Source organism: Oncorhynchus gorbuscha, linkage group LG01, assembly GCF_021184085.1.
Source record: "Oncorhynchus gorbuscha isolate QuinsamMale2020 ecotype Even-year linkage group LG01, OgorEven_v1.0, whole genome shotgun sequence".
Classification (NCBI taxonomy): Eukaryota; Metazoa; Chordata; class Actinopteri; order Salmoniformes; family Salmonidae; genus Oncorhynchus; species Oncorhynchus gorbuscha.
Window position 1 is genome coordinate 38950152 of NC_060173.1, and position 110009 is coordinate 39060160.

At 43.1% G+C, this 110009-nt stretch overlaps 5 protein-coding genes and 1 non-coding gene across 13 annotated transcripts; 4 read left to right on the top strand and 2 right to left on the bottom strand.

The window, feature by feature from the left end:
- Positions 1–1466: 1466 nt before the first annotated feature.
- nlrc5 (NLR family, CARD domain containing 5) lies at positions 1467–22331 on the top strand. Of its 3 annotated transcripts, none has more exons than XM_046352136.1 (48): positions 1467–1669; positions 2030–2345; positions 3160–3243; positions 3536–5267; positions 5356–5439; positions 5562–5645; positions 5842–5925; positions 6066–6155; positions 8634–8684; positions 8910–8939; positions 9050–9133; positions 9251–9334; positions 9473–9562; positions 9893–9973; positions 10099–10182; positions 10275–10358; positions 10469–10558; positions 12549–12593; positions 12686–12742; positions 12867–12950; positions 13146–13229; positions 13337–13426; positions 13537–13596; positions 13769–13852; positions 14124–14207; positions 14369–14458; positions 14564–14629; positions 14894–14980; positions 15973–16056; positions 17697–17780; positions 17893–17979; positions 18323–18382; positions 18495–18545; positions 18664–18747; positions 18855–18938; positions 19050–19133; positions 19222–19305; positions 19385–19471; positions 19545–19628; positions 19733–19834; positions 19938–20021; positions 20290–20373; positions 20501–20584; positions 20709–20792; positions 20894–20971; positions 21081–21164; positions 21244–21327; positions 21461–22331. In XM_046352136.1, the coding sequence occupies exons 2-48, from the start codon at positions 2048–2050 to the stop codon at positions 21540–21542; spliced, it is 5604 nt and encodes a 1867-aa protein (XP_046208092.1). In that variant the 5' UTR covers positions 1467–1669; positions 2030–2047; the 3' UTR covers positions 21543–22331. The 3 variants fall into 3 exon arrangements, with proteins under 3 accessions (XP_046208092.1, XP_046208099.1, XP_046208107.1); XM_046352143.1 differs by having other exon boundaries at positions 2045–2345; XM_046352151.1 differs by lacking the exon at positions 15973–16056.
- Positions 22332–24468: 2137 nt separating this feature from the next.
- cpne2 (copine II) lies at positions 24469–60319 on the top strand. Its single transcript, XM_046352161.1, has 16 exons — positions 24469–24788; positions 38948–39150; positions 40604–40783; positions 40922–40996; positions 41251–41322; positions 41518–41601; positions 41794–41883; positions 42058–42156; positions 44842–44928; positions 45426–45485; positions 51609–51742; positions 52050–52104; positions 53017–53068; positions 53284–53417; positions 58780–59016; positions 59807–60319. Exons 2-16 carry the CDS (start codon positions 38977–38979, stop codon positions 59912–59914), a joined length of 1641 nt encoding a protein of 546 aa, XP_046208117.1. The 5' UTR covers positions 24469–24788; positions 38948–38976; the 3' UTR covers positions 59915–60319.
- Positions 60320–63336: 3017 nt separating this feature from the next.
- Positions 63337–72762, bottom strand: psme3ip1 (proteasome activator subunit 3 interacting protein 1). 4 transcript variants are annotated; one of them, XR_006839195.1, is made up of 9 exons: positions 72676–72762; positions 71357–71396; positions 70282–70415; positions 70042–70140; positions 69382–69503; positions 66318–66451; positions 66068–66141; positions 65776–65923; positions 63337–63658 (listed from the first exon to the last, which is right to left on the bottom strand). XR_006839195.1 is itself a non-coding variant. In XM_046352175.1 (9 exons), exons 1-9 carry the CDS (start codon positions 72752–72754, stop codon positions 63654–63656), a joined length of 840 nt encoding a protein of 279 aa, XP_046208131.1. In that variant the 5' UTR covers positions 72755–72762; the 3' UTR covers positions 63337–63653. The 4 variants fall into 4 exon arrangements, 3 of the variants coding, with proteins under 3 accessions (XP_046208131.1, XP_046208142.1, XP_046208152.1); XM_046352175.1 differs by having other exon boundaries at positions 65776–65928; XM_046352186.1 differs by having other exon boundaries at positions 63337–63674; positions 65776–65928.
- Positions 72763–78341: 5579 nt separating this feature from the next.
- rspry1 (ring finger and SPRY domain containing 1) lies at positions 78342–101212 on the top strand. Of its 2 annotated transcripts, none has more exons than XM_046352215.1 (15): positions 78342–78499; positions 79497–79937; positions 80633–80685; positions 87995–88107; positions 96945–97071; positions 97965–98023; positions 98160–98226; positions 98326–98457; positions 98539–98654; positions 98832–98975; positions 99063–99174; positions 99333–99435; positions 99579–99731; positions 99860–99964; positions 100077–101212. In XM_046352215.1, exons 2-15 carry the CDS (start codon positions 79579–79581, stop codon positions 100171–100173), a joined length of 1740 nt encoding a protein of 579 aa, XP_046208171.1. In that variant the 5' UTR covers positions 78342–78499; positions 79497–79578; the 3' UTR covers positions 100174–101212. The 2 variants fall into 2 exon arrangements, with proteins under 2 accessions (XP_046208171.1, XP_046208165.1); XM_046352209.1 differs by lacking the exon at positions 78342–78499 and adding an exon at positions 78506–78886.
- A 142-nt stretch (positions 101213–101354) lies between these two features.
- LOC124037482 (ADP-ribosylation factor-like protein 2-binding protein) lies at positions 101355–103726 on the top strand. 2 transcript variants are annotated; one of them, XM_046352237.1, is made up of 7 exons: positions 101355–101611; positions 101847–101916; positions 102013–102074; positions 102151–102257; positions 102378–102463; positions 102602–102698; positions 103218–103726. In XM_046352237.1, the coding sequence occupies exons 1-7, from the start codon at positions 101593–101595 to the stop codon at positions 103320–103322; spliced, it is 546 nt and encodes a 181-aa protein (XP_046208193.1). In that variant the 5' UTR covers positions 101355–101592; the 3' UTR covers positions 103323–103726. The 2 variants fall into 2 exon arrangements, with proteins under 2 accessions (XP_046208193.1, XP_046208184.1); XM_046352228.1 differs by having other exon boundaries at positions 102602–103726.
- Positions 103727–106237: 2511 nt separating this feature from the next.
- trnal-cag lies at positions 106238–106320 on the bottom strand. Its single transcript has one exon. It is a non-coding gene; the product is annotated as a tRNA-Leu (tRNA).
- Positions 106321–110009: the final 3689 nt, after the last annotated feature.

Below are 110009 nucleotides of genomic sequence, written 5' to 3' on the forward strand. Positions count from 1 at the left end.
GAGGCTAAAATTGAGCTTTCAAGGAAAACGCTATGTGTGTCGTAAACCCAATACCTCTCATCACCCCGAGAACACCATCGCCACAGTGAAGCAAGGTGGTGGCAGCATCATGCTGTGGGGATGTTTTTCATTGGCATGGAGTGGGAAACTGGTCAGAATTGGAGGAATAATGGATGGCACTAAATACAGGAAATTATTGAGGGAAACCTGTTTCAGTCTTCCAGAGATTTGAGACTGGGACGGAACTTCCCCTTCCAGTAGGACAATGACCCTAAGCATACTGCTAAAGCAACACTCGAGTGGTTTAAGGGGAAACATTTAAATGTATTGAAATGGCCTAGTCAAAGCCCAGACCTCAATCCAATTGAGAATCTGTGGTATGACTTAAAGATTGCTGTACACCAGCGGAACCCATCCAACTTGAAGGAGCTGGAGCAGTTTTGCCTTGAAGAATGGGCAAAAATCCGGGGGACTAGATGTGTTATTCTATTTTTACCTAAATAACAACTTTGAAACAATATTCTAACATCGGCTGATAAATTGTCAAGTACTTACCTTCCCAAAGAGCCATGGACCTCCGACCGAGAGGCAAGAAGGACGACCAAAACGTTGTTGATTCCCAAGATAACGATAACGCCATGTGCTCTTCACAGATGAAAGCAGGTTCACACTGAGCACGTGACAGACGTGACAGTCTGGAGACGCCGTGGAGAACGTTCTGCTGCCTGCAACATCCTCCAGCATGACCGGTTTGGTGGTGGGTCACTCATGTTGTGGGGTGGCATTTCTTTGGGGGGCCGCACAGCCCTCCATGTGCTCGCCAGAGGTAGCCTGACTGCCATTAGGTACCGAGATGAGATCCTCAGACCCCTTGTGAGACCATATGCTGGTGCGGTTGGCCCTGGGTTCCTCCTAATGCAAGACAATGCTAGACTTCACGTGGCTGGAGTGTGTCAGCAGTTCCTGCAAGAGGAAGGCATTGATGCTATGGACTGGCCCGCCCGTTCCCCAGACCTGAATCCAATTGAGCACATCTGGGACATCATGTCTCGCTACATCCACCAACGCCACGTTGCACCACAGACTGTCCAGGAGTTGGTGGATGCTTTCGTCCAGGAGTTGGTGGATGCTTTCGTCCAGGTGTTGGTGGATGCTTTCGTCCAGGTCTGGGAGGAGATCCTTCAGGAGATCATCCGCCACCTCATCAGGAGTATGCCCAGGCGTTGTAGGGAGGTCATAGAGGCACGTGGAGGTCACACACACTACTGAGCCTCATTTAGACTTGTTTTAAGGACATTACATCAAAGTTGGATCAGCCTGTAGTGTGGTTTTCCACTTTAATTTTGAGTGTGACTCCAAATCCAGACCTCCATGGGTTGATACATTTGATTTCCATTGATGATTTTTGTGTGATTTTGTTGTCAGCACATTCAACTATGTAAAGAAAAAAGTATTTAATAAGAATATTTCATTCATTCAGATCTAGGATGTGTTATTTTAGTGTTCCCTTTATTTTTTTGAGCAGTGTATTTTGTAATGATCGCACACGTACCGCGGTCGGTTTCTAGTGAAAACCACTCAAAAAACGAAACTGAAAGTAAACGCATTTTATTTGGTTTGAGTTTCACTTTATTGCAGCGATGCGACCAACGACCAACACCTACATTTGGTAAATTATACTTTTGGCATACACTTATATTAGTTATAAAAAAAAAGGTAAATAGTTAATTGACTTTGTATATAGTAATAGGCTATACTTTACGTAGCAACCCATCCAAACGCGCGCCCAATACAAAGCAGATTTGTCGAAGTAGATTATAATTTACTCAGCAGCCGATCCAAACGTGCACCCAAAACAACGCAGATTATTACGGTGCATGGCCATTTCTTGTGAAGCAAGCCTATGTATTTGGGAACATGCAGTGTAACTATTTAGCTTTGCTCCATGTGAAATTGTTTGAGATTGTGTTATAATCCAGTTAAAGATTAAACGTAATCAAACTGACATTTATGTTATTGTAAAATGTAGCCTACGCTTATACAGCTGATGGAAGCAGAGGAAGATGTCCAGAGTGTATTAACACAGGAGACCCATGAGCTGGCAGACATTCTGGGTTATCAAGATGATGCAGTTCTCTCCAAACTCTATAAAATTATGGACAGCAGAGCGCGGGAACGGTTGGGGCGCGCTGCCAGTCACAGAGAACGCATCCTGGAGATGTTGGGTTACTTCAGCACAGAAGACCCTGCTATGTGCCGCCAATTTCTTCAAATGGTCTGCATGCACTGCGACATGCCAATGCGCCTGGAATCTCGGCTGATGTCTGTGACCGGATCTGTGACTAGTGAGTAAGACATTGTGGTGCCTGCCCATACTGACCATCCAGAATATCCACACTATAGCCTAGTTATTCAGTTATGGGGAAGATGTTGATATCAGAGTGGGGTTTCCTTTCCATTTCCATCCCTCAAATGTTGACACCCAACAATAAACAATAAACACCCCACTGACAATGCAGTAACTCTGTGGATAGAGTTAGGCTTAGTTTGAACCCATATTGGAAGTTTGATTGGTTTGACTGTGCAGGTGACCCTTGGCCTACACTGGCAAGAGAGGCCCTATCCATCTGTGATCCAGGGAATCAATCCATAATTACGTTTTACTGCAGCTGTTCAGTCAGTTTTTACCCTATTTTTCCATAATAATTTAAGGGGATATGAAGTGTTTCATTTTTTGTGTACGATGACACCTCTGTGTGATATTCAGGCAAGAAATGTGTTGAAGGTCCAACAGCAGATAGCACACTAAAAACAGCATTAACATAGTTAAATATGTATGGAAAATAGTGGTTTTGTCTCAGACATAGCTGTTTTTAGATTGGTAATTTAGTCTAGCCAGCTATCTAAACTTGTACTAATGTGTACTAATGGCCAATACTGATGGGCATGTAGGGCACGTGCCCAGGGGCCCTGACCTCCGGGGGGACCCCATTGATTTTATTAGTAATTTTGTTAGCCAAATCTCACTTAGGGGCCCCCAAAAGGCCCTGGAGAAGGGTGTTTTATGCAATTCTGTTTAACCACTGCGCTTCTTCATATTTTTTTGGGTTTCCCCTATATGTCCATTATTGGGTTCTCTCCATTTTGTTTTCTTCTCAGAAGAAGTAATTGAAAACAACAGCCATACCCTGGTTGATGAGTCTATAGCATCTCAAGGTTGGTGTGTAAAACGCCCACGAATGGGTAAGTACCAGTCTTTTCATGAAACCCAATTTTTGGGGGGCATATCTCAGTAAGATTTCTTATGGAGTTTCAATTTTAAAGGACTTTCATACTGTGTGAGCTACCTCTGTAATCTGAAATGTATCTTTGTCTTCACTTTATGAAAGTTGTTTGATTCGAAATTAGTACACAGTCACAAAATATATTTTGTAAACAAAGTCATGAACAGCCTCATAAACATGTAGTCATGTAGCTTTGTTCAGGTCATGAGTATGTTGTGTGTTATTTTATAAGATGTTCTTTGTATGTCCAGACCACGTAGAAAGCTACAAGGCTACTGTGAGGAAATTTCTACTGCAGAGGTGGGAGAGGGTGATGCAGGGTGTGGTGAAGGAGGTTCGTCTGGAAGAGGCCTGGGTCAGTCTGCGACACAGAACCCATGTTAGACCCAGAGATAGGGCTGATGGAGCTCTGAGCCCCTCAGAGCTTCCACAGGGGGACGAGGAGGGGATTGTGGAAGACAGGGTGACTGTTCACTCCCTCTTGGGTTCGGAAGCCCAGGTCACACTGCTGTTAGGCCAGGCAGGGTCAGGGAAGACACTACTGATGCATTGCCTTGGCCAGAAATGGACACAGGACGCCTCTCCCTCCTTTCACCTACTGATCCTGCTAGAGTTCCGCCAGCTCAACCTCGTGGCTCGGCCGCTCTCTCTGAAGGAGCTGCTCTTTCGCTTCTTCCTCCCACCAGAGGGTGGGGAGGAGGAGTGTACCGCTGTACTTGACTTCATCCTTGAAAACCCTGAGAAAATATGCTTGATCTTTGATGGCTACGATGAGTTTCACACTAAAATAACCCACTCAGGGAAACTGAGCAGCTCATTTGACCCACTGTGCCCACTCCCCATGGCAGAGCTGATCTCAGGCCTGTGCAGTCGCAGAATCCTCCCAGGATGCACTCTGTTGATTACCTGTAGGCCTCGGGATGTGACAGACTTGGAGAGTTCTGTGGACTGCATTGGGGAGCTGCTAGGTTTCAACCAGCGCAGTGTGAAAGAATATGCTGAACAGTACTTCCAGGACAAGGGTCTGAATCTGAAGGAGAAGGCAGTGAGTCATCTACTGGCCAACCACCACCACCTCACCATGTGTTACCTGCCAGCCCTCTGCCATATCTGCTGTGTGTGCCTGGACCACATATTCTCCAGTGGTGGGTCTGAGCTTTTACCCCAGCTTCCAAACACCCTCACCCAGGTCTACCTCCAGATCCTCTGTGCCTTTCTGAGCCGATGCCCAGGGAGCAGCACACCCCTGTTGCAGAGTCACAGGGCAGAGGTCACACTGCTGGGCCGCCTTGCCATGAAGGGCCTGGAGGGGAGCAAGATCGTGTTCTTGTCTGAAGAGGTTCCACCAGACCTGGTGGACTTCGCCACTAAGGCTGGTCTCCTCTCACAGGTGGACCTGACCCATGAGGATGGATCTAAAGGCCAGGGCTACACATTCATGCACCTCACCATGCAAGAGTTTCTGGGCGCGCTACACATCATGACCAGCGACGACATCACAGAGGCCCAGCTCAGGAAGAAGTTCAACCTCAAGACCCGCTGGACCACGAAATCAAACCCCAAGACGGTTTTCACTGACTCCCTCCATCTGTATGTTTGTGGGCTTGCTGCACCAGCCTGCTTCTCTTACCTGCTTCAGCTTGTTCGGGGAGTGGGGGCTGTGGCGTGGGTGAAGAAACGCCTGACACTAGTTCGCAAGTTGCTCCGAAGCCTGGCAATGAGCACCAACCTGACTGGGCCCAAGGTGGTGGAGCTGTGCCACTGTGTCCAGGAGACCCAAGATGCCCAACTGGCCAGGGAGATGGTGGAGTCGCGACCCTGCTTCGAACTAAGGAACATCACACTGAACCCTGTTGATCTGGATGCCCTGGCCTTTGTCGTCTCGTCTGCTGGAGTGGGTATCGGGTTGGACTTTGGAGCCTGTTCTATGGAGCTGGAGTGTCTCGATATTCTACCCAGCTGCCAACACATCGACTTTCTAATGTGAGTTCATGACTCATTTATATATTGTGTACTAAACAAGGATAATCCTGCATGAAATTAATTTCCTCTTTTTTTAACCATCCCTCAGTTTTCGAAGCCGTAAGTATGATGACAGATTTGCAGATAAACTTTCTTGCATCCTTCCCAGACTACCAACCCTGAAAAGATTTGAGTGAGTCCTTCACTGAGTCACTCAGTTTTGAAATGATCAACTTTCAACGTTGTTTGTTTGTGTGTGGATGTATACACGAATTGTCAAAGTGTTACGTGAATAATTCTGTTCCTCTTCCCCAGGTTTATCTGTGGTAACCTCACTGATGTGGGAGCTGCCAAACTTGCCAGAGCCCTGGAGAGCTGTCCACAGATCACAGAGCTCAAGTAAATTATTATTTACTTACCGTAACAACCAAAGATTATTACAACCACTTCAAGATTTTATAAACCCTTTTATCAGGATCTAACCAAACGTGGTTAAAGATACAGTACCTTATTTGCCATGAAAGTACAGTTGGTCTGATTCGGTATCCAACAGGTTTTGCATTGTATAAAGTGATTTGTGTTGTCTGTCTGACAGTTTCAGTGACAACAGCCTGACAGACAGAGGAGTCAGGGAGATCGCTGACATCTTTCCCAAGCTGCCCAGTCTGGCCTCTGTCTCGTGAGTTTATTGTTTCCTTGACTGGATAATTTGCGTTGCATGATCCTAGCCACCTATTTATATTACAAGTGTCTCTTATTTCTACATTTCAGCAAGCTTGCACTTTAGTAATGCGGCCTATGTGTTTTGTATGTTTTCAGGTTGGGGAAGAATGGCTGCTCTCTGGAGAGTATCTACATCCTTCTAGAGAAGATCACTTCCAGCCCCTCCATCCAGGGACTCTATGCTGAGTGAGTTCAAACAATAGACACTTCCAGTGTTTACAAATAGACCCTCCAGTTGTAATCTGCATACTTCACACCCCTTGACGTTTTCCACATTTTGTTGTTACAAGGTGGGATTAAAAAGGATTTAATTGTGTGAGTTTTTCTGGGTAAGTGTCTAAAAGCTTTGCACACCTGGATTGTGGAACATTTGCACATTATTCTTTTTTATAATTCTTAAAGTTCTGTCAAATTGGTTGTTGATCATTGTTAGACAAGTCTTGCTTTAGATTTTCAAGCCAATTTGAGTCAAAACTGTAACTAGGCCACTCGGCGACATTCAATGTCATCTCGGTTAGCAACTCCAGTGTATATATATATTTGGCCTTGTGTTTTAGGTTATTGTTCTGCTGAAAGGTGAATTTGTCCCCCAGTGTCTGTTGGAAAGCAGATTTAACCAGGTTTTCCTTTAGGATTTTGCCAGTGCTTAGCTATATTACGTTCCTTTTTATCCTAAAATAAACTCCCTTGCCAATGACAAGCATACCCATAACATGATGCAGCCATTACCATGCTTGAAAATATGAAGAGTGGTACTTCGTGACGTGTTGGACTTTCCCCAAACATAACACTTTGTATTCAGGACATGCATTTTTTTGTTTTACTTTAGTGCCTTATTGCAAACAGGATGCATGTTTTTAAATATTTTTATTCTGTTCAAGTTTTCTTCTTTTCACTCTGTCATTTAGGTTAATATTGTGGAATAACTGCAATGTTTTTGATCCTATAAGGGCACAAGGTGGTCGGGGACAGAGTTCATAAACCAGGTCAGAGTCTAAACAGTACCAGGGGATAGACAGACTCAAGGTCAGGACAGGCGAGAGTTCATAAACCAGGTCAGAGTCCAAACAGTATCAGGGGATAGACAGACTAGAGGTCAGGACAGGCAAGAGTTCATAAACCAGGTCAGAGTCTAAACAGTACCAGGGGATAGACAGACTCGAGGTCAGGACAGAGTTCATAAACCAGGTCAGGACAGAGTTCATAAACCAGGTCAGAGTCTAAACAGTACCAGGGGATAGACAGACTCGAGGTCAGGACAGAGTTCATAAACCAGGTCAGGACAGAGTTCATAAACCAGGTCAGGACAGAGTTCATAAACCAGGTCAGAGTCTAAACAGTACCAGGGGATAGACAGACTCGAGGTCAGGACAGGCGAAAGTTCATAAACCAGGTCACAGTCCAAACAGTATCAGGGGATAGACAGACTAGAGGTCAGGACAGGCAAGAGTTCATAAACCAGGTCAGAGTCTAAACAGTACCAGGGGATAGACAGACTTGAGGTCAGGACAGGCGAGAGTTCAGTGAACAGATCCAAGTCCAAACAGTACCAGGGGATAGACAGACTCGAGGTCAGGACAGACAGGGGTTCAGTGAACAGGTCCAAGTCCAAACAGTATCAGGGGATAGACAGACTCGAGGTCAGGACAGGCAGGGGTTCAGTGAACAGATCCAAGTTCAAACCGTACCAGGGGATAGACAGGCTCGAGGTCAGGACAGCCAGAGTGGTCAGGCAGGCAGATTCGGCGTCAGGACAGGCAATGGTCAAAACCAGGAGGGCTAGGAAAAACAGACTGGGAAAAATAGGAGCTAGGAGAAATGCTGTTTGACCTGGCAAAACAAGACGAACTGGCACAGAGAGACAGGAAACACAGATAAATACACCGGGGACTAATGGGGAAAACAGTAGACACATGGAGGTGGGTGGAGACAATCACCAAGACAGGTGAAACAGATCAGGGTGTGACAGATCCATACAAATGTTTTTCCTATCACAGCCATTAAGCTCTGTAACTGTTTTAAAGTCACCATTGGCCTCATGGTTAAATCCCTGAGCGGTTTCCTTCCTTTCCTGCAACTGAGTTAGGAAGGACGCCTGCCTCTTTGTAGTGACTGTGTGTATTGAGACACCATCCAAAGTGTAATTAAAAAACTTTATTTTTACCTATCTACCAATAGGTGCCCTTCTTTGCGAGGCATTGGAAAACCTCCCTGGTCTTTGTGGTTGAATCTGTGTATGAAATTCACTGCTCTACTTAGGGCCCGAACAGATATTTATATGTGTGGGGTACAGAGATGAGGTAGTGATTCAAAAATAATTTTAAACACTATTATTGCACACCTAGTGAGTCCATGCAACTTTACTCCTGAACTTATTTAGGCTTACCATAACAAAGGGTTTGTTGAATACTTATTGACTCAAGACATTTCCGATTTTCATTTCATATTCATGTGTAAACATTTTAAAAAGAATCATTCCACTTTGGCATTATGGGCTATTGTGTGTAGATCAGTGAAACAAAATCTCAATTTAATATATTTTAAACTTAGGCTGTAACACAAGAAAATGTGGAAAAGGTCAAGGGTGTGAATACTTTCTGAAGACACTGTAACTGAAAAAACAAATACTGGGGATGTAAACCACGTTTTTCTCTCTCTTTGCAGGGGAATGAAGGACGTCAGTGTCCTATTTGTCCCAAGCGTAGACATGAAATGGTGAGTTTCAATTAGTTTTAATGAGGTGAAATAAAAGAATATGCAACTTTCATTTATTTTTTGGTGTTTGGTGTACCAACAGGCCCATGACAATCAAGCTCATGTTTCATAGCTCTTTGAGAAAATGTTGCTTTTATTTCATTGTTTTTCTATGCTACATTTATGGAAATCTGTACTGTATCAATCAACCTGACCCCTTTTCTCTGCCTTTCTAATTGTCTCAAGTTCTAAGGATAAAACTGGACTGACTGTCAGGTATGATATTCTCAATGTTGTTCTTATACAGAACCCAGGCTTTTATAAATGTATATTTCAATTGAGCTTCTGAATTCCTTGAGTAACATTGCTGTTTATGTGTCATCTAGCCTGTTGAACTGCAGTTTCACTACTGACCAGATGAACAGACTGTGTCAGTTGCTAGCGAGATGTCCTGGTCTCGCTGTCCTGGAGTAAGTGAATATGTACCCAGGTGTCCTTGAACAAGTCAGATCAGACTGTGGGTAATGACACAAAATAAGTTAAGACAATCTGACTTTCTGTTTGGCTTTATGTTGTAACCCCTGCAGTCTCTCAGGAGGTGACATCAAGGCTGATACTCTCAAGGCCCTGACTGACTCTCTACAGGAGCTGAACATCTCCAAACAGATTGTGTAAGACTGATCATTCATTTCAAGTGTTCGACTTTTGATAAAGTCATGATCTTGTGCCTGTCCTATATTTTATATATATATATGTGTGTTTGAACCCAGTCATGTAGCCTAATACGGTTATTGGTTGTGTCTTTACAGTCTGAATGAGATTCCCATATCTGTTGATGGGTTGATGGTTCTGACCAGTTTCCTGTCTGTATGTCCTGATGTGGTTCAAGTGGACATCAGGTATGTTGTGCATAACACCCCTTCATTTCTTAGATCGACCCAATATAGACTGCATCCCTTTTATTGTCTGTAAACTACAACCACACTAAAACCAGCACATTACCTCATCACTTCCCGATGGCGTCACACTTCAGAGGGTGTCTCTGTCAAGTGGCACACTTCAGAGGGTGTCTCTGATAGGCCCAAACCAGACGTTATAAACAAGCAATCAATTACGATACTGTGGTGCCTTTTATAATGTACAACTTCGAAGATCATGATATTTTAGAATGCTCTGAAAATGTTACCTTAACACTGACTGATGTGCATTTCCCCCATTTTTCCTGACAGCCTGCAGGACCCTGTGCGTGTGTCTATACTTTTTGCTGGGGGGATAGAGAAACAACATCCTGAGATGTCTAAGAAACTTTGGTATGTACAATATACAAATTGTTATACACTGTATTCACTGTGTATAACAATATGGATAATGGTTATAAAGTTATACGATATTGTCTCTTTTCATCCTCGTTTCTCATTAACCCCTCTGTGTACAGTCTGATTGGCTGTGCTCTTCTTCCCCCTCACTTGGACCATCTGTGTGAGAATCTGACGGACTGCTCTGCTCTGACTCTGCTGGAGTAAGTGCTCTGAGTCGTGAAAAGATAGTTGGGTTGTGAAAAGTTTCTCTGTTTGTGTCTGTTTACCCCCACCTGTTCTTTGGCTTTCTCAGTCTTTCCAACAATTCTCTGGGAAACAAAGGTCTAAAGAAGTTGTTAGACCTCTTACCTCAGCTTAGCAACATCCAGGAAATCAAGTAAGAATTTCTTAGAACTTACCTTTCCTCCCTTTTGTTTTCTTTAGCTTTTTTTGTTCAAAGCTATTTCTGGCCATAAAACCAGTGCTTGTACCCTCTTTTTGGTGTAGTGTCAGTGAGAATGCAGTTAGCATGGAAGGGGTGGTGCTGCTAGCTGACACGCTCTGCTCACACAGGAACATGAGCGAAGTGAATATCAGGTATTCACTTCCCCTATTTCTCTTTCTTTCTTTCTCTCTCTTTATCTATTTATCTACAGTATATATCTCTGTGTCTATCTACCCACTGGGCACACACAGGTTGAATCAACGCTGTTTCCATATCATTTTAATGAAATTACGTTGAACCAATGTGGAATAGACATTGAATTGACATCTGTTCCCAGTGGATATCTATCTATCTATGCATCAATCTATCTACAGTGGGGCAAAAAAGTATTTAGTCAGCCACCAATTGTGCAATTTCTCCCACTTAAAAAGATGAGAGAGGCCTGTAATTTTCATCATAAGAAAAGAAATCCAGAAATTCACATTGTAGGATTTTTAATGAATTTATTTGCAAATGATGGTGGAAAATAAGTATTTGGTCAATAACAAAAGTTTATCTCAATACTTTGTTATTATATACCCTTTGTTTGCAATGACAGAGGTCAAAACGTTTTCTGTAAGTCTTCACAAGGTTTTCACACACTGTTGCTGGTATTTTGGCCCATTCCTCCATGCAGATCTCCTCTAGAGCAGTGATGTTTTGGGGCTGTTGCTGGGCAACACGGACTTTCAACTCCCTCCAAAGATTTTCTATGGGGTTGAGAACTGGAGACTGGCTAGGCCACTCCAGGACATTGAAATGCTTCTTACCAAGCCACTCCTTTGTTGCCCGGGCGGTGTGTTTGGGATCATTGTCATGAAAGACCCAGCCACGTTTCATCTTCAATGCCCTTGCTGATGGAAGGAGGTTTACACTCAAAATCTCACGATACATGGCCCCATTCATTCTTTCCTTTACACGGATCAGTCGTCCTGGTCCCTTTGCAGAAAAACAGCCCCAAAGCATGATGTTTCCACCCCCATGCTTCACAGTAGGTATGGTGTTCTTTGGATGCAACTCAGCATTCTTTGTCCTCCTAACACGACGAGTTGGGTTTTTACCAAAAAGTTATATTTTGGTTTCATCTGACCATATGACATTCTCCCAATCTTTTTCTGGATCATCCAAATGCTCCCTAGCAAACTTCAGATGGGCCTGGACATGTACTGGCTTAATCAGGGGGACACATCTGGCACTGCAGGAATTGAGTCCTTGGCGGCGTAGTGTGTTACTGATGGTAGGCTTTGTTACTTTGGTCCCAGCTCTCTGCAGGTGATTCACTAGGTCCCCCCGTGTGGTTCTGGGATTGTTGCTCACCGTTCTTGTGATCATTTTGACCACACAGGGTGAGATCTTGCGTGGAGCCCCTGATCGAGGGAGATTATCAGTGGTCTTGTATGTCTTCCATTTCCTAATAATTGCTCCCACAGTTGATTTCTTCAAACCAAGCTGCTTACCTATTGCAGATTCAGTCTTCCCAGCCTGGTGCAGGTCTACAATTTTGTTTCTGGTGTCCTTTGACAGCTCTTTGGTCTTGGCCATAGTGGAGTTTGGAGTGAGACTGTTTGAGGTTGTGGACAGGTGTCTTTTATACTGATAATAAGTTCAAACAGGTGCCATTAATACAGGTAACGAGTGGAGGACAGAGGAGCCTCTTAAAGAATAAGTTACAGGTATGTGAGTGCCAGAAATCTTGCTTGTTTGTAGGTGACCACAAACGTATTTGCAACCATAATTGGCAAATAAATTCATTAAATATCCTACAATGTGATTTTCTGGATTTTGTTTCTCATTTTGTCTGTCATAGTTGAAGTGTACCTATGATGAAAATTACAGGCCTCTTTCATCTTTATAAGTGGGAGAACATGCACAATTGGTGGCTGACTAAATACTTTTTGCCCCACTGTATCTACAGTATATATCTATCTATAGTATATATCTATCTATCTACAGTATATATCTTGTATGTCTGTCTGTCTGTGTCTCTATCTGTCTATATCCTTATCCTCTCTCTTGTGTAAAATGGGCATGGTAAAAAGTTATTGAAATCATATTATGTTTGATTAGTATTTTTTCTTTTTATACAAATGTTAAATTTATCAGTCATGGGGGGAAGAAGCTGTTCCTGAAATTCCATTCCAGTAAAAGGTAATAAAGTTGTTTCTGTCAGTATACCAATTCTGTATCTCATTTGGATGGTGTAGTCCAAATAACAACTCACTGAATCACTTTCATTTTAGAATACAATCAGAAGCACTCAGGACCTCACCAGATATGGAACAGGATAAGAAACTCAGGTAGGACACTAAAGTTTTAGACAGAAGTCTTAACATGCAAATTACTTTCTGAATTGCTGTTGTCCATTTAATATCCCATTCACTTTACCTTGCAATATAATCCCAAGCTTGTGTTTTTTTTTAGTCTAACTCACAGTGATATCCAGCCCACTGACATGACCAGACTGTGTAGAAGACTGGTACAGTGTCCCGGCCTACTGAAGCTAGAGTGAGTTCTTATTTGACCTCTAATTATGTCTATGTTCTGTCTCTGTCTTTCATGGTTAACTATAATATACTGTATTGTGCAATATCTATGTATAGTTTCTATGTTCTACTCCCTCCCTCTTCTTAGTGTGTTACATGTATGATGTTTTCCTCCTTCTCAATCCTCTAAAACCATTCTGCCGGTCTGTTGTTTCAGTTTCTCCCATGGATCCCTCAAGGACGATGCCATTGAAAATCTATTGAATATCCTGCCTAAGATGACATCTCTTCAGCTGCTCAAGTGAGAATTCTTCACCCTGATCAGTAATGATAATCTCAGGGCCACAACACCAGTAAGGTGTTAATTTCTCATCATTCTCTTCCGCCCCTCTTCCCTGCCTTCCACAGTATAAGCCATGTCCAGATGTCTATGGATGGAGTGTTGTTATTGGTCAGATCTCTGATAGACTGTCAGCGTGTCAGAGCTGTGGAACTCAGGTATGTGCGGTTCATCATTCATTCATTCATGTGGTTCATACATTTGGGTTTATATGCACAGTATGAACTGTGTTTTTGTAAATGACCTTACATTTTGATGTACTTCTAAGGCCCCAAGGAGAAGCGTTCATCAAGTTTGTCAACGTGAAAGCAGAACAAGCAACTTGCAGGTGAATGCGGTTTATCTGCTCATACTGTTCCCATGTATAGAAATGTTATATTACATTACAGAAAAAAGGTTTTAGGTTAATTAAGCTGTATTTAATCAGTCACATATAGTTATTCTTCTCTCTAACCTGGTTAAACCCTGATCTCATGTCTATCTCTCTGCCACCTCTGCAGACTCACCCAGTACACACTGAGCAGTGGGGATGTGGAGAAACTCTCTGGGATCCTGGAGCAGTGTCCTCATTTGTCTGACCTGGAGTGAGTGTCCCTGTCCCTTTCCCTAATACACATCCCTGGGTCACTGCCCAAATTTTTGCAAAAATAGCCGTGCTTATAAATGATGTACTCGCAACGACTGCACTGTATTCCCATAACTACCTTACACTACTAGAGTATATGCCTCAACCAATGGTCAAACTGTGTTTTCCCTCACTGAACATTTTAGGGTCTATTTTGTGGCTGTTTTTCAACACATTTTCAACCAACCTTTCTCATAATGGATAATAACCCATTATTTTCAACGGTGCAGTTTATCCAGTAACCTCCTGAGAGACGAGGGAGTGAAGAGGTTTGTGGATTCTCTGCCAAGGCTGCGGATTGCCAGCTCAGTGAAGTAAGACTCATTGCAACACCCTTCCTTCCTTCAGTCCATGCAGTGAACTCCATTACCACTAGTGCTGGTCTGCCTCCCTGAGTGCTAGCAGATGCATCTGTTCTAGCTTTATGGAGGTTAGTTGTGCTTGCTTGTACAGATGTATGTGTTTCTCTCTGCAGTCTTAATGATAACAGACTGACCCAGATGGGGGCGCTCTATCTGGTGAACACAGTGACGACCTGTGAGAAGGTGGCTGCAGTTGAAGTCAGGTAAAATTCTATTCAACAATACCATGTTGGCAAACTGAACATTTACTTGTCTAGACCCCCATATATAGTATGAAAGTCTGTGTCACTTTTTATGTCTGTCTGTAGTTTGGGAACTGAGGAGAGGTCGCTCATTCGCTTTGAACAGGAGAGTGACTGTGGCAAAACTCTGAGGTAGGACAACAAGTCTACTACTTTCTACTCATAAAATCAGTTAAAGCAGTCACAGAAACACCATAGTGTAAACTCATTTAGCTAGTGGAACAGGAAGCATTGTTTATTTTGCTCCCAGAAAAATAAAACTCATATCGAAACTGAAAGGATTGCTTGTATAAATGATATCAAACCTCTTCCATATGACTCATGGCCATGACCTCTATCTCTTCAGTCTTTCACCTTCTCATTCTCTCTCTACTTCATGTTTCCTGAACCCTGCAGTCTGAGAGAGTGTAATTTTGGGGCTGACCATCTGCAGAGACTAGCAGAGATTCTGACACGCTGTGCTGCTCAGTTGGTCAAGCTGAGGTGAGAATGGGACTGGGAGAATTGCTTTACCCAAGGTTATTATAGTAAATGAAAACGAAAACAAATCATGAACAAACTATTTAGTAAACTGAAATGAAATAATTAACAAATCGGTTTGAATAAATAAAACTATACTAAAGCTATTACATTTGACTCCGAAATTAACTAAAATAGAAACATCATGAATTATGCTCAGTTTTATTTTTTCTTCAACTTTGGGCAAAACAATCTAATGAGATTTTCAAGACCTTGGTGGGTTTTTGCAACCAGAAGGTAACTGCAAAGAGGAGATAGCAATGTTTCAAATAGGCCTAGCTTGTGAATCACAATCACTAGCTAACACTAGCTAACAGGGGAAAAAAGTGGCTAGTTAGCTAATTTGATTCTTCTAACATGTACTACTAAAGTTAAAAAGCATTGTATTGGTGTAAACATCGGCGAGAGAGTTTCCATCCAACATATTTTTTACTCCAGTATTCCTTTTTAAATCCAAGTCACATTGATATTGACTTTAATTTAAACCTAACCTAACCCATGACCTTACTTTACCTTATGTATTAGCCTACTGCCCTCCAGTTGCAAGAAGGTAAAATCATAAACCCCACCGCATAAAATGACACAACACAAATGGCTCCAAGCCTCCCACACATGCTTTCTGTCCTTAACATTATAACTAAAACTAACTAATATAAAAATTAAATGTAACTATAACTAAAGAAAAAATAGCAAATTAGGTCTGAAAATGACCTAAAACTAAACTGAATTTCAAATAATAATTGAAAACAAATAGAAATTAACTCAAATTAAAAAACACAAAACTATAATAACTTTGGCTTGACCTTTGCGATAAATTAACCTGCAGCTCGTCAAATTTGATACCACTGAAATTGACAAAATTACAGAAGTGCAGTGTCTGACAATATGAGGAGAGGATAATGTGATTCTGGGTAATGATGCAGGGTGAGGAACACTGTTTTCTGTCTTGTATGTAGGTTATCCAGTAACACCCTGCAGAGAGAAGGCCTACTGGCTCTGCAGAACAGCCTGACAACCCTGTCCTCATTACGCACCCTGGAGTGAGCCACACAAATGTACAGTTGAAGTCAGAAGTTTACATACACTTAGGTTGGAGTCATTAAAACGTGTTTTTCAACCACTCCACAAATTGTTAACAAACTATAGTTTTGGCAATTCGGTTAGGACATCTACTTTGTGCATGACACAAGTAATTTTTCCAACAAAAGTTTACAGACCGATTATTTAACTTAAAATTCACCTTATCACAGAAGAAGTTTACAGAAGTTTACATACTCTAAGTTGACTGTGCCTTTAAACAACTTGGAAAATTTCAGAAAATGATGTCATGGCTTTAGAAGCTTCTGATAGGGTAATTGACATAATTTGAGTCATTTGGAGGTGTACCAGTGGATGTATTACAAGGATAACCTTCACAATCAGTGCCTCTTTGCTTGACATGATGGGAAAATCAAATAGAAATCAGCCAAGACCTCAGTGTAGCCCTCCACAAGTCTGGTTCATCCTTGGGAGCATTTTCTAAACGCCCTTATGGTACCACGTTCATCTGTACAAACAATTATATGCAAGTATAAACACCATGGGACCACGCAGCCGTCATACCGCTCAGGAAGGAGACATGTTCTGTCTCCTAGAGATGAACATACTTTGGTGCAAAAAGTGCAAATCAATCCCAGAACAACAGCAAAGGACTTTGTGAAGATGCTGGAGAACCATATACAAAAATATCTATATCCACAGTAAAACAAGTCCTATATTGACATAACCTGAAAGGACGCTCAGCAAGGAAGAAGCCACTGCTCCAAACCCGCCATAAAAAAAAGTCAGACTACAGTTTGCAACTGCACATGGGGACAAAGATAGCACTTTTTGACCATATTGACCATTGTTATGTTTGGATGAAAAAAGGGGAGGCTTGCAAGCCGAAGAGAACCATCCCAACCGTGAAGCACGAGGGTGGGGGTGCTTTGCTGCAGGAGGGTCTGGTGCACTTCACAAAATAGATGTCATCATGAGGATGGAAGATTATGTGGATATATTGAAGCAACATCTCAAGACATTAGTCAGGAAATTAAAGCTTGGTTGCAAATGGGTCTTCCAAATGGACAATGACCCCAAGCATACTTCCAAAGTTGTGGCAAAATGGCTTGAGGACAACAAAGTCAAGGTATTGGAGGGGCCATCACAAAGCCCTGACCTCAATCCTATAGAACATTTCTGGGCAGAACTGAAAAAGTGTGTGCGAGCAAGGAGTCCTACAAACCTGACTCAGTTACAGCAGCTCTGTCAGGAGGAATGGGCCAAAATTCACCCAACTTATTGTGGGAAGCTTGTGGAAGGCTACCTGAAATGTTTGACCCAAGTAAAACAATTTAAAGGCATTGCTACCAAATACTAATTGAGTGTATGTTAACTTCTGACCCACTGGGAATGTGATGAAAAAAATGAAAGCTGAAATCATTCTCTCTACTATTATTCTGACATTTCACATTCTTAAAATAAAGTGGTGATCCTAACTGACCTAAGACAGATAATTTTTACTAGGATTAAATGTCAGGAATTGTGAAAAACTGAGTTTAAATGTATTTGGCTAAGGTGTATGTAACCTTCCGACTTCAACTGTACACACCAAGTTATTGAATGCAAAATGAGTGCCTTTTTTTACTCTGATTTACTTAAGGATAAGAAACAACGGACTGAGTGTTCAGGTGATTGAAGACTTGGTGAAGCAGCTGAGGTGTGGTCACATCCAACGCTATATCAGGTGAGGAGGAGGATATGGGAATGGCATGTGGTGTCTGTGTATTTGTGTGTGGGATTTCTTGCATGAGTATGTAATGCCTCGGAGTTAAGTCTCTGTATTAATTTCCCATCAGTATTGAGGAGCCATGGATCACAGCAGAAGCAGCTGTAAACCTGCTCTCCTGCTGCTTGAACCTGAACCCCAACATACACACCATTGGGTGAGAATTCATTGTTTTTTATTTTACCTTTATTTAACTAGGCATGCCAGTTAAGAACAAATTGTTATTTACAATGGTGGCCTACTCCGTCCAAACCCGGACGACGCTGGGCCAATTGTGCTCCCCTCTATGGGACTCCCAAACACAGCCGGATGTGATGCAGCCTGGATTCGAACCAGGGACTGCAGTGACGCCTCTTGCACTGAGATGCAGTGATTTAGAGCACTCCGCCAATCGCTGCACCAACCAATGTTGGCATTCGGGCATTCATGTTGGCATTCATGTTTAAGTATAGGAAAGTAGAACATGACATGCATAATGGATGTGTGAACTTGTTTTGCAGGGTCAATAATTCCACTGTACATATTACTTTGGAAGAATGCCAAAATCCCACTGCTACCAGGTAAAGCTGCAAGACAATTACGTTGTCTATTTCCAAAATATTTTTTTAGATGCGAACATAAAGATAATACACACTTTCCGTTTTGACTGAGCTGCCTTTATTTGAGTTTCAGTGGTGGCACTTCTACAGACATGTCTGGCTCTCTGTCTACCGTGACCATAAGGTGAAAGCATCTTCCTCTATTATTCCTACATCAACAGGAATGTGTATGAGCTGGCTCAGAACTGGTTACTGCATTTGAGCTCTCCCTATCATATGCTCCTGCCTCTTGTGTCTTTCAGCCTGGTAGACTGTGCAGTGCAAGGGCACCACCTAGTGTCTCTGCAGACTGTGTTCCAGAGGTGTGTTCTGCTACAGGAACTAGAGTAAGTATCTGTGAGAAACAGACCTGGCAATACTTCGGACTTAGTGAAAGTGATTCTAATGTCTAATTTAGTTTTAAGTTATAGATATTTCTTATTTTCCTCTTTAGTTTGTCATACAACAGCATTGGTAGAGTGGGAGCAGAGTTCCTCTGTTCTGTCCTACCATCCTTAGCTAGTCTGAGAAAACTCAGGTAAGGCTGAAGTTATGGATTTTGGGCATTGGAAAGGTTTACAGGGTTTTGATGACCGAGGATGACTATCTTAGGCTACACATGAAAAACATGTATTTTATTTTTTCCTAGTCTGGAAACAAAAGAAACCTCTGAAGATGTGGTATTGCTCCTTGCCGAGGGGTTGTTGCAGGCTAAAAGCATTGAGAGCTTGAAGTAAGTTATTGTCATTCATCCCCTATGCCTACTTTTTATTTTTCGTTCCTGACCCTGACCTGTCACCACTCTCTCCTGTCTCCCTCAGTTTGTCTGGTCATATGGTTACTGACAGAGAAGCTGTAGCTCTGACCAGAGCACTCCAAAACCTTCCTCATCTCAGAACAATCAAGTAAGAACTCTTGTATTATTGTATTCAACCACCTGGCCAGTGATACAACAATACTAATGCTGTGCCCTCTGTCCCCTAGTCTGTCTCTCTGCTATGGTTGGACACCAGCAGGGGCCTTGGAGCTGGTGAGAGGGCTGGGACGGTGCCTCTCTCTGGAAGGGATCAGGTCAATTATTATTATTGTTATTATTATTATTATTATTAAGGGCATGAGTTAAATATCTGTATCCTGTCCACAGCCTTGACTCTGTACAGCTGGATGAGGAGAGCACAGTGTGCCTGGCCCAAGGTCTCCATGCTATGACCTCCTTGAAGAGGCTGAAGTGAGTAGAGCTTCCTGACTGAGAATGTAGTGGGCTTTGCTGTGCCTGAGACAGATTTGGTGTAGAGTGTTATCTTTACCAATGATATGTGATCCGTCCCGTAGTCTGAATAATAAAGTTACCATGGTGACTGAATCCCCATGGGTGGGGGCCACTCTGGTCCTGCTGGCCTCTCTGGAGGGGCTCAGAGGGATGGAGGAGCTAGAGTGAGTAGAACCACGATAACACAAATGTCAAGTACTATCTGACTTCTGCATGGACTAGACATCACGTTTGATGTGGTATTGTCAATGTGTATCTGGCCTGCAGGTTGGAGGGGATGAGGATTTCAGATAATGGAGTGGAGGAGCTTATCAAACACCTGCCCACCTGGACAGGCCTGAGGAAGATCAGGTAGGGATTATTGGACTGGAGGAATGGATGGGAAATGGCCCTGGACAAAAAATAGACTGCATCATTAATGTGTCAAATGAAGCTAAGATATGCATCAGGAATCTGTCACATGACCTGATCTTAGAACGTGTCAAAGTGTCAGCTAATATTCCAATGGGCTTCAACATTTGGTGTGTGTGGGATTTAGACAGTTGTAGATGTATCAGAAAGGTATAAAGCTGGTTCATATAAAACACACCAGCAGCCTCTTTCCTTTTTTGTGTCTTAGTCTGTCAGGGAACTGCATCAGTGACCAAGCAGGAGAGAGGCTGGTCCAGGCCCTGACAACCTGCACAGCACTGGAGGAGCTCAAGTAAGGCCAAGCCCGAACTATCAATCCAAAGTGCCCTATTTCCACTGGGCTTTCACAATGACCAAAGTAACATTTTGAATTTTGACTGCAAACAATGCACCGTCTGACCTATGACTTTATATCCCAGTCTGTCAAGGAATAATCTCAGCCTTGCCTGTGCTGCCAAGATGGGACAAGTTCTGCCCACTCTCACTCACTTCAGGGTTCTAGAGTAAGTCTATTACCATCCCTTTTTGTGTGTGGTTTGGGTCATGTTACATTTATTTATTGATTCTATGCCATGTAACTGCAACCCTAACCCTTGTTTATGTTCATGGTTGTGATTTTGTGAAAAGTCTCTCAGAGAACGAGATTGGTACAAAAGGATCTGTCAGTATCTCCAAAGCCTTGATCTCCATGAAGTATTTGACAAAGATACAGTAAGATATATATCTATGTGTAATCCGCTATAATAGATACTGTGTATTCCCTGCCCAAGAGACAAGCTTTTAATGTATTTAATGTACTAGTTGTCTTCCAGCTTGACCTCCATAGGGACTTCAGAGCTTGCTGGTCTGGCTGACAGCCTGGCTCACTGTGTCTGTGCAGAGGATGTCAGGTAAGGGAAATCCAGACAGCACAGAGCAATATTCATCATGATCCGAATATTCACGACTGATTTGACCATGTTTCCTCGCTCCCTTTTCACTCCCTGTCCATTTTGTCAGTTTTGCGTGGAATGATTGTGGAGATGATGTCGCAGTGAAGCTTGCCGAGGTTTTACCACAATGCCAGAAGCTAAGGAGACTTGAGTGAGTGCTAAGTGTACGCTTTTACATTGACATGTTTTCAAAGAATTTTCTAATCATTTTTTTATGTCTTTGAGTTTAGTCTAGAGTCTAACAGTATCAGCACTATTGGAGCAGAGGCACTTGCCAGAAGCTTACAGTCTTGTCCATCAGTTGAAGTGATCAGGTAAACATCTTGGAAGTTTTTTGTGGGTAAACTGTCAATTGTATAACTGTATTATACTGGCTATTAATTTGGATACTGCCTTTATTGTGTGCTATGCCATTTTTACAAATGTCCTCTCTCTGTGTTTGACTAGACTGTGGAGGAATTGTATTTCTACCTGTGATGCCCAGAAACTGAGACAGAGGGAGAAGAGGCTCAACTTCTCCTCCACATAGTCTAAGATCTAATCTCACTCATTCAGTGTGTCAGCAGAACAGTAAACTTGCACTTTTATTTTGGTTTTATGCACTTAAAGTTGATTTTGTTTACATGTCATCAAATTCAAACAAACAATAATATCATCCAGGAGGAGGAGGAACAGTGAACCTTTATTCCAACCCTGGTAAGAGGATATAAGAGACAAATCTCCCTTTATACATCTTCCTTCCTCTTCCTGGACAATCAGCTCATAGTCTCTTTCCACTCTTGTATTTATTTCTGGATTGATTTTGAATCAGGAATTTATTGATTGTTTGCTTTGCTAAAAACAAATGTCCACCTCAGGTAGAAAGCTTGAGCAAATGACTAATAACTCAAGTTTATGCTTCAGGTGTTCCCGCTCTCTATCTTGGTTTGTAAAACTTGAACTATTTATATGTTGATCTCTCCCCATATGTTAACTAAGTATTGAGGTAGAGTTGAAATATAATTTTTCTGATGGAAACCACTGTTTGGTGTGATTTGTATTTCTTACACTTTAGTTCTCTTGCACTGCTGGATTCTAATGTCACTGTTGATGTTTAACTGTTATGTTATTAGATCTATTTCTGCTCATCTGCTAATTTATTTCTTATTCCTCACACTTGTTTTAATCTCACATGCACTTTGGTCTAATAAAGTGTGAGACATCTTTTTCATATTCCACGTAAATAGTGATTTTCTTTATCTGAACATACCTCTAGATGGCAATACACAACAGGAGGTTATATTGTGCATCAGTAGGGGAAATAAACTGGGTGCCTTCATTTGAAATGTTTAGAGTGTATTCTTTTTTTGTCTTGTTAATCTGACAAAATAACCCGAACTGACCAGAGAATTTTTACCCGACTCCGAATGGACCCAATGACAACTGGACCCGACCCATATCCTAGACCAGACTGGACCCGACCCATATCCTAGACCAGACTGGACCCGAGTGACAAAACAATTTTTCTATCAGCCAAGTTGCTCTTCTGGTTAACGAATAGTTCAATTCTTTATATGTTGGCTAAACCTTCTATAAAGTCAATAAGTTCACCTTATTAGTGTGAAATAAATATGCTATAGGCTATGCAGAGCCGGGTCCACTCAGTTCTATCAGCTGTAGTTACATAAACCCAGGACTTGGTGACAATCAAACGACATGACCCAATAGAAAAGTTAGATTTTTGGACCCGGACAATTGACTGTAGCTGCCTTAAGATGAATGCACCAACTAAGTTGCTCTAGATAAGAACATCTGCTAAATGTTTTACATACAGAGCCCATATTACGGTGTTGAATTATAAAATATGTCACAAATGAATCATTTGTGCAGTTCTTTATTAAAAACATCGTTTTTTTGTTACATTTGACTGTGTAAAACCGAGCAGTACTAATTTATCTGTGAGTGAGATTGATATATATTATCAGGACTCCGGATAAGACCCAGATGCAGACAGTTCGAATCCCAGATGATTATCACAAAACGGGGCAGGCGAACGACTGGTCAAGGGACGGTCAACACGCTGGTAGGCTTTACAAGACGAACTGGCAATAGACACAGAAAACACAGGTATACATGCACAGGGGATATTGGGAGAAATGGGCGACACCTGGTGGGGGGTGGAGACAAGCACAAGAAGGGTGAAACGGATCAGGGTGTGACATTTTTAGCTTTTTGCAAAAAAAAACATTTGTCTCTGAAATGAAACCATCAAGTGATACTGTCATTGAACATGCCAATGATTAGATAGTGAAAAAAGAATCTCTTCCATAAGTTCTTTCATCAATAAAAGCTAATTTACCAACATTTCTGAAAATGGATACATTATAGCGTTTTGGAACTAAACTATTCAGTCAGAGATAGTCTGATGGCATTGGCGCCTATAACGCCCAGACTATCTTCGGTCGTATCGTTACATCAAAAAAGCAAAATCGGCTATTCATCAGAAACAAAACAAAACCACAAGTTGCAAAAAACGTACACCGAGTGTACCAAACATATTGAGTTGCACCTCCATCCACCCCCCTTTTCCCTCAGAACAGCCTCAATTCAATTCGTCGGTTCATGGACCCAACAAGTTGTCCAACGCGTTCCACAGGGATGCTGGCCCATGTTGACTCCAATGCTTCCCGCAGTTGTGTCAAATCGGCTGGATGTCCTTTGGGTGGTGGAGCATTCTGAATACACAAGGGAAACTGTTGAGCGTGAAATACCCTGCAGCGTTGCCGTTCTTGACACCTACTTCCATATCCCATTCAAAAGCACTCAAATATTTTGTCTTGCCCGTTCACCCTCTGAATGGCACAATCCATGTCTCAATTGTCACAAGGTTTAGAAATCTTTCTTTAACCTTTCTCCCCCCTTCATCTATACAGATTGAAGAGGATTTAATATATGCCATTTAGCAGACGCTTTTATCCAAAGCGACTTACAGTCATGTGTGCATACATTCTACGTATGGGTGGTCCCGGGGATCGAACCCACTACCCTGGCGTTACAAGCGCCATGCTCTACCAACTGAGCTACAGAAGGACCACATTTAACAAGTGACATCTATAAGGGATCATAGCTTTCACCTGGATTCACCTGGTCAGTCTATTTTATGGAAAGAGCATGTTTTGTATCGTCAGTGCATACATTTGAGTGTAAATGTGTAAAACAAATGTAATATATGCTTATTTTGGGGAATTAAAAACAAAAACGTGTGTTACAAAGTGTTAAGGAAAGAAAATCTGTTACTGCTTGTGCTTGACATATTTTAAAGATAAATATATGTTGGGGCTTTTAGGGTTAACTTTAATGGAAACAGTCATGTACCCTAATATACTGTACTTATGTGTCCAACGCATTGGGCTATAACATTCGGCCCTGATGAATGATTACACAATAATAGTCTATGTTAAGAAAAATATGTAGCTATTCCTGAACCAGAGCATTTATGTTCTCATTTCGCTGAAGGTAATTATCAACTGAAAATAGGGGAGAGCGTGTGATTGAGTCGGGTGGAGTTGCAATGCGCGACCACTTCAATTGCTCCACTACGCCACTCGGCGAGAGACTGTCACAGACCAGAATGACCTCCCCTCGCGGCCAACCACGACAATTTGTATTCCATTGATTATATGTTTTGGACATCATGAAAATAACGTCAATTTGTGCATAGAAAGAAAAGTGTTAAAGTTATCAAGAGGAAGCGTTCTTCAGAGAAGAGTATTAGTAAAAAATCACATTTACCAAGGTAAGTGAATATTGGGACACTTGTGTATTTTTTATCCTATGCGATTTAACGATATTCATATATTATGTCTCGAAACATGTCAATTAAGTAAATGTCTCTTTTAATAAAAAAATGCAATGTGTTCCAATGTGTGCTGACTGAAATATTGTCCGTGTATTTGGGATTTTGATTGATTGTAATTTTAATGTTCAATGTACTGCTTCCTGAAATTGCAAACTGATGCAAATGTTTATGGTGGCACACAGGATATGTCAAATGTTAATGTGAAAAGAAAGCACAAAGCTCAAGCTGTCAACCACAAGAGGAAACCGAGTCAGTTGTCACTAGTTCTAAAGTAGAAATGTCGGTCTCCTCTGAGACTCGTGTCTTTACTTCTCTGGTTCACTCTTATCTGTCTATTAAAAAGGGACATGTACTCTCTCTTTCTGTATCTATCTTTGCTCCATCTTCCTCTGGATTTAACCTGTGCTCATCCCTTTTGTTGGTAGTTCAAATCTATTCTGAAATGGTTTGAACTTCCATTTTACGCAACCATCAAAATTCTTACCCACCCCCATAAGTATTCTCAAGTGACATTTGCTCTCACAGTAGATGAGATGATGCAGTCAGTCTCGTCCTTCAGCACTGAGATTAGTGAAAATGGGAATGCAATTTTCAGCTTGAGTTGACAATTGTCTTGATTGATAGTCATCTCGATAGATCTATATGTGTTGATTTAGACTAAACCATTTGACCAAAATTTTATTTTACTAGGCAAGTCAGTTAAGAACAAATTCTTATTTTCAATGACGGCCTAGGAACAGTGGGTTCAGGGGCAGAACGACAGATTTGTACCTTGTCAGCTCGGGGATTTGAACTTGCAATCTTTTGGTTACTAGTCCAACGCTCTAACCACTAGGCTACCCAAGATAAAGTCCATAGTTACTGGCCCAATACCCATTTTAATAATTTTACCATCTGAATAAATGGTCTGAGAAAAGTACAGAAGTATTAGAACAGCACAAGGGGCATCTGAGGGGCCCTTTATGTTTGCAGAAAACCAGACCTGTATTTATCTGTGAGGTCACTTCCTTCCACCACACTGAACACAGAGATGAGAACAACATGATACTGAGGATGGTTACTTGGGTCTGTAACTCTTTTAGGTAGCCTACTGTGCTCAAATCAGTTTTCAGTGTGTGATTATATAATGGAATATTCAGCGACGCACATGGAAAAATGTAAACTAATAGGTTAAAGTATCAAAGATTTTATTTGAACTTCAATATGCCTACAGTGTGTGGCATTATTTATTTTAGAATTCAAGTCACTGAGACAGTTAGACTCTAGTCTAACTAGACTCTAGTCACTAATTCAGATCCTGTAGTCTTTCCCCATTTCCTGCTACCCCACAAATATGCGTATCGTACTTTGCGCAGAGCTTTGCCTTAGGTGTGAAGAATGTGTTAACTCCAGTGACTGTAATGTTGGATGGACTGAGCCTGAGGGGCTGTTTGGGGATATGGAGTGGGTTATCATCCTCATTATTTTTGGTATGTGAGCAAGACTATGCTGATATCTTCTGTATAATATTTTTGCTGATACCAAAACAACATTTAACTGTTTACATTATACAAGCAATTGAGAATATGATACTTTACTTTTGTACACTTGCTTGCGAATCCATCCATCCATGAAGATGCTTATGATTTGGTTGGAAGTGTGTGATGTGTTTAAGATGCTGTACACTTCAGTATGCTCCCATTGTACACTTTTGCTTTGGTTGAACCTTTCGATGGAACGAACGTCATAAAGAGCCCCATATATGACCTTTAGATGGAACGAGCGTCATAAAGAGCCCCATATATGACCTTTAGATGGAACGAGTGTCATAAAGAGACCCATATACGACCTTTAGATGGAACGAGTGTCATAAAGAGCCCCATATATGACCCTTAGACAGAACGAGCGTCATAAAGAGCCCCATATACGACCTTTAGACAGAACGAGCGTCATAAAGAGCCCCATATATGACCTTTAGACAGAACGAGCGTCATAGAGAGCCCCATATACGACCTTTAGATGGAACGAGCGTCATAAAGAGCCCCATATATGACCTTTAGATGGAACGAGCGTCATAAAGAGCCCCATATACGACCTTTAGACAGAACGAGCGTCATTAAGAGCCCCATATACGACCTTTAGATGGAACGAGTGTCATAAAGAGCCCCATATGCGACCTTTAGATGGAACGAGCGTCATAAAGAGCCTCATATATGACCTTTAGACAGAACGAGCATCATAGAGAGCCCCATATATGACCTTTAGACAGAACGAGCGTCATTAAGAGCCCCATATATGACCCTTAGATGGAACGAGTGTCATAGAGAGCCCCATATACGTCCTTTAGATGGAACGAGTGTCATAAAGAGCCCCATATATGACCCTTAGACAGAACGAGCGTCATTAAGAGCCCCATATATGACCTTTAGATGGAACGAGCGTCATTAAGAGCCCCATATATGACCTTTAGATGGAACGAGCGTCATAAAGAGCCCCATATACGACCTTTAGACAGAACGAGCGTCATAGAGAGCCCCATATATGACCTTTAGACAGAACGAGCGTCATTAAGAGCCCCATATAAGACCTTTAGACAGAACGAGCGTCATAAAGAGCCCCATATATGACCTTTAGATGGAACGAGTGTCATAAAGAGCCCCATATATGACCTTTAGATGGAATGAGTGTCATAAAGAGCCCCATATATGACCTTTAGATGGAACGAGTGTCATAAAGTGCCCCATATATGACCTTTAGATGGAACGAGTGTCATAAAGAGCCCCATATATGACCTTTAGACGGAACGAGTGTCATAGAGAGCCCCATATACGACCTTTAGATGGAACGAGCGTCATAGAGAGCCCCATATATGACCTTTAGATGGAACAAGTGTCATAGAGAACCCCATATATGACCTTTAGGTGGAACGAGCATCATAGAAAGCCCCATATATGACCTTTAGATGGAACGAGTGTTATGCAGGTGAATGAGGACCCAAAAGCGACTTAACAGAAACAGAGTTTATTCCAGTTTTAACAAAAAACGATTAATCCTGAATTCTTGTAATGTCCAAACAGGAATAACTGAAATCCTCTAGTCAGTAGAGGGGAACAACAGGAGATGTGACCACAGACTAGAGGTCGCTTCGGGTTGGTGCAGGCCGTAGCTGATAGAGACACCTGCTCACACGCAGCATCTGAAGAAGGCAAAAACACGACAGGATGGAACAAGGACACAGTACAGCAAACAAGGATCCGACAAGGACAGAAGCGGAAACAGAGGGAGAAATAGGGACTCTAATCAGAGGGCAAAATAGGGGACAGGTGTGAAAGAGTAAACGAGGTAGTTAGGAGAATGAGGAACAGCTGGGAGCAGGAACGGAACGATAGAGAAAGAGAGAGAGAGGGAGAGAGATAGAGAGAGGGAAAGAACCTAATAAGACCAGCAGGGGGAAACGAATAGAAGAGAAAGCACAGGGACAAGACATGACAATCTATGACAAAACATGACAGTACCCCCCCACTCACCGAGCGCCTCCTGGCGCACTCGAGGAGGAACCCTGGCGGCAACGGAGGAAATCATCGATCAACGAACGGTCCAGCACGTCCCGAGATGGAACCCAACTCCTCTCCTCAGGACCGTACCCCTCCCAATCCACTAAGTACTGGTGACCACGTCCCCGAGAACGCATGTCCATGATCTTCCGTACCCTGTAAATAGGTGCGCCCTCGACAAGGACGGGGGGGGAAGACGAACGGGGGCGCGAAGAAAAGGCTTGACACAGGAGACATGGAAGACTGGGTGGACGCGACGAAGATGTCGCGGAAGAAGAAGTCGCACTGCGACAGGATTAACGACCTGAGAAATACGGAACGGACCAATGAACCACGGAGTCAACTTGCGAGAAGCTGTCATAAGGGGAAGGTTACGAGTGGAAAGCCACACTCTCTGACCGCGACAATACCTAGGACTCTTAATCCTACGTTTATTGGCGGCTCTCACAGTCTGCGCCCTATAACGGCAAAGTGCAGACCTGACCCTCCTCCAGGTGCGCTCACAACGTTGGACAAAAGCCTGAGCGGAGGGAACGCTGGACTCGGCGAGCTGGGACGAGAACAGAGGAGGCTGGTACCCAAGACTACTCTGAAAAGGAGATAGCCCGGTAGCAGACGAAGGAAGCGAGTTGTGAGCGTATTCTGCCCAGGGGAGCTGTTCTGCCCAAGACGCAGGGTTTCGAAAAGAAAGGCTGCGTAATATGCGACCAATCGTCTGATTGGCCCGTTCTGCTTGACCGTTAGACTGGGGATGAAAACCGGAAGAGAGACTGACGGAAGCACCAATCAAACGACAGAACTCCCTCCAAAACTGAGACGTGAATTGCGGACCTCTGTCCGAAACGGCGTCTAACGGGAGGCCATGAATTCTGAACACATTCTCAATGATGATTTGTGCCGTCTCCTTAGCGGAAGGAAGCTTAGCGAGAGGAATAAAATGAGCCGCCTTAGAGAACCTATCGACAACCGTTAGAATCACAGTCTTCCCCGCTGACGAAGGCAGACCGGTAATAAAGTCTAAGGCGATGTGAGACCATGGTCGAGAAGGAATGGGAAGCGGTCTGAGACGACCGGCAGGAGGAGAGTTACCTGACTTAGTCTGCGCGCAGTCCGAACAAGCAGCCACGAAACGGCGCGTGTCACGCTCCTGAGTAGGCCACCAAAACCGCTGGCGAATAGAAGCAAGCGTACCCCGAACGCCGGGGTGGCCAGCTAACTTGGCAGAGTGAGCCCACTGAAGAACAGCCAGACGAGTAGAGACAGGAACGAAAAGAAGGTTACTAGGACAAGCGCGCGGCGACGGAGTGTGAGTGAGTGCTTGCTTTACCTGTCTCTCAATTCCCCAGACAGTCAACCCGACAACACGCCCTTCAGGGAGAATCCCCTCGGGGTCGGTAGAAGCTACAGAAGAACTGAAGAGATGGGATAAAGCATCAGGCTTGGTGTTCTTAGTACCCGGGCGATAACATTTACATTTACATTTAAGTCATTTAGCAGACGCTCTTATCCAGAGCGACTTACAAATTGGTGCATTCACCTTATGACATCCAGTGGGACAGTCACTTAACAATAGTGCATCTAAAACTTAGGGGGGGGGTGGGGTGAGAGGGATTACTTAACCTATCCTAGGTATTCCTTAAAGAGGTGGGGTTTCAGGTGTCTCCGGAAGGTGGTGATTGACTCCGCTGTCCTGGCGTCGTGAGGGAGTTTGTTCCACCATTGGGGGGGCCAGGGCAGCGAACAGTTTTGACTGGGCTGAGCGGGAGCTGTACTTCCTCAGTGGTAGGGAGGCGAGCAGGCCAGAGGTGGATGAACGCAGTGCCCTTGTTTGGGTGTAGGGCCTGATCAGAGCCTGGAGGTACTGAGGTGCCGTTCCCCTCACAGCTCCGTAGGCAAGCACCATGGTCTTGTAGCGGATGCGAGCTTCAACTGGAAGCCAGTGGAGAGAACGGAGGAGCGGGGTGACGTGAGAGAACTTGGGAAGGTTGAACACCAGACGGGCTGCGGCGTTCTGGATGAGTTGAAGGGGTTTAATGGCACAGGCAGGGAGCCCAGCCAACAGCGAGTTGCAGTAATCCAGACGGGAGATGACAAGTGCCTGGATTAGGACCTGCGCCGCTTCCTGTGTGAGGCAGGGTCGTACTCTGCGGATGTTGTAGAGCATGAACCTACAGGAATGGGCCACCGCCTTGATGTTAGTTGAGAACGACAGGGTGTTGTCCAGGATCACGCCAAGGTTCTTGGCGCTCTGGGAGGAGGACACAATGGAGTTGTCGACCGTGATGGCGAGATCATGGAACGGGCAGTCCTTCCCCGGGAGGAAGAGCAGCTCCGTCTTGCCGAGGTTCAGCTTGAGGTGGTGATCCGTCATCCACACTGATATGTCTGCCAGACATGCAGAGATGCGATTCGCCACCTGGTCATCAGAAGGGGGAAAGGAGAAGATTAATTGTGTGTCATCTGCATAGCAATGATAAGAGAGACCATGTGAGGTTATGACAGAGCCAAGTGACTTGGTGTATAGCGAGAATAGGAGAGGGCCAAGAACAGAGCCCTGGGGGACACCAGTGGTGAGAGCGCGTGGTGAGGAGACAGATTCTCGCCACGCCACCTGGTAGGAGCGACCTGTCAGGTAGGACGCAATCCAAGCGTGGGCCGCGCCGGAGATGCCCAACTCGGAGAGGGTGGAGAGGAGGATCTGATGGTTCACAGAGGAGAGAGAGTTAGCTTTAGCAGTGCGGAGCGCCTCCGTGATACAGAGGAGAGCAGTCTCAGTTGAATGACTAGTCTTGAAACCTGACTGATTTGGATCAAGAAGGTCATTCAGAGAGAGATAGCGGGAGAGCTGGCCAAGGACGGCACGTTCAAGAGTTTTGGAGAGAAAAGAAAGAAGGGATACTGGTCTGTAATTGTTGACATCGGAGGGATCGAGTGTAGGTTTTTTCAGAAGGGGTGCAACTCTCGCTCTCTTGAAGACGGAAGGGACGTAGCCAACGGTCAGGGATGAGTTGATGAGCGAGGTGAGGTAAGGGAGAAGGTCTCCGGAAATGGTCTGGAGAAGAGAGGAGGGGATAGGGTCAAGCGGGCAGGTTGTTGGGCGGCCGGCCGTCACAAGACGCGAGATTTCATCTGGAGAGAGAGGGAGAAAGAGGTCAGAGCACAGGGTAGGGCAGTGTGAGCAGAACCAGCGGTGTCGTTTGACTTAGCAAACGAGGATCGGATGTCGTCGACCTTCTTTTCAAAATGGTTGACGAAGTCATCTGCAGAGAGGGAGGAGGGGGAGGGGGCGGAGGATTCAGGAGGGAGGAGAAGGTGGCAAAGAGCTTCCTAGGGTTAGAGGCAGATGCTTGGAATTTAGCGTGGTAGAAAGTGGCTTTAGCAGCAGAGACAGAGGAGGAAAATGTAGAGAGGAGGGAGTGAAAGGATGCCAGGTCCGCAGGGAGGCGAGTTTTCCTCCATTTCCGCTCGGCTGCCCGGAGCCCTGTTCTGTGAGCTCGCAATGAGTCATCGAGCCACGGAGCGGGAGGGGAGGACCGAGCCGGCCTGGAGGATAGGGGACATAGAGAGTCAAGGGATGCAGAGAGGGAGGAGAGGAGGGTTGAGGAGGCAGAATCAGGAGATAGGTGGGAGAAGGTTTGAGCGGAGGGAAGAGATGATAGGATGGAAGAGGAGAGAGTAGCGGGGGAGAGAGAGCGAAGGTTGGGACGGCGCGATACCATCCGAGTAGGGGCAGTGTGGGAGGTGTTGGATGAGAGCGAGAGGGAAAAGGATACAAGGCAGTGATCGGAGACTTGGAGGGGAGTTGCAATGAGGTTAGTGGAAGAACAGCATCTAGTAAAGATGAGGTCGAGCGTATTGCCTGCCTTGTGAGTAGGGGGGAAGGTGAGAGGGTGAGGTCAAAAGAGGAGAGGAGTGGAAAGAAGGAGGCAGAGAGGAAAGAGTCAAAGGTAGACGTGGGGAGGTTAAAGTCGCCCAGAACTGTGAGAGGTGAGCCGTCCTCAGGAAAGGAGCTTATCAAGGCATCAAGCTCATTGATGAACTCTCCGAGGGAACCTGGAGGGCGATAAATGATAAGGATGTTAAGCTTGAAAGGGCTAGTAACTGTGACAGCATGGAATTCAAAGGAGGCGATAGACAGATGGGTAAGGGGAGAAAGAGAGAATGACCACTTGGGAGAGATGAGGATCCCGGTGCCACCACCCCGCTGACCAGACGCTCTCGGGGTGTGCGAGAACACGTGGGCGGACGAAGAGAGAGCAGTAGGAGTAGCAGTGTTGTCTGTGGTGATCCATGTTTCCGTCAGTGCCAAGAAGTCGAGGGACTGGAGGGAGGCATAGGCTGAGATGAACTCTGCCTTGTTGACCGCAGATTGGCAGTTCCAGAGGCTACCGGAGACCTGGAACTCCACGTGGGTCGTGCGCGCTGGGACCACCAGAGTAGGGTGGCCGCGGCCACGCGGTGTGGAGCGTTTGTATGGTCTGTGCAGAGAGGAGAGAACAGGGATAAACAGACACATAGTTGACAGGCTACAGAAGAGGCTACGCTAATGCAAAGGAGATTGGAATGACAAGTGGACTACACGTCTCGAATGTTCAGAAAGTTAAGCTACGTAGCAAGAATCTTATTGACTAAAATGATTAAAATGATACAGTACTGCTGAAGTAGGCCAGCTGGCAGTGGGTGCGTTGTTGACACTACACTAATCAAGTCGTTCCGTTGAGTGTAATAGTTTCTGCAGTGTTGCTATTCGGGGCTAGCAGGCTAGCTAGCAGTGTTGTTTACGTTACGTTGCGTTAAAAGAACGACAATAGATGGCTAGCGAACCTAGAAAATCGCTCTAGACTACACAATTATCTTTGATACAAAGACGGCTATGTAGCTAGCTAAGTAGCTAGCTACGATCAAACAAATCAAACCGTTGTACTGTAATGAAATGAAGTGAAAATGTGATACAACCTGTGAATGCGACCGGGTAGTTGAGTTCTATACAGAAGACGTTGGCTAGCGTTGGCTAGCTGTTGGCTAGCTAGCAGAGTTGGCTAGCTAGCAGAGTCACCTACGTTAAGGACGACAAATAAGAAATCACGAACTCGAAACGAGCGAAAAACAACGCCCAACGAGCTTGACGCGCATTGAGTCGTTTGGCAGAATGGATGTACTCAAGGTTCTTATGGTCAGTCCAAACGACAAAAGGAACGGTCGCCCCCTCCAACCACTGTCGCCATTCGCCTAGGGCTAAGCGGATGGCGAGCAGTTCGCAGTTCGCGGTTACCCACATCATAGTTGCGTTCCGACGGCGACAGGCGATGAGAAAAATACGCGCAAGGATGGACCTTTCGTCAGAATGGGAGCGCTGGGACAGAATGGCTCCCACGCCCACCTCTGAAGCGTCAACCTCGACAATGAATTGTTTAGTGACGTCAGGAGTAACAAGGATAGGAGCGGATGTAAAACGCTTCTTGAGGAGATCAAAAGCTCCCTGGGCGGAACCGGACCACTTAAAGCACGTCTTGACAGAAGTAAGGGCTGTGAGAGGGGCTGCCACTTGACCGAAATTACGAATGAAACGCCGATAGAAATTCGCGAAACCGAGAAAGCGCTGCAACTCGACACGTGACTTAGGGACGGGCCAATCGCTGACAGCATGGACCTTAGCGGGATCCATCTGAATGCCTTCAGCGGAAATAACAGAACCGAGAAATGAGACGGAGGAGACATGAAAGGCGCACTTCTCAGCCTTCACATAGAGACAATTCTCTAAAAGGCGCTGGAGTACACGTCGAACGTGCTGAACATGAATCTGGAGTGACGGTGAAAAAATCAGGATTTCGTCAAGGTAAACGAAAACAAAGATGTTCAGCATGTCTCTCAGTACATCATTCACTAATGCCTGAAAGACAGCTGGAGCATTAGCGAGACCGAACGGCAGAACCCGGTATTCAAAATGCCCTAACGGAGTGTTAAATGCCGTTTTCCACTCGTCCCCCTCCCTGATGCGCACGAGATGGTAAGCGTTACGAAGGTCCAACTTAGTAAAGAACCTGGCTCCCTGCAGAATCTCGAAGGCTGACGACATAAGGGGAAGCGGATAACGATTCTTAACCGTTATGTCATTCAGCCCTCGATAATCCACGCAGGGGCGCAGGGTACCGTCCTTCTTCTTAACAAAAAAAACCCCCGCTCCGGCGGGAGAGGAAGAAGGCACAACGGTACCGGCGTCGAGAGAAACAGACAGATCATCTTCGAGAGCCTTATGTTCGGGAGCCGACAGAGAGTATAGTCTACCCCGGGGGGGAGTGGTCCCCGGAAGGAGATCAATACAACAATCATACGACCGGTGAGGAGGAAGGGAGGTGGCTCTGGACCGACTGAAGACCGTGCGCAGATCATGATATTCCTCCGGCACTCCTGTCAAATCACCAGGTTCCTCCTGAGAAGAGGGGACAGAAGAAACAGGAGGGATAGCAGACATTAAACACTTCACATGACAAGAAACGTTCCAGGATAGGATAGAATTACTAGACCAATTAATAGAAGGATTATGACATACTAGCCAGGGATGACCCAAAACAACAGGTGTAAAAGGTGAACGAAAAATCAAAAAGGAAATGGTCTCACTGTGGTTACCAGATACTGTGAGGGTTAAAGGTAGTGTCTCACATATGATACTGGGGAGGAGACTACCATCCAAGGCGAACATGGGCGTGGGCTCCCCTAACTGTCTGAGAGGAATGTCATGTTTCCGAGCCCATGCTTCGTCCATAAAACAACCCTCAGCCCCAGAGTCTATCAAGGCACTGCAGGAAGCTGCCGAACCGGTCCAGCGTAGATGGACCGACAAGGTAGTACAGGACCTTGATGGAGAGACCTGAGTAGTAGCGCTCACCAGTAGCCCTCCGCTTACTGATGAGCTCCGGCTTTTACTGGACATGAAATGACAAAATGTCCAGCAGAACCGCAATAGAAGCAGAGGCGGTTGGTGATTCTCCGTTCCCTCTCCTTAGTCGAGATGCGAATACCTCCCAGCTGCATGGGCTCAATACCTGAGCCAGTGCGAGGAGATGGTTGAGATGCGGAGAGGGGGAACACCGTTAACGCGAGCTCTCTTCCACGAGCTCGGTGACGAAGATCTACCCGTCGTTCTATGCGGATGGCGAGTGCAATCAAAGAATCCACGCTGGAAGGAACCTCCCGGGAGAGAATCTCATCCTTAACCTCAGCGTGGAGTGCCTCCAGAAAACGAGCGAGCAACGCCGGCTCGTTCCAGTCACTGGAGGCAGCAAGAGTGCGAAACTCTATTGAGTAATCCGTTATGGATCGATCACCTTGACATAGGGAATCCAGGGCCCTGGAAGCCTCCTTCCCAAAAACTGTACGATCAAAAACCCGTATCATCTCCTCTTTAAAGTTCTGATACTCGTTAGTACACTCAGCCCTTGCCTCCCAGATAGCTGTGCCCCACTCCCGAGCCCGTCCAGTAAGGAGTGATATGACGTAGGCGATCCGAGCTCTCTCTCTTGAGTATGTGTTGGGCTGGAGAGAGAACACAATATCACACTGGGTGAGAAAGGAGCGGCACTCAGTGGGCTGCCCAGAGTAACACGGTGGGTTATTAACTCTTGGTTCCGGAGACTCGGAAGACCAGGAAGTAGCTGGTGGCTCGAGACGGAGATTCTGAAACTGTCTTGAGAGGTCGGAGACCTGAGCGGCCAGGGTCTCAACGGCATGACGAGCAGCAGACAATTCCTGCTCGTGTCTGCCGAGCATCGCTCCCTGGATCTCGACGGCTGAGTTGCGAGGATCCGTAGTCGCTGGGTCCATTCTTGGTCGGATCCTTCTGTTATGCAGGTGAATGAGGACCCAAAAGCGACTTAACAGAAACAGAGTTTATTCCAGTTTTAACAAAAAACGATTAATCCTGAATTCTTTCACTGGTAATGTCCAAACAGGAATAACTGAAATCCTCTAGTCAGTAGAGGGGAACAACAGGAGATGCGACCACAGACTGCAGGTCGCTTCGGGTTGGCGCAGGCCGTAGCTGATAGAGACACCTGCTCACACGCAGCATCTGAAGAAGGCAAAAACACGACAGGACGGAACAAGGACACAGTACAGCAAACAAGGATCCGACAAGGACAGAAGCGGAAACAGAGGGAGAAATAGGGACTCTAATCAGAGGGCAAAATAGGGGACAGGTGTGAAAGAGTAAACAAGGTAGTTAGGAGAATGAGGAACAGCTGGGAGCAGGAACGGAACAATAGAGAGAGAGAGAGAGAGAGGGAGAGAGATAGAGAGAGGGAAAGAACCTAATAAGACCAGCAGGGGGAAACGAATAGAAGAGAAAGCACAGGGACAAGACATGACAATCTATGACAACGAGTGTCATAGAGAGCCCCATATATGACCTTTAGATGGAACGAGTGTCATAGAGAGCCCCATATACAGCGCCTACATATTAACCATATCAGAAAATGACAATGTAGAAAAAATAGCATTTTGGTTTTATTTTTTTATTTTCAGTGTTCATTATAATCTTACAATGCATTACTTCAGTTCATTACTTATAGTATAACATACAGTGCATTTGGAAAGTATGCAGACCCCTTCACTTTTCCCCCATTTATTATGTTACAGCCTTATTCTACAATGGAAAAAAAAAATCTTGTCAAACTTCACGCAATAACCCATAATGACAAAGTGAAAACAGTTTTTTTGATATTTGTGCAAATTTATTAAAAATAAAAACAGAATACCTTATTTACATAAGTTTTCAGATCATTGCTATGAAATTCAAAATTGAGCTCCGGTGCATCCTGTTTCCATTGATCATCCTTGAGATGTTTCATCAACTTAATTGATTGGGCATGATTTGGAAAGGCACACACCTGTCTATATAAGGTCCCACAGTTGACAGTGCCCGTCAGAGCAAAAACTAAGCCATGAGGTCAAAGGAAATGTCTGTAGAGCTCTGAGACAGGATTATTTCGAGGCACAGATCTGGGGAATGTTACCAAAAAATGTCTGCAGCATTGAAGGTCCCCAACAACACAGTGGCCTCCGTCATTTTTAAATGGAAGAAGTTTGGAAACACCAAGACTCTTCCTAGAGCTGACCGCCCGGCAACACTGAGAAATCGGGGGAGAAGGGTCTTGGTGAGGGAGGTGACCAAGAACCCGATGGTCACTCTGACAGAGCTCCAGAGTTGATCTATGGAGATGGGAGAACCTTCCAGAAGGACAACCATCTCTGCAGCACTCCACCAATCAGGCCTTTATGGTGGAGTGACCAGACCGAAACCACTCCTCAGTAAAAGACACATGACAGCTCGCTTGGAGTTTGCCAAAAGGTACCTAAAGGACTCTCGGACCATGAGAAACAAGATTCTCTGGTCTGATGAAACCAAGATGGCATTCATGCCAAGCGTCACTTCTGGAGGAAACCATGTGGGGATGTTTTTCAGCCGTAGGGACTGTGAGACTAGTCAGGATGGAGGGAAAGATGAACGGAGCAAAGTACAGAGCAATCCTTGATGAGCACTCAGGACCTCAGACTGGGGGCGAAGGTTCACCTTACAAAAGGACAACGACCCTAAGTACACAGCCAAGACAACGCAGGAGTGGCTTCGGGACAAGTCTCTGAATGTCCTTGAGTGGCCCAGCCAGAGCCCGGACTTGAACCTGATCAAACATCTCTGGAGAGACCTGAAAATAGCTGTGCAGCGACGCTCCCCATCTAACCTGACAGAGCTTGAGAGGATCTGCAGAGAATAATGGGAGAAACTCCTCATATACAGGTGTGCCAAGCTTATAGCGTCCTACCCAAGAAGACTCGAGGCTGTAATTGGTGCCAACGGTGCGTCAACAAAGTACTGAGTAAAGGGTCTGAGTACTTAAAGTATGTCAATGTGATATTTCTGGGTTTTTTTTTAAAAAAAGTACAATTTGCTTTGTCATTATGGGGTATTCTGTGTAGATGATGAGGGAAAAACAATTGAATCCATTATAGAATAAGACACGTAACAAAATGTGGAAAAAGTCAAAGGGTCTGAATACTTCCCAAATGCACTGTATGCAGTCCTACATCTGTGATCTGTTGGTATTATACTCCATTTCCTATACCCTGGTTCCACTAGCACCAGCAGTGGAGGGAGGGTCTTACACAATGGCAAATCAGTATCTTAGCAACAAGAGCCCTTACCACACTCCTCATGTCCTTACATGTGTATGAATGTTTAACATAGTACAGCTTTTATTCTCTCATATGACACATGAAGGACCCCTGTAGATCACTTATTCTGCATGCGACCCTGACCTTTGTTCTTCATGCAGCTGAATTGATTCATTCAACTCTCTGAATACTGCACATGGATCAAATATGTGTTTTATGTTCTATTGAATTTGGAATATGAGAATTTATGATAGGTCCCAAATTCTCTGTCATTAACCGCCTCATGTTTTTGTGTATCTCTCTATCTTATTTTGAACCTGTGAGTTTCTACAGAATGCTCCATGCTACAGTAATGTCATTCATAGTGGTGTTTCTCTGTGCTGTGTGTGTTCCTAGGCTGTGGGAGGGCTGACACTGCTGCGAGCATGGCCTACACGCTTGGCACGGGGCATGACTCTGGGCCAGCCATGGGTCCCCAGAATTGCGTCACTAGGGTGGAGCTGTCCGTGTGCTGTGGCAACCTGCTGGACAGAGACGTGGCCTCCAAGTCTGACCCCTTCTTAGTGCTCTTCCACGAGGTGGACAGCAACTGGGTTGAGGTGAGGAGGGGAGAGGAGGGATGGGCAAGTCTGGGAAAGGTCGAGGGGATCAATTATAAAGGAAGAGAAAAGGAGAAATGACTGTTGGAAAAGTGGAAGGAATGAAGGATTGTAGGGGTTGAATAAAGTGGTGAGGTAAACCACTTGAAAGGGTGAAATAATCATTAATAAATATGCTCTGACTGTTGATTGCTCTCAATGTTTTATCGATTGATGCTCGCCAAGTTCGCAATAACACACATTGTTATCAATGTACAATGGAGAAACATCAATCCATGGAAGCCGTGGTGTCTTGAGGAGTGTGGATCTGTGTGTGCTCCGGATGCCCTCTCGTTGCCAGGGAAAGACATGCCTGCCTGGGTACTGTTGTGTTGAAGCAGGCTAAGTGTGATCGCTGCAGGCTTGGGCTGTCGGTCAACAGGGCAGGCTCCAACATGAAACCAGCAAAGCGGTTGCTGCAGTTACCATGGAAATTTGGATGGAAGCAAAGGAGTCATGATGTTCTTGATGCGTGGAAAGAGAGTGGAAAGAGTCATGAGGAATGGAACTTACAGGGAAGGGACATGGAAAATACCCAGTGGGATTTGAAAACGGGGAGCCTATATGTAAAAAGCACCTCGGATCAGGATGTCTGCTGTTCCAGAGGTGTAACATTTCATCTCTTAAAACTCACTGAGCATGTAGTCATCCTGACAATGGTTTCTCTTTGGATCATTATGAAAGCTTCAGCACATGAAACACACAACTATACACAAACATTCCAAAGCTATATGAAACAGAACGCAGAGAAGAAATAGAGGAGTGAAGGGTTTTTAAAGGGAAGGGCTTCCTGCCTGTCTCGGCATGAGAGAAAGGTTCACTCTGGGTGGAGGAGCCATCTGTGCTGTGGGGGTAAAGAGGGAAGTGTGATAGCACAGAAAGGGGAGGGAGGTAACAGTCAGAGAAAATGCTGGGAGAGACACAGAGGCGAGGGGTTCCAGTGAAACAGACAGAGCAGCGTTGAAATGTACAGTTTGTTGGAATGCCAGTTTAGCCTCAGAGATGAGAGCACAATAGGGGTCGAGGACTATGTGAAAATTCTATCAGTGAGTCACACATGAACTGTGTTAGTCACCACCAGCTAGGTTTATCTTTCACATGAATAAGGCCTTTTCAACCTTACACCCCCCCACATGTCCACCTCCAATCCAGTGGAGGCTGCTGAGGGGAGGACGGCTCATAATAATGGCTGAAACGGAGTAAATGGAATGGCATCAAACACATGGAACCCATGTGATTGATGATTTGACACCATTCCACCAATTCCGCTCCAGTCATTACCACGAGCCCGTCCTCCCCAATTGAGGTGCCACCAACCTCTTGTGCTCCACTCTGTGTACTCGGTGTTGGCACGTCTGTGTGTATGAATACAGTGCCTGTTAGACAAAACCATATTCCTGTGTATCATTTTCAGATTGGTCGAACAGAGACTGCGGTAAATAACCTGAATCCAGTGTTTGGGGTGAAATTTAAGGTGGACTACCATTTTGAGGAGGTCCAGAAGCTCAAGTTTGCCCTGTTTGATGAGGACAAGTGCAGCAGCCAGCTGTATGAGCATGACTTCCTGGGAGAGTACATCTGTACACTGGGGGTGGTATGCTACCTGTCACACTGTTCTTAGAGTCTGTCTGTGACCCCTTTCTGCGTCTGTTTATCACCTGTTTGTTATGTTTATTTGCAGGTGGGCATTTTCACCCCTCACTCACTTCTCTCTCTGGTCTGTTACCTTTAGATTGTGTCCAATAAGAAACTTCACCGGTCACTGACCTTGGCCAATGCCAAGCCAGCTGGGAAAGGAACCATCACAGTGAGAACATCATGCTTGCACAACTCATGCCCACAGAGCGGTACAAGAAATAAAGACATGTCCACACACACACACACACACACACACACACACACACACACACACACACACACACACACACACACACACACACACACACACACACACACACACACACACACACACACACACACACACACACACACACACACGTTCTGGAACATGGTACAGTTTTACACTGGATACAATACAGTAACGGTTTCTCTTGTGTACAGATAACTGCGTTGGAGCTGTCAGACAATAGAGTAATCACACTGACCTTGTATGGGAGAAAGCTTGACAAGAAGGTAAGAGTCACTGCCCACGTAGTACCATATTATCATCACTGTTAAGAAGTTCTTACGTAATATTTGGAACAACAATATGATTTTGTCAATCAAGACAATGCTCATGAAACAGTAACAATGCCCTCTCCAAGTCTTCATCGTGGTATGCCGGCAGCTATGTGGGTCATTGTCAAACAAGATTACTTTGTTTTGCAGGATTTCTTTGGTAAATCAGACCCTTACCTAGAGTTCCACAAGCAAGGAGATGATGGGAAATGGATGTTGGTCCACAGGACAGAGGTGAGTTGGCTTGGTAGTTGGTTAGGGGTGGCTGTTTAGACTATTTGAATGTCATCACTGTAGAACTAAGTGTATTATATCGCTAAACAAGGTGTATTACCACCTGGTAATACGTTAACTGGATTGACCTAGCTTCTGAGTTCCAAATGAGATGGAAGAAGTTGTATCTCTGTAGCTGTTTTTGGGCTGCAGGTGATAAAGAACACTCTGGACCCGGTGTGGAAGCCCTTCACAGTACCACTCATCTCCCTCTGTGATGGGGACATAGACAGGAGCATCAAGGTAAGTGAGGTTTACCAACATGTGCATTAATATGAGGACGATGGCATGAAAATGTTAGCGAGGGAATCCCCTTTAATATATGTAAAAAAGCCAAATACATTTTAAGTGATTTCTTGTGGTATTACAGAATGTTCTGATTTTTTTGTCCTTCCTGTGGGTTGTCTCATATTGCAGGTACTGTGCTATGATTACGACAACGACGGAAGTCATGACTTCATTGGAGAGTTTCAGACCACTGTCACGAAGATGAGTGAAACCCAGAATTCACTGGAGGTGAGGGGTGTATTTTAGATCTGTTCCTGTTTATCTATGGGAGTTTGTTCTGTATGGGTTAGTCATGCTTTGATGTGGATCTAAGGCCATTTTCACATTGTTGTAACATCCATCATTAAATGAAGACCAAGGTGCAGCGTGGTAGGCGTACATTTTCTTTAATTTTAAATGTTCCACCAAAAAACAATAAACAACTCAACGAACGTAAAGCTAGGAGTGCAACACATGCAACACACAAAGACAAGATCCCACAACAGAAGGTGGGAAAAGGGCTGCCTAAGTATGATCCCCAATCAGAGACAATGATAGACAGCTGCCTCTGATTGGGAACCATACTCGGCCAACAAATAAGTATAAACATACATTTCCCACTCTAGTCACACCCTGACCTACCAAGTAGAGAATTTAAAGTATCTCTACGGTCAGGGCGTGACAGTACCCCCCCCAAAGGTGCGGACTCCCGGCCGCAAACCTTAACCTATAGAGGAGGCTCCGGGTGGGCATCTACCCTCGGTGGCGGCTCCGGTTCTGGGGAACCGGACCGTGGATCGTTGCTGGAGACTCCGGACCATGAATCGTTGCCGGAGGAACTGGACCGCGGATCATCGCCGGAGGCTCCGAACTGCAGATCGTCGTCGGAGGCTCTGGACTGCGGATCGTCGCCGGAGACTCCAGACTGCGGACCGTCGCTGGAGGCTCCTTGCCATGGATCATCAATACAGGCTCCGGGCCATGGATCATCACTGGAGGCTTTGTGCCATGGATCATCACTGTAGGCTCCGGGCCATGGATCATAACTGGAGGCTTCGTGCCATGGATTATCACTAGAGGCGCCGGGCCATGGATTATCACTGGAGGCTCCGTGCCATAGATCATCACTACAGGCTCCGGGCCATGGATCATCACTGGAGGCTTCGAGCCATGGATCATCACTGGAGGCTTCGAGCCATGGATCATCACTGGAGGCTTCGTACGTGGAGCCGGAACAGGTCTCATCGTACTGAGGAGACGTACTGGAAGCCTGGTGCGGGGAGCTGCCACAACGCGTCCTACTGGATACCCACTTTAGATTGGTGAGTGTGGAGAGCTGGCACGGGACACACTGGGCTATGAAGGCGCACTGGAGGCATAGTGCATAGAGCCGGCGCAGGATATGCTGGGCCGTGGAGGCGTACTGGAGGTCTGGAGCGTAGAGCTGGCACAACGCGTCCTGGCTGAATCCCCCCTGTAGCAAGGCAAGTTCCGGGAGCTGGCACAGGCCACACTGGGTTGTGCTGGCGAACTGGGAATACCGTGCGTAGAACTGGCGCAGGATATCCTGGGCCGAAGATACGCACCGGAGGCCAGGATCATCACTGGAAGCTTTGTGCCATGGATCATCACTGGAGGCTCCGGGCCATGGATCATCACTGGAGGTTCCGGGCCATGGATCATCACTAGAGGCTCCGGGCCATGGATTATCACTGGAGTCTTCGTGCCATGGATCATCACTACAGGCTCCGGGCCATGGATCATCACTGGAGGCTTCATGCCAATCCATCCTGGCTGAATGCCCACTCTAGCACGGCAACTACGGGGAGCTTGCACAGAGCGCACCGGGCTGTGGATGCGCACTGAAGGCATGGTGCGCAGAAACGGATAACACAGTGCTTGACCGGTGACTCGCTCGCCACGGTAAGCACAGGGAGTTGGCTCAGGTATGAAACCCTGACTCTGCCAATCTCCCCTTGTGCCCCTCCCCCCAAAAATGTTGTTTCCCCCCCAAAAAAATTGGGGCTGCCTCTCGTGCTCGCTTTGTTGGTTTAACTCCTCGTAACGTCGCTGCCTCCATCTGCTCCTTCGGACGGCGATACTCCCTGGCCTGCGTCCAGGGTCCTGCTCCCTCCAGGATTTCCTCCCAGGTCCAGTCCTCCTGACCACGCTGCTTGGTCCGTTGGTGGTGGGATCTTCTGTAACGTCCGTCATTAAATAAAGACCAAGGTGCAGTGTGGTAGGCGTACATTTCCTTTAATTATCAAATGTTCCACCAAAAACAATAAACAACTCAACGGACGCAAAGCTAGGAGTGCAAACACATGCAACACACAAAGACAAGGTGGGAAAAGGTGGGAAAAGGGCTGCCTAAGTATGATCCCCAATCAGAGACAACGATAGACAGCTGCCTCTGATTGGGAACCATACTCGGCCAACAAAGAAATATAAACATAGATTTCCCACCCTAGTCACACCCTGACCTACCAAATAAAGAATTTAAAGGATCTCTACAGTCAGGGTGTGACAAATGTCTCCAATCGCAACGCACTCCTCACTGTGAGTGAATGACTCACTTAAGACACTACAGTCTCAATGCACCTAATACAGCTCACCATTTCTGAATGGAGGATGCCCGTTCATTTGGATATTCGCAGGTGTTTATTTACTAACACAAATTCAATCTACTGCCTGTTTTAACCTCACTAAGGGATGTTGGGTAACACTTTATTTTACAGCTTGGTAACACCTGGTGAGAGAAGTAGGAAGTTACATTTTACTTCAGTTTTTGCCTGCCAACTTCTTCCTGAAAACCTTGTGTCATTTGCTAATGGCAAAAATGCAAATAGGGCTGGTGTGAGAATGAGTGTAAATTGTGTGGGTGTGCAGATGGGTCCTTGTTGTAATTTTTCACTTAGTGTTCCTTTCCACCAGGTCGAATTTGAATGCATTAATCCGAAAAAACAGAAGAAGAAAAAGAGCTACAAAAACTCTGGAATCATCATTCTGAAGTCATGCAAGGTGAACCAAGACACGCAGAGACTAATAGATATACACTATGCCTCTTAATTAGTCAATCCATTATGGAAATCACAAAAAGGCGTATTAAGTCTAAAAGGAAACAGCTTTAAATGTATTATGAATCCACAATAAAGCGTTATGCACACAGCTAATGTGTTTTAGTTCATAATAGTATTTTTTATTAATAAACAAAATGCCTGTAATATGGCTTTGCTTCAGGCAGGGTTTAGAGTAATGGCTCCGAATCCCTATTAAATTCATGTATTAATATCAGCACCAAACACCTGTCAGTCTCACACAGTCCACCACGGTTCTGCCTGCAGTAATCACCTTTGTTCAGGCAGCCAATTACTGAATATGGAGATGACTCAGTCCTATCAAAGTGCCACTGCCGCGCCTCCTCCAATTATTTATCCATAGGAAAAACAATTTGAACTTGCTTGAGTATGGAATAGTATGAACAGAGTGTGAATCATGTTTGAATAATGTCTCCTCAGGTTGAAAGGGACTATACCTTCCTGGACTATATTTTAGGTGGATGCCAGATCATGTTCACTGTGAGTATGAGGTCATCACTCAACTCAGTGTGTCTCCCACTCTACCTGAAAACTCTGACCCTTTACTCCTACTCTCAACCGTCTCTGCCACCCACCTACAGTAACTCAGACATCCACCTACCCCTGGCAATGAACTCCAATATGTAAAATTACACATAACTGTATGTACGCACACATACTAACAAATACCTTTGTTAGTTTGGGGTCACTTAGAAATGTATTTTTTTTTAAAGAAAATGACATGTTTTGTACGTTACAATAACATCTAATTGATCAGAAATACATTGTAAATACAGTGTAAACATTATTAATGTTGTAAATGACAATTGTAGCTGGAAATGGCAGATTTTTAATGGAATATCTACATAGGTGTACAGAGGCCCATTATCAGTCACCATCGCTCCTGTGTTCCAATGGCACGTTGTGTTAGCTAATCCAAGTTTATAATTTTAAAAGGCTAATTGATCATTAGAAAACCCTTTTCAATTATGCTAGCACAGCTGAAAAACTGTTGTCCTGATTAAAGAAGCAATAAAACTGGCCTTCTTTAGACTAGTTGAGTATCTGGAGCATAAGCATTTGTGGGTTTGATTACAGGCTCAAAATGGCCAGAAACTAAGAACCTTCTTCTGAAACTCGTCAGTCTATTCTTGTTCTGAGAAATGAAGGCTGACATGAACGCTGTGTACTACTCCCTTCACAGAACAGCAGAGAGAGAGAGAGACAGACAGACAGACAGACAGACAGACAGACAGACAGACAGACAGACAGACAGACAGACAGACAGACAGACAGACAGACAGACAGACAGACAGACAGACAGACAGACAGACAGACAGACAGACAGACAGACAGACAGACAGACAGACAGACAGACAGACAGAGAGAGAGGTGTGATGTTACTTTAATGGACAAAAAATGTAATTTTCTTTAAAAATTGGTGGTGTATATTTTAATAACTTAACGTTTATTTTTTTATTTGAACATAAACCACTTCCATATGCTACTTAATTCATTAAATGCACCTTACAGTACTGTACATCTTTGGAAACATGGTAGGTTCAGAATTCTCTGTAGTAGGATAAAATCATCATTGGTCTATTTTTGGCTCAGGCTAATGGGTGAAACATTGTGCGTCCCTGGTGATGTCACACCTTTGTGTCAGTGCTCCGTTATTGGCCAGCCAGGGTATTTATCTCCAATGGTGCTGAAACACTTTACACCTCCACTACTTACGTATCCGTGCTACTGTGGAATACTCAGAGGAACTGTGCCCTTTGTTCTGCAAAAATATGTGTTTTATCTATGTTCTCAGCACCCAGGGTTTAGAAACGTGTAAAAACAACTGTTACCACCATGATGACATGTTGTTGCATACTGTAAATACTTTATTACATACCAAGAGAGAATGTAGACTTTTATGCCCATATTCTGTAGATACTTTGTAGCCACAAAATAACTCTACCTGTTTTTTTATTATTCTCTGAATGGCAATATTAACTTGATGGTTTGGCTTTAGGTGGCTACATCTAATAAGACACCCTTGAGAGACCAATGGAATTTGTGTTTGTACTGTATCCATAAGATTTTGTTTTTTAGTTTACATTTTCTAAAACCTAGGAAATGTGCAATGATTCCTGACAGTTTTATTAAATGTATCTGATTGTAAAAGAGGAGATACTCCTATTTCTACTGGGTCAAATGATGTATATCCTTATTTTTTTAATGTGTTCAAACCCCCAGTACGATTATAACACCATTACCTTAATCCGCTATGATAATTCAAATATTTAAATAGTTCACGCATGTGTGCTTCGTGGATATTATACCTGCATGTTATAATTCAGTTGAGATTGGTGTATGGGAAGGAATGTGAATCTAAATCCTCAACGGTGCTTGCTGCAGTTCTCTTAATCTGTTTTCTTTTGTGAGAGACCCAGGGCTCTCTCTCTCTGTTCCACGGAATTCAATTATACTTAGCATGCATCTAATCTGTTCGAGGGGAAATCGTCACTACAGAGATGCAGATGAGGAGCACTGTTTATATTGACTGGAACTGAAGAAAACAGTGTTTGTGGTAGTTGCAGGAAAAACCTTCTTGACTATATAGCACAATATTTCTAACATTGTAATAAAAGCAGCATGACAACACTGGTCAAACCAGCCTAAAGGTCAGGCCTGCTGTGGGGAGCAGTCCTCAGTAGAAGAGTGTTCATCTATGAGGTCATCTGATTGTACATTAGCTTGTTACCTCACCACCAGTTATTTCGGAAGCCCTACAGGTTTAGAAGAAAAGAGTTCCAAAAGGGTTCTTCAGCTGTCCCCATAGGAGAACCCTTTTAGGTTCTGGATAGTACCTTTTTTTCTAAGAGTGTAAAAAAGGGTTAGAGATATGTTTAAGAAACAGTGTGGTACTTCATCTGTACTAAAGGGAGTTAAAGCTGAAGAAAAAAGCTGATCTATCTATCTATCTATTCAATTCAATTCAAGGGGCTTTATTGGCATGGGAAACATGTGTTAACATTGCCAAAGCAAGTGAGGTAGATAACATACAAAAGTGAAATAAACAATAAAAATTAACAGTAAACATACAGAAGAAAAACAAAGACATTACAAATGTCATATTACGTATATATACAGTGTTGTAACGATGTACAAATGGTTAAGGGTACACAAGGAAAAATAAATAAGCATAAATATATGTATATGTATTTACAATGGTGTTTGTTCTTCACTGGTTGCCATTTTCTTGTGGCAACAGGTTACAAATCTTGCTGCTGTGATTGCCCAATGTGGTATTTCACCCAGTAGATATGGGAGTTTATCAGAATTGGGTTTGTTTTTTAATTCTTTGTGGATCTGTGTAATCTGAGGGAAATATGTGTCTCTAATATGGTCATACATTGGACAGAAGGTTAGGAAGTGCAGCTCAGTTTCCACCTCATTTTGTGGGCAGTGTGCACATAGCCTGTCTTCTCTTGAGAGCCATGTCTGCCTACAGCAGCCTTTCTCAATAGCAAGGCTATGCTCACTGAGTTTGTACATAGTCAAAGTTTTCCTTAAGTTTGGGTCAGTCACAGTGGTCAGGTATTCTGCCACTGTGTACTCTCTGTTTAGGGCCAAATAGCATTCTAGTTTGCTCTGTTTTTTTGTTAATTCTTTCCAATATGTCAAGTAATTATCTTTTTGTTTTCTCATGATTTGATTGGGTCTAATTGTGCTGCTGTCCTGGGGCTCTGTGGGGTGTGTTTGTGTTTGTGAACAGAGCCCCAGGACCAGCTTGCTTAGGGGACTCTTCTCCAGGTTCATCTCTCTGTAGGTGATGGCTTTGTTATGGAAGGTTTGGGAATCGCTTACTTTTAGGTGGTTGTAGAATTTAATGTCTCTTTTCTGGATTTTGATAATTAGTGGGTAAGGGCCTAATTCTACTCTGCATGCATTATTTGGTGTTCTACGTTGTACACGGAGGATATTTTTGCAGTATTCTGCATGTAGAGTCTTAATTTGGTGTTTGTCCCATTTTGTGAAATCTTAGTTGGTGAGCGACCCCAGACCTCACAACCATAAAGGGCAATGAGCTCTATGACTGATTCAAGTATTTTTTGCCAGATTCTAATTGGTATGTTGAAATTTATGTTCCTTTTGATGGCATATAATGCCCTTCTCGCCTTGTCTCTCAGATCGTTAACAGCTTTGTGGAAGTTACCTATGGCGCTGATGTTTAGGCCAAGGTATGTATAGTTTTTTGTGTGCTCTAGGGCAACAGTGTCTAGATGGAATTTGTATTTGTGGTCCTGGCGACTGGACCTTTTTTGGAACACCATTATTTTGGTCTTACTGAGATTTACTGTCAGGGCCCAGGTTTGACAGAATCTGTGCAGAATATCTAGGTGCTGCTGTAGGCCCTCCTTGGTTGGTGACAGAAGCACCAGATCATCAGTAAACAGCAGACATTTGACTTCGGATTCTAGTAGGGTGCTGCAGACTTTTCTAGTGTCCGCGCCAATTCGTTGATATATATGTTGAAGAGGGTGGGGCTTAAGCTGCATCCCTGTCTCACCCCACGACCCTGTGTGAAGAAATGTGTGTTTTTTGCCAATTTTAACCGCACATTTGTTGTTTGTGTGCATGGATTTTATAATGTCGTATGTTTTACCCCCAACACCACTTTCCATCAGTTTGTATAGCAGACCCTCATGCCAAATTGAGTCGAAGGCTTTTTTGAAATCAACAAAGCATGAGAAGACTTTGCCTTTGTTTTGGTTTGTTTGGTTGTCAATTAGGGTGTGCAGGGTGAATACATGGTCTGTTGTACGGTAATTTGGTAAAAAAAGCCAATTTGACATTTGCTCAGTACATTGTTTTCATTGAGGAAATGTACGAGTCTGCTGTTAATGATAATGCAGAGGATTTTCCCAAGGTTACTGTTGACGCATATTCCACGGTAGTTATTGGGGTCAAATTTGTCTCCACTTTTGTGGATTGGGGTGATCAGTCCTTGGTTCCAAATATTGGGGAAGATGCCAGAGCTAAGGATGATGTTAAAGAGTTTTAGTATAGCCAATTGGAATTTGTTGTCTGTATATTTGATCATTTCATTGAGGAAACCATCAACACTACAGGCCTTTTTGGGTTGGAGGGTTTTTTATTTTGTCCTGTAACTCATTCAATGTAATTGGAGAATCCAGTGGGTTCTGGTAGTCTTTAATAGTTGATTCTAAGATCTGTATTTGATCATGGATATGTTTTTGCTCTTTATTCTTTGTTATAGAGCCAAAAAGATTGGAGAAGTGGTTTACCCATACATCTTCATTTTGGATAGATAATTCTTCGTGTTGTTGTTTGTTTAGTGTTTTCCAATTTTCCCAGAAGTGGTTAGAGTCTATGGATTCTTCAATTACATTGAGCTGATTTCTGACGTGCTGTTCCTTCTTTTTCTGTAGTGTATTTCTGTATTGTTTTAGTGATTCACCATAGTCAAGGCATAGACTCAGGTTTTCCACGTCTCTATGTTTTTGGTTGGACAGGTTTCTCAATTTCTTTCTTAGATTTTTGCATTCTTCATCAAACCATTTGTCATTATTGTTAATTTTCTTTGGTTTTCTATTTGGGATTTTTAGATTTGATAGGGAAGCTGAGAGGTCAAATATACTGTTAAGATTTTCTACTGCCAAGTTTACACCTTCACTATTACAGTGGAACGTTTTACCCAGGAAATTGTTTAAAAGGGATTGAATTTGTTGTTGCCTAATTGTTTTTTGATAGGTTTACAAACTGCATTCCTTCCATCTATAGCATTTCTTAATGTTACTCAGTTCCTTGGCTTTGATGCCTCATGATTGAGTATTGCTCTGTTTAAGTAGACTGTGATTTTGCCGTGGTCTGATAGGGGTGTCAGTGGGCTGACTGTGAACGCTCTGAGAGACTCTGGGTTGAGGTCAGTGATAAAGTAGTCTACAGTCCTACTGCCAAGAGATGAGCTATAGGTGTACCTACCATAGGAGTCCCCTTGAAGCCTACCATTGACTATGTACATACCCAGCGTGCGACAGAGCTGCAGGAGTTGTGACCCGTTTTTGTTGGTTATGTTGTCATAGTTGTGCCTAGGTGGGCATATGTGGGAGGGAATGCTGTCTCTCTCTCTCTCTCTCTCTCTCTCTCTCTCTCTCTCTCTCTCTCTCTCTCTCTCTCTCTCTCTCTCTCTCTCTCTCTCTCTCACCCCCTCTCTCTCATTATCTTTCTGTCCATCTATTGAACAAGGGAAGCTGTCCAGTTGTCAGCCACAGGTTTTGTAGGAGCTGGAGGAGATCTGAGTAGCAACCATGCACCTTGATGTGATTGTGGGTTAAAGGCAGTAGCATGGACTGCATGAGGATGTGGGCTTGTTTGTACGTGAACGCTTGTACTCGTCGCTTCAGGGAGGGCTTGTCAGTTGTCATCTCTGAGCAAATTAGCATGTTTATATTGTAACCTTCTGAATGAAGTCACTTTTCCTGAGGACAGGATCCTGAAATAAGGCCGGAATCTATTTATACGTTCCACATCCGTTCATATTTTGAATCCATTTATAGGCTTTGTTTGTGTTTGTGAGCATGTCTGTCTCCTGTCTTGTTATTCCTGCAGGTTGGCATTGACTTCACAGCATCTAATGGGAACCCTCGGGAGCCCTCCTCTCTTCACTACATCAATCCTCTGGGCAGCAACGAGTACCTGTCCGCCATCCTGGCTGTGGGCCAGATCATCCAGGACTATGACACGTGAGTCCCGTTATAGTAAACACGAATGACAGGACTCAATATGATCATATCACAGATACATAGAGTATCAGAGTTTTCATAATACCTCAGTCTTAAGTCACAAAAAGGTCCCTTCAACTCTTCTAATTATGTGTCTCCTCAGTCATATTCTTTATGTCACTTCAAAATATCAGATTGTGTGGGTAGGTTTAATTGTTTATGATAAAGTACCAACCAAAGTGTATTGCAACATTCCATAATGCAAAATTGTATGTTGAATTTTGATGAAGTAGCTCAACACTGCTAATCTGTTGCAATACTTCCTCAGTGACAAAATGTTTCCTGCTCTGGGATTTGGGGCTCAACTCCCTCCAGACTGGAAGGTAAGTGTATGTACTGTCTGTATGTGAGTGTGTGTCTTCACAGCACACTACATATGATAGAAGTAGAGCCAAAGGACTGTTAAAGAGAAGAGGGCGACTGGAAGAGAGTGCTATCACGGAGATGAAGAGTATGTATAATACATGCATAATCCAATGATTATACAACTGTCGTCCCATCTGGGTTGCCATGGCACTGAACTGATGTAAAGGACAAAGGGAAGAGGAGGATGAGCAACAGAAATAGACAGAATATTTAGCCCTGCTTTCAGATACTGTATGGGAAGCATTTAGGGAGGTTTAACCCATCTGTGGTCTGAGAAAACGAGAGGAAGGAGAGAGCAAGAGGTTGAAAAAATAGGAATAAAGGGCACTGCAGGGATGGGAATGAAAGGGCACTGCAGGGATGGGAATGAAAGGGCACTGCAGGGATGGGAATGAAAGGGCACTGCAGGGATGGGAATGAAAGGGCACTGCAGGGATGGGAATGAAAGGGCACTGCAGGGATGGGAATGAAAGGGCACTGCAGGGATGGGAATGAAAGGGCACTGCAGGGATGGGAATGAAAGGGCACTGCAGGGATGGGAATAAAAGGGCACTGCAGGGATGGGAATGAAAGGGCACTGCAGGGATGGGAATGAAAGGGCACTGCAGGGATGGGAATGTATGTAATGGAATTGTCAAGAAGGAAAGATAAATAGAATAGATAAAGTGACAGAAACAGGGTTGGGGGAGGGGATAATTATACAATTTGATCACATACACAATTCATTACTTTTCCCACCGGTTACAATTAAACAATGCAAATTCATATTTCTACTGCACCCGCATTCCTCTACTGTTCCTCTCACAGCCATTGGACATTCTGAATTTTCCATTTCTGCCCCTGAGTTTCTTTGTCTCCTGAACCTGCAGGTGTCTCATGAATTTGCCATCAACTTTGACCCGACCAATCCATTCTGCCAAGGTGAGCAACTACCATGTTATCTGTAACTCCTATTTAAAACCTTACTACAGGCTGTACTTACCAGAGTTGGTTTCTTGCTTTTTCAATGGAGTTGGACTTCTGTCTAATGTATTAGAGAAGTACCATACTAAAATCCTCTGCGTAGAGTCTGAGTTTGCTGTCAAGCATTTTCCATGACATGGTTTCCATGTGGGTTTCCTGTTTCCTGTGGCCAGGTGTGGAGGGGATTGCCCAGGCCTACTCTGCCTGCCTGCCTCATATCCGCTTCTACGGCCCAACCAACTTCTCCCCCATCATCACCCATGTGGCCCGCTTCGCCACCCAGGCCCTGCAACAGGAGACTGCTGCGGTAAGTGCTCGTTAGCACTATTAGGACCACTACTTTCATTGTTTCATTGTTTATCAATTTTCATTCTATTGAATGTGTCATTGTGCTGTTTAAGATGGCCATCCAAACTCATGTCATTAGTATGAGTCAACATTACCAGTTCTAAATGACATGTATCCCCACACATTACCAATGCTTATTTACTTTAGAGGTTGGTGCACTTCGTAGTAAACACGAGCACTGTCCACTGCCCGAGTGGCCAGTTATGGTAGCACACAGGCTGACCATGTAATAGGTTTCCAACTGTAACCCAGAGCTCCTGAAGTCCCAGAACCGTTAAACATTCACACGGTTGGAAAGGTATTACCACTGAGTTCTGACATGACATCTTCTTGATCCGGGGTAGAGGTTTTTATAGAAAGATTACATTTCCATGGAAAACATACCCTCACCACAGCTGAAGCAACTCAAAAGCCATATCTAACAATATGGAAAATAGCTGGAGTATTTACTACATAATCTACTCTACACGCACCCTATTCAAACACTTTCCACTCATCCCTGTTTTTACAACAGTAGTGCTCTGTACTCTACCGCTCATGCATAATGAGACATTACAGACTCCAGCTTATTGGTGGAGTCATCACAGTTACAATGAAAATAATTCAGCCCGTTGGACAGCTTTCCCTTTAAGAACAATTCTTTCCTGTGTCTCAGACTGGTCTGTTCCTCTCAGAGCTGCTCAGCATGCTGTAATCAGAAAATAATGAGTCCCCTTACTGCTTTTCTCATGGGCCTATCAGCAAGCTGTGTGTGTGTGTGTGTGTGTGTGTGTGTGTGTGTGTGTGTGTGTGTGTGTGTGTGTGTGTGTGTGTGTGTGTGTGTGTGTGTGTGTGTGTGTGTGTGTGTGTGTGTGTGTGTGTGTGTGTGTGTGTGTGTGTGTGTGTGTGTGTGTGTGTGTGTGTGTGTGTGTGTGTTTTGGACTCAGGGTATGTAAGATGGAGAGTTGGATCCAGCACTAACAGAGATCCTAATTGCTTTGTGAGAAAACTTTGCTTCTAGTTGTCAGTTCAAAGTCTGCAGAGGCATTTTAAACAGCGCTCGCAATTTCTCTCTGCTCTTGTAGTGTATTTAAAGTTTAAAAAGGCTTCTGAAGTTTGTAATTTCCACAATTTCCACTTGAATTTCCACTTTGAAATTTCACACTTGATTTTTGAAAAATGGATCAACCCCTACAAAAATGTCCATTAATTATAATCCACATAATAATTCACAATTCCTGTTGCTGCAGGATTATTTTCCTGCTGTAGCAAACTGGCTCAAATTAAGATCCTATATCTGTAGTTATTTATAGAAGGTGATTCAGTGAACAAATGTTCCCTCTTTTCACCTGTTGTTCATTGGTTTTAATGACTAATGAGGCGTGGCCTAGAGGTCTTTTTTCTTTGCAGTCCAACAGAATGGTCTCTCTGTCTCTGCTCTGTGACAGGAGAGGGATCTGACTCTTGAGAGAGATGCAGCACTGGAGAATGTGACCGCAAGGATGTGTCAGCAACTCTACACAAAAAAAGGTGCTATCTAGAATCAAAAAGCACTTTTGGGCTGCCCCGATAGGAGAACCATTTGAGGAACCCCTTTTGGTTCCAGATATGTCCCATTTGGGCTCCACGTAGAACCCTTTCCACAGAGCATTCTACATGGAACCCAAATTAATTCTACCTGGAACCAAAAAGTGTTCTCCTATGAGGATAGCCGCAGAACCATTTTGGAACCCTTTTTTCTAAGTGTGTGAACAGCCGAGAATGAGACAGTTAACAAGTATTTTCCTCCAGGGAAGGAAGACAGACCAGGACAGAATGTCCCAATTAAAAATATAGATAACATTCTTATGCCCTGAAAATAGTGAAAATACAGTCCAGACCTCTCTTTGGACCTTCTGTTTCCTGGCTTCACATTCAGATGTACACATCATGTGGGTTTGGAGGGAGGAAGTAATAACTTATTATTAATTATTCTTTAGGCTCCTGTAAGCTTTTTGTCCCTAATTGCACCCTGTCACCCCAGAGAATATGAGTGAAACAAGAGAGAACTAGAGAGAGACCAAGGATAATTTTACTGCAATTTGCTGGTATATTTACTGTAAAAAAAACAAGACAAATTAGTTATTGTGTTCACTTCACAAGGTTTAGGAAATGAAAGAGATAAATACCTTGATGTGTGTGCGCGTGTGCACTCACAAATCACCTGCTAGGCACTGTAGATGTCTGTCCATGGGCTTGGAAAATGATTGTGGGTGTGTGTGTGTGTAGAAATCGGCTGAGGTAGCTGTGTCTGTCTCTGTCCCTTAGGTAATGATGTGCTAATGAGCGGGCCTGTTAAAGTACATTAAATGAGCAGACTTCACAGTGTCCACAGCAGGGGAAAGGGTGCTTTTATCAAACACAGGTCAGCTCTGGTGGCCCATCTGACGAGAAGCAGGCAAAATCAAGGGGTCACAACAGCTAGCATATCTGAGGGACTGTGTTTGTGTGGGAGGAAGCTACTGACAAGACTACAGAGATTACTGGAGAGCAGTTAGTAAAGACAACAGCCAAGCCGTGTGTGTGTTGCTGTGTTTGTGAACTTGTCAACTTATACCTGTCTGTATGTCTCTGAGTGAGTAAAAGCACACATATTTTTGTGCATGTTGAGTGTGATTGAAACAGCGAATGTGTGCATGAGTGTGCTTCTGTATGAATGTAGTGTGTGTGTGTGTGTGTGTGTGTGTGTGTGTGTGTGTGTGTGTGTGTGTGTGTGTGTGTGTGTGTGTGTGTGTGTGTGTGTGTGTGTGTGTGTGTGTGTGTGTGTGTGTGTGTGTGTGTGTGTGTGTGTGTGAGAGAGAGAGAGAGAAGAGGATGAAAATAAGTCAGCCCCAGCTCTCTTCTTAGCCCCTGCTAAGTGTGAGGACGTTGGGGTGCTGTGACACATTGGCCCGCAGGGCTTGATGTCTCAGCATCACATCAACCATGCCAGAAGGCCAGGAGAGTTAATCCTGGCCTCCGAATGTGTGTATTCCACACTTTATGCCTCAATGTCTTTGTTCCACACTTAAAGCAAAACCTAGCCAAGCAGTAATGGAGCTTTTCTCACCCAGAGGGACATGTTTGCGTGGTCTGTTAGTTAGCGCACTGGATGGACACTGACAATGACCAGAGATGGAAAAACAAAAAACATTATTTTATTAACATAGGTCTAGCCCTCCCATTTGGATGATTACCAGGGCATTTGATATCAGTCAGATTTCTTTGTTTCCTTTTGAGAACAGAAAGCCGCAGTGGGTTGGAAGAGAGAGGCACAGTTGGGGGGCATGTTTGAAGTGCTCTACATAGAGATGAGCATGGAACGTGGGAACTGCTGAGGGTCTTGCGTCAGTAGGTTGTGTTTGGAGAAGCAGCTTGAGGCCCTCTCATCCTGCACAAGTGCTGCTCTCTCCGACCTGGCCATAATAAACCCACAGGACGAAATAGACCATAGCTGTACACTGACTCACTGACTCACACTAGACAATCAGACAGACATTGTTGCGTCCGTTGTTAGAAGGAGACCATGGTGCAGCGTGGTAGGCATACATTTTTTCTTTATTTTCAAATGACACCAAAAAACACGCAACGATCATAAAGCTCTGTAGCGCTAAACAACAACTATACAAAGACAAGATCCCATAACTGAAGGTGGGAAAAAGGGCAGCTTAAGTATGATCCCCAATCAGAAACAACGATAGACGGCTGCCTCTGATTGGGAACCATACCCGGCCAACAAAGAAATAGACAAACTAGAATGCCCACCCAAATCACACCCTGACCTAACCAAATAGAGAAATAAAAAGGCTCTCTAAGGTCAGGGCGTGACAGACATGCTGTTACTGCTTTTGGCTGCGCGCTGCGGTATGATTAAGAAATCTGTTGATCCCTTAAGACCAGAACAGCCTTTGACATTTGTGCTTGTGTGAGTGGGTCTTTTTGGGCTCCAGTCAGTTAATTCTCCAGGTCGTGTGTGATAATTCAGTGTGACTGTGCTGCTGTCTGCTCTCTAACCAGCCATACAGCTGGAAGAAGATTTCATTATGATGCCACGCTGAGCAAATGTAAATCTCCATGCTAAATATGACTATCAGCAAACTGCAGCAGAAAGAACAGGAGACAGGGATTGCGTGACTATATAAATCCTCTTTCCCCCACCCTCCTGTTTTGCAGGTTGCGGAATGGGATAGTATTAAAGCTCCTGCTTTCTTCTTCTCATCTTGTCTCTCATCTTCCCTCTCCCTGTGTACAACAATTTCTCCACCATGTAATGCAATCATCAGTAATCTGCCTGTGTTCTTCTAAGGTGTTTTGAGTTCATGTACATCAAAAGCTTTTAAATACATGTGTGTCTACAATGAGGACATGGAGCTTTGATATTAATTGCCTTAATATTAAGGGCATGATTCAATCCGTATCGCGGACGATCTGCATACATATTTGAAGGTAATTTTCGATTGAGCCGACATTTGCAGCATTTACTGTGCATGCAGTCTACGCGAAAGACTTCAATCGAGTTATAACGAGGATCTTCCGCCATACTCCTGGGATAACGATTGAATCTAGCCCTAATTTGTTATTCCAGCACCAGTGTCACTTCGGAGATAATAATAATAATAATATATGCCATTTAGCAGACGCTTTTATCCAAAGCGACTTACAGTCATGTGTGCATACATTCTACGTATGGGTGGTCCCGGGGATCGAACCCACTACCCTGGCGTTACAAGCGCCATGCTCTACCAACTGAGCTACAGAAGGACCACAATGTGGTTATACAGTAGCCATCATACTGATACCGGTCTGTAATCCATGTGGCTTAACAGAACAGTTTAATATATTTTGGCTAAATGTAATTTCTGTCTAAACAAACTTTTCTGCTCTGTCCCTACATGATTATATTCACCTTCAAGTCTCCTTCGCATCATCCCCGAAGCTTAAAAGAAAAATCCACAAAAAACTATATCTATATATTTTTTTCATTAGTCCACATGTAACAGTATAACTTTAGACCGTCCCCTCACCCATACCCGGGCGCGAACCAGGGACCCTCTGCACCCATCGCTCCACAAAAGCGGCGGCACAGATAATAAAGTCCCAGAATGTTTTGCATGTCAGCAGTCAAGTTTTCATGATGTGGCAAGTGACACTTTGCTTCTTGAAAATCCCATATCTTGAAAACTTGACTGCTGACATGCAAAACATTATGGGACTGTACCAACAGTAGACTAATAAAATAAAATAAATCAAAAAATATGTTTTGAGTGGATTTGTCTATGAATCACCCCTTCTCTCCACCCATCTCTCTCTTTCTGCCCCTGCAGCAATACTTCACTCTGCTGATCATCACAGATGGGGTGATCAGTGACATGGATGAGACCCGCCACGCCATTGTTCAGGCAGCCAAACTCCCCATGTCAATCATCATTATTGGAGTGGGCAATGCAGACTTTGCTGCCATGGAGTTTCTGGATGGGGACAGCAGTGTGTTACGCTCTTACACAGGAGAGGAGGCAGTCAGAGACATCGTGCAGTTTGTTCCCTTCAGGGACTTCCGAAATGTGAGTGTCTCACATGTTTAATAGGGTGAAACAAAAGGATTGTATAAATTCCCACATTCTGACTGTACCCACAGTGTAGCCATGCTTCACCACATGGTAGTTAAAAAGGTCTCTTATCTGTCCACTCTGTCCGCATTGTGACCAGTTATTCTGGTCCCTCCCTGTATGAAAAGTATTTGACAGATATTCTTTCAAAATAATATTTATTTTAAGACACATATTGATGCCATACGTCAATGGCATCACCTGTCAATGATTGTTAGATGGTGGGATAATCGTGATTTAAATGGTGAAACTGTCCAGATCTGTCTACACTTGTAAGCTATCCAGACATCTGCGTGTCTGACTATTCCGGAGGTGGTCAGGAAGACCTGATCCCAATCAGATCACATACAATCTTTTAATTGTTTAGACTTGTCTAAAAATGTGGGTACAATCAGAATGTGGACAAGATCAGGAAAAAAAGGACTGTTATATCCCTATGTTAAAACCACGACAGGTTGTTGTTGCTAGACAAATTAGAGATGACGCTTGCTGTAATGGATTTATTTCAATCACACATGTAAACAGCATTGGGAGTGGGTGTGGGAGTGGGCAATCTGTAGCTTCAGTCCATCTGCAGGAAATGAAAAAAATATTTAATACAGAGTATATGGAATGATCCAGTAAAAAGGTTTACTTCCCAAAACGTTTACTGGATGAAAGTTGATTCGAATGCATTATTATTTTAAAATCATTGACATTTGGAGATCTCTAATGTGACATTTATTTTCCTGTCATGTTCTCACAGGCTCCAAAGGAAACTTTAGCCAAATCAGTATTGGCTGAGCTGCCGCAACAGGTCACACAGTATTTCAAACAGAGGAACCTGTCGCCTAGCAACACAGCATTGGAGTGAAAGCCCAAGGCCTTGGTTAATCATGCATGTTGCAAATATCTACTCACTGTTTACAAAAAACAATGTGCATGAAAAGTTGTTTTTTTTCATATGTATTTATCAGTTTTTCTTTTTTTACATCTTAAAGCAAGACTTTGTGGAGGAGGAAAATGTGTCAAAGAACACTACTTTGCAGTCCCCTGAAAGGAAAGGGAATTTTAGAAATGTCTATACTGTATACTGAATGTAAATTTATACAATATTCTATGTTTTGAAAAGGAAATGTTTATGAAAAGTTCTTATGTATCTTTTATGCATTGAATTGTAATTTGTTGTACTTGTACCTTGAAGGTGTTGTAATTGATTTTATAAAGTTCACCATGTATTTATGTTACCACTCAGGTAAATAAACATACATAAATGTCACTGTGCAGGGCACTGTGTTTGACTGGAACATAATGTCGAGCCAACATAATGGCCATGTTCCAGAGAAATTGTGAATATGTGACTGACTAATCTACAAATAATAGTTGTAGTTATTTATGATGCAAGGTTATTTGTCGATTATTCAGCCTTGATTCATCTTTAAAGATAGAGGACTTTAGTGGCCAAAAAAAGAGCCAGTTTTAGAATGGGCAGCGCCATTGAGGACATTCACCATTTTGAAGTAGTCAACTGGATGGGACTATGGGTTAAAGAAGGATCAAATGATACCATCCTCATCATCAGGAAGGATCAGCCAATAAATTATACTTGTGAGGAAACATTCCATAACTGTAGGTGGCAGTAAATCATCAACATTGGCTTTATACCTGTTCAAACAGAACATTACAGGTGGCAGTAAATCATCAACATTGGCTTTATACCTGTTCAAACAGAACATTACAGGTGGCAGTAAATCATCAACATTGGCTTTATACCTGTTCAAACAGAACATTACAGGTGGCACTATGCACCCTTTCAGTTTCTTTGCCAACTCATAGAAGTAGTAGAGAAAATGGACTATTTCAAAAATAGAGATGGCCTCAATAACGCTGCCCATGCTCTCATAGACGCCATAAAGGGACACACACAATGATGCGATGTCTATCGAAGTCTATGAATGAATACATTCTGGTCTAGTTCCTGCCCGATTAGATGCGCAGGTGTTGAGTTGCATCAACCAATGGCATATTCAAGAGCATCAAAACCGTGATGAATCATGGGTAAATTGTGACTGACTGATCTACAAATATTGGGTGTGTTCGAGCAGTAAGGCTAATGAGGGTGACTGTAGACGTAATTCAGCGAGGTCCATCTGCGACAGTCGAAAGTCTCGACACTTTAGTGGTTTTCCAACAGATCAGTGTTGATCTGAGCCTTGCTTTTTTGTCTTCATAAATGTCGAAATAAATGTTTCTGTACCCCCATAGCACACGCTCACAAAGTGAAAACATAACGTGTGTACAATTAATTGGTTCGAGAGCGGTCTCAAATATGAATTTCAATTGTATCCCCTTGTAGCTTTAGAATTACTGCAAAGTTGGTTCCTGTTCAGTCAAGTCTTTGGTCATATTTGCGTGGGTTAACCAAAAACACCCTAATGATTGGTTGACAAATAGTGCCTCCCACAATGCAGGCGATGAATGCATGGTGCAGTTGGTGAGAAGCAACTGCAGCAACTTGAAGGTGACTTTATCAGAAACTGGTTGACCTTTGATCACGTTTTTTGTAAAGTTCATGCAGTTGACATGTAAGCGCAAGTCTGACAATGTTTTACCCATAATGCAACACACTTTGAAAGGACTAGACAAAATTGATCCAGGCACATTCAACATTAGAGCCAACTTTAAATGCGAGTCGAGACTGACTGATTTACAAATCACCTGCATTATAGCTACTCAGTGTTATTTGTAGATCAGTCCGTCAGTCACAATTTTCCCATGATTCATCACAATTTTGATGCTCTAGTCTAAAACCTGGCCAGGTGATTTGTAAAAGTCAGGGCACGTTCCCTCTGCCCAGGGGTTAGGGATTTTTGTATCAGCTAACCACATCATAGGGGGGCTCCACAGCTAAGGTGACGCAACAACCAATGGTTGCCTGTCATAACAACTGTGTCATCGACTGACAAAGTTCTATAACATATGTGGTTATGGCAGATTCAAAATAACTGGGAACTCTCTGACTTCCGACTTCAATGTGTTCAAGACTTGGAAATGGGGGAAAAAAAACAACAGTCATCCAACTCGGAAACTCAGGCATCTTTCTAGAGCTCCGGGTTTCCAAACTGAAGATTACTGACTTCATGATTTGACCTTGTTTTTTTCAGAGTTCCCAGCACCATTAGCTAATACTTATAATACATGTCCAGGCGTTGTAAGATCTGTCAGGCGTCAGAAATGTCTAAGTACAGAAACACGCCCTATATGTTATGCACTCTGGTGCCCAACAGCAGTCGAAGATGTGGCGCGCAACCATTGGTTGATGCATGCAAGTCTGAGCAGGGGAACGTGACCTGTCTCGACTTTAAAGTCAACTACAACGTTGAATGCTCCAAATAGTTGCGTGCCTGGTTAGCAGATATAACATACTGTACCTATCCATGCAATTGTAAGATCTGGCATGCATCTGCAATGTAGTCAGGCAGGAACTCAACCTCTGCTTCACCAGAAAACCCAGAGCCGAAAATGTTAGAAAGTTTGGAACAATCAGTATAAATTTAACCCTGGATGTGCCAGATTAAATTCATTTCAACTTTATCAAATTGAATGTGAATGCTGTACAAACAAGGCTTCTTTCAGAGTGCCCTGAGAAATATAGCCCTACACTTAGATTTCTTAGCACCACTTATTTTTCATTTGTCACAACTAATCGGTTACAAGTGAATGAGTACAAACAGACACAGAAGTCAATTCCAATTTACTCAAACTGTATTTCGTTCCAGTTATCTTCATTCATGCACTCACATACACCAACTCTTTCAACCTGTACTCAGGGGTAGACGTAACATAGTAAACAAACATCCGGGACACTCAAATTAGTATGTTAGGTATGTATTCATTTGTGGATATCCATCATCCATCTCGTATGATATGTTACGAATTACAATCTGTGATAGGTTTCGAATTGCAATTTGTACAATGTTACAAATTTCAATTTGATGTGGTTAATGTTAGCTAGGTGGCTAACATCAGCTAGGGTAGGGGTTAAGGTTAGGAATTAGAAAAAAAGTAGTTGTAAATTACCTCAAATGCTCAAGTTGTCCGTGATGAGATTCGAACAGGCAACCTTTGGGTTGCTAGACATTCACATTATACACCCACTCATCCACCCTCCTTTAGTTTGTCTTATTTAACCACATCAAATATAACATATACTCATTTGAGTGTCGCAGATTTTAGTTTACTATGTTACATCTAGTCTAGGAGACCAGGCTGACTCTTTACACCAAATAAACAAAGAAAACAGAAAAACGTTTTATTTTCTTCTACCCAAGCCTTGATCATCCCATGATGAAACCCACATTTTCATGGAGAGAAAGAAATCCATTAAAATCCAGCATTATTCGCACTGACACATAAACAAAAAAAACTCAAAGGAAAAGCATTTCCACATACATTGCGTGTGAGACTAAGCTCTGGCTCGCTTTCTTGATGTTGTCTAAGGTAAGGTATGAATGTGACGTGACAGTCTAGCAGTCTTGTCCTTGATCCACAGCTGTCAGTCACTGTTTCCTTGGCCAATAGCAGAGCTGCAGCCACAGGGGGATGTCATCAGGTTAGGCTGCCAGGGATTTAAACTGTGTGAGATGTCATATTGGGAGGAAGGGGGAGGTGTCATGTTTGAATCCACAATACCAAAATCACAATGCCATTGAAGTTAATTTAACAGGTTTTAATTCATATTTAGTGATTATGAAGAAATCCTAAACTATACCACTCTGGGCTGGAAAAAACTTGATGGAAACGCTGCTAATGACTTAGAATAACAGTAACTCATACAGCTGTGAAAGCAATGGTGTCGGCAGCCTGTCTGTGTGAATGAGTGTGTGTGTGTGTAAGCGTATGAGTGTGTCTGCATATTGGTGTGTGTCTATCTGCAGACTCTATGTCCCTATACCAGTCTGCTGTTCCCACATGCTTCAAGAGGGCCACCATTGTTCCTGTTCCCAAGAAAGCTAAGGTAACTGAGCTAAACGACTACCGCCCCGTAGCACTCACTTCCGTCATCATGAAGTGCTTTGAGAGACTAGTCAAGGACCATATCACCTCCACCCTACCTGACACCCTAGACCCACTCCAATTTGCTTACCGCCCAAATAGGTCCACAGACGATGCAATCTCAACCACACTGCACACTGCCCTAACCCACCTGGACAAGAGGAATACCTATGTGAGAATGCTGTTCATCGACTACAGCTCGGCATTCAACACCATAGTACCCTCCAAGCTCGTCATCAAGCTCGAGACCCTGGGTCTCGACCCCGCCCTGTGCAACTGGGTACTGGACTTCCTGACGGGCCGCCCCAGGTGGTGAGGGTAGGCAACAACATCTCCTCCCGCTGATCCTCAACACGGGGGCCCCACAAGGGTGCGTTCTGAGCCCTCTCCTGTACTCCCTGTTCACCCACGACTGCGTGGCCACGCACGCCTCCAACTCAATCATCAAGTTTGCGGACGACACAACAGTGGTAGGCTTGATTACCAACAACGACGAGACGGCCTACAGGGAGGAGGTGAGGGCCCTCGGAGTGTGGTGTCAGGAAAATAACCTCACACTCAACGTCAACAAAACTAAGGAGATGATTGTGGACTTCAGGAAACAGCAGAGGGAACACCCCCTATCCACATCGATGGAACAGTAGTGGAGAGGGTAGCTAGTTTTAAGTTCCTCGGCATACACATCACAGACAAACTGAATTGGTCCACTCACACTGACAGCGTCGTGAAGAAGCGCAGCAGCGCCTATTCAACCTCAGGAGGCTGAAGAAATTCGGCTTGTCACCAAAAGCACTCACAAACTTCTACAGATGCACAATCGAGAGCATCCTGGCGGGCTGTATCACCGCCTGGTACGGCAACTGCTCCGCCCTCAACCGTAAGGCTCTCCAGAGGGTAGTGAGGACTGCACAACGCATCACCGGGGGCAAACTACCTGCCCTCCAGGACACCTACACCACCCGTTGTTACAGGAAGGCCATAAAGATCATCAAGGACATCAACCACCCGAACCACTGCCTGTTCACCCCGCTATCATCCAGAAGGCGAGGTCAGTACAGGTGCATCAAAGCTGGGACCGAGAGACTGAAAAACAGCTTCTATCTCAAGGCCATCAGACTGTTAAACAGCCACCACTAACACTGAGTGGCTGCTGCCAACACACTGTCATTGACACTGACCCAACTCCAGCCATTTTAATAATGGGAATTGATGGGAAATGATATAAATATATCACTAGCCACTTTAAACAATGCTACCTTATATAATGTTACTTACCCTACATTATTAATCTCATATGCATATGTATATACTGTACTCTACATCATCGACTGCATCCTTATGTAACACATGTATCACTAGCCACTTTAACTATGTCACTTTGTTTACTTTGTCTACACACTCATCTCATATGTATATACTGTACTCGATACCATCTACTGTATGCTGCTCTGTACCATCACTCATTCATATATCCTTATGTACATGTTCCTTATCCCCTTACACTGTGTATAAGACAGTAGTTTTGGAATTGTTAGTTAGATTACTTGTTGGTTATCACTGCATTGTCGGAACTAGAAGCACAAGCATTTCGCTACACTCGCATTAACATCTGCTAACCATGTGTATGTGACAAATAAAATTTGATTTGATTTATGGGAAAGATGCTTCTGTCCACGCTACCTTCGCTGTCGCTGCTGGACTCCGAGTCGCTGCTGCCGGAGTAGGCTCCCATGCCCGGCAGGATGCCCACACACACGGCGGCCGATGGAAGGTGGAGAACACCGGTCTTTACTGTGGAGCCCTGCTCAACCACACCTCTGCCCGCCTCCTGCTCTGAGAGCACAACACACTGCCAGTCACACTTACCGATGTCGGTGAAGTCATACGTGTGAGATATACTCTTCTATGTTATAAGAGCACTCAATTGTGAAATGACGAGCAGCTGCTACACTATAAGAAGGTCTCAGCCCACCTGTCTGGCCCCCATTCCCTGCTGCAGACTCCTCAACCTTCTGTTTCTTGCTATTGTCTGAGGACTGTGAAGAGCTGCAGGAGAAAGGAGTCAACAGAAAGACTAGAGACATGCAGATTAATTCACTTTTTCCCCCACTCTCAACCAACTCCACCACTCCCCTATAATTGTGTTAAATCCTCCAACACTATATCCAGATTATTTGAAAACTGTGACCTAGGTCTAAAAGTACTGTGGCCACTGGCCTCACCTGCGTCGCTTGAACGCCCCAGCCAACAGGTGTGCCTGGGACAGGTGACTGGTCTTGACCTCTGCTGGTTTAGGACCCGCCCTCCTCTCGGGCTCCTTCCGACTCTCACTAGATGCCAGTTTTTTCAGAGCACTGTGAGATCCAGGAGTTAAGGAGAGGAAATGGAAAATAACTCAGACGTGCAGATCCTAGATGTGATAATTAACTGCTGATAGGAGTGATGGGGCAACCAGGTGACTCACAATTAATTCACATCTCACAATCACTTCTGAGCAGGGAATTGCCCACTGGGCTAGCACTGACTGTCAGAATAGATTTTCCAACAATGTTTGACTGCGTGAATACAGGAAAATAAGTGGTACACACTCGAATGGCATTCGGGGTTCATCTAGCCACAGTCCAGGTGTGTCCTCATAAATCCAGCCTGTTCTTTCCACTTACTAGTCTGTGGGCCTCCACCAACGCCCTGAAAAAGTGACACACTTTGAAGTTAAAAACAACCCTGTGACAAGGTGCGAAAACTAGCGTAACTAGGCTAAATCAAAATATTACAAGAGAATCTGGTTGATGGTTCTCTGCAGTAAGCACTTCAAACTGTCACCCATCAGCGTAAAAGCCAGCCCTCAGTAGGATGTGGTTGCCATGACAATGCATCCTCTTCCATCTGCAGACAAACCTGGTCGTCAATGGAAAGAGGGAACATTTATCTTCTCCCTTACACAATAGCATTATTGTCTGATCTTGCTCCATGCATCATGATTGTACATGACAGCCTGATTGAGAAAGATTAAGAGAAATGCAGGCTATCAAGTCAGTCACTTTATAAACTATGGCTGAATTTAGAATGAATCACCACAGGACCGTGGCTCTGAGCAGTGCAGAGATATGTGGCGTGAGAGCAGCATTGCATTCATTAACATACGTTCATATCAGTTAAGTGGACATACAAAGCATACAGCACACTTTAAAATAGATCAATTAAAACCACTACATGTTAAGAGAAAAGAGATCATGCTTTTCTCATTAATAAAATTGCGTGGTAAAAGTGTTCGTGCTGAGGATCAAACCATTAACGTTCGGGTTGGAAAGGTCGGCAAGGAACAGTGTCAGACCAGGAATGGCTAATCATCTCTTATAATATAATAATAATATATGCCATTTAGCAGACGCTTTTATCCAAAGCGACTTACAGTCATGTGTGCATACATTCTACGTATGGGTGGTCCCGGGAATCTACCCTGGCGATACAAGCGCCATGCTCTACCAACTGTGAGGTTATCATGATTATATGCCAAATCAAGTTATCACTAATTACCTGCCTGTCACCGTCTACGCACCTTTAAACTGTAATCTTACCCATACATTTTTTGATCTAATGGTTTCTCGGCATGTAGAATGTGGTTCTCTGTGTTTGAGCCTGTACAGTATGTCATGTTTGAGAGTAGGAGCACTAACAAGGTGGAAGAGCACTCGTTGTGACCAGAGTACGTGAGCGGAGCGAGCCCAATTTTACTGTAGCGTGGAGCGAAATTCCAAAAGGCTGGAGCGTCGGCCTTCTCGCCTGCTCCAATTTCGCTCCAGTAGCACTCACTTCACAAGCTCAGGGCATGCCGTCGCTAAATATTTTAATAAAGAAACTGATAAAACACACAGGTGGAAAATCAAGGTGACTTACAAAGATGAGGACCAAGAGCAAGAGAGGGAGTGTGGTGATCTAGTGTCCACAACTAAACAATCATTGTGGAATCTGAAAAGACACGTATCCCTAAAGCATGATGGTTGTACTTACGTGCACATACGAAAATAATTGAATGTGGTGGGTAGATAAGTGTGTCATTGTAGCAAATTATTTATAAACTAAAAACCTGATCTTTTAAATGTTTCGTTAATTTTTGTTCTATTAGCTATACAATAGGCTATAATTGATTTGGCCGAATAGGCCGGGCATATTCCCACGTTCAAGGAGCTTTCCATTTTGATTGGGTTATTTTGCCTAAAAACCTTTAGGCCTACCTACAGAAAAATATGCATAAACAACTCTCTCTGCTCAGCCTGGCAAGAGTGGCCAAAAGGGTGTTTGGCATCCCCAGTGGCTCTGTAAGTGTGGAGAATATATTCTGCTGGCCGGCTCTCCAGGCACCATCACATGAAGTTACAGACTGGCCAAACTTGTGTTTCTAAAAATGTATTCAAGGGCACTAAATTTAAATGTAATTCTAAGTAAGGCACAGCCTATATGCACCGTTGATAGACTATAATGATTAAATACATTTTTAAATGTGAATTTCTTTGTAGGCTACAGCCTTGAAATAATATAGACTAAATCATTCCTTTTCGTTACTTCTTTGGCACTGTCTGGCTCCTGACCTATTTAGTGTTTATATGCAGTTTAATATGACATGAAGCCTTTTTTAAATGGATGTACACTTCTTACATTCACCTTTTCATGTTTACTCAAATCATATGGTTTGGTTTCAATACATCAAAACCAAATGGTCGGTCCAAGTAGTCACAACAATAGATGGCTGGTTAAATTGTGATTTTAATGAATGGAGTGAATTTGGAGCAGCAGTTTATTTTCTGTGAGCGCAGAGCAGTTTTTAGTGGCGAGGTTGGAAAGGACGTGGAGTGCCGAAGCGGTGAGCAGGATTTCCAACCACTCAACTCCGCTTGCATGCTCTGGTACTGACCTAAAGCCTGTAGACTGACTGCCTCTTCCTGTCCATCAGATGAGAGTGGTAGTAAAGGGGTAAGACGTGCCTAATCTACTGTCAAGAGAGCAAATAACTCAACCCCACCAAAATATTGTGACAGAGAAAAAGAGCGAGAAACACAGGGAGTATGAGAGTAGTTGGCTCTCACATTCGGCTCTGACACATAGATCCATTATTTGTGTGACTCATGTCTACTAAATGTTGCCGTACTGACAGAAAAAAAAACGGCAATAAAATGACATGAAAATGGATACACCGTGTTTTTGCTCTCTGTGTGTATGTGTGTGTGTGTTAAAGAGAGAAGCTTAGAATTATGGGGAGGGAGTATACAGCCGAAACTGAAAGGATATTCTGTATTCTTTTAGTTCATGCAGCTCCTCGTCTCTGCGTTGCTTCTCCACCAGGCTCTGTTGCCTGGAGACCTCATCCAAGAAGTGAGACTCATCCTCATCCAGGCCTTTGACCATGTTCTCTGCGGTGAGAAGACAATTTCCATGGAAAACATGTATAAGTACTGTAGTACCAATACAATAATACTATCTGATCATTTCAACTTAAGGCCATGGGAGTTGGAGAAGGGTTATTACATACACAAAACACCACGTTATCTATTTTCCTTAAATATCCTTGCTGAAAGAGCGTATAGCTTTACAAGACACATATGGCCACCAGGGTGACTGCTAATAGTAGGCTGGTCAACAGAGAAACAGAAAAGCTGCCATGCCAGGCAGAAGGCTACCCTCATTCCCAAGACAAGGTCATAATCTCCTCCTGCTCCTCTTCTGATACATTACATAGTTCCATCTGTTCACACAAACAGGTTCATAATTTTAAAATGTACACACTTCCAGAGTAAGAAATACTTTGTACTCAACAGGTCCAGAGTCTGACTATCCATTCCATTGATGCAAGAGTTTAATCTGAGATATCCAATGTGAAGTCCCAGAATGTGATAGGGTCTGTTGCAGGGAAAGTGGAGAGGGACTAAAATAAATGAGCGGGACCCTTACTGAATTTAAACTGCTCATCGTATTCCTCTTGCTTCTTGTCCTTCTGCTCCTGTAGCCGCTCAAACAGTGAACGCCCATCATACTCTTCCTCGGGAGCCTCTGTGTCAGGGAGACAGCACAATCACACAGAAACCAAAGCTATGCAGATGCTTAGAGGAGACATGTGTACAGGCATGATGAAAGATATTGCTTGTGTCTGTGTACATTCTGGGAGGTAGAGTGGAGTGGCAGATGGCTTACTCTCTGGGTCCTCTGGCTGCCTAACTTTTTCCCATTCTTCCTGTCTTTGCTTCCTTTTCTCCTCGATCTCGGTCTCTGACACAAATTTCCGACTGAGGTCGACACCCCCGGCCGCTGGCACTGCCATCTCACACCTTGAAAAAGGTACATGCACAAACCTGAGCTCAAACAGTAGCATCCACAATAGACTAACAGAAAAACACGTTATATATCTGTAAGAGCAGAGTTGTTAGAGGGGAAATCAGCAGTTTAAATGATAAAAGCATTCCAGGCCCGTTTCAGCAAAAAGCTGAGGGCTGGGGCTGGAGAAATGCAACCACTCAAATTCATAGACCGAGCTATGGTTGCACTGACATCCATGATGTCAAAATTATAGCTTTAAACATGTTGAGGCTATATGGTGTTTGTTTGCATTTACAAACCTGGTTATATTTCAGGTTCTTTATTTTACCAGGTAAGTTGACTGAGAACACATTCCAATTTACAGAAACTACCTGGGGAATAGTTACAGGGGAGATGAATGACCCAATTGGAAGCTAGCAATGATTAGGTGGCCATGATAATCAGATTGGGAATTTAGCCAGGACACTGCAGTTAACACCCCTATTCTTACAATAAGTGCCATGGGATCTTTACTGACCGCAGAGTCAGGAAACCCATTTAACGTCGCACCCAAAAGACGGCACCCTACACAGGGCAATGTCCCCCGTCACTGCCCTGGGGCATGGGAATATTTGATTTTAGACCAGAGGAAAGAGTGCCTACTGGCCTTCCAACACCACTTCCAGCAGCATCTGGTCTCCATCCATGGACTGACCAGGACCAACCCTGCTTAGCTTTAGAGGCAAGGTAGCAGTGGAATGCAGGGTGGTATGCTGCTGGATTCTGATGGGTTAAGACAGTTGAACGAAGCACGAGGCATTTATAAGTTATATTCTTCAAGAATTAATGGGTACATGTCATTAAATGATGAGTCAAAAAAATGTAACAACTGCAGATTTCCCTTTTAAAGTTCATCAAACTGATGCGTTTTGGATCCATCAAAATAGAGACATTGAGAACTTACTTTACTTGCCTCAACTCAAAGTAGACCAGACACCAAGTCAAGAAATCATCTGTTGGATAGATAATAAAATAATTCAGAACAGTGTGCTTAATGGAGAAATTTAGACATAAGATTAACAATTAGAGTACATAGAGTAGACCTGGGTTTCTCAAACTCAGTGCATGTTTTGGTTTTTGCCCGAGCACTACACAGCTGGTTCAAATAATCAAAGCTTGACGATGAGTTAGTTATTTGAATCAGCTGTGTAGCACTCGGGCAAAAAAACAAACTGTCCACCCAGGGGGTCCTATGATCAAGTCTGTTACCACAGTTCGTAACAGTCATTGGTTATCACCTATGTATAATTTATGAGGCTACGCCTCCCTCTAGTGGTCGACTCAAGAAATGTGTAGTGTAGCCATTTACTGTATGGTTTCCCAAACTCGGTCCTAGGGCCCCCTGGGTGGACATTTTGGTTTTTGCCCTAGTACTACACAGCTGATTCAAATAACTAACTCGTCGTCAAGCGTTGATTATTTTAACCAGTTGTGTAGTACTAGGGCAAAAACCAAAACGTGCATAGTTAGGGAAACCCTGGTCAACTGCACGCTAGCTGTCATTATATTTGAGCTAGCGTCGACCAAGTGAAGTAAGGGTTGTCTTTAAGGTTGATATTCTATTTTTGTAACTTCCGTTTCAAGATAGGTAGCTGCTATCTATGGGGGAACCTACTAAGCTATTAGTTAGGCCTACATATTATTGCCGACTAGGTTTCCTTTATCCAACAAAACTCGACGATTTAAGATGTGGGCGGACTAGTGATCCTACGTCACAACTTGAAGTTTTTATCAAAAACGACTGATTTCAGCATCCAGCGAATAGCACGCAATTACACAGAACAATGTCGTGTGTAACTGGACCCTTTTTTGGGTGCTGAAATCAGTAGTTTTTTAAAAATAACTCCATCGTAAATCTTGGCGTTGAGTTTAAATCGGCTCCATAGTCTCATAACTGATCAGTTTATTAGCTACGGGCTCATAAAATTGATTATCTAACCAATAAGAACGGATTTCGAATAGAAATGTAGAGGATAACCTTAGCTAGCTAAAACAGCTATCTTGCTAAATACATTGTGTAGCTGCGAGCCGTCTCGCTAGGAAACTAGTTCATTGCCAACAACACCTCTGCACGCAGCTTGTTGCAACATAATGGTTCAATACTGCGTCTATAATGTAAAATATATATCTGCGTTCGAAAATGATTACAATTATTCATAAATGAATCAATGATCGTACATTTTGGATTACAAATGTAATATTTAACAACACAGCAAGCTAGGACACTTTTACCTAATCCACGGAGCCACGTGTCCCAGTAAATAGGTTCCGCATAGTTTATGAAGAAACAATATAGTTCCCACTTGTGCATCGGCCTGAATAATGTAGCAATCTACGTAAATAAATGCGTATAAACTTCCACTGTGTCTTCAAGATTGTATGGAAGATTATTTTTTGTAAATCCAGTAATCGAGCCATAATGTTATACATTATCAGTCAATAACTATGCGTGTATACTGAGCTACATCTGAATGGCTCTGGTTGAATTCTTTATTTTTTAAAATTCGGCTAACTGTATAACAATCTAATTTGCAACTGCAGATTAGAAATCCTAAATTATAAATGTATAATTTACTGGTTGTAGAACGATTCTGGATGATTGAGAAAACTTCCATAGACATCACTCCATCCAATTACCACCATATGTTTGAATTCAGTTTAGATATTCGGATTCGGTCTCTTCAACGGAAGGTTTTATGATGATTAGAGTGATACATCTAGAATAAGATGACGATAGAGAACAATGTAAACCGTTTATTTAATCAACTCGGTTTCAAAAAGTGACTTTATGTTGGTTTCAATGGGTGAATATTACGCGTTTGCGGCTAAGGGACCGTCTTAAAAGTGCAATCAGCAGAAACTGGTGTTTTCAGAAAGCCTACGTTTTTATTTCAAATGAGAAATCTAGAGATATTAAACCAAATGTGTTTGTTCCCCACGACAATTACATTTGGACATTTATATATATTTTTTATGGATTTTATGTATATAAAAAACATGAATAGGCCTAAGATACCACAGGGTAGCCTAGTGGTTAGAGTGTTGAACTAGTAACTGAAAAGTTGCAAGTTCATATCCCTGAGCTGACAAGTTACAAATCTGTCATTCTGCCCCTGAACAGGCAGTTAGCCCACTGTTCCTAGGCCGTCATTGAAAATAATAATTTGTTCTTAACTGACTTGCCTAGTAAAATAAATGTTTAAAAAAATTCTCAGTCTTATGCAACCTAGTATATGTAGCCTACTTACATAACAGATCTAAAATCATGTGTAGCAAAGTCACAGATATGCCTTATCCATGATACACCCATTAGAATTCCCATTTGAAAGGTTTTATATTTTCAGATCCACTTAACTCTAACCCATTCATAGACACTAACTACCTATTAGCGGCTATTGGCGATAGTATCTTCGGACCGGGGGAGTTTTGTTAAGAGCCCGACACTTGTTTTCCGAACGTTAAAACGTATCGCTTGTGGTACGGTTTTGGAAACATAAGGAAAGTATCTTTTCTATCAGAGAGAAATAGTTTTTTTTTAAAGTTGAATTACGACACACCTTTATAGGGTTCCCACACAGCCACACTTCCATGTTACAGCGCTTGTTCACAGAAAACAGACAAAGGACAGAGGAGTACCTGTGCTAATTAGCTATTTGCGTCTCCGAACAACTGTGTGTAAACGGAAGACGGACGCCACAACCGTGTTGTCACTGAAAAATACTGTTGGCTGCAACTGTTTAAACAGATTAAAACAGTGTACAGTATATTTAGCTTTTTTTTATTGTTTTGATGTGATATGAAAATAGAGGGCTTTATGTTTTTTAGAACCGTACCGCAATTGAGAATCAATTCACATTTAGATGGAGTATTTGGCCGTTTTGGTTGCCAGAGCCAATTTTTCTCTAAACAGATCATGTAAGGAGTAAGGTTAGGCTTTAAGTCCATTATTGGGCCCATTTAACTCAAGAACTTTCTGACCAATTTGAGCGCATCCAGAAGCGTGCTTGCTGAATCATCCTCGGCATGGAATGTCCTGGATACAACAATGCTCTAACTTCACTATCATTGCCCTCACTTAATGAAGAGAGAAACTTTGCCTTGACTTTTCAGGCAGGTCACCTGTGATACAAGTCAGTATTTGACTTCCATCCATGTCGAAATGTGACGTTTGAGAAACATGGATGAACGTCTAATTCTGATGTGAAACTTTGAGAGCTTGCAGCAGGCAGACTTTTCTGTCTCACTGATCAAGTTCCCCTTCAGAGACTGGTTACCTGCCTGCCGAGGACAAGTGTCAAGCAAATTCTGCCACAGTACACATCTGCTCTCAATTCTGCAGCCCAGGAGTTCATGACTGAGAGATATAAACAAAAGTTGCCTATTCCCTACCTATGCACATTTTTATTTGATTTATTTATTTAACTAGGCAAGTTATTTCAGAATAAATTCTTATTTACAGGCCAAGGACTCCTGGCCTGTGGAATTACGAGCAGGTGTGTACTGCCGTAGGATCTGCTTGACACTTGGCCTCGGCAGGCAGGTAACCAGTCTCTGAAGGGGCACTTGAACAGTGAGACAGAAAAATCTGCCTGCTACAAATGAATACACAACACTCCTGAATGTACATTACCAGTCCAAAGTTTTAGAACACCTACTCATTCAAGGGTTTTTCTTTATTTTACATTTTTCTACATTGTAGAACAGTAGTGAAGACATCAAAACTATGAAATAACACATATGGAATCATGTAGTAAACAAAAAAGTGTTAAACAAATCTAAATATATTTGAGATTTGAGATTCTTCAAAGTAGCCACCCTTTGTCTTGATGGCAGCTTTGCACACGCTTGGCATTCTCTCAACCAGTTTCACCTGGAATGCTTTTCCAACAGTCTTGAAGGAGTTCCCACATATGCTGAGCCCTTGTTGGCTGCTTTTCCTTCACTCTGCGGTCCGACTCATCCCAAACCATCTCAATTTGGTTAAGGTCAGGGTATTGTGGAGGCCAGGTCATCTGATGCAGCACTCCATCACTCTCATTCTTGGTAAAATAGCCTTTATGCAGCCTGGAGGTGTGTTGGGTCATTGTCCTGTTGAAAAACAAATGATAGTCCCACTAAGCCCAAACCAGATGGGATGCTGTGTCGCTGCAGAATGCTGTGGTAGCCATGCTGGTTAAGTGTGCTTTGAATTCTAAATAAATCACAGACAGTGTCACCAGCAAAGCACCCCCACACCATAACACCTCCTCCTCCATGCTTTATTGTGGGAGCCACACATGAAGAGATCATCTGTTCACCCACACCGCGTCTCACAAAGACATAGGCGGTTGGAACCAAAAATCTCCAATTTGGACTTTAGACCAAAGGACAAATGTTCACCGGTCTAATGTCCATTGTTTGAGTTTCTTGGCCCAAGCAAGTCTCTTCTTCTTATTAGTGTCCTTTAGTAGTGGTTTCTTTGCAGCAATTTGACCATGACTGCCTGACACAGTCTCCTCTGAACAGTTGATGTTGAGATGTGTCTGTTAGTTGAACTCTGTGAAGCATGTATTTGGGCTCCAATTTCTGAGGCTGGTAACTCTAATGAACGTATCCTCTGCAGCAGAGGTAACTGGGTCTTTCATCCCTGTGGTGGTCCCTATGAAAGCCAGTGTCATCATGGCGTTTGATTGTTTTTGCGACTTCATTTGAAACTTTCAAAGTTCTTGAAATGTTACGTATTGACTGACCTTCATGTCTTAAAGTAATGATGGACTTTTGTTTATCTTTGCTTATTTGAGCTGTTTTTGCCATAATATGGACTTGGTCTTTTACCAAATAGGGATATCTTCTCCTACCTTGTCACAACACAACTGATTGGCTCAAACGCATTTAGAAGGAATAAAATTCCACAAATGAACTTTTAAGAAGGCACACCTGTTAATTGAAATACATTCCAGCTGCATTAAGTATTGCAGTGCATCTCCTCCTCATGGATTGCACCAGATTGACCAGTTCTTGCTGTGAGATGTTACCCCACTCTTCCATCTAGGCACCTGCAAGTTTCCGGACATTTCTGGGGGAATGGCCCTAGCCCTCACCCTCCGATCCAACAGGTCCCAGACGTGGGATTGAGATCCGGGCTCTTCGCTGGCCATGGCAGAACACTGGCATTCCTGTCTTACAGGAAATCACGCACAGAACGAGCAGTATGGCTGGTGGCATTGTCATGCTGGAGGGTCATGTCAGGATGAGCCTGCAGGAAGGGTACCACATAAGGGGGGAGCATGTCTTCCCTGTAACGCACAGCATTGAGACTGCCTGCAATGACAAAAAACTCAGTCCGATGATGCTGTGACACACCACCCCAGAGCATGACGGACACTCCACCTCCAAATCGATCCCGCTTCCGAGTACAGGCCTCGGTGTAACACTCATTCCTTAGACGATAAACGCGAATCCGACCATCACCCCTGATGAAACAAAACTGCGACTCTTCAGTGAAGAGCACTTTCTGCCAGTCCTGTCTGTTCCAGCGATGGTGTGTTTGTGCCCATAGGCGACGTTGTTGCCGGTGATGTCTGGTCAGGACCTGCCTTACAACAGGCCTACAAGCCCTCAGTCCAGCCTCTCTCAGCATATTGCGGACAGTCTGAGCACTGATGGAGGGATTGTGCATTCCTGGTGTAACTCGGGCAGTTGTTGTTGCCATCCTGTACCTGTCCCACAGGTGTGATGTTCGGATGTACCGATCCTGTGCAGGTGTTGTTACACGTGGTCTGCCACTGCGAGGACGTTCAGCTGTCCGTCCCGTCTCCCTGTAGCGCTGTCTTATGCGTCTCACAGTACGGACATTGCAATTTATTGCCCTGGCCACATCTGCTGCCTGCTTGCAGCATGCCTAATGCACATTCACACAAATGAGCAGGGACCCTGGGCATCTTTCTTTTCGTGTATTTCAGAGTCAGTGGAAAGGCCTCTTAGTGTCTTAAGTGTTCATAACTGTGACCTTAATTGCCTACCATCTGTAAGCTGTTAGTGTCTTAACGACCGTTCCACAGGTGCATGTTCATTAATTGTTTATGGTTCATTGAACAAGCATGGGAAACCGTGTTTAAACCCTTTATAATGAAGACCTGTGAAGTTATTTGGATTTTTTTAAAATTATCTATTAAAGACAGGGTCCTGAAAAAATGACTTTTCTTTTTTTGCTGAGTTTAGTTTTGATGTCTTCGCTATTATTCTACAATGTAGAAAATAGTAAAGAATAAAGAAAACCCCTTGAATGATTAGGTGTTATAAAACTTTTGACCGGTAGAGTACATATTATCATGAATTTCACTTGTGATTTAAACTTGAATGTGTTGTAATTGTGTATGTATTGTAATATCCATGTATTTCAGTGTCTTCGCCTGCAATGTAGGTTATCAGTAACAACTTGAACTTGAATGTGCCAGAGATCTACATTTGCTCCTTGCTCCAGGGGTGTAGTACTACTATGGCAGACCCTAAAACAACACATCTCACTGCACCTATCTGGTGTTTGTTTTTTTCAGACAAGTGTGGTGTGTTCCTTGACCTCTATTATCAAAGCAAGTAACTTATTCAAAATGCCCTCCGTTTGATTTTTACAAATATTTATCCTGGTTATTCATTCACGTAGTCCTACATATCTTATAATAATCAATAGCTTCCAGTCCAAATGACATATACATCTAAAACCACTTGACCTCCCTCCATTGTACACCCATTATAATTGCAATTTTTTTATTTAACAGATTTTATATTAATATTTTCTGTGATGGGTCTAATTTTCAATAGCTCACTCTCCATATGAGCTGCAGATCTACAGCCAATTGCGGTGGTTTCGTGACCTCTCTTATCAAATGGACATCTTTTATTTTTTCAAAATTCCTCCCTGTTGATTTTCTACAAATATGTATTATATTACAGCTGTGGTTATTCATTTACGTACAGATCAAATGTTCAATAGCTTCCAGTCCAAATAACATATACATCTAAAATCACTTGAGGTTAGGTCTCTGAACTCCCTCGTCCATAGTACCAAAGGCACTCGGTAAGAAACAAAAAAATTAACTAAAGTTGTTTAGAAACTCGTGCTACCGCATCAAGCTACTCCGGTCCTGGTGACAGCTGATCAGATGGGGGATAGCCGACACTACGGAACTAGCTATCCGTACAGCCGTCAACGAAATCAGACAAAGGGGTGTGAGGAAGTAAATGTTTTCCACGATTGAATCAAGAAAGAGTGGATTAAATATGAATGTTAACTAGCTTGTTAGTTTATTTTTTTGATAGCTACCGTGTTATCTAGGAAGGTAGGCTACACGTTAGCTAGCGAGCCAAACGTAAACGCCTTTTCCCTAAAGCTTTTGAGGCCTGTTCATCCTGACAGTTTATTTTATAGTTCGTTAACCGAGGACACAACCAGCTCATTTGCGAGGTAAGTAACTTGCGAGCCATTTTTCGTTGCTGTACTAGGACCAACAAGCATCTCACGAGAGCCAACATTGGCAACGTAGCCTAGACCGATTTCTAGGTATCGTGTGGGAAATGGCTGTGAACTATTTATGTTAACCTGTTGATGCCAGATAGTAAGCTAACGTTAAGGTTATAATTTGGTAATCTAATTATAGCTAGCTAGTTTAATAAAAGTTCTCATTCAGATATAGTTAACTAACTACAGTACAGTACAGGTAACTCATTAGCAATTTTAACATGGCTGTTACAGCCAGTCAATTTATCCTTGGTGTAAATTGGTCATAGCAAACTAACGTTAGTTAGCTTGCTAGTCAGCTACATTTCCCTGAAATATAACTGCCAAACAACCGTCTATAATGTTAGCCGGAGTTGCTGATTAACATTACTAACTAACATTAGCTACATAAGTTCATTTCGCAGAGTATTTTGTTTTTCTTCAACATGTAGCTAGCTATTCTTTCTATACATGTTATTTTACACAGGTTAGAGTTTGGGAAGTGCACGTGGACTTCCACCCGCTAGAATGGTTTTTGCTCACTGTAGCACTGCTGATCTGTGCTACTCCCTCCTAGCTATCTGCCATCCGCAGCAGCAGGATGACTGACGTCCCCATCCGAATCATCATGAGACGACTCCACCAGGGCTCCAAATGATATGATAGTAGCTAGCTGGATTGCATTCTGTGCCAGCAGGAGCCTTGTGCAGGTTCTGCTGCTCTCATTGGAGCAGTTATCGCTACGGTTTTGGGAAAGCCTTGAGACATCCGGGACTATGGGAAACAGCTGCGTTTGTAGAGAAGAAAGTGACGTGGAGGATGGATCCGCAGTTCGCAGGCAACTCAGGCGAGTTGATCACCCCGCTGCCGATCCCCCTGAGGCACGAAGCAGTCGGCCCCGGGACCCTGTCAGACCCCCACGGCGTGGCCGGGGACCCCATGAACCCCGCCGGAAGAAACAAAACGTCGATGGGTTGGTGCTGGACACACTAGCTGTGATCAGGACTCTAGTTGACAAGTAAGTGTTTGAAATGTAGTCTAATTCCCAACCAAGCTAGTGGACATGACATGCATAATAAACTTTGCTTCCCTTCACAGGTCGTGTTATGTGTCTGGACTGTAGTACAGTTTGTTCAGATTGTGCAGGCTCTTTGTTGGCACTTCAGACATTCACAGCACAACCATCTGGGGTCTTAAGATGTTTGAGGGGTGTGTAAAACTCACTCGGGATAGGCTTACATCTTGGTACAAGCTTGTTGGCCATTGAGGTGTTATCCTCCAGACAGCCTCCTCTGCTCCCTCAGAACCCTGTCAATAGTGTTTAGGCTGACTGAATGCTTCCTCAGAGCTATAGAGGTCGGGGTATGATTTTACGCTCTAATGATGAAGGACTTGAACCTGTGAGCAGAGACAGATTCTTCTCTGGGATTATCCTCCAGGAGGAGTTCTCAAGGGAGCATTAGGTCTGCTGTCATTGGTCAGATTTACAGACAGGATGAGGGAGGCCAATGTGCCAGCTTCTCTATCAGACAAAACAACATCCTCAACAGTTACAGCCATCCATCGCATTGTTCCGCTCTGCCTCTAGCTTGTCATCTGAATTTCATAACTACTTAGAGCAAGAGACTTAACAATTCACCCACACATTACATGTGATGATTATTGAGCGTCACTGTCACAAGATTCTCTGTTCACAATCACTTTTGTTTTTAGCGACCAAGAGCCCCCCTACTCCATGATCACGCTGCATGAGATGGCAGAAACGGGTAAGACAAATGTCCTTATATGGTACTGTACATGAGCATTGATGTAATACATGGATTTCATAAGTTTCTCAAGAAAGATTATTCATTTTCTTCAGTATCAGATAGAACAGTAAGAGGAGCTCTGTCCTCTGTGGCTGTCTCCTGTGTCAAATTAAGTAATTAGTGTGTCCTCTTCGTAGCTGTAACCTCTGGATATCGATAGAGTGGATCATAAGGGTTCCCAGGCTTTGCCAGTCATTACCCTCTGTTAAAGGCTCTTCTAGCCTACACAATGATACTAATGCAGGCTTCCCATTCAGTCTCTAAGGCAATAATGAAATGCCTTTGTGCCTGCCTATTAGTCATGACAATCTCACCTGATCCCACAGCAAGATTGTGTTCATTTTACATTGAGACTTGCTTGTAAAGTTTTACTATTCCCTATTAATGCTACTTGTTTTTGAGAACCAGACCCATAGTGCCAGAGCATGGTGCTAGTTCTTGTGGACAGTCAGTGGCAGGTCTGACCCTCTCTTTAGCTGGTTTCAGAGGTGGATCTAGTGGGGCCTAACAGTTTTAACATATGTATCCAGCCCACCAGCTTGCCTCTCCTCTCGTTGCCCAGTCTCACTAGGATTTTGTGACTTTTTTGTGATTTCAGCGGCCAAAAATGCTTGATTTAGTGGCATCTTTTCAGAAATTCTGAGCTACATTTTGCAATGTTTTTTTTTCATGTTAATTTCAAATAAAGCAATAAAAAGTAATGTGCTCTGTTTTAGGACGATTTTTAAGCAGAATACACAATACCCCCAAAAATTGAAGCATTTTAAAGTGCTCAATTTGGTTTATTTTCAACATTAAAAAAAATGCATTCCCCCATAATCTGTAGGTACTAAAAAAGATTAAACTAGGATAAAAGAAACACCTGGGGTCCAAGCTGCATTTAAGACCTATTATATCTCAAGGTCAACTTGAGACAAAGTGCTCTTTTGTGCTGTTTCTTTTGAAGAAACGCAGCTCTTTTTCTGAACATAATGAGAGGTGAAAAATAACAATTGCACCAATTAATTAGATAAAATATATATCCGTGTGTCATTCATAATCCACTCACACACACCTCTCGTCTCCATCAGGCTTGGGGCATGCTATAAACACGAGATTAACCTCCCATTCCCACCCACACTCTCTCAAAAAAACAAATGGATTCAAAGCTGATCAATCGCTTTCAATTTGAGGATCAATATTTATTTCGCATAAGTTGTCTTCAAAATACTTGATTGTGATTATTTATTTATTTTTCCTGAAAAGGTCGTAAGGGAGATAAACAACAGAAAATGTAAAAATAGAGTATTGTGGTTGATATGTACTTTTAAAACAGTATTACCGTTTATAAAAAATTCCAGGAAGATTGTACTTTCGTGATCCGTATTAAGTTTTACAGAGTTTAAAACGGCAAATCTGACAAATTGCACTCATAGACATCCTGGGGAGAGCAGAATGCCAACCACCCTACTAAAGCCAAGGTTAGCGGAGTAAAAGTTTGAGTAAAATGCCACTCACCTTGATTCTTTCAGCGCTTGCCACAGTCTTCCCTGCTACCACTTCAGTCATGGTGATCTGCCGCTGCTGTGGGAACTGTTCTCACATTCTCATATGCTTTGCTGATTCGAAGTGACTGTTGATTGTCGACTTTCTCTTGTGTTCCAGCACAACGTTACAAGGTGTGCAAAACAATTTCCCACCACTTTCATGTAAAACATTTGGGAATTGTTTCGCACTTTAGCTGTTATTTTTTGATGGCAAATGATTGATTTCTGTTCATTGTACTGTGCCTGTCAGCCATCAACAATCAGCCATCTTCGCACGTGAAAACACTTGACAGGCCGTGGGGGAAAAACTTTGTTGACGTGTGGTTGGGTTGGGTCATTTTCCACGGTAATTGGTCAAAACTATGAACACGCTTTAATGCACTAAAAGGGCGGGGATTGGTCAAAATTGTGAGCTTTCGCATAATATTGATTGTTTTGATTTTGCATTGAATTTTGCAATTGCAGAATCCTGGGAGGACTTGTTGCCACAGCTGTGTACTGTTTACTTTATTTATAAGTGCATCTCTTGTTTTAATGGTTGAGAGAGACTGGTAGCTTTGGAGTTGGGCAGTCAGGTGTTGAGTCACTGCTACTGGGAAGGGTAGAATGGAGTTATTCCTGGGCCTGTTATCGGGAATAGGAGTGGGATTTTTCTAATGTTACACACTGATGTTTTGGATATCTGTAAAAGGGTAATTCCCCGTTAACGGAATTGCGCTGAGACACACTGATTTTTCACTTTAAAATGTATGCCAAACAAAGTTGAACAAACCATCCAACTACACTACATGGCCAAAAGTATGTGGACACTATACATTAGTGGATTTGGTTATTTCAGCCACACCTGTTGCTGACAGGTGTATAACTTGAGGACTCAGTGACTTTTAACGTGGCACCGTCATAGGATGCCACCTTTCCAACATGTCAATTCGTCACATTTCTGCCCTGCTAGAGCTGCTCCGGTCAACAGTAAGTGCTGTTATTGTGAAGTGGAAACGTCTAGGAGCAACAATGGCTCAGCCGCAAAGTGGTAGACAAGCTCACAGAACTGGACCGCTGAGTGCTGAAGCGTGTAATGTGTAAAAATAATCTGTCCTCGGTTGCAACACTCACTACAGAGTTCCAAACTGCTTTTGGAAGCAACGTCAGCACAAGAACTGTTAGTCAGCAACTTCATGAAATGGGTTTCCATAGCAGAGCAGCGGCACACAAGCCTAAGATCAACATCCGCAATGCCAAGCATCAGCTGGAGTGGTGTAAAGCTTGCCAGCTTTGGACTCTGGAGCAGTGAAAACACGTTCTCTGGAGTGATGAATCACACTTCACCATCTGGCAGTCCAAAGGATGAATCTGGGTTTGGCTGATGCCAGGAGAACTCTACCTGCCCCAATGCATAGTGCCAACTGTAACGTTTGGTGGAGGAGGAATAATGATCTGGGGCTGTTTTTCATGGTTTGGGCTAGGCCCCTTAGTTCCAGTGAAGGGAACTCTTAACGCTACAGCATACAATAACATTCTAGATGATTCTGTGTATCCAACTTTGTGCCAACAGTTTGGGGTAAGCCCTTTTTCAGCATGACAATGCCCCTGTGCATAAAGTGAGGGCAAAACAGAAATGGTTTGTCAAGGTCAGTGTAGAAGAACTTAACTGGCCTGCACAGAGCCTTGACCTCAACCCCATCGAACACCTTTGGGATGAATTGGAATGCCGACTACAAGCCATCAGTGCCAATAATGCTCTTGTGGCTGAATGGAAGCATGTCCCTGCAGCAATGTTCCAACATCTAGTGGAAAGCGTTCCCAGAAGAGTGGAGGCTGTTTTGCAGCAAAGGGGGGACCAACTCCATGTTAATGCCCATGATTTTGGAATGAGATGTTTGATGAGCAGGTGTCCACATACATTTAACAAATTACACTGAACATTTTACAAAAACACATTTGTTAACAGAATTTCTGTAAAATCTCCCTCCGCTTTTTTATGTACCACGTTTACCAAAAACTTTAAATATTTGCTCCGAATTAAGATTCAAAGATGTCTGCAGAAGGAATGGGGTGTCAGCTATGAAATGACACCTTGTCTTATTCAACTACAGTAAGTAAAGTGGTTTTACAGCCGTTAACATAATTACATCACGGGTCCCTGATCTGTACTTTACAGAAATGCATAATAATAGATATGAATGTCATTCTCTTCATGACGATATAGCCTGAATTGTAGGGCCCTATAAAATCTGCGTCGCTGTGAATGTGAACAGAATCATGTAATCCAGACATTTTTTAAATGGAATTCAACAATCTTTTTAGTAGGAAATCAATTAACTGTATTGAATTTATTAAAACATTTATTAATATGCCTAAAATGATCATAATGCATCAGTGATTCCTATTTTCCTTCAACTTTCTGAAGAGGAAATGCAGTAATGTCCCTGTCTTTGTGGGCACATTTCTACCACTTTGTGTAGTTGTTAGCGATTTTTCTTATTTGACCTTTATTTATCTAGGCAAGTCAGTTAAGAACAAATTCTTATTTTCAATGACTGCCTAGGAACAGTGGGTTAACTGCCTGTTCAGGGGCAGAATGACAGATTTGTATCATGTCAGCTCGGGGGTTTGAACATGCAACCTTCCGGTTACTAGTCCAACGCTCTAACCACTAGGCTACCCTACCGCAATGCGTCTTCTGGTAGATGGAAAGGCATTCTCGAAAACCCTCTCAATTAAATGTTAACTGCAAAGTAGCCTGCTATTATGATTATTTGCATCAATAAGTATCTTGCTGGTGGGCAGTTGAATTAGGGTATCAACACAACAACAACAAAATTCCAGACCCTGTGGTCTCCTGATGGGGTGTAAGCGTTGTTGCGGACTTACAACATCCAGTTTTTGTTTTTCTATTACAGTATGATTTTGAGAGCAAAAAAATGGAGAAGAAACGAAACCTGGGAAAAAGCCCAGGAGAAAGCATAAATAGGATTAAAAATAAACTGATGTAGTAGTACAGGGATAGGCAACTGATGGCCTGCGGCCCCCTTTTTTGTAGACCTGCATCTACATTTTTGTATTTTATGAACTCAGTCAGTCTCAACTTACTGTTGAGCGTTAGAATAGTAGAATGCACAATGTGCAATTTCGAAATGTTGTGCATCATCAGTTTCTCTCTCTGTCAGTCACTAACCATATTTACATCCACAGCGTTTATGCAAGTGAAGTCATACTGTATAAAAAAAATCACGACAGCTGTGATGGAAACACAGTTTCGGTACAATTTGATAAATGCCAACAAATAATTTGTTTGTTTAACATGGTGGGATCCAACATAATTTCGCTTGGGGACCCCAAAAGGCTAGAGCCAGCTCTGACTGCATGCATGGGTATGAATGTGGGTACACAGACCGACGAGCAACCGCGGCCCCCTGACGAGCAGCTGCGGTCCCCCACCCTATCAAAGTTGTCCATCCCTTTTTATAGGGCTCTAGAATAGGTACACAAAAGTAAGGATATTGCATACTTCTATTCCTCACACTGGCTATTATTTTAATGAGCTCTGCCCTCTAAAAAACACCTAATTTGGTTGGTTAGGACCAAACCTGAACCAATTATAGGTCTGTTTCACAAGTTTGGACATCAAAGTACAGCACAGTAGAGCTCAGTATAGTACAGTACATTATACTGTACTCATACAGTACACTGTACTGTGTAGTGTTGTCACGATACCAGAATTTACTTCGATACCAGGTTTAGCATCATGATACTCAATGCCAGAATTATACCACGGCAAAACAATAAAGCATGTTTATATAAAAAATATAAACGCAACATGTGAATTGTTGGTCCCATGTTTCACAAGCTGAAATAAAAGATTCCAGAAATGTTCCATATGCACAAAAAGCTTATTTCTGTAACATTTTGTGTATACATTTTTTACATCCCTGTTAAGTGAGCATTCCTTCTTTGCTAAGATAATCCATCCATCCACCTGACAGGTGTGGCATATCAAGAAGCTGGAGAAGTGTGTTCTTCAGGCCTCCTGAGTGGCGCAGCTTTTTAAAGCACTACAGTCCCAGGTCTGATCCCAGGCTGTTTCACAGCCGACCGGGAGACCCATTTGGCCCAGCATCGTCCGGGTTAGGGGAGGGTTTGGCCAGCCGGGATTTCCTTGTCACATCACACTCTAGTGATCCCTTGTGGCGGGCAGGTTGCCTGCAAGCTAACTTCGGCCGCCAGCTGGACGGCGTTTCCTCCGACACATTTGTTGCGGTTGGCTTCCGGGTTAAGAGAGCAGTGTGGCTGGGCAGGGTTGTGTTTCAGCGGTAGCATGGCTCTCGACCTTCGCCTCCCAAGTCCGTAGGGGAGTTGCAGCGATGGAACAAGACTAAATACCAATTTGGAATCGGGGAGAAAAAGGACTAAAAAACAAATGTGTGCTCTTTGCGAATGAATCCTGGTTTTAACTGTACCGGGCAGAAAGCGTGTATGGTGTCATGTGGCCGAGCGGTTTGTAGATGTCAACAGAGTGCTCCATGGTGGCTGTGGCGTTATGGCATGGGCAGGCATAAGATACAGACAACAAACACAATTGCATTTTATCAATGGCAATTTTGGATGCACAGAGTTACCGTGATGAGATTCTGAGGCCCATTGTCGTGCCATTCATCCGCCGCAATCGCCTCATGTTTCAGCATGATGAGGCACAGACCCATGATGCAAGGATCTGTACACAATTCCTGGAAGCTAAAAATGTGTCTGCATACTCACCAGACATGTAACCCATTGACTCTCTTTGGGATGCTCTGGATCAACGTGTACGACAGCGTGCTCCAGTTCCCGACAATATCCAGCAACTTCGCACAGCCATCGAAGTGGAGCCTGATCAGCTCTATGCGTAGGAGATGTGTTGTGCTGCATGAGGCAAATGGTGGTCACACCAGATACTGACTGGTTTTCTGATCCACGCCCCTACTTTTTTTAAGGTACAGTATCTATAACCAACGGATGCATATCTGTATTCCCAGTCATGTGAAATGCATAGATTAAGGCCGAATGAATGTGTTTCAATTGTCTGATTTCCTTATATGAACTAACTCAGTGAAATTTTAGAAATTGTTGCATGTTGAATTTGCTTTTGTTCAGTGTAGTTTGCAGGGGTCTTCACTTCAATATTGTCTTAATCAAGACTTAATCTGGTCGATGTTTTCTAAGAGCCCTTTTCTATCTTTTTGACCAGAAATCAACGCCTTTGCTTCTTCCTCGTTTTTAGGATGTAAAATGGATATGTATATGGGTTCATTTCTCAATATTGATGCTTAGCTTTCATTTGACACTCAATTTCATATACTCCTATGAGCTGTTGCTCTTCATGGGTCCTTTTACATGGAAATGTCCAAAAGACATCATCTGCCTTGTGCTGCTGTTGCCACAGAAGTTAAAATTGAGTTACATAGTTTAACACAGGGAAAGGTTAGAAATGATTCAATTATATTGAATTAAGGGTGGCTAGGGGGAAGAGAAGCAAAAATAATACCTCACTTTCCACCAAATTCAACAGTAATTGAGTTTCAGTTTCTGGCCAGTTGAGTGATGCACAATACGCCTCAAAGCAGACGTGCTTAGACATTAAACCTCAGACCGCACATATCTGCATCTAGTGTGACAACTACAAATAGGCTGTTAATGAACCAGTTTTGCTATCCCCTGCTAACCTCCACCTTTTCCCCCTACCCTACCCCCTGTGCCACCCTAAGATGACGGCTGGTTGGAGGTGGTACAGTCTCTGATCCGGGTCATACCGCTGGACGACCCACTGGGACCAGCTGTGATTACCCTGCTGCTTGACGAGTGCCCACTGCCCACCAAAGTGAGTATTAGTTACCACCTGGGTCTCGTCTGTGTAATGCCTCCAAGATCCATCTTCCTTGCCTAATGCCTACACAAAACTCTAATTCAAAGCTCAACTTCCCAAAGCATGGCCATCCACTCTTAGACACTCATTGATAGCAGCTGATTACAACACACCAAGCTCATTTTCCAGTAGGGATGGGGGTGTGGGATTGACAGTTACTAAAAAACTAGGGTTGAGGAGTGATGTTGCCACTACAGTGCATCTGTAAGATGGTTGGAGACAAAGTTTCCAGTTCAGGGTACTTATTAACTAACTAAAAAGTACAGTACAGGGACATTGGAGCACATGGGGTTAGGATGTAGATTTGATGGCTTGTAAGGCCAGTAGGTAAGTTTGTGATGCAAGTTATGATATGAGGTTGTAGTTCTGGGGGTTATAAAATTGAGATGTTAACATACAATCATGACTGACAAGTGCAAAAGGATAAGAAATTGAAAGTATCAAACAAACAGAGGATGTACAGTGCCTTTGGAAAGTATTCTGACCCCTTTACCTTTTCCACATTTAAGGTTACAGCCTTATTCTAAAATGGATTAAATAGTCCCCCCCCCTCATCAATCTACACACAATATCCCATAAGGACAAAGCAAAAACAGTTCTTAAATACATTTTTGCTAAATTATAAAAATGAAATAAAAAGTATTCTTACCCTTTACTCTGTGCTTTGGTGAAGCATCTTTTGGCAGTTAGTATCTCTATTTTATAACATCCTTGAGTCTTCTTTGGTATAACTCTACAAGCTTGGCACACCTGTATCTGGGGAGTTTCTCCCATGCTTCTCTGCAAATCCTCTCAAGCTCTGTCAGGTTGGATGGGTAGCGTTGCTGCACAGCAATTTTCAGGTCTCTCCTGAGATGTTTGATCGGGATCAAGTCCGGGCTCTGGTTGGGCCACTCAAGGACATTCAGAGACTTGTCCCGAAGCCACTCCTGCGTTGTCTTGGCTGTGTGCATAGGGTTGTTGGGACTGGAGCAGGTTTTCATCAAGGATCTTTCTGTACTTTACTCCGTTTATCTTTCCCTCGATCCTGACTAGTCTCACAGTCCCTGCAGCTGAAAAACATCCCCACAGCATGATGCTGCCACCATCATGCTTCTCCGTTATAATAATAATAATATATGCCATTTAGCAGACGCTTTGGATGGTACCAGGTTTCCTCCAGACGTGACGCTTGGCATTCAGGCCAAAAAGTTTATTTTTTGTTTCATCAGACCAGAGTATCTTGTTTCTCATGGTCAGTCTTTTAGATGCCTTTTTGGTAAACTCCAAGTGGGCTGTCGTGCCTTTTACTGAGGAGTGGCTTCAGTCTGGCCACTCTACCATAAAGGCCTGATTGGTAGAGTGCTGCAGAGATGGTTGTCCTTCTACAAGGTTCTCCCATCTCCATAGAGGACCTCTGGAGCTCTATCAGAGTGACCATCGGGTTGTTGGTCACCTCACTGACCAAGGCCCTTTTCCCTTGATTCTGTCTCTGAGTTCTACAGACAATTCCACCGAACTCATGGCTTGGTTTTTGATATAGGCCTGTTTTCGCATTGTCATTATGGGGTATTGTGTGTAGATTGCTGATATTTTTTTATTTAATCCATTTTAGATTGAGACTGTTACATTACAATGTGGAAAAAGTCAAGGGTCTGAATACTTTCTGAAGGACCTGTATATACGAAGGTATGTGGACACCCCTTCATTGAGTGGATTTGGATATTTCAGCCATACCCGTTGCTGACAGGTGTATAAAATCGAGCACACAGCCATGCAATCTTCATTGACAAACATTGGCGGTAGAATGGCCTTAAGAGTTCAGTGACTTTCAACGTGCCACCGTCATAGGATAGCACTTTTCCAACAAGTCAGTTTGTCAAATTTCTTCCCTGCTAGAGCTGCCCCGGTCAACTGTAAATGCTGTTATTTTGAAGTGGTAGGCCACACAAGCTCACAAAACGAGACCGCAGAGTGCTGAAGCACGTTAAAATTGTATCTCGGTTGCAACACTCACTACTGACTTCCAAACTGCTTCTGGAAGCAACGTCAGCACAAGGACTCTTCATCGGGAGCTTCATGAAATGGGTTTCAATGGCCGAGATGCCGCACACAAGCCTAAGATCACCATGCGCAGTGCCAAGCGTCACCCCTAGTGGTGTAATGCTTGCCGCCATTGGGCTCTGGAGCAGTGGAAATGCATTCACTGGAGTGATGAATCACACTCCCCGTGTGGCAAACCGACGGACGAATCTGGGTTTGGCGGATGCCAGGAGAACACTACCTGCCCCAATGCATAGTGCCAACTGTGAAGTTCGGTGGAGGAGGAATAATGGTCTGGGGCTGTTTTTTCATGGTTCGGGCTTGGCCCCTTAGTCCCAGTGAAGGGAAATCTTAACGCTACAGCCTAATTGACATTCTAGATTCTGTGCTTCCAACTGTTTGGCAGCAGGTTGGGGAAGGCCCTTTCCTGTTTTAGCAGGACAATGCCCCTGTGCGCAAAGCGAGATCCATACAGAAATGGTTTGTTGAGATCGGTGTGGAAGAACTTGACTGGCCTGCGCAGAGCCCTGACCTCACCTTTTTGGGATAAATTGGAATGCTGACTGCAAGCCAGGCCTAATCGCCCAACCTCACTAATGCTCTTGAGGCTTAATGGCAGGAAGTTCACGCAGCAATGTTCTAACCTCTAGTGGAAAGCTTTCCCAGAAGTGTGGAGGCTGTTATAGCAGCAAAGGGGACCAACTCCATATTAATGCCCATGATTTTGGAATGAGATGTTCGGCGAGCAGGTGTCCACATACTTTTGGTCATGTAGTGTTTCTAACATGCTGAAGTGACACGTAATTTTACTGAAGTGACAAGTAATTTGGCAGCATTATATAAACTTCAACTAAAAATTCTTATTTATACATGTTCTTAGATAAAATAATAAAATATATTTTCCCTGTTTCATTTCATTATCATAAACAAATTGTACATATATTTCAATTCCAAAAGGAAACTATAAAATAACACATATGGAATCATGTAGTGACCAAAAAAGGGTTAAACAAATCAAATTATATTTTATTTTTGAGATTCTTCAAAGTAGCCACCCTTTGCCTTGATGACAGCTTTGCACATTGTTGGCAATATCTCAACCAGCTTCATGAGGTAGTCACCTGGAATGCATTTCAATTAACCGGTGTACCTTATTTTGTGCAATTTCTTTCTTTCCTTAATGCATTTGAGCCGACAAGGTAGGTGTGGTATACAGAAGATGGCTCTATTTGGTAAAAGTCCATATTATAGCAAGAACAGCTCAAATAAGCAAAGAGAAATGACAGTCCATCACTTTAAGACATGAAGGGCAGTCAATCTGGAAAATTTCAAGAACTTTGAACGTTTCTTCAAGCGCTATGATGAAACTGGCTCTCATGAGGCCCGCCACAGGAAAGGAAGACCCAGTGTTACCTCTGCTATAGAGGGTAAGGTCATTAGAGTTAACTGAACTTCAGATTGCAGCCTAAATGCTTCACCGAGTTAAAGTAACAGACACATCTCAACCAGAGGTTGACCGATTATGATTTTCTGACACTGATAATTGGAGGACCAAAAAATGCCGATACCGATTAATCAGATTTTTTTTGTTGTTATATGTATATTTTTAAATATATATATTTATTTTAGACCAAGTTGATTTTATTGACTATTATATTAAGTTAAAATAAACATTCAGTATTGTTGAAACTGTCATTATTCCATATGTATATATACTGTCATTATTCTATATATATATATATATATATATATATATATATATGGAATAATGACAGTTTCAGCAATAATGATTGAACAGTTTTATTTTAACTTAATATAATACATCAATAAAATCAATTTGGTCTCAAATAAATAATGAAACAACATGTTCAATTTGGTTTAAATAATTAAAAAACAAAGTGTTGGAGAAGAAAGTAAAAGTGCAATAATTGCCATGTAAAAAAGCTAACGTTTAAGTTCTTTGCTCAGAACATGAGAACATATGAAAGCTGGTGGTTCCTTTTTAACATGAGCCTTCAATATTCCCAGGTAAGAAGTTTTAGGTTGTATTTATTATAGGAATTCTAGGAATATTTCTCTCTATACCATTTGTATTTCATATACCTTTGACTATCTGATGTTCTTATAGGCACTATAGTATTACCAGCCTAATCTTGGGAGGCTTGAAGCCATGAACAGCGCAATGCTTGAAGCACAGCGAAGAGCTGCTGGCAAATGCAGGAAAGTGCTGTTTGAATGAATGCTTATGAGCCTGCTGCAGCCTACCACCGCTCAGACTGCTCTATAAAATATCAAATCATAGGCTTAATTATAATATAATAACACACAGAAATACGAGCCTTAGGTCATTAATATGGTCAAATCCGGAAACTATCATTTTGAAAACAAAACATTTATTCTTTCAGTGAAATACGGAACCTTTACGTATTTTATCTAATGGGTGGCATCCCTAAGTCTAAATATTGTTGATGCATTGCACAGCCTTCAATGTTATGTCATAATTATGTACAATTCTGGCAAATTAATTACGGTCTTTGTTTGGAAGAAATGGTCTTCATACAGTTCGCAATGAGCCAGGCAGCCCAAACTGCAGCAAATACCCTGACTCTGCTTGCAAAGAAATGCAAGATAGAAAAATACATTAATGTCAGCAGGAAATATTAACTAAATATGCAGGTTTAAAAACATATACTTGTGTATTGATTTTAAGAAAGGCATTGATGTTTATGATTAGGTACACATTGGTGCAACGACAGTGCTTTTTCAAGGATGCACTTGTTAAATCATCACCGGTTTGGCGAAGTAGGTTGTAATTCGATGATAAATTAACAGGCACTGCATTGATTATATCCAATGCAGGACAAGCTAGATCAACTAGTAATATCATTAACCACGTGTAGTTAACTAGTGATTGTTTTGATTGATTTATTTTACAAGGTAAGTTTAATACTAGCTAGCAACTTACCTTGACTCCTTGCTGCACTCGCGTAACAGGTAGTCAGCCTGCCACGCAGTCTCCTCCTGGAGTGCAATGTAATTGGCCATAGTCAGTGTCCAAAAATGCTGATTACCGATATGAAAACTTGAAATCGGCCCTAATTAATCTGCCATTTGGATTAATCGGTCGACCTCTGATCTCAACATCAACTGTTCAGAAGAGACTTCATGAATCAGGCCTCCATGGTCAAATTGCTACAAAGAAACCACTACCAAAGGACACCAGTAAGAAGCAGAGACTTGCTTGGGCCAAGAAACCGGAGCAATGGACATTAGACCGGTGGAAATCTGTCCTTTGGTCTGATGAGTTCAAATTTGAGATTTTTGGTTCCAACCGTGAGACGCAGAGTAGGTGAAAAGATGATCGCCGCATGTGTGGTTCCCACTGCGAAGCATGGAGGAGGTGGTGTTATGGTGTGGGGATGCTTTGCTGGTAAACACAGATTTTATTTAGAATTCAAGGCACAGTTAACCAGGATGGCTACCATAGCATTCTGCAGTGATACACCATCCCACCTGGTTTGGGACTATCATTTGTTTTTCAACAGGACAATGACCCAAAACACACCTCCAAGCTGTGTCGGGGGTATTTGACCAAGAAGGAGAGTGATGGAGTGCTGCATCAGATGACCTGGCCTCCACAATCATCTGACCTCAACCCATTTGAGATGGTTTGGAATGAGTTGACCACAGAGTGAAGGAAAAGTAGCCAACAAGTGCTCAGCATATGTGGGAACTCCTTCAAGGTTGTTGGAAATGCATTCCAGGTGAAGCTGGTTGAGAGAATGCCAAGAGTGTGCAAAGCTGTCATCAAGGCAAAGGGTGAATAATTTGAAGAATCTCAAATATATTTTGATTTTAAAAAATTGGTTACTACATGATTCCATATGTTATTTCATAGTTTTGATGTCTCCCCTATTATTCTACAATACATAAAATAGTTTTTTTTTAAAGTTTAAAAACCCTTGAATGAATAGGGGTCCAAACTTTTGACTGGTACTGTACAATAATGCAAAGTACTCACTTTCAGTCACGCACAACATGGAATGGAAAAGTTGGCCACCCCAAACATTCACCAACAAAAATAATTAAGACTGGAGGGAGAAACTGCTGCTTAAATAGTAAAGGGTTCTAATTAGGGATGTTAATCGCTCAGCCGCCCAAAATTAATTTGACCGGTCATGCTTATCAGTCTATAGGTGAATTTGCAGTGTCTTTGTTGACCAGAATTATTATTTAGCTGAAAATAGTAATGTACAGTGACTTTAAAGTAGTTGCCGTACGAAAGGTACTTTCTAATGGCTGTCTCTCGTCAGTGATCCGCGAGCCAGCTAGAACGGAGACTCGTTGCTAAGCAACTCCAAATCAGGCTGCAGGGAGGAGCAGCACGAGCAGCTAAGAAGAGCTGTGCCAGCAACCAAAGTTTCACAGCATTTCTCTACTGTTCATATCTACTTTTTGAATTGTCCAGAAGCCAAAGGCACAATCCTAGTCATATTAACAACCCATCTTATATGTTGCATATTTACGTTTTCCCTCTTTCTCAGTTTCTAACGGAGACGTTCATCACTCTGTCACATGAAACGGCTCTCATCAGGTGCATCTTTTCGAACCGTGTTTTCCCACATTGTAATTTAGGAAATGTTTGTAAATGATGTATTACATTCTCTGCTTCATTACAATAGTTGCATGTTTAATATGAGAGGATAGACTTGCCATAGTCACTTTTTTTCAAAGCTAATTAAAAATATTCAGTTACTTCCATGCATAGGATTTTCGGTTTAAAGGATTTTTAAGCCTTGCTACAATTGAGACATGGATTGTGTATGTGTGCCATTCAGTGGGTGAATGGGCAAGAAAAAATATTTTAAGTACTTTTGAATGGGGTATGTTGGTAGGTGCCAGGCACACTGCTTTGAGTGTGTCAAGAACTGCAATGCTGCTAGGCTTTTCACGCCCGATCGATTCCTGTGTGTATCAAGAATGGTCCACCACTCAAAGGACATCCAGCCAACTTGACACAACTGTGGGAAACATTGGAATCCACATGGGCCAGCATCCCTGTGGAATGTTTCCACACCTTTTGTAGTATCCATGCCCCGATTTAATTGAGGCTGTTCTGAGGGCAAAATGGGGTGCAACTCAATATTAGGAAGGTGTCCCTAATGTTTTGTACACTGTGTGTACTGTGCCTTCAAAACCTATTCACACACTTAGATTTTTCCCCACGTGTTGTGTTACAGCCTGATATTAAAGTTGATTAAATATATATTTTTTTTGTCACTGGCCTACACACAATACCCCTTAATGTCAATGTGGATTTATGTAATAAAAATAATAAATTAAAATTGAAAGGCTGAAATGTCTTGACACAATACATATTCAACCCTTTTGTTATCGCAAGCATGAATAAGTTCAGGGGTAAAATATTTCGTAACAAGTAACGTAATCGCTCTGTGTGCAATAATAGTGTTTAACATGATTTTTGAATGACAACCATGTCTCTGTCCCCCACATATACAGATAATTGTAAGGTCCCTCAGTTGAGCAGTGAACACTGATTCAACCACAGAGGCCAGGGAGAATATCCGATGCCTTGCAAAGACAGGCACCTAATGGTAGATAAAAAAAAATACAAAAATCAGACATTGAATATCCCTTTGATCATGGTGCAGTTATTAATTATATTTAGGATGGTGTACCAATACACCCAGTCACTACAAAGATACAGTTGTCCTTACTAACTCAGTTGCCAGAGAGGAAGGGAAAAGCTCAAGGAGTTCACCACGAGGCCAATGGTGACTTTAAAACAGTTAGTTGATAGCTGTGACCGGAGAACACTGCGGCTCGATCAACAACATTGTAGTTAATCCACAATACTAACCTAATTTACAGAGTAAAAAGAACACAGCCTGTACAGAATAAAAATATTCCAAAACATGCATCCTGTTTCCAACAAGACACTAAATAATACTGCAAAAAACTGTGGCAAAGCAATTTACTTTTTGTCCTGTCTACAAAATGTTATGTTTGGGGCAAATCCAATACAACATAACTGAGTACCACTCTACATATTTTCAAACAGTGGTGGCTGCATCATGTTATGGGTATGCTTGTAATTGTTAAGGACTACAGAGTTTTTATGGATAAAAAAAAGAAGAAACGTAATGGAGCTAAGCACAGGCAAAATCCTAGAGAAAAGCCTGGTTGTCTGCTTTCCACCAGACACTGGGAGATGAATTCACCTTTCAGCAAGACAACATTTGCAAACAAATCTACACTAAAGTTACTTTCCAAGAAGACGGTGAAAGTTCCTGAGAGGCCGAGTTACAGTTGACTTAAATCTACTTCTACAATTATGGCAAGGCCTGAAAATGGTTGTCTAGCAACGACCAAAAACAAATTTGACAGTGCTTGAATCATTATTTTAAAGAATAATGGGGAAATGCTGCACAGGTGTGACTCGAAGGTGATTACTTATGTAAAATAGATTTTCTGTATTTCATTTTCAATCAATTTTGCAAACCTTTCTAAAAACATGTTTTCACTGTCATTAAAGGGTATTGTGTGTAGATGGGTGAGGAAAAAATAATACACTTTGAATTCCGCTTGTAACACAACAAAATGTAGAATAAATCAAGGGGTATGAATACTTTCTGAAGAAACTGTATTATGAAAGAAAAGACTATATGAAGTTTCAATAGACATTTCAAGAGACATTGTTTTCCTTCGTTGGGCTTTCAAAACAGTGCTTGTTTCCCCTCCTTTGTCAGGATGCTCTACAGAAGTTGTCTGAGATGTTGAGCTTGAGTGCCACTGTGGCCCGCCAGGATGCCATGATCCCTTCTAAGCACCGCAACACTACTGCTGTACTGGGCTGCCTGGCTGAGAAACTGGCTGGTAAGTGTGGATGCAACCTGATCTCCTTCATTCTCTTACACACACACACACGTTTTATTTACTATCCATGTAGGGACAATTGATTCCCATTCAAAATCCAATTTTTCTTAACCTAACCTTACCCTAATTGTAACTCTAAACCTAACCCTTAAGCCTAAAAAAATATTTTTCCTTGTGAGGACTGGCGAAATGTCCCCACTTGTCCAAATTTTCCTTGTTTTACTAAACTTGATGACTTCTGGTCCCCACAAGAATGGTAAAACCAAAACACACACACACACACACACACACACACACACACACACACACACACACACACACACACACACACACACACACACACTTGAACTCACATAATCAACAGTGAAAAATGAAAATGCTCTCAAGTGCCACAGGTTATTTGACCCTAGTTGACGAACCAGTATTTGGCATACCAAATGGTCATTGTGAACTGAAAGAGCTGATCCTGCAGGTTTGAGTTGTATGCTTGTCATGACACGGCCAAAATGCTCTGCCTTTGCTCTGACAGTTCTGCTGAGCCTTCAGCACTGGGCTGGGGAGAGGGTGGCCAGGGTGAGACAACTCAGTCTGTCTGACATACCCAACAGGGGTTGCCTCTACTATTCAATGTCTGTCTGTTTACACCCCGAACTTTGAATTACGCATCTTCTTTCTCTGGAAGCGTTGTGCTACTATTTTTCTTTGTATTATTATTTTTTAACTCTGTATCGTTGGGAAGGGCACGTAAGCAAGCATTTCACGGTAAAGTCTACACCCATTGTATTCGGCGCAATGTGAAACATATTATATATAATTTTTGTTGGGGGTGCAATCCTGTCCCTTTACTGTGGCCCTTAGTGTTGTTCATTCACCGCCCACTCCACATGTCTCAGGTCCAGCCAGCATTGGACTCCTGAGCCCTGGAACACTGGGGTACCTGCTGGAGAGCCTGGTGAGACCACAACAAACATGCAGAACCACACAAATGCTGTTGCTCTGTCAATAGTCATATACTTGGGTTACATGTCATTTTTCTGTAGAATGAGGCTGAGACCTTGTCTAATTTATCTGAACATCTCTGTTCCCAGAGTTCTGAGGCCCATCCTACTGTAATGCTCTTTGCCCTCATAGCCTTGGAGAAGTTCTCACAGACCAGTAAGTTTGTCCCCTTATCCTGCACATCGTTCTGAAGGTTGCTATGCTATCCCATTGGCCACAAAACGGACTAGTAACTGTTATATTTCCCTGTTGCAGGTGAGAACAAGCTAACAGTGTCTGAGTCGTGTATAAGTGAACGACTGGGGGTTCTGGAATCGTGGGCTGACCACACAGACTACCTGAAGCGCCAGGTCGGCTTCTGTTCCCAATGGAGCCTAGATAACCTCTGTGAGTAGTAGGGTACATCATGTTAGGGAGGACAGTTCTCATCCACTGACTATTAATATTCTCTCCATCCTTTCTCCTCAGTCCTGAAAGATGGCCGTCAGTTCACCTACGAGAAGGTGAACTTGAGCAACATCAACGCCATGCTGAACAGCAACGACGTCAGCGAGTATCTCAAGATCTCTCCCAGTGGACTGGAGGTGAGGGGGCCTCTCTCTGTAACACGCCTGACAGAGCAGTGTGACTAGAATGATCCCTGTTGCGCACACAATAAATTATTATACTTTGTTTGTTATGCTAAATGCCAGTATCACACTGATCAGTATCACCCTGTTCCATAGAGATAATGGATCTGCCCTTTTCTCCACTCTCCCAAGGCGCGCTGCGACGCGTCCTCCTTTGAGAGTGTCCGCTGTACCTTCTGTGTGGACTCAGGCGTGTGGTACTATGAGGTCACAGTGGTCACCTCCGGGGTCATGCAGATTGGCTGGGCCACCAAGGACAGCAAGTTCCTTAACCATGTACGTCCTTACATGCTGTACTGATACACACTGCAAGCAGTGTTTATTTCTGCTAGAAGACTGAATGCCGTAATGTGTGTGTTTCAGGAGGGTTATGGGATAGGAGATGATGAATACTCGTGTGCATATGATGGCTGCAGGCAGCTAATCTGGTACAACGCTCGCAGTAAACCACACTCCCACCCCTGCTGGAAAGAGGGTAAGTGCATCCCAAACTCCATACAGTTTCATGTTGTAGCTCAGAGGCAGGCTGTAATGGCGAGATGTCTGTCAACACCTCGGCTTACACACATTTGTTACCAAACTACTGTCCCACACAAGCATATGCTTAAACCTTACACTTTCTTTGATCTGTAGGAGATGCCATAGGTTTCCTACTGGACCTCAGTAAGAAGCAGATGCTTTTCTACCTGAATGGACATCAGCTCCCCTCAGAGAAGCAGGTGTTTTCCTCTGCAACGTGAGTGTACACACCCTGCTCCTGCTTGCTCTATTTTCTGGCCATAATCCAAAGTGCACCCCACACAAGTATTGACATACTGTACATTTCAGTAACTCACTGCCACGTCCAATATCCTCATTAGTCTTCCTTTCTTTTTCCAGGTCTGGCTTCTTTGCAGCAGCAAGTTTCATGTCCTACCAACAATGTGAGTTTAACTTTGGGGCGAAGCCCTTCCGCCATCCCCCGTCTGTCAAGTTCAGCACCTTCAATGACTTTGCCTCACTGGCGTCTGATGAGAAGATTATCCTTCCCAGGTAAGTCTGAGCTAATGTAGCCCTGGGCAAAATGGTTAGGCTTTAAATGATCACTCTAGTTGAACAGGACATCTGCACATTATGTGAACTCCCATGTACCATTTAGTGACTGCTTGTGTGTTCCTCAGACACCGGCGCCTGGCCCTGCTCAAGCAGGTGAGCATCAGAGACAACTGTTGCACCCTCTGCTGTGACCAGATGGCCGATACAGAGCTGAGACCCTGCGGACACAGGTACAACAACTTCCCTCTCTGTTTCACACCTTGTACCTGTATTGAGTATCTAGGCATTTGCCTGTGTGTTACGGATCCTTATGTGGTCTCTGTGTGTGTTTTGTATCCTTAGTGGGATGTGTATGGAGTGTGCCTTACAGCTGGAGACGTGCCCGTTGTGTCGCCAGGACATCCTGACCCGTGTCAGACTCATCTCACATGTGTCCTGACACATCACCTTCAAACCAGGACATGAACGCTCCTCCCCTCCTATCACTTTTATCCCAGTAATCAACCCGACCAATAGGACTGTGAGGCTGTGCCAGGGTTCCTGATCGGACCCTGGGCCTAATGTGAGGAGGGAGTAATGGGACCTGACAGAGCTCCAGGAGAGATACAGTGTGGGGGATAGGACAAGGAGGGGTAACCCTTTCTTCTGCTGCACTCCATGGCGTGTTCTCTCTGTGAGGAGATGGGGCCCCCACACCCCGTCTGGGAGCAAAAAAAGTGCTTGGCGAGTGAGGGGGCAGTGAGAGGAAGACAAATAGAGACATTACCAGGCAGCAGCATTTCCAGAATCACCCCATCAATCTTAATGTCATAAACTCCGTGTCTGCACATGGATCTGCCTAATGTTCCCTCTCTTAAGCTCTGGTCAATGTGTCCTGTGTAGCTCTGCTCAGAGGTTTTACATGTATCTGTGATTCTCTTGTTTTATTCTGACTAAACGTAAAGGCACAACAACGAAGAGACAGCCTTAGTTGGCTCAGTTGGCTTCGCCAATGATGTTAAGGCCCTGCTCGATCATACAATACTAGCACAGATTTGTCCCTCTCTTCTACTTGAAGCATTTCTGGGTTGAGTAACCATGCTGTTATAAATGAGATTGAACATTTTATGAAATAACTGTTACTCAAAATATTATTATATATCTACAATTCAAACAAAATGTAATGAAATTGGGGTTATTGAAATCACAGCTAATCACATTTGAATTATGGGGTTATATGAAGTGGTTGTGGAAAATCTGAAGGTACTACATCTCAATCAATACGAATGACTACAGTTGGCCACAGTGTGTATATATGGAGGACCAGTTGTCTCCAGTCCATTCCTGACAATGAGTTAGTCATGGAAGAAATTAAGAGTTAAATGTTCAATTGTATCTGTCTTTAATGGAGTAGCCCCAGGGGTCACAAAGATGTGATTTACTGAATAATCATTGTTTTCTGGGTTATGATAATTGTAATAAATGTATTGTGTTGCATAGTTGCTTGTCAAAGATGCCAACTTTATTGACAAGATTTAGCAGGCTAGCTACATCACTACTAAACGCATCAGCCAAAATGTATGATGTGTATGCCACACCGCATTATCATGGGACGAAAATAAATGTAGTCCATGATTGCAATAAAGGACCTATTAACGCACTTAAACATTGAAGGTTAATTTCAGTTCAGCCGATGTTGAGAGCCTGACCGTACCGTACTCTACTGTATTTACGGAACTAATCCGCTGGGATCTGTTTCCTCAAGGGATTTAATTTTCTGAAGGGAGCGTTTTTTTCGTTGCCTTGGTAATTTGGTGCCTTGGAAGCGATTACCGAAAATCCGACACGTTAGCTTGATAGCTAGCTAATTAGATTTAGAATGGACGTGAAAGAGCGAGGTAAGTAAACTTGACAAATTGTAAATCATAGCAATCATTGCCTTCCGACTTTATTTTTATCTACTGCTGAGCTTGTTAGCCTTTAGTGTGGTGACTTGTTTGCATGCTAATTTAATGTTAGCTTCCATTAGGCTAACTAGCTAATGTGTTGACATGTTACCTCATTGAGATCCTTTGTCATTTCTAATTATTTGCCATATCTAATGTTATTGTGCAATGCCTTATTATTTTTTAGATCTGCTGGGTGGTGCAGAGAACATCGTTGAAATGATGGACTTGGAGGAAGAGAATTTTGCTGTTTCAAAGTATGTGTGTCTGAGGAAGTGAGTGAGGTAGCTTGGTTAGAAGATGATGGTTTATATTGTTTGGTTGCTGACTACGGTATGGTTTAACCTCCCTAGCTCATCAGATGCTGATGCTGCCTTTGATGCTGTCATTGGGAGTATTGAAGACATCATCATGGGTAAATTGCGGTCTTAGACATGTTTCAGTGTGTAAAGGTTAAATTAATTGCTAATATTACTAAATTTCCACCTTAGAGGATAACTTCCAGCACCTGCAACAGAGCTTCATGGAAAAACACTACCTGGAGTTTGATGACTCAGAGGAGAACAAACTCACCTACACACCCATCTTCAACGAATATGTAAAGCAGTGTTTGTTAATCTGGCTCCCTTATTTGAACTAACTGTCATGTACTGTAGAGTGTATAAAATAAAAACTGAAAGTATGTCTCGATCATACATGTTGTTTACTTCAACCTCAGATTGAGATGCTTGAGAAACGCCTCGAGCAGCAGCTGATGGAGAGGATTCCCTGTTTCAACATGAGCACATTTAACCATTTACTCAAGTAAGTACATTTCCCCTCAGGAGTAACTTTACATGCTACCGCTAGGTGGCACATTGCCCCTTGTAAACCAAGTGCACCTCACTGCAGAGTGCAACATGTATTTGTTCTTGTTTCACAAAAACAAATGTTTTGTTTCAGGCAGCACAAAGATGAGGTGTCAGGAGACATCTTCGACATGTTGCTTACCTTTACAGATTTTATGGCCTTCAAGGAAATGTTAATTGACTACAGAGCAGTGAGTAACAACCCAGAATGTTTCCGATTGGATGTTTTTATTTTAGGATCTGCACTAATCATTTGTGAGAGAGGATTGTTTCCTCTGTTGTTGTGTGTCAGAAACATAGAGATAGGTGGAGGACTCTAGTGCCCAAAAACCAGTTTAGTATGGGCAGTGCCATTGAGGACTTTAACCATTTTGAAGTAGTCAACTGTGTGGGACTTCCTAAGGGTTAAGGAAGGATCTCATAATTCCATCCAGGTCACCAGGAAGGATCAGATAATAAATTATACTTGTGAGGAAACATTCCATAACTGCAGGTGGCAGTAAATCATCAACATTGGCTTTATACCTGTTCAAACAGAACATTACAAGTGGCACTATGCACCCTTTCAGTTTCTTTGCCAACTCATAGAAATAGTAGAACAATAAAAGTGACTACCTCAAAAGGAGACGGCATCAATGGTGCTGCTTGTGCTCTCATAGACGCCATGATGTGATGTCTATATGCTCAGCACCTATACCTTCTGTCTTCAGGAGAGGGAGGGCCGAGGGCTGGACCTCGGTGATGGCCTAGTCGTGAGGTCTCTCAGCTCTGCAACCTCTAAACCCATCACCTCCAGAACAACAGAACTGAAATAACTAATTAACAATCATCCCCAAACCTACAAACATGCACATTCATGTCAAGTAGAGTAGTGCCGCTGGTGACCGAACATAAGTGTTCATGTCTTGCCCATGCTCACCTTTTGTATTTGAACTGTTGCAGGTTTGCAATGGGAATGTTATCAGTATATTTTACATCTAGCCATTCTCTGGTGAAGATGGATACTTTTGTCCTCATGGAACAAGTTTTTTTAAATTGAAATTGTGAACTCAATTATTTTGAATTTTGTGTCTGATTTTTACATCAGTACACATGTCTGAAGTTCTAAAACGAACAGTATTTTTATTACGTCACGCACTCAGTGAATGTCACCGGTTTGTGCATATTTGCTTATGTCCCATTGTCTGTAAATAAGGGTTTCAAATAAAGACATTCTGTAAAATCACATTCTACTTTATTTTTAAAAAGTGTACTGGTGTGGATAAACCACAACGCACACAACACATGATTCTCTTGGTCTTCAGAATGAAAAACATTTCTGAATGCGTGTTGCACACAGACCATTGGGATGCCTGTGTATCTACAAGTATTACACTATTTATAATGTATCATTCATGACACTTTCCTAGAGTATATGATCATAGTGGTTATGTATGGGAGCATGTACAGTATGTGAGTCATGAGTGAGTGTGCTGATAGTTGTGGGGTTACCATAGCAACATACTTACTAAGGCGCTGCAAAATGCTTCCGGTGTTCATTCCAGTCATAATCTTGACATCTCAAATCTATTGATGTCTAGCTTCTTGTCTTGTCACTGTTCGGTTCACACTGTACAAGTCTCTGTGGTATGGAGAGGGTTTCTCATGATAAGTAGTAGAGTAGTCCTATGCAGGACCAGAGTTGCAGACTGCATTACCTCCATTCGACTTCCAGGCCATGTTGTAAAACAAGGCGCTGGCTCTGTATATGTTGGTACGATGCCAAAAAAAAACAGAACAAGTGAAACTCATAGTAAGACCAAATCAGACAGAGCAGAATGTTATCATAAAATACATGCCTGCATTCATTATTTCTCGATTGTCAGTTAATTGATATAGCTGATTTCTTAACTGGCAATGTCGAGGATAGGCAGGTGGGTTGTCAGTACTTGTCATATACAATGGGGCAAAAAAGTATTTAGTCAGCCACCAATTGTGCAAGTTCTCCCACTTAAAAAGATGAGGCCTGTAATTTCCATCATAGGTACACTTCAACTATGACAGACAAAATGAGAGAAAAAATCCAGAAAATCACATTGTAGGATTTTTTAATGAATTTATTTGCAAATTGTGGAAAATAAGTATTTGGTCACCTACAAACAAGCAAGATTTCTGGCTCTCACAGACCTGTAACTTCTTTAAGAGGCTCCTCTGTCCTCCACTCATTACCTGTATTAATGGCACCTGTTTTAACTTGTTATCATTATAAAAGACACCTGTCCACAACCTCAAACAGTCACACTCCAAACTCTACTATGGCCAAGACCAAAGAGCTGTCAAAGGACACCAGAAACAAAATTGTAGACCTGCACCATGCTGGGAAGACTGAATCTGCAATAGGTAAGCAGCCACTGATAAGTGACAGAAACAGATGAGAAGCCCTTGCTTAGACAAGCACTCCCCTTACAGATGGCTAATTAGACTGAGTATGAATACATTCTAATCAATACTTACTATTTTTTCATTGTCAAGCAGAAAACCATTCACCGGAAGTGCGGATATCCACATTCTATACAGTTATGGGTAGAATGAATATAAAACACAGTTTGTATCTGGCCCTCCTACTACTTGATCTTTTTACCACTAATTGGTATTTTGACCAATCACATCAGATCTTTTCATGTCAGATATTTTTCAAACTTGATCTAATTGGTCAAATAGGCAGCCTAAATATCACATTTAGGCTGCCTGTGTAAATGCAGCCAATGTTTCGATCCGATGTCGGCTTGTGTATTTGTATGTCTGTACCAGGTCCTCTGTTCTAGACTTACCTTAGCAGCTGCCATAACGCCGTAGTAGTATATGCGTACTGGTAAGGCGTGACTGATGCAGCATTGGCCAGAAACGCTGTGAGGTACAGAACGGTTGCCACAGTATTATACACCATCACCTACAATATAGAGAACAGATGTTGATGAAGAAAAAATTATGAGCATACAGCCTAAATGTTCCATTTTCCATTGAATTACAATCACAGGAGGTTAGTTGCACCTTAATTGGGGAGGACGGGCTCGTGGTAATAGCTGGAGCGGGATGATCAACAACCAATTTGACAGAGTTTGAATAATTTTAAAAAGAAAGTGGAAATCCAGGTGTGCAAGCTCTTTTGAGATTTACTCAGAAAGACGTACAGCTGTAATCGCCGCCAATGGTGATTCTGACATGTATTGACTCAGGGAATACTTATGTAAATGAGATATTTCTCTATTTTATTTCCAATAAATTCACATTGTCGTTATGCGGTATTGTGTGTAGATGGGTGAGACAAAAAATATATATATTTAAAACTAAGGTTAACACAACAAATTATGACATAAATCGAGGGGTATGGATAATTTCTAAAGGCACTATTAGCCTACTGTCTGGATTAAGATGTTGTCTATATCGGCTCTCAATAGCTTTTTTTTCGTGCCTGTTACAAACTCAAGTGTCCAAACCATAGCCTATATAATGCAAGTGAGGCCTAGCCTACATCAATTTGCTTTTAGTTGCAAAATACAAATATTCACAATAACATTGCCTAAAATGTTTCCGTTTTATCACCGCTTAATCATCATAGGCTATTTATTTATTTCGTTCTTTCTTTTAGAACACCATTCATTTATCAATTCAATAATTGAGTTTAATTGAAAAAATAACGAATAGTTAGTTAGTGGCTACCTACCGATTAAATTACCTAGCCCAAAAGTATTGTCAGAAGTGGGATTCGAACCCACGCCTCCAGGGGAGACTGCGACCTGAACGCAGCGCCTTAGACCGCTCGGCCATCCTGACGTTACTCTACTTGACTATGATAGCACTTATGAACATATGCACCCGAGTGAAAAATTATGGAGAACTTACAAGCGAGCTACTTTTGTAACAATAGTATGGCGAATAATGAAACAAGGATAACATCGAGAGATGAAGCAAGTTAACGTTAGTAGCTAGCTAGCATATAATTATTAGCTAGCTAGCTAACGTTAGCACGTGGTTTCAAACTCTTGAATAAAATTAAGTGACTAGCAAGCTTGATCTTCTTAATTTGTCCTCCGTCAGGCGAGACACCTTGGAAGCTATGTGCAATTCTCGTAGCATTTATTTGTTTGTTGAACTGGGAAATAACAATGTAGCACGGCTACTTGTTAAGTGAAATATTTTCCCATCAGCATTGGTCTGTCGCACTGCTTCATTTGAGCCGGTTCTGCCGGAACAGGATCAGGCACCTCTCAGTTTCGGACTGTTTCGTTCCTTAACCCATTTTCCAGGATTTGGTACCTCTCGTGGTATGAAACATTATTTTCACTGTTTGCCACGTAAAAATTGAGTTAATTCAAATTGCCTCTGTAATTCTCCTACCCCCTAAAAAGGTTATTTGAAAACGTGCCTAATATTTTAAGAGTTTATTCGTGTTGGGCCCGTCCGGGTTTATGATTCACTTTCTATGATCTTTCTCCCTCTCTCTGCTAGACATTAATGAATCAATCCAATTTCTAAAGCCTTTTTCACATAAGCACATGTCACAAAGTACTTGTACAGAGATGAGAGCAATGCAGCTCTCATCTCTAAATGACTTCTATGCTCGCTTAGAGGCAAGTAGCACTGAAACATGCATGAGAGCACCAGCTGTTCCGGACGACTGTATGATCACGCTGTCCGCAGTGGATGTGAGTAAGACCTTTAAATAGATCAACATTCACACTGCCGCAGGGCCAGAGGGATTACTAGAATGTGTACCCCGAGTATGCGCTGTTCAAATGGCAAGTGTCTTCACATTTTCAAACTCTCCCTGTCTGAGTCTGTAATACCAATATGTTTCAAGCAGACCACCATAGTCCCTGTGCCCAAGTACACCAAGGTAACCTGCCTAAATGACGACCGACCCATAGCACTCACATCTGTAGCCATGAAGTGCTTTGAAAGGCTGGTCATGGCTCACATCAACACCATTATCCCAGAAACCCTAGACTCCCTCCAATTTGCATACCGCCTCAACAGATCAAAAACTTATGCAATCTCTATTGCACTCCACACTGCCCTTTCACACCTGGACAAAATAAACACCTATTTGAGAATGCTATTCATTGACTACAGCTCAGCATTCAACACCATAGTGCCCTCAAATCTCATCACTAAATTAAGGACCCTGAGACTAAACACCTCCCTCTGCAACTGGATCCTGGACTTCCTGACGGGATACCCCCGGTAGTAAAGGTAGGTAACAACACATCCACCACGCTGATCCTTAACACGGGGGCCCCTCAGGGGTGTGTGCTCAATCCCCTCCTGTATTCCCTGTTCACTCATGACTGCATGGCCAGGCATGACTCCAAAACCATCGTTAAGTTTGCCAATGATCACCAACAACGACGAGACAGCATATAAGGAGGAGGTCAGAGACCTAGCTGTGTGGTGCCAGGACAACAACCTCTCCCTGAACGTGATCAAGACTAAGGAGATGATTGTGAACTGCAGGAAAAGGAGGACCAAGCATGCCACCATTCTAATTGACAGGGCTTTAGTGGAGCAGGCTGAGAGCTTCAAGTTCCTTGGCGTCCACATCGCCAACAAACTAACATGGTCCAAGCATTCCAAGACAGTTGTGAAGAGGGCACACCAAACCTATTCCCCCTCAGGAGACTGAAAAGATTTGGCATGGGTCCTCAGATCCTCAAAAGGTTATACAGCTGCACCATCGAGAGCATGGTTGCATCACTGCCTGCTATTGCAACTGCTTGGCCTCTGACCGCAAGGCACTACAGAGGGTAGTGCGTACTTCCCAGTACATCGCTGGGGCCAAACTTCCTGCCATTCAGAATCTCTATACCAGGCGGTGTCAGAGGAAGGCCCTAAAAATTGTCGAAGACTCCAGCCACCCTAGTCATAGACTGTTCTCTCTGCTACAGCACAGCAAGCGGTACCAGAGGGCCAAGTCTAGGTCCAAGAGGCTTCTAAACAGCTTCTACCCTCAAGCCATAAGACTACTGAACATATATACAAATGGCTACCCAGACTACTTGCTTTGCCCCCCTCTTTTATGCTCCTGATACTCTCTGTTATTACCTATGCATAGTCACTTTAATAACTCTACCCACATGTATATATTACCTCGACTAACCGGTGCCCCCGAACATTGACTCTGTACCGGTACCCCCTGTATATAGTCTCGCTATTGTTATTTTACTGCTGCTGTCACGCCCTGACCTTAGAGATCCTTATTATTTGTTTGGTTAGGTCAGGGTGTGACTCGGGTGGGAAAGTCTGTTTTCTATTTCTTTGTATTGGCCGAGTGCGGTTCCCAATCAGAGGCAGCTGTCTATCGTTGTCTCTGATTGGGGATCCTATATAAGTTGTCATTTTCCATTTGGGTTTTGTGGGATCTTGTTTTCTGTTTAGTGTCTTAGCCAGACAGAACTGCGCTTTCGTTTTTTGTCTTTGTTATTTTGTTTGGTGTCATCAATAAAATTACGATGTACGCCTACCACGCCTACCTTGGTCTCCTTCTCCCAACGAGAGCCGTAACAGCTGCTCTTTAATTATTTGTTACTTTATTTGTTATTTTTTAATGTATTTTTCTTAACTGCATTGTTGGCTTGTAAGTAAGCATTTCACTGTAAGGTCTACTGCTGTTGTATTCGGCACATGTGACAAATACAATTTGATCTACAGCATTTCTTAATATTGTGCATTTCCTTGGGCTTTGATGCCTCATGATTGATTATTGTTCTATTCAGGTAGACTGTGATTTTGCTGTGATCTGAAAGGAGTGTTAGTGGACTGACCGTGAACCATCTGAGAAACTCTGGGTTGAGGTCAGTGATAAAGTAATCTACAGTACTACTGCCAACGGCTGAGCTGTACCATAGGAGTTTCCTCTAAGACTACCATTGACTATGTACAGACCCAGCTTGTGACAGAGCTGCAGGAGTTGTGAACCATTTTTGTTGGTTGTTTTGTCATAGTTGTGTCTAGGGGCCATATTTGGGAGGGATTCTGGGATTCTCTGCCTCTAACCACTGTTGTGGTCATCCTGTCTGGGTTGGCGCCCCCCCCCCCCCCCCCCCACTTGGGCTGTGCCGTGGTGGAGATCTTTGTGGGCTATACTCAGCCTTGTCTCAGGATGGTAAATTGGTGGTTGAAGATATCCCTCTAGTGGTGGGGGCTGTGCTTTGGCAAAGTGGGTGGGGTTATATCCCTCCTGTTTGGCCCTGTCCGGGGGGTGTCCTCGGATGGGGCCACAGTGTCTCCTGTCCCCTCCTGTCTCAGCCTCCAGTATTTATGCTGCAGTAGTTTGTGTCGGGGGGCTAGGGTCAGTTTGTTATATCTGGAGTACTTCTCCTGTCCTTTCGGTGTCCTGTGTGAATCTAAGTGTGCGTTCTCTAATTCTCTCCTTCTTTCTTTCTCTCTCTCGGAGGACCTGAGCCCTAGGTCCATGCCCCAGGACTACCTGACATGATGACTCCTTGCTGTCCCCAGTCCACCTG

Excerpts from the sequence above, each read along its gene's own strand:
- psme3ip1 (XM_046352175.1), bottom strand. The coding sequence starts at position 72,754 with ATGCACAAGTGGGAACTATATTGTTTCTTCATAAACTATGCGGAACCT. Across the intron at positions 70,416-71,356 it reads CTGGTCTACTTTGAGTTGAG|GTGTGAGATGGCAGTGCCAG; the intron begins GCAAGTAAAGTA and ends ACCTTTTTCAAG. Across the intron at positions 70,141-70,281 it reads GCAGCCAGAGGACCCAGAGA|AGGCTCCCGAGGAAGAGTAT; the intron begins GTAAGCCATCTG and ends TCCCTGACACAG.
- LOC124037482 (XM_046352228.1), top strand. Across the intron at positions 102,075-102,150 it reads TATTGAAGACATCATCATGG|AGGATAACTTCCAGCACCTG; the intron begins GTAAATTGCGGT and ends TTTCCACCTTAG. Across the intron at positions 102,464-102,601 it reads ACATTTAACCATTTACTCAA|GCAGCACAAAGATGAGGTGT; the intron begins GTAAGTACATTT and ends GTTTTGTTTCAG.
- rspry1 (XM_046352215.1), top strand. The coding sequence starts at position 79,579 with ATGATAGTAGCTAGCTGGATTGCATTCTGTGCCAGCAGGAGCCTTGTG. Across the intron at positions 98,227-98,325 it reads GGAGAAGTTCTCACAGACCA|GTGAGAACAAGCTAACAGTG; the intron begins GTAAGTTTGTCC and ends TCCCTGTTGCAG. Across the intron at positions 98,976-99,062 it reads ACAGCAAGTTCCTTAACCAT|GAGGGTTATGGGATAGGAGA; the intron begins GTACGTCCTTAC and ends TGTGTGTTTCAG.
- cpne2 (XM_046352161.1), top strand. The coding sequence starts at position 38,977 with ATGGCCTACACGCTTGGCACGGGGCATGACTCTGGGCCAGCCATGGGT. Across the intron at positions 42,157-44,841 it reads AAACCCAGAATTCACTGGAG|GTCGAATTTGAATGCATTAA; the intron begins GTGAGGGGTGTA and ends CCTTTCCACCAG. Across the intron at positions 53,069-53,283 it reads GACCAATCCATTCTGCCAAG|GTGTGGAGGGGATTGCCCAG; the intron begins GTGAGCAACTAC and ends TCCTGTGGCCAG.
- nlrc5 (XM_046352136.1), top strand. The coding sequence starts at position 2,048 with ATGGAAGCAGAGGAAGATGTCCAGAGTGTATTAACACAGGAGACCCAT. Across the intron at positions 10,183-10,274 it reads TCTGCTCTGACTCTGCTGGA|TCTTTCCAACAATTCTCTGG; the intron begins GTAAGTGCTCTG and ends TGGCTTTCTCAG. Across the intron at positions 14,630-14,893 it reads GACTGTGGCAAAACTCTGAG|TCTGAGAGAGTGTAATTTTG; the intron begins GTAGGACAACAA and ends TGAACCCTGCAG.